The sequence below is a fragment of the Osmerus eperlanus genome, chromosome 6 (genome assembly GCF_963692335.1).
Source record: "Osmerus eperlanus chromosome 6, fOsmEpe2.1, whole genome shotgun sequence".
Taxonomy (NCBI): domain Eukaryota; kingdom Metazoa; phylum Chordata; class Actinopteri; order Osmeriformes; family Osmeridae; genus Osmerus; species Osmerus eperlanus.
This window is the reverse complement of record NC_085023.1, coordinates 6,568,868-6,713,046: the sequence shown is the minus strand read 5'-3', so window position 1 is coordinate 6,713,046 and position 144,179 is coordinate 6,568,868. Positions and strand designations below refer to the sequence as shown.

The 144,179-nt window shown below is 40.6% G+C and overlaps 6 protein-coding genes and 1 long non-coding RNA gene across 13 annotated transcripts in view; 5 read left to right on the top strand and 2 right to left on the bottom strand.

Annotated features, from left to right (window-relative positions):
* Positions 1–3,662, top strand: part of eloal (elongin A, like) — a 15,282-nt gene extending 11,620 nt beyond the window's left edge. For both annotated transcript variants that reach the window (XM_062463273.1, XM_062463272.1), the window contains one exon: positions 3,434–3,662. In XM_062463273.1, coding sequence (XP_062319257.1) covers positions 3,434–3,473 — 40 coding nt within the window. In that variant the 3' untranslated portion in view covers positions 3,474–3,662. The remainder of the gene's footprint in view (positions 1–3,433) is intronic.
* Positions 3,663–20,658: 16,996 nt separating this feature from the next.
* Positions 20,659–21,794, top strand: LOC134022855 (uncharacterized). Its single transcript, XR_009930697.1, has 2 exons — positions 20,659–20,755; positions 21,596–21,794. It is a non-coding gene; the product is annotated as an uncharacterized LOC134022855 (long non-coding RNA).
* Positions 21,795–22,939: 1,145 nt separating this feature from the next.
* On the bottom strand, positions 22,940–27,633 carry dact2 (dishevelled-binding antagonist of beta-catenin 2). Of its 2 annotated transcripts, XM_062463250.1 has the most exons (5): positions 27,228–27,633; positions 25,942–26,074; positions 25,605–25,667; positions 25,371–25,525; positions 22,940–25,134 (listed from the first exon to the last, which is right to left on the bottom strand). In XM_062463250.1, the coding sequence occupies exons 1-5, from the start codon at positions 27,495–27,497 to the stop codon at positions 23,365–23,367; spliced, it is 2,391 nt and encodes a 796-aa protein (XP_062319234.1). In that variant the 5' UTR covers positions 27,498–27,633; the 3' UTR covers positions 22,940–23,364. The 2 variants fall into 2 exon arrangements, with proteins under 2 accessions (XP_062319234.1, XP_062319233.1); XM_062463249.1 differs by having other exon boundaries at positions 22,940–25,241; positions 25,371–25,667.
* Positions 27,634–47,630: 19,997 nt separating this feature from the next.
* On the top strand, positions 47,631–63,504 carry gclc (glutamate-cysteine ligase, catalytic subunit). Of its 2 annotated transcripts, XM_062463246.1 has the most exons (16): positions 47,631–48,285; positions 49,524–49,636; positions 50,100–50,282; positions 50,421–50,534; positions 50,790–50,848; positions 51,008–51,144; positions 51,350–51,424; positions 54,141–54,257; positions 55,534–55,672; positions 55,775–55,887; positions 61,156–61,248; positions 61,494–61,598; positions 61,789–61,870; positions 61,971–62,077; positions 62,278–62,398; positions 62,590–63,504. In XM_062463246.1, exons 1-16 carry the CDS (start codon positions 48,136–48,138, stop codon positions 62,769–62,771), a joined length of 1,890 nt encoding a protein of 629 aa, XP_062319230.1. In that variant the 5' UTR covers positions 47,631–48,135; the 3' UTR covers positions 62,772–63,504. The 2 variants fall into 2 exon arrangements, with proteins under 2 accessions (XP_062319230.1, XP_062319232.1); XM_062463248.1 differs by lacking the exon at positions 50,421–50,534.
* An 844-nt stretch (positions 63,505–64,348) lies between these two features.
* Positions 64,349–75,833, top strand: elovl5 (ELOVL fatty acid elongase 5). Its single transcript, XM_062463245.1, has 8 exons — positions 64,349–64,474; positions 65,984–66,048; positions 66,741–66,928; positions 71,859–71,936; positions 72,415–72,586; positions 73,397–73,521; positions 74,033–74,167; positions 74,268–75,833. Exons 2-8 carry the CDS (start codon positions 65,991–65,993, stop codon positions 74,397–74,399), a joined length of 888 nt encoding a protein of 295 aa, XP_062319229.1. The 5' UTR covers positions 64,349–64,474; positions 65,984–65,990; the 3' UTR covers positions 74,400–75,833.
* A 2,591-nt stretch (positions 75,834–78,424) lies between these two features.
* fbxo9 (F-box protein 9) lies at positions 78,425–113,775 on the bottom strand. Of its 4 annotated transcripts, none has more exons than XM_062463240.1 (13): positions 113,601–113,775; positions 110,593–110,667; positions 110,321–110,428; positions 91,671–91,728; positions 91,260–91,347; positions 90,022–90,152; positions 89,724–89,838; positions 89,337–89,455; positions 89,124–89,244; positions 85,110–85,205; positions 84,888–84,981; positions 79,396–79,553; positions 78,425–79,250 (listed from the first exon to the last, which is right to left on the bottom strand). In XM_062463240.1, exons 1-13 carry the CDS (start codon positions 113,601–113,603, stop codon positions 79,142–79,144), a joined length of 1,275 nt encoding a protein of 424 aa, XP_062319224.1. In that variant the 5' UTR covers positions 113,604–113,775; the 3' UTR covers positions 78,425–79,141. The 4 variants fall into 4 exon arrangements, with proteins under 4 accessions (XP_062319224.1, XP_062319225.1, XP_062319226.1 ...); XM_062463241.1 differs by having other exon boundaries at positions 89,124–89,214; positions 113,601–113,772; XM_062463242.1 differs by lacking the exons at positions 84,888–84,981; positions 85,110–85,205.
* A 536-nt stretch (positions 113,776–114,311) lies between these two features.
* LOC134022058 (serine/threonine-protein kinase ICK-like) lies at positions 114,312–123,306 on the top strand. The gene is made up of 14 exons (XM_062463244.1): positions 114,312–114,633; positions 114,971–115,241; positions 115,630–115,684; positions 116,445–116,566; positions 116,653–116,732; positions 116,807–116,939; positions 117,272–117,443; positions 117,593–117,760; positions 117,846–118,226; positions 118,330–118,520; positions 118,717–118,859; positions 119,005–119,115; positions 121,863–121,970; positions 122,983–123,306. The coding sequence occupies exons 2-14, from the start codon at positions 115,141–115,143 to the stop codon at positions 123,132–123,134; spliced, it is 1,917 nt and encodes a 638-aa protein (XP_062319228.1). The 5' UTR covers positions 114,312–114,633; positions 114,971–115,140; the 3' UTR covers positions 123,135–123,306.
* The last annotated feature ends 20,873 nt before the right edge of the window (positions 123,307–144,179 follow it).

The window sequence follows — 144,179 nt, the reverse complement described above, 5'->3', positions numbered from 1 at the left end:
GTTACAGCAACAATGGCTGTTTATCAATCCACGTTTTTCTCCGTTCTTGTGTTCTTGCGAACTCGTTTTATGTCATCTTTCATTGCCCAAGTACATTTCCAATCCAAAGAACACAAGTCACCAAGAACGGCAAAAATAACCGGAAGTGTTCTTGATCCACCCCTTTTATCGAGGATGCATCGGTTGGTGACTTGGCCAGCCAGAACGCATCTGATTTCCCAGAAGTCATTGCAAGAACACGCATTAGTGATGAAGTTCGGATCATTTTCAACAAATCTTTTTTTCAAGTCATTCGTTCATTTCAAGGGGGGATTGCTCAACATTTTATAGCCAATTCCCTGGCCTAAATACGTCCACTGCAAACATTTATCATATTCTCATGTATATGTTAGTGCATGTAAACCAGCAGATACTATTTTAAAAGACAAATTCCTGTATTAAAATAATGCATCATGACAGTTTGTATGATTTGAAATGGTCACACTAGCATTTAATTATCACGGCAAACAATTACACTGCACTGAACTGTAAGTAAAGTACAAAAAAGTTAAAATAACAAAACCTGTAATTATTAGGCCTACTTGTGAACAAATCTCATTCACGTCTTACTATACTAAACCTAGCAATCACGCGAAAGTGAATGAGGTAAACAAATCCTCTCTGTTTCCTCTTCTGAGCCTATGCAGGTCACGTGAAAAATTATCCAAAGACTTGTACCCGAAAACCCAGTCGGAAATTAACAAATCATTTCAGTTTCCTCTAGCTACCAGAACGGAGCCTATGCAGGTCACGTGTGAAATTATCTCACTCGTTACTCCCGAGTCATACAAATGATTCGTTCAAAATGAACCAATCGTTCACAAACGACATCACTAACGCACTTCTCAAATCGTTCTACGTCCTCGTCCAGTCTTGCAAGATCGTTCGAACGCAAGTACGTTCTTGGCGTTCTTCGGATTGATAAACAGCCAATGCATCGATGCGGTTTAGTGGCGCTATTTAATCTGGTGTAGTGAAGTGGAGTGAAAGGTAAACTGGACCTATCACACGCGTTTTTAGAAAAGGGGAGCTAGCAAACCCATTGTTTCCTATGGTACAGCGTGCCTAACGCTTGAGTGCTTCACGTTTTTCTGGTGCTTATTAGACTTGCATAAAAGTTCAAATATTCTCAATTTTTCAGCAGAAGGCACAGAATCGCCCAACTCATCAATGTCAAGGCTCCGTCACACCATAACGTTCTGGTTAACGTTCTCTGAAAGTTCTAATCGTTCAATTTCAAGCGTTCTAGGGCAAGGTAGACACATCTGGCGTGTGACTAACATGTGACTATAACGCATGACTAGCGTGGGACTGACGCATGAGGAGCGTGTAACAGTGACCAAGTAAGACACCCCTGAAAACTATTAGCGTGTGACGACGTGTCACTGGGTCGCGACGACGTGTGACGAAAGCAAACGATGAAAACGACGTTTGCTTTCGCAAACGATGAATAACAACCAAGTAACGCTAGGGTAACGACTGACTAACGATAGCCAAACGCGTGCAACGTTAGTCAAACGTCCACAAACGTTCTTCAACGTTATCCAGCGTTTAAAATTAAACGTTGAAGAACGCTGGTTTCCATGAGAACTTTTGTGCATGTTCAAAACTATTTTTTTTGGACCAGCGTTCTCCGACGATCACCGACGATTACCGACGATTGCCAGCGTCACCAGTGTCCACACAACGCTCTTCTGGCGCTATACCAGCGCTATACCAGCGACCATGGACGATTACCAACGTTTCCTCTAACGTCATAGAACGTTGACCAGAACGTTATGGTGTGACGGGGCCTTCACAGGTTGCGCACGTATGGAAAGCCATATGTGCCCAAACATGGAAATTAGAGTTCACGTTTAAACAACATATTTTTTACGACTTAAGATGTTTAAAATTAGATGCTACTACATTTGTCTGAGGGGAAACCGGATAACAATCATTCAGAGAAAAAAAACTAATCCCCACTCAACCTATCTTATTCGAATTAAGGTTAAGAAATATTATTTACAGTGACATTAACAACTATTTTTTGTAAGCTACTTGTTACCTATTGAGAAAAAAAAGCTTGTATACATTATCATATTCACATTTAGATTGTTATGGATTTACCCGCACAATTTGATCTCCCCGACACACATGGACGGTCCCCAATAATATTAAATAACGTGCTATAAGAAACATGATAGCTAGGTAAGAGCCAACATGATCACAAAGTAGGCATGTCCATGATAACGATGTTTGTTGTTATAATTTATTGAATTTAGCAACAACAGCAACACTAGCTAAATCAATTGCAGATATCAGAACAGACCTACCTGCAGTCTCTGAGTGTTTTATGTATTAATTACTTTGTCTTTGCATCGTACCAGCTGAGTAACAGAATGCAACCGTCTGTGATCTGACGTAGATAGGTCGCTGTGACGTAGATCGGTCAGGTTTTGGCTCCGCCTATACAAAACCTGAGCTGAAAACGGAAGAGAAACTGTTCAACGGTCCAACTCCACATTTCAGTGTGACAAAGTTTTCGCGCTTTGCACATGCTTTCAGGAACTCATTTCACACGTATATAATGTTCTGAGAAGCAAATCATGTAATTTGCTTTACATGATATTTAAACTTGTCATGTCATAATAGACTGCTTTGTCTAAAATGCACATGCAATGTATAGAATTGCCTTTTGTAAACTGCGCATGCGTTGTATAAAATTGTCTTTGTTTCCAAGACTGCAGCGAGATGAGTCTCGGATAGGGTGGTATCTCACATGTAGCAAGCTGTTTCCTGCAATATCAACACCCAGTATTTTCATCAGTCTTGGCTAGCTATGGAGGTAGCATAAATACTTACCTGGCCTTACCTTTTAAACAAGAATCCACAAACATATGTTATAGCACTTTTCAATCTATGCAATCTTAATAATAAATATAGAAGTAGAAATTGTACTTTCTAGTTGATAATGCAACACACTGGCCGTTATGTTGATTCTAGAACACTGATATTTGAAGCTAGGCTAGATTACCCAAAGATCTCTCCTCTTTACTCCTCTGCCATGTTGTGAATGCAGCTGTCATAACCCAGAATCTGTCAGTACAGTATTTTGTATGCATCCTTAATATACTACAGATTTACAATTACCCATCACCTGTTCAAGGTTTTTTGGGTATGGAGGAGTAGTCGTAGCAGTAGTAGAACACTTTCATCACTTCTGAGAGGCAATAACAATATAATCTATAACAGACATCATAGATATCAATAATAAAATTTGAGGTAGTATGATGTGGATATCAAGAAAGAATGGGGAGGCAAACTCTTTTAAAATCAGCCTTCCTAAATCCGTCTTGTATCTCAATCATGAACAGTGAAGTTTCTAACATTGTTTTATTATTTCCATTTTGAGGAGTTGCTCCTATGATGGCGAAATCCTTGAAAGCCTTTAAGAAGCTGGGACGAAGATGATTGCCCTGAGGCAAGATGGACCAGGAAATGGTTATGTCAAAGGGTACTTTCTTGATAGATTTCTTGTTATTTCTTGTGAAACAAACTCTTTAAGTACTAATGCTGATGTTTGTGCTTAAACGTGTGTGCTTATCAAACACCCAGTGAACTACACTATTAAACATGATAAAATGAAACATTTTGGTCTTTACTTCTATTTAGGTGGCACATTGATTCCAGTTGGCATTTGTATACTCATCATTTTGTCTACTGTTGTCTAGGTTTAAGCTCCTCCTGGTGGTCATGAAAACAATTGTGCCTTCAGCCACCCAGGCCCAAAGGTGTCAAAAAGGTCATGTTTAATTGTATACATTATTTGAGTGCCAGCAACACTATTGGCCAATGCGGCTGTAGTTCCTCTTTCCTGTAAAATGTAAGAAGCTCCTCCGTCATTACACACAACATTGATACAACACTATTGGGCAAGGGGGCCATGGTCCCTCTTCTGTAAAATCTATGGAACTCTACAGTGTCATCCCAAGCACTCAAATTGGACATTAAATGCAATGGCACGATGAAGGAAGAAAAAAAGGGATGATATGTAGTTTCTGAGATTTGAAACATGGAAGAACCTTTAAATACTTTGAGGAAGTTATTGGAGCTAGCCTGGGTACATGTTGATCTACCAAAGTATTTTTTTTCTTTCAATTATGTCCACTAATGGGCAGAATTTGATATTTCCACTATTTAATAAAACACTGTCTTGGAAAAAGAATATGAAGAAATTGATAGCAGGGGGAATGTTTTTAAAGATGTATCATAGCCACAATTCACTTGGTATTACATACCATTATGTCCTTTTAGACATGTAATAAAGAAACCACTTCTCCCGAGAGACACAAGAGGTCACTAAGAGGTTGCATGAGAAGCAAAATATTTTCTGCTCGAATTCAGAGCATTGAACAGGAAAGGATTTAAATCTGCCACACACACCCAGACTCGAACAATCTCACTCACTTCGGCTCTTCTGGTGTCATTAATCTCCTTTTTTTACATTGAGCGGTAATGACTGTTTTCTGTCTGTTTGCCCTTCCGTTTGTTATTGTGAAACAGGGCTTACACAGAGAAACCACCACTGATAGTATACAGGTTTCTGTTGCCAACTGTTCTATATAGTCATCACTTCAAGCAGTAATTACATATTTAACTGTTGTTTAGAGAAGTGTGAGAAAAGGCAATGCATCTCTCTTATGCAGCAAGCAGGTGATTATCATACATTTATTGTGTAGTACCGGATGTAAGGAAAGAGAAAAACCTCAAAAAGTAGTGTAAATGTTTCATTTAAAGGTTGGACTGATTTAAAGGTTTATTATAGCTATGTAACCTTGCAGAGTCAACACATGGTTAGGTATACAGTCACTGTTGAGTTTTGGAGACAGCTGGGATCCAAACTTTGCAGTTCAGATTAGGTTGTGCAGACCAGTCCAAGACTAAGGAGCGGAAGGAACGGCAGGCAGATTTTTACGTTACGCAATCCCAAAATGCTGTAGTCTTATTCAAACTCCTCCTGGCATATTGTAGTCGACTCTTGATGTTCTTTGTGGGCTGCACAGTAACCTGTTGTTCTAAGTTGCTAAGGGCCCTTGATGAAATGTTGGGATTTCTTCCACGGCCAGGCATGTTTACAGCTGTTCCTTAAGTTTTAAACGTTCTTATAATGCTCCCAATGGTGTCTCTTGGCATATTAAATGTTTTGGACATCTTATACCCAAGGCCCTTCAGGTGTGATGAAATTATCTCCTCTCAGCTTTTGTGGAAACTCTTGTCTTTCAATTGATTACAACTCACCTTGAATACCTTCATGGGTGGGGTTTATATATGCATCACAGTTGAAGCAAATGAAGGATCATTAAAGAGTTCCCAAAGGCTGAATTATATTTCAACTCCACTTTAGGCCATAAAAACAAAATATACTGTCACACAAATACTGCATCATGCATTTTCTGTGTTGATTTTATGTATCACTCAACTCATAAAGAAGTCATCCGATTCAGAATCTTGTTGTTTTAAAAAAACATCAAACATTTATAAATAATTTAAGTCTTTGGGGAGTTGAATATTTCTGGTACACAATAACATGCATCATTGGAATAGCAAAGCTAATTTTAAATCCAGTAGGGAGCAGATAGTCAAACATTGTTGGTGCTTTTTGTGTCTAGTTGAACAAACGGCATCAGCAGAGCAAATGGATCATAAACGGATGATCATAAGGGTTTCTCATGCTCTCTGTTATCTCTTTCTGCCCACTCCTTTGACACCTGTAGGTGTGTGCGTGCGTGCGTGAACTTGAATTGTAAGGGAAATTATTTTTGTTCTAACAAAGTTCTCATTTAATACATCCTCAACACGAATACATGGAAAATAATGTTTTTTAGTAAGCTGTTTTGAAAGATTGGTTCTCTGGTCTCTACATGTATGGTGGTGTCCTTTCACTGCAACTGAAGCATTTTCTGAGTAGCTTGGTTTCCCGCACACACACACAACTAAAACTGTTGTTACACAGTGTTGTGGGGGATATTGCCTGAGTGTTGGTGGAGTGGTGCCCAGGCCTGTTGTAAGGTTAGAACTGGAACCAGCCATGTGTGGAGCTGCCGACAATATAAACCCACACCCAGGTCATTGTGGGTGGCTGTAGAAGAATGATGACAGCCCTAGAGGACTTGAAAATACCAGACAGAGAAAGTTCAAGAGAAACTTTTTTTTTTACTGTGGCAGGGAGGTGCAAAACACTAAACATATACAGATCTTAAATTAAGTAAAAGTACAAAAGTTTAACTATTTCTAAGAACTAAACAATCTAAGAATACAACAATTTAAATATAAAATAAAATATATATAAAAATAAGAATAGAATGAGCAGCGTGAATGGTCAACATAGTGCTGATGTAGTTACAAATACCCCCGATAACAGATTGTGCATAAAGGAAAGGGAATTGCTATGTAGAGAATGGGTCGGTGTGTTTGTGTCTGTATGTGGAGATCACAACACCTTATTTGCTAACATTTAGCATTGGGATGCCTGCCTCTCAAAGGTAATTTGCTTCCAATCAGGATTCTAATCAGAAAAAGAAAGTACTATTTCTCTAATTCAAATGTATGTCTGCCCAGTGGAAATTCTAAACAATTTCAACTGGGGGGGGCCAAGCTGGTGCCAGTTGTACTGTTAGAGGGGCCAGTTACATTCAACATTATTGTCATATAGTTGTCTTCATTCTTCACTACATTGCAGGCATTAACTGACAGAAGACCATGTTTATAATTATTCCACAATTTGCATTTCCCTTACATTTTTGCATTTGTAACATCAACTGTGTTCTATGATTTTTGTGGTTTCTTGCAAAAAGAACATGATTGCAAAAACGTTTTATGTAATAGACCAAATTATTTCAGACTCTACATTTTGGATGGGCCACAAGGGGTTCCATGCTTGTTGTCACAGGGGCACTGGTCCCCCCCATCCCATCCCCAGAACTGCCCCCATCTACTGTATAAGAAAATAAAAACAAGGTGATTGTATATATTATGTGTGAAGACTGTTGCCCCAGACATGGAGGCAAACAGAGTTGTGTTGGGAAGTGTGCCACAACCATTTGTGTCTATGATGGGATTATAAAGTGATAAGAATTGTAATATTACTCAAAAACAGACCGGATTGATCCAGTGTGATGTGCATATGATGGCAGGCGACTCTTCCGGGAGGCATCAGGCAGTCAGGTCCAGAGGGTAGGATGGAGACCACAGTAGACCCCCTCATTAGACAGTTGAGGAGAGAGAAAGAGGAACCCACTTACCAGGGGGGAAGGCACACTGTATGGCTACGAGGAAGTGGCCAAACATACAGGGAATGTGAAGTCTAGCACCAATCAGCTGACCATCCTTTGAACTCTCACTGTCTTCTCTGTCTCTCACATACCCGCACAGCTGTTGTGTGTGTGTGTGTGTGTGTGTGTGTGTGTGTCCCTTATCTCTACTTCTACTGAACGATTCATTCATCTGCCGGGTACGAGTCTTTGGATCCTTTTTCACGTGACCTGCATAGGCTCAGAAGAGGAAACATAAATTGATTTGTTTACCTCGTTCACTTTTGCGTGACTAGGTTTAGTAAGACGTGAATGATATTCGTTCACAAGTAATAATTACAGGTTTCGTTATTTTAACTTTTTTGTACTTTACTTACAGTTCAGTGCAGCGTAATTGTTTGCCGTGATAATTGGTAAATGTTAGTGTGATAATTAATGACCATTTCAAATCATACAAACTGTCATGATACATTATTTTAATGCAGGAATTTCTTTTAAAATAGTATCTGCTGGTTTACATGCACTAACCTACATGAGAATATGATATACATGTTTGCCAGGGAATTGGCTATAAAATGTTGAGCAAACATGCATCCGAATGTGACCGAATAATTGGATCAATGTTAACCTCATACAAACAGGTACAGTACAGCGACAACCACCTGAAACAATGCTATCTGTAATACATAGCAAGCAGATGTTAAGTTTGCATGGCTCAGACTGCTAATTGTAATGGGAAAAAAGAAGTACTGTTTGCTCCTTCTGTTGGACTTGGAGGAATGCCTAACAACTCCCATGGGAGCCTGGAGAGCAATGGTGTTTGTTGAGATATGTCCCAGCCAATCCCCCCTGTTGCGAGGCCATGCAGCCCCATTATCATAAGGACAACAGCAGGGGCCACAAAAATTGACTGGAATATATACTTTGGAAACCCCGCCTGGAATTCCTTAACCCCTTAATTCCAGAAGAATGTCAGCGTTGGAATCTTGAGGGAAATGTAAACGTTCTAATCTTTTCTTTGCTTTCTACTTTCCAGCCACGAGATAAGGGCAGAACAGCAGAGTTGTTCTGTGGGTTGTGACACAGTGAAAAAACTTTCCTTCAGCAGGGAATCTCCTGACAGATTTAGAATACCCCCTCTCCTACAGCAACTATCAGAACAGCTCATCTAATCTGAGAAACCCAGGTCATCTGGCCTGCACATCTCATAAACTCTGATGAGCAGAAGATGCGGGCAGTATGGATCCAAGACTATCAGTGGACCGGATAAGCTAGTGACAGAATGAGTGGACCCAGTGTATGAGTGTTGGATCAAACTAAATAAGTCTGGTCTTGGTCTTGGTCTTTAATGCTGACAGTCTGAGAGGAGTCTCAGGGGCCTGTCATCATTTTCCTGTTTGTTTAGAGCTTCTTGATGGCAGACTGGCACCCTGATGATGACTCACCCACTGGTGCCATATGGTGTCCAGTTCCCAGAGCAAACATGGCTTATTACGCCTGGGACACACTGGCTGCGAAGCACCTGGAAGCGTCACGATCGGCTACGACTGGCTCAAGGCTGTTCACACCAGACGCGCATTTCTCCGCGCCGGTCACCAAGCCTTTCAGCTACTCTGAGCTTTCCTTTTTCACATGACATGGTACCTAAACATGGCATAGGCTATATTTAGGAAATGTGTTATTCCAACAGCCGCCCCAATAGCATCCCAGCATTGATCCTTCTCTTTGTTGTCCTTGTAAAATTGGTGCTGGGGGTCATACAACTCCCTGTGCTTTTCAACTTCGAGAATTAATTTTATGTCGTCCATGTCATAGAATTTCTCGCTGATTTTCAAAATCGACTTAGGGGTTCTCTCTCGGTAGGCTATGTCTGCACGTGTGTGTGTTGCAACGCGTGACATCTAATTTCTCTCAAACAAACAAAACAACTACGGGCATGCTGGCTCAACAGATCATTCCGTTTATTTTCGTTCGTTTTTATCAGGGTAACCACATGGAACGTCCGTTACCAACATTGTGTAGTTAGGTTTTATATAGGGTGATTATTGGTAAAGTAGCCTTCGTAGGCCTCCAAAGTAATATTAAAAAATTATTAAGAAGTCTACAACTCTACAAATGTTCATCGTAGTCTACAATTAATGTAGTAAAATCTTAATAACATGTTTATTTTATATATATAAACGAATATGGTGTATTTTATAGTGCTGTCAAACGATTAACATTTTTTATCGCAATAAATCGCATTAATGTCATAGTTAACTTGCGATTAATCGCAATTAATCGCACATTTTGATCTATTCTAAATGTCCCTTGATGTCTTTTTGTCCCATTATTTTTTCTCATTTTAATGCTTTTATCAACATGGAAAAGTGGATCAGGTTGCTTAGTGCAAATGTATTTTTTAATTGAAAACAACATTGCAATCGCCTGGCTTTGACGAGGGGCGAAGAATTTGCATCAGCTGTGTTCTTGGCCATCAAGTGGTATTTCAGACTGGACGTGCTGCAATGATAGCTCAGTTCACAACGACAAAACACACAGATCACTTTGGTCTTGTCAACCATTTGGCAACTTTTTAAAAAGTAAACTTTCCATTCAGAATCTTATTGGCATACATTTTGGCGTCTTGCGCTCGCCATCCACTCAAAACGTTATGGTACTTGTGTCCCAAACATTTGTTGTCTCTGGCAAGCTTGAAGTTATTTACTATTACTCTTTACTATTTTGTTGAAACAGCAGAATTCACATCACTCGTGAATTATATATATATATATATATATATATATATATATATATATATATATATAAGTGGTATGGGTGGATGAGTGATGAATGGTAAATAGTATGCCTATTGTTTAGAAGTTGAGCCTTTAGGCACCATGTATTGCTTTTACATGTTTGATCAAGTTCACTATAGTGATGCTAATGTATTTGACAACTACTTTTAATCTTTTAACTGTTGGGCTGTAACAAAGGCAGGGTGCTATTTTATGTATTGACCTCATTGTTGCCTTCCAAATCCATAGGGTGTCACAGACACCCATGCTGATAGGGTGACAATTTAGACACTGTCAACCGAGCACAGTTGTGAATACCACCAGGGGTGCTGTCTGTCAAGAAACTAGCCAGGTAAATGAATACATATGGACAGGCAAATCCACAAACCCATCTACAATCTTACCCCACCTTCACCACACCACCCCTCCCCACCCAACAACAACAAACTCAGTAAGACTGGTCTCCTACTTGCCACATCAGGGTCTGTGTAATTTATGATTTAGGCAACTGTGTATTAACATCATCAATGTTGTCATCCTGGCTGCCAGAGGACTTTCACCAGGGCATTGGAAGTGCAGGTTCAGAGTACAGATCTTTACTGTGGAAATGATAATTCCATGATAGCTCTGGCCTACTCTTTGTAAGCTTTTTTCAAACCCCATCTTTAAGACCAGGTGCTAGCTTTATTATAGCAGGGCCATAAAGAAAGGTTCAGTTTCCAGCCATTTAGCTTATTCGCACCAGTACGCTGGGGTGCTAATGGTTTTGAGATAAGAGACCTCGACCATTTGTTGCCAACATCACTGTGACAACCTATTATCAGCCCTTTTAGATTCATACAGTCAAAGTCAAGTAACAATCACATATGCATGATCCCCTTTCAACAAATCTCTTGGGTCTCCCCCTCTTCATCTCATCTCTCTATTTCTGCACTCCTTCTCCTGAGAGTCTGGGTCACAGAGAAGCAATACTCGCTCCCAACTGTTGCTTTGTATCAGGTTGTATCAGCACCATTTGTAAGTATTACATGTCGATTCAGCAAAACTGGAATAGCCCTGTGGAGTTTTGTCATCACATTTGGTTAGCTCTGTGAGCTTGTAATGTTGCTTTCGAGATCAAATCTCCCTTACTCCTTTTCTGTTGATTTCATAAATAATATTTAAGGCTACTACTGTTGACGAGATCAGGAAATGTTGTATTTTTGGGATAATCCTTAAAGCAAAACCATCTCAAACGTACATTCAATAGTGTTACTTTGTCCTGTTTTTAGTGTAGTAAACCTCTACCTTTACCATGGTCCCTTTGTTAATTTGTTTGTCATTATGACATCTGCCCATCTCTGTCTGTCTGCTTTTTTTTGGTGCAGGAGAGACGCGATATGTTGTGGAGGATCAATATGCTCTGTGGCTGACCCCTGTGCTGACCGACAGTTTTGTCTGTCCTGATTGGGGAGGAGACAAGGCATCAGGCTGTCCTGTTTAAGTAAAAGTTCATCAGTAAATCTCACTGTTGATCCTCAATGCAGCTACGAGTTGGTACCTGTTCCCGGTCTTGAAAGAGAACTATACACTAACTGTACCTCAGAGACCAAGATAAACATTGCAAGCAGCAAGGCACTGGCCCCAAGGAAATGCTGGAGTTTTCCCCTTAACAAGGCACAATCTTCCCCAACTGAACAACATTTAATTGGGTATTCCCTCCTGTGTATTTCTCCATTTGAGGAAGTCTCCCCAGCTATGCCTTCACCCTCACCCCTCAACCCTAATTCAGTATGATAATGACAAATGGTAAACACCTCCTTTAAGTTTTAAATACATTTTAGATACATAAAATACAGCACAGTGCTCACAATAACAACAAATTCACATCCACACACTGTTTGCAAATGCTAATAACAATAAATAAACTGTACATTTCAACCAGTAGTCTATACATGGATGCAAGTAGTCAGAACATAGATTCAAATGAGAGTGTGGAGGAAGTGTAGCTGTATCTTACATGCCAGGGTCCTGGCCATAAATCATTTTACTGACCTCCATAGCTTTCCTGGAGACACTTCCCCTGAGCTGGGCCATGTGCTCATATGAGACAAGTGGCTGTCTTTACCAAAAACTCTTCAAATGTTTTATAGCTGCCCGGTTGGAGTCCATTAAGCCCCGGAGTTGAGGAATCCAAAGCTTTCAAGTGGTCATTGTGACCATTCTCCCAATTGGTTTATGGCGTCTTCTGGAGCTAGAGAGCGATCAGATGTAGAGGGTGGGTACCCTGAGGAGGAATGGGGATGTCTGATTGAGTGAGATACCCCGGAACAAAGAGAGATTTGCCCCAAATCTGCTGTAATTCAGGGTGTAGAGTGCTGACATTTATGAGATGCTTTGACATGCCATGCATTAGAGCAAACAGGGTAAATCTTGCACCTAAACAGAAATTATGATGTACTTTCTCCTATATTTTCTCCTATATTGTGGTCTGGGGTGAATGCGGCTGACCAGGGCTTGGACCCTCTGAGTAATTGTCCATTTCCCTATAGGGAACTTGCATCCTCCTCTTTCTGATCTTATCAGGGTGTCAGATGGAGAGGAGGGCCAACCTTCTACCCCCCAGCCTGTTTTGATGTCCCCATTAAGAGGTTCTTATTCACCCTTCACTACCATCAGGGCTTGTCTTTGTGTTTGACTCGTAATGGGAAACTATGGGTCTTCATTTGAAGGTTGAAGCCAGGTGAGCCTAAGGCTGACAAAGCAGGGCCGAACCAGGACTTCCTGGTAATAAGACTAACAGCAGGACATCTCCACAGAAGTGTAAAATAAAAGTGACTCATTATAAATGCACAGGAAGACCAGATCACAAAAAAACATTCTGCTCTATTTTTCTTCCCCCAAATCAGGGCTTTAGTTTGAAAATAAGGCATGTTGAGCCCATCTCCTTAATCCTTAATGGGTCACCTATCTTCTATTTTTTCATTCAAGTCTCTCTTGTTTACAACACACACTATTGCAACACCTTCAACAACACTTCCTCTATAAGAGTTCAATATCCCCATTGACTTTATTCAGTGACTATGATAGCTTTTGTTAGCCTCATTTAAGTAGTTGAAAGTTGAAAAACTTGTGCGATGGTGGAGGTTAAAATTAATCACTTACCACCCCCACTCTTTGCTTATGCTCCAAACTATTCCATTGCAGAGGTGCGCATACACACACACAATACACACATGCACTAACATGCACAGAGTACACACACAATGTTCTCGGTCACTGTGTGTCCTCTCCTTTCTCCATGAACTTATGAACCACCTCTTGACCTCTTGACCACAGCATTGTCTATCAATCCCCTGAAGGGGATTGATAGACAATGGTGGATAAACCCTGCAATGAATGAAGGGATTAGCTATTAAATGACAGGACACTGTGCTTAAAGAGAAGCAGGTGGCAGAAGGCAGGAGCAGCCGACCTCTACGGGAGTGGAACCTCTCTCTTTCCTAATTCTCTCACTCTTTCTCTCTTTCTCTCTTGTTTTATGCTTCATTTGTATCTGTACTCCTTACTATCTTCTCTCCTCTCTTTCCTCTCATCGCCCCCTTCTGTCTTGTTCTCTTGCCTCCATTCTCTATCTCCTTTGTCCTCTCTCCACACACCCAGTGAAGCCAACCTACTCAAAACCAGGCCTCAGTCAATTCATATTCATTTTGTTGGATATTCTGGTCCAGCCCCATTCATCTGTAGGCTACAGTACATAAAGGGGACAAAAGAAAAACATCTCCATAGACAGGGCTTTTGCTAAGAATCCCCAGGCCCCGTGACAATATATATCCCCGGGCCCCCACACCTCCATAATCAGTGTGAAGATTTTTTACCGATGTACACCCGTTACACATGCATGCTGTACATGTTTCATAGCGTAGGCCTAGATCTGTAGACCAAGTATTTCATAACTGAAGGTTTTTAGTTGAATGGTAACTCAGTCAGTAATTAATTTACTGTATTTATATCAACTAACAACAGATATTACGTCAAAGAACTAACTATGAGTTTCAGGAAGCCTGAGAAGGGATAGCTTACGTGCATGCCTGGCTGCCTACAGATAGCTACTAGTGTACTGTTGGCTCACCTCTCAAATATTTTGCTGTTAAGAGCAATTTCCCAGCATTGACTACCTTTTTCTCTATGCTTTCTTTTTTTCTTGTGGCCCAAATTTATGTTGCGATGACATTTTCATGCCAACTAGTGTTGCTCAACTTCTAGGATGAATCTCTCGTCGTCCATATTGTAAAATCCTTCAACTTCTGGTCTCCTTTCTCGATGTAGTAAAGTGAATTACGATTCGTTCATTTAGAAATTTAGTATGATTCGGGAGTAACGAGTAGCTTAGTCTCAGAGAGTAGGTGTGTTCGACATTGGTTTGCTGCTGCGGCCGCATGAAATGACCGGCGAGAGTTGCCGCTTGCAGTCGGGGAGGAGTTCAAAACGGCTCCGTAAAGTCCAAGAGGGTCCAACTGCAGCGCTCCCTCCTCAGGCTCCTCTAAACCAAAACTATCTCCTCAGGCCCCTGAAACCGGAACTCTCCCCAGGCCCCTTTTTTCAGATGTAGCCCAGGTGTTACCGCCACTGCAGGCCTGAGGATACTGTAGGCTATTTATATTAATGGGCTTATTTACATTGAATTCCGGTTTTAGCAGAAGTCAACATAGTATTTAACATAGCGAAAATGTGCATCGCGGTAGCATTACGTATGGCGAACATTATCACAAAATATTGTTTTAAAATGATTACATTAGCTGGCTAGAATCACATTTCTGCCATAAATGTACAAATAAAGGGAGAGATAATTTTTCGGTTTCATTTAGCAGACTTTTAGATAGAAAGGTTTTGAAGCAGATTTCAATTTCCAGTGTAGCTGCAGGCAGTGGCTGTTTATCAATCCACGATTTTTTCTCGTTTGACGTCATCTTTCATTGCCCAAGTACGGTTCCAATCCAAAGAACACAAGTCACCAAGAACGCCAAAAATACGTGGAAAAGTACAATTTCTTAGGCGCTGTCCCACTTCCATGCGATTTTGGAGAGGTGTGTCATCCACGACACCCCCTCCACATCCAAAGCTTTTTGCCTTTCTGGTCGGATCTCATCAATCCCCAGGGCTTTGCCACTGTGGAGTTGTTTGACTACCTCAGTGGCCTCCAACTCTGCCTCCAGCCTAGAGGACATGGTGGGATTTGGGAGCTCTTCAAAGTGTTCCTTCCACTGCCTAATAACCTCCTCAGTTGAGGTCAACAGCGTCCCATCTTTACTGTACACAGCTGGATGGTTCCCCACTTCCCTCTCCTGAGGTGGAGGACGGTTTTCCAGAAGCACCTTGGTGCGGACCGAAAGTCCTTCTCCATGTCTTCTCTGAACTTCTTGCATACACTTCTTGCTTTGCCTCTCTCACAGCATAAGCCGCAGCCCGAAGGGCCTGTTGGTACCTTGCACCTGCCTCTGGAGACCTCCGGGACAACATATCCCGGAAGGCCTCTTTCTTCAGTTGGACGGCTTCCCTGACCTCCCGTGTCCACCACGGTGTTCGAGGGTTACTGCCCATTGAGGTACCTGAGACCTTGAGGCTGCAGATCTCCACCACGGCTTCACCAATGGAAGCTCTGAACATTTCCCACTCCGGTTCAACCCACCCACAGTTAAACTTGGAACTTTGCGTTAAACACTGATGTGTATATACAATGATTTCTAGAGGCGGGATGTTGTCACTTTGCCGTAACATAATCGAAATGCATTGTGGGAGATCCATTTTCTAGATGTTTTTGGTTCTCATTATATCAATTGTTTGTCCTACATGTTAGGTTTGGCCTGAAGTTTGGAGGATTTTGATTAAAATCACATGTATTAGCCTACGTGCAGATGTCGTGAATTTATCTTCTGGCAATTGTTGTGTGTATGTCTGTCTCACAGTGTAACTTTCTTCTCCTGTGTGTTTGGTTTGATAAATCCTGGACTTCTTCCGCATGACACTGAAAGAACGGGCCTACTCTGTGCTCTCCATGATTGCATGTTAGGAGGGGAGAATGGTCTTCTTATTGGCATAGTAATGAGTTTCTAAGCTCCCATTTGTCAACATGGTAAATCCACGTTATATCGGGGTCCCTACATTCCTTTATCTCCCGGATCAGCGGAACTGCCAGCCCTGTGTTTTTTCTCCGTCTCTCTCTGTCTCTGACCTTTTCTCACACTTTTTCTCCTGTATCCAGGGACATGCACAGACATTTGGAGGGGCTATTGCTCTAACATGAAAAAAGCCCCCCCCCCCCGCGCAGTCACTTTCTTTGTCATACAAGCTCAAAAAAGCCATCAACATTGTCTCCATTATGCCCATAGATATATATAAAAGCTAGATGTCTTACGGCGGAGTCTAGAACATCCGCACATGGCGGCCATCTTGCCACAGTCAGCCTGCTCACCCATAACATGTTGGTAGTGGTACATGTACTTTTTAAATAACCATAACTTGCTCAATTTTCTTACAAACGTTATTAATGTGGTTATAATTCTGGATGCTTTTTTAGAACATAACATAATTATTATAATATTAACATAAGTATGCAGTGTCATAACTACATCTCTGACGTTTATAACAAACCAAACCTTTAAAAAATCGGTTGAAAATTGAGCAAGTTATGGTTATTTAAAAAGTACATGTACCACTACCAACACGTTATGGGTGAGCGAGCTGACTGGCAAGATGGCCGCCATGTCCGACTCCGTTGGCCGGCAACGCGGATGAGACATATAGCTTTTATATATATATATGATTATGCCTGGGACATACTGGCTGCGAAGCGCTGCGATTAGCTGCGAAGCGCCGCCTTTTTTCTTTTGGCTCCCATGTTATCAAATTGGACCGGCCACACAGGCTGCGAAGGGCCGCAATTGCTCGTTTCAGCAGCTGGTCGACTTTTTTCGCGAGACGCTTGCGAAATCGGCTGCAGGATGATAAAATACACCATATTAGTTGATATATTTTAATAAAAAAACATGTTATTAAGATTTTACTACATTAATTGTAGACTACGGTGATTTTTTTAAAGATATAATTATAATAATTGTTTTTATATTACTTTGGAGGCCTACTTACTTTACCAATAATCACCCTATATAAAACCTAACTACACAATGTTGGTAACGGACGTTCCATGTGGTTACCCTGATAAAAACGAACGAAAATAAACTGAATGATCTGTTGAGCCAGCATGCCCGTAGTTGTTTTGTTTGTTTGAGAGAAATTAGATGTCACGCGTTGCAACACACACACGTGCAGACATAGCCTACCGAGAGAGAACCCCTAAGTCGATTTTAAAAATCAGCCAGAAATTCAAGGAGATGGGACGACATCAAATTAATTCTCAAAGTTGAAAAGCACAGGGAGTTGTATGACCCCCAGCACCAATTTTACAAGGACAATGTAGAGAAGGATAAATGCTGGGATGCTGTTGGGGTGGCTGTTGGAATAACACGTTTCATAAATACAGAGCCATAGAAAAAAAGAGTTGCGACACTCCCATAGACTTCCATTGTTATCGAAGAATGCGGAAGTAAAGCCTGTCTTATGAGGGGCCGTTTAGGAAATAATTCAGACTGTCCTTACACAAACACATATGAAACGCATTCACTTTCACATGTGAAAGGTTCACACACGCATTCACAGTACTGAAAACTTGCATCCACATATGTGAAATGCTCGCATCGACGCATATGAAACACATCAACCTTTTTGGTGCAGAATTCACTGAGATGAAATTATCAACTTCACCGAAACACAGAGGAAAAAAGCTAGCAACTAGCATCAATTGGTTTTATTTGATGTAATGAGTGGCACTGCACATAACGTTAAGTAACATGGCATTTTATTATGTTTGAGGTATAACTTTTCCAGTGGGGCAAGTACATTTCTCTTCCACTTGCCCTACCAAAAAAAACACTTGTCCCGGACAAGTGGATGAGATGTGTCGAGTCCTGAGATGTGTTTATAGCCAGACTTTAATTATCACCTGTCTGCAGAACAGCCATTGTTGTTTTTACTCGTCTTTCCCCTCAGTCTTTCGTTTGTTTGGCATGTCTTTGGGCCCGTTCTTTGTACGTCGCTAACTCAGTTAGCTGGATTTGATTGTTGACGATTTGTCATTATCTTGGATTGTTCGGTTCTTCGAAGCTTACTCTGGACATGGTGTCATAGCAACAAGTCCTGTAGCTTAAACCTGCTCGGGAGCAGGCTTATTTTATGTAAACAAGATTTGATTGCGGCTTTAAGCAGAGGTGATACATGAAGTCTGTCACAGCCATGTGTTGTCCGTTTTTACGACAACAAGCTGTTGAATTTACATTTAGTCATTTAGCAGACGCTCTTATCCAGAGCGACTTACAGTAAGTACAGGGACATTCCCCCCGAGGCAAGTAGGGTGAAGTGCCTTGCCCAAGGACACAACGTCAGTTGGCATGACCGGGAATCGAACTGGCAACCTTCGGATTACCAGCCCGATTCCCTCACCGCTCAGCCACCTGACTTGTGTACTTGCAGAAGGTGCAAGAATAATTAGCAGAATTTAACATGAACCCGAATTAATCGCATTGCGTGATAGACAGATCCTTTAGCACAGCGAGATAAGACAGGCTACTATAGCCTACTTTTTCAGAGACATCAGTTTTCTCGTGAGGGTGTAATTTACATCATTAAATTGCTGGAACCACATTAAGTAGCTGAGGGGGCCCAGGCAGCCCCCTCAGCTACAAAGCACATTGGTTCACTTTATAACCAAGCAATGAAAATTATGGATAGAAAACCAATTCGCTTTCATCACTGCCACATTCTTAAGAAATGTAATTTATTAAGTTTTGAAAGCTTCAGCGATTTATGTTTTCTCAAATTGTTATTTAAGTGTACCAATAAGTTGGTAAGAGTGACAAGGGGCTCCCTAAACCAAAATTTTAAAATCCCACAGCGCAGGACATCTTTTGGTACATCAGACTTTTCTTACAGGGCTTGTAAACTGTGGAACTCACTGCCCACAGAGATTAAGATAATTTCTGAGTTTAAAATGTTCACCTTTAGGCTTAAGGCATGGCTGAAAGAACCAAAACTGTACCCATGTAAATGTCTGAGCGTGAATGAGTTTTCAATTAGTACAATTGCATTGTGTACCCTTCGAATTAGTTCCTAGAATGCGTGTGTTCTGAATGTGTATTTTTTTATTCTGTATTTTTAAAATTGTATATTCTTTTTATTATGTGCTATTGTAGAAAGGCTCATCCAGGGACGGGAGTTGAAAATTAGCTCTTGCTAGAAACTCTATGTGCATCACATCAGCTGCAAACTTTGCTCTGTAGCTATGTTTAACTGCATTGTCCCTGTCAAATAAACTAATAAATAAATAATAAAAAATTATATGACATTAAAGATGATAAACAAAGTAATGATGAAAATAAGAAAATACAAAAAGGCTAGCCTGTAATAAGCGATAAAACATCTAACGTGGTCACTACCATACATTTAATTTGTTTCTACTTTTTGCCAGCCCTCTCTCCTGGATTTTGCAGACTTTGAGGTGTGCCGTTCGGATAAAATCTTCAAATTCGGAGTAGGCCTAACCTTCGAGCAAGCTCTTGCTGTTGCTGTTGGCGCTGTTGCAGAAAAAAACGGGGCACTCTTTTCGTCCATGGTGAGCAGCCAATAGCAGCGTTGCTGATCAAGGTTTCTACTATCGATACATACCCCCTTTTAGATCACCGCATAACTCAATGCAGCTATAACAATCATAAACAACAAGGGTGTTCGAAGAACCTAATTAGCCAGATCATGATTAGCAAGATTATGTTATCTTGGATGTGTCGATGTCGGATGTAATAAGCGACGTAGGCCTACGAAGAACGGGCCCCTGTTTGAAGAGGTCTCTGCGTTGTTGGAGAATTGTTAAAACAACTAAGTTCTTGTCAGATAACGAGGAAGAAATATTTAGCATTTTGTCCTCTTTAAAATAATATAAGTGGTTTCACAGCATTTACTGAAAGTGTGTTTGTGTGATTTAAATGTACAGTATTTTGTGTGTACAGTAATCATGAGACAATAACAAGGACACCTTATGTTTGTATGCCTCTACTTAAGTGGAGGAGGCTATTACAGGCTATGGAAGGAATCAAAGTGTGAGTTGGCTGTTCATAAACTGTTCTATATGCTGCATGTAAAGTCAGTTATCCCTTGTGCTGCCTTCGGGTCACATGACCCAAAGGTTCATAACGAACCATCGTTGTGTTTACCCAATTTTACCCAATACAAAAACAAATAAAAATCATTTTCTTTTAACCTTCGCAATGTGGAGGGTCTGAGACAGCCCGACGGTTAAAAGAAAATGCTTCACTTTGTTTTTGTATGCGGTAAAGTTGTCACAATACGACGGTGGGTAACAATGACTGATGGGTCAGAATGACCCGAAGAGAACACAAGGGTTAATAAAGTCCCTTGCTGGCTTGGGCTCCTTGTTTTGATTGTCATTGTTTATGTTCCGTTCAGAGTAGGAAGCCATGATTCTCCTGACTATTTATACTTGAATTGAGCTGGGAAGAGGAATATCTTACAAAAGACCTTGTGCCAAGAAAGATTACAAAGGTAATTTATTTCAAGAGAGCGATCATTATGTCCCATCCTGTCCCATCTCGGTCAATTAATTTCCGATCGGTCTCACGGTAATTAATCTCACTAGCAACTAAACTATCCATTGTCTTCTTTAGAAAGTTATCTTTTACCCAGAACCAGAGGTTTTAGCGGAGGTCCAATAATATGAAACTCTAACCAGCAGTTAAAACCACTGACTTAAAAGCTTTTTGTCTGGATACTGGATCACTTTGATTGGTAGAAGGAATGGAAGATTCAGCCAGTGGTATGGGGGCTGGGGGCAGGGAGTTGAAGGGGTGTGGAGGGGGTGTGTGTGGGGGGGAGGGAGTTGAGGATCATCCATCCGTGTGTTGCTGTGTTTAGGGTGGTGAAGACTTAGAGCCATAATCAATATGATGAGATCCCACTTGACATCAGTAATCTTTTAGTATTCCCTGACAAACTTCACGCAAGGCGAACTTCATAAAGTACTCTTTATAAAGTACAGAAGAAAAAATCTTATTTGCAGGTGTGTTCTGCTTAACCTGTGTTATAGTTTCCACCATCTCTTTCTATGATTACCACTAGGTTTTGACCCCATGCCCAGACTACTAAATTAATCTGTTAACAGCATACAATTACACCAAATTGCATTAGTCAGGACACTGAACCTCGCTAATGCTTTTAAATGACAACAAATCTTGTCAGCTTACAAGATGGCTTGTATGACTCCACTGGTGTATATAAAATGAAACAATATTTTTACATTGGACGACGGACAAAGCAGACAAGTAATGGAAAGCAGAGGAACAAAAAAGTCGCTTCACTATCCAACCCCTGACCCCTCTGTTCTAGGGAGAACGTAACCCCTGAGTCATGGTGGACATGCAGCTGGAGAGGTCAACCAACACACAAGGTCAATCCTGCCAGCTTGGCCTGGTTCCCCACCACATCAAAGACCCAGCCAGCATAGTCCACCTCTGCTCTGTCTTATCCCATATCTAACTACAGCACTAATCCCACTGATACCCATGTGGAAGTGTCAAGGGTCGAGCAAGGGCTTAAGTCACTTCAGCCTCTAAAATCTCTTGATGCATGACTGAAACAACATCTTTGATGTTGATGACAACATGGACTCTTTGTTGTGAGATGAAAGAAAACTTGTGAATGAGACAATTACACTTTGTTCGGAAATAAAGGCTCTGACTGAAAATGTAGCCTGGAGAGTTATCTTCAAACATGACTGTATCCGTAGTGATGTCCTGGGGTTACTTTTGAACTTGATGAAATACCAAGCATATTTGTTGAGCCCTTTAAGCCTCTTAGAAGATTAACAGTACAACTCCTAAACTCATGGTGAATCTTCTTTACTGGAGACAGCAATGTTATTACAAACAGACAGGAGGGGGTGGGTTTATGGGTATGCAGCCTGTGGCTTCCCAAAGTTACTACAGCAGTTTTTTCCTTAAGTACAGTACCTGGTACTGTACCATACCAGGGCACATTTTAGATGGTCACATTCTGTGATGCTGTGGCCCGCTGTCTAATCTCCAATGACAGCTCTGAAAAGAGGACCATTATTGTCTGTTTGACTAAATCCCTTCCCACGCTCCCACACTCCTCTCCCTCCCACTAACCTGACTCTCATACATTTTCTAGACTCTTTACAGAAATCTGCACTTACTACCTCGCCGCTTCCCTCTTCTGTGCATGCAGAGAAAACAGAGAATGTATGAGAGAATGAATGAACTCTGGATTTAGTTTAAGGTTTGAAAGAAATGTTGGTATACTGATAAGGATCTTTCTATTCAGGAATGTAATTGCCGTGATTCTCTGGGTCAAGTCAACTCTGGGACTATAAGTGACACCTATGACCTCTATTGCAAATTTCTTTACAGTGTTGTAAAGAGTCATAATAACAGCAACATTATGGTTGTAACTTTTTTCAATTGAAGTATACACAGTTTGAACATTAAATAGCCTGGAGAGTTGGCTGAGCCGGGAGTCAGTTGGCTGAGCGGTGAGGGAATCGGGCTAGTAATCCGAAGGTTGCCAGTTCGATTTCCCGGTCATGCCAACTGACGTTGTGTCCTTGGGCAAGGCACTTCACCCTATTTGCCTCAGGGGAATGTCCCTGTACTTACTGTAAGTCGCACTGGATAAGAGCGTCTGCTAAATGACTAAATGTAAATGTAAATACCTTTTTTATTCTACAATGAAATGTATTCATTAAGTCACAATGTGCCAAAATAAAATTGTAGAAAATATAAAAGGGGATCAAAATTATCTGTAATAAATGAAGTATAAAAACATTTGTCTTCTCTATAACAGAGCCATATGATTTACTCAAGATTGATTTAGTTCTTAACACACAAAGTGTAATACACTGCCTGATGTGATTATTTAAATTTGTGGGGAGGTTCTATGACTGGGCACTATTCAAATCTCCAGTTTGGTTACAAAACAAATGTGCTCCCAGGACTCTTTACTTTCACATGAAACAAATTTGTTTAATACTACTATGACAGTGTGGCTGATCAAAGTCATAAACAGGTGACTTCATCAAGTGACAAGCAGTTCTAGTGAAAGCGCACCCTTCTTAGGCTGGCAGGAGGTAAGCTCCTCTATACAAGGGTCATGACCTTCAGGGAGGCAGGCTGGAACCTGCGAATCTTTTTCTTCAGGGCCCGGGAGGCTTTGATGCGGCAGGCTGGCGGCTCTGGGTGGAGGAGCTGCCGGAGGGGCAGCCCAGCAGCAGTGGGTCCCAAGGAAGCCTCGGCCCACACCAGACCCCCTTCCTCCTCATAGCCATCCATCTTCTCTACCTCGTCCAGGAACAGGCTGCTGTCAGAGTCGGGCGACTGGGAGCTCTGGCTCGACTCGCTGTCCCCAAAGCGATTGATGGTGTTGTCGCTGACCTCTCCCTCGCTGCTCTCGGCTATGGTGGAATGGAAGAGAGAGGCACATTCGGTCGAGTACTCGGACTCACACCTGGGAGGGAAGGGAGCGGACACTGGGAAGGGAACTGGAGGGTACCTGCCGTTGAGACTGGTGAAGTAAGAGGAGGAGGAGAGTGAGGGCTGGAGGGCCCTGGGGGTGTGCCCTCCCCAGTGGCCTGAGTGGGGCCTGCTGCTAAAGTTGCAGCTCAATGACGACCTGCTGACCAACTCTCTGGACCTCTGTCCCTGAACACACATAGCCTGGAACATCCCCATGTTGGCTGGCCCCTGCCTCCTCTTCCTGGGTTCAGAGGGCTGCACCAGGTCCAGGCACTGGGCTCTGCATCCTCTAGTGAGTTTGTTGGCTGAGATGCTTTGTGGGTATTGATGGGGATAGACCCGCCGGTTGTTAGAGAGTCCAGGCTCGCTGAGGCAGGCCTCGGTGCCTGTACGCCCAAGCTCCTCTACCAGACAGCTGGCCACCCTCTGGGACATCCTCCCCTTTCCAGCCCTTCTCTGCTCTCTCTCTACCTGGGCCCCACCTCGGTGGCCCTCCCTGCTCCCCTCGCTGGAATAGCAGCCCCTCTGGCGCCTTCCAGCCCAGGGCCTCTCCCTCCTCCTTAGCTTCACAGCCTTAGTCTTGCGGTCCGCCTGCCTCAACTTGACACATTGAGACCCGGCAGGAACAAACTGGGCGTGGACAAAGTCTGGTGAGAGTGCAGCATGACCAGGACTGTATTCAGAACCATAACCCTCTTCAGTGCAGGACCAGTGGGCCACGCAGGATCTCCTGTCTGAGGCTCTAAGCTCACAAACCTTTCTCCCTGGGGCCTCCACACACCCCTGGTCTAAGGAAGCTCTCTCTTTAGCATCCCCAGATGGTGCCTTAATACCGGTTTTGGAGGCTATTGCCTCTGCTGGGCTGTACTCCCTCATTGCTGCAGGGTAGGAATAGCGGTATGAGTTCTCCTGGACTCTCTGTCTTTGAGCTGGGTTGCTGTAGCTCACTTCCTGGTTAGGGTACATACCAGTCTGCCTCTTCCTGTCACATGAGGTGACGTCTGATAGGACAGCATTCTGCAGTGGACGCCCAAGGACCTGAGAGTTGCCTGGACATATAGCTCCATCTGCACTAGCCTCACTGGGGTCATCTGGGGGGGAGTGCCTACACACACTCTCCCTTCCAGTCTCACTCTGGAAGTTAATATTACTCATACTGCGCTGGAGCAACTTGTCAATGTAGCCCAGGGGCCTGTTCATGACCACTTCCTGTCCCCGCTGGAGAGAGTCGGTGCTGGGCATGGCCACCACTGGAGGCTCCTGGCCCTCTGGAGCTGCGGTTGTGGCTGGTTCCCCTCCCAGAGTGAAGATGGGACTCTGGAGAGCCACAGCATGGAGCGGGCTGGGGTAACAGTAGACCTCGGCTCCACTGCGGGACACCAGATTGTTCTGGAACTTGGGTTCCACGGTGGAGGTCCTCAGGGTGGGGCACAAAGAAGGTTTCTTCACATCAGTCAACCTGTAGTAGCTCAATCCTGGGATCAGCATCCTGTCTAAGTCGCCTGGGAAAACACAGTCAGTCTACAGTGCTAGAGTACACTAAGAGTTTATAAGAAAGTAATTTCAGGTGACACTATGGCATATCTATGTACTGTATAAACAAGCATGATATTAACTCCAATAAAACTCACCTGTAGACACTGGTCTCTGTCTGGCCCGCTCTGAGCTTGCTGTGCCAGTACGGATCCTGCTGCTCCCCAGGTGGAGGCCAGTACCCCGTGGGGGGTTGGGTTGGGTGGTGGTCTCGTCAGCTGACCGTCGCCGTGACGGCTCAGCCTGCGTGGACCTACTGAGGGGATGAGCCCTGGCAATGTGGCTGGGGGGAGGGAGGAGACTGATGTGGGAGGAGGAGGACAGGCACTCACTGTAAACCGAGGTGCAGGAGTTGGACAGAGAGCAAGAACCTCCATCACTGAGCTCATAGAAACCTGGTATGGTGTGGGAAAAAGAGAGCATTAACCCTTGTGCTGCCTTCGGGTCACATGACCCAAAGGTTCATAACAAACCATCGTTGTGTTTACCCAATTTTACCCAATACAAAAACAAATAAAAGAAAATGCTTCACTTTGTTTTTGTATGCAGTAAAGTTGTCGCAATACAATGGTGGGTCACAATGACTGATGGGTCAGAATGACCCAAAGATAACACAAGGGTTAAACAATCTGCTGGATACGGTGTGTATTTCTGTGTGTGTGTCCTGACCTGAACTGGGTCTACTATCACTCTCTAGTGGCTCAGAGGACACCGTGCACACATCCAGCTTCAGCTCACTGATCTGCTGGTCCAGCTCCTGCAGGTGAGTCTTCAACCCCACATCCTGTCTCCGCAGACGTGACTGCAACAGAGAAAGACACACACACAAACTCATGCAATCAGTATACAACAACCACACACTGGACAGAACACATAAAACACACACACCAAAAAAAACAAATACTAACCTCTCAGTGTGGTGCAGTGGCCTACTTACCCCAGGCCTCAACCTGAGGTTACACTCTCATCAGAAAACAAAGAGAGAGCGTAGCTGATGATTAACCCTCAGAGGACAGGGGGAGCCTGGGTTTAGCACTGCTGGGTAACTCATTTCTCCCCCGCAGAGGAAACCCTGGCTATTGTGTTAACTTCAGAAAGAGGGACTGAGGGGAGGGACACTATGTTTGCTAAGGCAGCCAGGACCAGGCCAATAATACCATACCAACAGGGTTACAAGCACTCAGTGGGGAGGAAGAGGGGGAGGTTAGAGAAGGGCTTTATTTTGGTTAGCAAAACCTTTAATGTACAAATCTTTTTTAATGCGTTCAGACTGGAGACTACTAGAAAGTACAATTTATTTAATACTTCTCTGTAATAATTAATAATTCTCTGTAAAGTATGATTACTTTATCATTTGTACATAGATTGTAAATTCAGATACTATATTTAATATAATATTTACATTCCTACTTAACATTGCTGCTGTGTGAATTGCATTTCAAGTCAAATTCAAATAAAAATCTATCTTTTTGTGAATGCCATGTCTGTCATTAAAATCCATGTATTTACAGACATGTCTCTAAACATGTACCCTTAACATGCCAATCATTGCATTTCCTAACTACTGGCAAGACAAAATGAGATGAGAAGAAAACAAAGGGTCAAACGTCCATCTTTAGACTATGGGGGTGAAAGAGCAATTCCACTGTCATTAAAGTTAATGATCGGAGAACGTTCATCTCATCGCTGCGGTGTCCTGTGGTCCCGAAATGAACCTTGATTTACGACGTTATTAGCCGAAATTATCAAGACTAAACACTATCTTTATGCACCTATATTAATATGAATTGATAATGTCATGGTGGGGAAGGGTGTCAGGCTCAACACATGACAAGATTTCTGATACACAAATGTATTTTTTAGCTGAACTGGTGACGAAGATATTCCTTTTATATCGGTTAACTTAAATTGCCCTCTCAAAGATTCAAGACACTATAAAGTGAATATAATCCTACCAGCTGTTTCTTCAAAGCTGTGAGGGTTGCCTCCAGCCGCTGTTCCTCTGGCCCTGGCATCGGATCGTCTCTGTGCGTCTGTGGAGAACACGCCGGTTCTTCCCTGTCCATTCGCAGAGCCCAGCTCACCATGTCGCTCTGTTTCTCCTTGACATAATGCAGCTCGTGCAGCCCGGCAAGAGCCGCCTGCAGCCTCTCCCCGACCCGTCCTCGGTCTATACCAGCAGCCGCGCTCATCAGTCCTGGTCCTGATACTTTGCTGCTCAGCATTTTGGAGAACGACGTCCAGGCACATCCAGTAGAAAGGACAGGCAGAAGTAATCAGTGTCGACTGGCGGAATACAGCCGCTGTAGGATAAGATTGAAGTTCTTCGCAGTAAAGGCAAACCGTAAACGACTGCAAGATAACTTTCTGAGCAGAGTGCAGACAGATTACAACTTGTTACCTATTTTGCATTGCTTAAAATTCAGTCTGCCCATTGGTCAACTCAACTATTTCCCCATTGGAAGATGCAATGCACGTAGTCTGATGTAGCTGCGCGCGTAACATCTGTAGCAGTGCCGCCCCATGGATGTCGGCTCGCCTGGCAACTAGAATTTGTCCGGACATGAAACGGTTCATGTTTCTGTAGAATCAGAATCAGAATAATGTTTAATCGCCAAGTAAGTGTACACAAACAAGGAATTTACTTTGGTGGGCCGGTGCATACAGTAAACATATAATAAACTTAAGAATCTTAAAAATGTGGGTGCAATCCTTAAATAGGCTATAAAATATAACAATTTAAGAATATAAAAAATGTACAACAAAATATTCACAAAACTGTACAACATAAAATATAAAGTAAAAATAAAAAAGAGTGCAGTAGGACTGTTTGCAGTAAAGTGACAGAGTAGCATTAATGCTGTAAAGTGGAATTGAAAATTAGTTTTTAAGTTCATCACACCACAGAAGAATGTGTTGTTAACTACCCATCCAAATTCGAATGAAAAAAAAAACACCGACAAGTATGTTAAATTAGGCTTTGAAATCGTGAGAAAATCAGCAGTCTTCTCTGCTTGAGACTGGGGGGGGGGGGGCGTGTTGTCTCGAATTTACTGAATTTAGCAACAACAGCAACACTAGCTAAATCAATTGCAGATATCAGAACAGACCTACCTGTAGGGATGGGCGGATCGATCCTAAAGTATCGATATTTTCGATACTGGCATTGTATCAAAAGGATCGATTTTCAATTTGAAATATCGATCCTACCTGGGATTTCTTTTAAACAAACAGTTGTAGGCCGTATAGTATAGAAATGTACTTACATAAGAAAGTCAATGGGAACTATTTTTTCTTCCGCTGTGTCTGTGCTTATCATGAGTTCATCATCGGCAGCGCGCCACGCTCTCTCACGGTGCGTGTCCACTACAGCGTTTTTTAACGCTCTGCACCGCTTGCCTTCCCACAGTACACCACGCTCGGGGGCGTGTTAGACAAGTTAATACAGAGTTTTAGTTCTCTAAGGTCACTGTTGTAGTCATGGCCAAGCGTACAGACTTGGGTTCATGTACTCACAACATCGATCAAAATACCACTTTTACACAACATTAATACTGATTTTTTACTAGTGCAAGATTACAGTAGAATACATCTTACGCCACCGGTCACTCAACCAGTCGTTTGTAGGCTGGGCTAGCAAGCTAGCAGTGGCACAGAACAGTCACGTAATGTGACGAGACTGAATTTAAAAGTATAAAAACATACTAGGGACACTGACAAAGTCGGCAACCCTGCACCATGCATTATTAGTTTTATTAGTAATCTTTAAATTCAGGCTTGTCACATTACGTAACTTTGTTCTGAACAGAACTGAGTGTGCAGACACATACGATAAGTTTCTCCTCCATCTTGAAATTGTAAAACCTAGACAAGTTTACCATGAGCAACAGTTGCTACGTTACAATAAACAAGAAACCAATCCGATTGGCCAACGCTAGCGTTTTCACGCTCCTCATTTACATAAAGTTGAGAAAATCCAACTTGCAATGCTCCGCTCGCCTTCCCACAATGCCCTACGCGAGCGTCAATGCCTGGTTTAATTCAAAATGAATTGGAAGCCGACGCCCCGCGCCGCCTGCTCCGCTGCAGGTTGAACGCACTGTTACGCTGCGTTCACACTGCAGCGTTTTTTAACGCTCTGCATCGCTTGCCTTCCCACAGTACACCACGCTCGGGGGCGTGTTAGACAAGTTAATACAGAGTTGTAGTTCTCTAAGGTCACTGTTGTAGTCATGGCCAAGCGTGCAGATTTGGGTTCATGTACTCACAATATCGATCAAAATACCACTTTTACACAACATTTATGTAAGTGCAAGATTTTACTAGTGCAAGATTACAGTAGAATACATGTTACGCCACCGGTCACTCAACCAGTCGTTTGTAGGCTGGGCTAGCGAGCTAGCAGTGGCACAGAAAAGTCACGTAATGTGACGAGACTAAATTTAAAAGTAGGCTATAAAAACACACTAGGAACAATGACGACATCGGCAACCATGCACCATGCATTATTAGTTTAATGTATTCTTTAAATTCAGGCTCGTCACATTAGTAACTTTGTTCTGAACAGAACTGGGTGTGCAGACACATACGAAAAGTTTCTCCTCCATCTTGAAATTGTCAAACCTAGAAATGTTTACCATGACGAACAGTTGCTACGTTACAAGAAACAAGAAGCGTCAACGCCTGGTTTCATTGAAAATGAATTGGAAGCCGACGCCCCGCGCCGCCCACTCCGCTGCAGTGTGAACGCATTGGGCATAGGGCATTGTGGGAAGGCGAGCGGAGCGGAGCGTTGCAAGTTGGATTTTCTCAACTTTATGTAAATGAGGAGCGTGAAAACGCTAGCGTTGGCCAATCGGATTGGTTTCTTGTTTCTTGTAACGTGTTCGTCATGGTAAACATTTCTAGGTTTGACAATTTCAAGATGGAGGAGAAACTTTTCGTATGTGTCTGCACACCCAGTTCTGTTCAGAACAAAGTTACTAATGTGACGAGCCTGAATTTAAAGAATACATTAAACTAATAATGCATGGTGCATGGTTGCCGATGTCGTCATTGTTCCTAGTGTGTTTTTATAGCCTACTTTTAAATTTAGTCTCGTCACATTACGTGACTGTTCTGTGCCACTGCTAGCTCGCTAGCCCAGCCTACAAACGACTGGTTGAGTGACCGGTGGCGTAACATGTATTCTACTGTAATCTTGCACTAGTAAAATCTTGCACTTACATAAATGTTGTGTAAAAGTGGTATTTTGATCGATATTGTGAGTACATGAACCCAAATCTGCACGCTTGGCCATGACTACAACAGTGACCTTAGAGAACTACAACTCTGTATTAACTTATCTAACACGCCCCCGAGCGTGGTGTACTGTGGGAAGGCAAGCGATGCAGAGCGTTAAAAAACGCTGCAGTGTGAACGCAGCGTAACAGTGCGTTCACACTGCAGCGGAGCGGGCGGCGCGTGGCGTCGGCTTCCAATTAATTTTCAATGAAACCAGGCGTTGACGCTCGCGTAGGGCATTGTGGGAAGGCGAGCGGAGCGGAGCGTTGCAAGTTGGATTTTCTCAACTTTATGTAAATGAGGAGCGTGAAAACGCTAGCGTTGGCCAATCGGATTGTTTTATTGTTTCTTGTAACGTAGCAACCTTTGGTCATGATAAACATTTCTAGGTTTCACAATTTCAAGATGGAGGAGAAACTTTTCGTATGTGTCTGCACACCCAGTTCTGTTCAGAACAAAGTTACTAATGTGACGAGCCTGAATTTAAAGATTACATTAAACTAATAATGCATGGTGCATGGTTGCCGATGTCGTCATTGTTCCTAGTGTGTTTTTATAGCCTACTTTTAAATTCAGTCTCGTCACATTACAGATCGTTAAAAAACGCTGCAGTGTGAACGCAGCGTTACAGTGCGTTCACACTGCAGCGTTTTTTAACGCTCTGCATCGCTTGCCTTCCCACAGTACACCACGCTCGGCGGCGTTAGACAAGTTAACACAGAGTTGTAGTTCTCTAAGGTCACTGTTGTAGTCATGGCCAAGCGTGCAGATTTGGGTTAATGTACTCACAATATCGATCAAAATACCACTTTTACACAACATTTATGTAAGTGCAAGATTTTACTAGTGCAAGATTACAGTAGAATACATGTTACGCCACCGGTCACTCAACCAGTCGTTTGTAGGCTGGGCTAGCGAGCTAGCAGTGGCACAGAACAGTCACGTAATGTGACGACTACATTTAAAAGTAGGCTATAAAAACACACTAGGAACAATGACGACATCGGCAACCATGCACCATGCATTATTAGTTTAATGTAATCTTTAAATTCAGGCTCGTCACATTAGTAACTTTGTTCTGAACAGAACTGGGTGTGCAGACACATACGAAAAGTTTCTCCTCCATCTTGAAATTGTCAAACCTAGAAATGTTTACCATGACGAACAGTTGCTACGTTACAAGAAACAAGAAACCAATCCGATTGGCCAACGCTAGCGTTTTCACGCTCCTCATTTACATAAAGTTGAGAAAATCCAACTTGCAACGCTCCGCTCCGCTTTGCTCGCCTTCCCACAATGCCCTACGCAAGCGTCAACGCCTGGTTTCATTGAAAATGAATTGGAAGCCGATGCCGCGCGCCGCCCGCTCCGCTGCAGTGTGAACGCACTGTTACTCTCACTCAGTGAAAGCACACTCAGCGCAGATTCAAGTGCATTGCTGCGGTCATGACTGAAAGAAAAAGAAGCATAATCCTGGAGTTATTTCACTCCAGTTAACAACGATGAAACTTTATGTGACATTTGTCAAACAACAATACACCATTGTGGCAATACCACAAACATGACAAGCATCTAAAAGTTAAACACCCTAAAGAGCACAACGAAGTAGCTACAGCTGACGCAAACAGAGGAGGCAACACAGACACGTAATGCCTATTACGGTTTATTTAATATTAATAATGAGGACTTTCAGAATGCATTATAAAATTACTCAAATACAAATATTTCATAGAAGTATCGGTATCGGTATTGATATCGACGATACTGGTCTTGAAAGTACTTATTGGATCTAAAAGAAAATGATTGGTATCGCCCATCGGTCCGTGTACCTTGTGGCCATTGGTTTTTCTATTTTGCAACCCGTGTTGACAAACGCAAAATAGGGCCATAATATCGTTTTGTCACTTTAGTAAGTCGAACACACATTTAAGTATAACGGCTTGTTTTTGGTTGTTTCTGGGTTTTTTGGAATGATGAAATAACCATATAACACGTGTTATATTCTTATTTCTAATAATAATTTCGAATATATATTAATGAATATATATTAAAGAAACTAGGGTTCATCGAATATTTATTAACTAAGTATCAACTAGCAAACTCCGTCAACATTTGCCTCCAGTTAGGTGTGTGTGTCTTCAACTAAAGAACCTGCTGCTATGCCGTCAAGATTGTAGGCCTACAGATCACAGGAAAAAAATAAAAAGCTAGTCGTTGCTGCCCTCTGATGTTCGCAAGTAATAACACCCCCAATAGTTTCACATCTCTCCCCCTCTCTCTCTCTTTCACTTGTGCCAGTATGCATAATACGGCCGATCAAACAAATGAGTAAATGGCTCATTATACCATTTGTGTTATATGGTTATTCCGTTATTCCAAAATAAAACAAAACAACGGAAACCACGCATTTCCCCATTATCTGGTTCTGACATCCGAAATGGACAAATCGATATTACGAGCCTATTTTTCATCTTTTGCAGATATCAGCATAAAGGATATGGAATAATCAAAACATCCATCAATGGCTCGTTATACCATTTGTGTTAGCCTATGGTTATTTCATTATTCCAAAAAAACGAAACAACCAAAAATAAGCCGTTATACTTAAATGTGTGTTCGACTTACTAAAGTGACAAAACGATATTACGGCCCTATTTTGCGTTTGACAACACGGGTTGCAAAATAGAAAAACCAATGGCCACAAGGTACACGGACCGTACAAACATGCCGCACTGAGGTAAAAGCGCAGACTGCCTGTCGCGGGAACTGAAAATGGCAAATTGCGCTTTTCCGTGTCATCCATATGGATCAAGCCCCCACCCCTCGCCCCTCGGCTTGAAGCAACGGCCCCGGTGGATGTAGGTGGTATTGCATTTCTTGTTAGACTTCCGGCTCTTCCGGTCGTTTTTATTCTATTAACGCCAGTCAATAGCCAATGTTGTTGATATAGTTTATTACCGTTATTTTAAAACGTTTAGAACGTTTTTACGTTCATGACATGATGGCAAATATTACATTATGTTGAGCGTGAGCATATTGTTGATGTCTATCTGGAGCAAAGACGAAGATTAATACTTTAACCGATAACCACAATAAGAAATGATATAAATATGATTAGTCTTGCCTTCAGAAGCTTTTGTTAAACACCCATTATTCTTTTTTTTTAATCGTGTCATCAAGCCAGACTGCTTTTGTGGGACAATGAAGGTCCTCAGTTACTGTTTCACCCCCACTTATATCTGATGGAAACGTCTTCTATATAGGCCTAGTTCTGTTAATAAGCCCCTTTCAAAGGCAAATGTTAAATAAAGTATATTTTAGACACACTTTTCAAGCTTTTATTTATTACATTATTTCCAAGCCTTGTTAGATCACGTTATATCCATTAATAGGCGTTTGGTTTTGTAGAACATATAAAACACAGGCCACATTTCTACACTGATATGTAAATTGAAGGCAGTGTGAATTTCGTGGCATTTCGTTTGAAAATACAGTTGACAGTAAGCTATGGTAAGTCTGAATTATGGAAGATTTCTGATACCAAAATAACTATTGAGCTTTCTTTGCCTGGTGAGAACAAAGACGGAGGTGTTCATGTTAACAGTTTATTTAATCCGATACAATGCGTTGGAAATCATACTCAAACCCCAATGGTGGAATCAACTCCCCACCTCCATCAGGGACACTGACTGTCTCCCCACCTTCAAGAAAAGGCTCAAGAAGCACTTGTTCCGGGAGTACAACGGCACTTAGGAATGCTTGGCTGGACCTGATGTTAGTTTCCTCCAGGATCACAATGACTGTATTGAGAGACTTGTTGCTCTTGTTGGTTAGTTGTAACGGTTTCAAATTCTTGTACTCGCTGTGAAATATTTTACTGTTGCTTATTTTTTCTACAGGTACACTCTTGCACTCTTGTGGGGAGTTTCATGTTGTTCATTTGTAACTTGTTTAACTGCATGCTCTTATGGTTCTTCCCTGTTGCACTTATTTGGTTTTCCACAATGTATGCTTCATGTTTTGGCTGCTCGCAATGTTTGGGGCTATCTCGTTGTTATGATCAGTGACCTATGCTCTTTTGTAAAGCTCTCTTTTGGAAGTCGCTTTGGATAAAAGTGTCTGCTAAATGCATAAATGTAAAAAAAGCAACATATGTGATGAGTTCCATCTAGAATAGCCCTATATTTAGCCCTATAGCCTATTTCTAACAACCAAGTGAAAGGAATACTATACAATGACAGCATACATTTACGTAAAGTTTGCATCATGTCTCTGATTCTTATCGGAGCTAGGGGAAAAAAGAGCCACTGTTTAAAGCTAGACCGGAAGAGTCGGAAGTGGAAAGATGGCGCGGTCCGGTTTCGCGCTCTCGCTTGCCTCACTGCGCCACTGAGCACTTTTCATAGAAATGAATGGGGACGCCATCTTGGAAGACAAAAGTTGCTTCCTCTAGTTATATTAACTCTATGGTTACACCGTGGAAGGTAAGGATAAATAAATAAATGTAAGGATAAATAAATGTAAGAAAATATAAATAAATGTGAACACATTAAAACGTAAATATATATATACACACAAATACATGTAACATTTATATATTTAGTGTCTCATTTAATTTGTAATTTATATATTTTGTATGTCAATTAGGCATTTCATTATATAATTAGTCATTTATTTAAGCTTTGTGTTATATAATTATTTATCCATTTATTTAGTTTTGGCCCCTATTCTCCATACTAAACTGACTTCCATCAAAACAATCATTCGCGCGTCTGAAACCGTAAGCTTTCAAGGGCCAAACTTGACGAATTAAAATTCTAGAATGTTCATCAAAAAAGGTTGATATAAGAAACGTTGATTCAACATGGTGGATAGCTGCTGTGCGCCGGGATGCCTGAACCATTGGGGAAAAGATAGAGGGAGAGCATTTTATAGGATTCCTAAGATCCAGAGAGAAGAACCCCATCATTCCTGACAACGACCCATGGCTTCAACTGAGGATCATTCAGTCTCTTGGAATGACTTATCTGTAATAAATATGTAATGGCATTTTTGTGATGAAAAGTGCACTGATATAATGTACGTTAGCCAACGTTAGTAGCTAACTGTTGACGAACGTTACAGACTAGCTAACGCTAGTTAGCTATACAAGTTATAAAACTGATGCATTAACATAGCAATTTAGCCGGTAGACTTCAAAGCTGAATATTCGTCACTAATCCAGCTGATTGCTTCCATTCCAGGCTTTTGTAGGCTTTCAAAGACTCTCCAGAGTAGGACGAATGCAAGTTGTAAAGTTGTAAATATCTGGATACAGAAGGTCAGGGAAGCCTTCCGTTTCACTCGTAAAGGTCGTAAAAATAACTCCGGGAGCATTATATGGATCACTGATGTTTATTCGATCAAGTTTTGCTTTATAGCTGCTGTCTTTTAAGTTAAAGTGCGCAGTGAACTCGGACAGGTTGAAATCTTTGCTGGCGCCGTTCATTTTTGCCACTACTTTCCTGCCAAAATGGCGACGTTAACAGTAAAGTCACGTGACGTCCGGAGGGCTGAGACTCGAAGAAAGCAAGCCAAATTTGAAGCGACTTTTTAAATCTTATATTTTGTGTCAAAATGCTTATCCAAATAAAGTCAATCGCAGCACTGCACTCCGGTGGATTATAGAGAGAAAACATGCAGAATATGAACGTTGCAGAGTGCCTGGTTCTTCAGCTGATCATGGGAAACTACACCAGGGCTCTCAAGTGTCACGCATTGAGCGTGACATTCACTCATTTCGGTCTTTTGTCACGCCCTCCCGGCACACATTGTATTTCTCACGCAGAAAAAATACATTTAGAATATATTTATTATACCGCAGCACCCAACCAAAATTCCTCTGGCCGCGCCGCTCTCACTATGGAACCGGCAGGAATCAAGCGCGTCTCCCCTGGAGTTCTATGGAACCGGCAGGAATCAAGCGCGTCTCCCTGGAGTTCTTAGTCGAGCCTGCTACTTATCAGCCAATCAAAAAAAAAAGAAAGGGTCTATACAATAGCCAATCGGAAAATAGCACCATTGTATCTGGGTAAGATTTAATGCAACAACCAATGGAAAAAAAGGATATCCTGTAATTTTTCGTGATTCTGCTACGTCTTCTGAAAGTTTTGTTCACCTACAAAGCAAACCACTGGAGCTCGAGCATCACTTTGAGCACAGTCATGATCTCCTGTTTTACCGTTACAACATATTCACAACTTGTTTGACACAAACAATGACAACTTGACTGCTGTTAGAAAATGTTTACCAGATAATTAGCATCAGTTTTTCATGTGTCTTAACCAACAGTTTTACAGCCTGTTCACTGACAACACCTGCTCAGAACAAGTAGTTCATAAATGTAGCCAGTGTGTATCGGTGAAACTCACTCCTCAGGTATGTAATACGCCACCCGCATCAATGGATTGCTAGCTTTTCGTTGGCGTAGTTGGTAGTGGTGGCGCTTAGGGAGAATGTCACTCTTGCCTGTCTTCAAAACTTGAGAGCCCTGCTACACCCATTCTAATCCGTACACTCACACTCACATTCCTGTCACTATATAGGCTAGATAGTTAACAGTCACATTAAGGCTTTTATTAAAATTGTGCATATCCTCTAGCCTGACGTTGTCATACTCATAATTCTAGTCAGAATATGAGTCTGATAGCGCTCCGTTGGGCTGTGAGTATGGGGCGTGTTTCAACCGAACCCGGAAAAAAATGCCTCTTCGCTCAATTGGATAGACCTACAACCAATCAGAGCAATGTAGTATTTTTTGTTGAAAACAAATTCAACCCAAGCGCTCTTTGGTGACATGGTTGATTACGTTACTGTTGATCATCTGTCCATCATCGTATAAAGCCCACCCTGACAATTTGATTGGTCCGAACAGCTCTTGTTCGGACATGGTTTTCCCCAACCAAGCGACCCCAGACCTAGCCTGGCTCTGCCCTCCTACGTACTTCCGCTCAATTTTGATTTTGCTTCTGTACTAGGTCTGGCCCAGAGCCATAGAAAAAGAGAGTTGCGACACGCTTTGATCTCGCGTTGGTAGCTCGCTGTAGTTAAAAAAAAACCCACTGCTGTCAACCGGTTTGAATGGTTTTCAATGAAGCTGGCCAACGGAAGTCGCTTTCTCAGGCAAATGATGAATGAAACAGGCTCGGTTAAAGAAATCCGATATTCTGGCTATCTTCAGCAGACTCGTATCTACAAAAGGCAGTCCTCCCTGACGTGTTTGGTGTAGAATGGAGTGAAATACAACATTGTGAACACTCACTGCCAGTGAAACACAGGAAAAAAGCTAGAGCTTTTTTGTCACGTGGTTCCGGTAGCTCCCTGTAGTTAAACAAAACCCCCACTGCTGTCAACCTGTTTGAATGGTTTTCGGCGGGACAGACAGCAGCACCATCTCGATTCACGGACATTTTCGGTATATTAACACATAATGTCAATTGGTTACTGGTGTGTTGTATCATGTATGTCTGATACTTTATTAACATGTATCTATTACATGAACTTATACATAACGCAATATTGTGAAGCAGAGCTAGAAATGGCTAGCTACCATACTGTACAAACTGTACTGTACCATACTGTACATACCAAACAGTAGCCTAATGAGGACTATATTGTTCCACTAACGTTTAGACGGTTGAAGTAAATGGGTCTTGTTAAACGTTTTTTTATTCATCAGCCCACTTACAATTTAGCCTACCACATTAACAACACTTATATTTGTAGTACTTGATGCAAGTTGAATAACCATTATCACCAGCAACTGCTCAATTTAAGATAAGAAAGGAGTTTGGTAAATAGAACAGAATAAACAAGGCAACCAACTGCATTTAATAAAACATTTTATTGTACAATATGTCCTGTGTTCTTCCACTCCTTTTGTTTGTAGTGATCCGGTGATCTTCTGGCTATGATACATGTACAGCTAGCTAGAGTAAAAGTGTTGCTTACGTAGACTTACAGTCTAGCTCCAACTGCATTTAGAATCTAACAAGCTTACGATAAACTTTAACTAAAGCTGGCTATATAAAATACTACTAATAACAATTGATATGTGGAGGTCGAAATATGAAAAAATGCAGGATTTTCGTGAATTTACCAGCTAACTGCTTCGGACCACTTAATTTGCAATTCATTGTTGCTAGCTCTACTAACTAAGCCAATAAGAGCTATATATAGACGACTTTGTATGTGATCCGGTGATCTTCTGGCTATGATACATGTACAGCTAGCTAGAGTAAAAGTATTTCTTACGTAGACTTACAGTCTAGCTCCAACTGCATTTAGAATCTAACAAGCTTACGATAAACTTTAACTAAAGCTGGCTATATAAAATACTACTAATAACAATCGATATGTGGAGGTCGAAATATGAAAAAATGCAGGATTTTCGTGAATTTACCAGCTAACTGCTTCGGACCACTTAATTTGCAATTCATTGTTGCTAGCTCTACTAACTAGGCCAATAAGAGCTATATATAGACGACTTTGTATGCCAACGAACACCAATAATTAGAACTAATTTGACAGACTATAAGCCAACTGACTTCTGGTTATGATACACGTGCTCTCTAGGTAGCTTCAGTAAAAGTGTTGCTTATGTTACTAGCTAGACCTACAGTCTAGCTCTAACTGAGTTTCGAATCAAACAAGCTATAATCTTACGATAAACTATCTAAAGCTAGCTGTATGAAATACTACTAATAACAATTGATATGTGGTGGTAAAAATATGAAAAAATTAAGGATTTTCATCAATTTACCAGCTAACTTGCTTCGGAAACCAGTAGCGGTTAGAACCGAAACTGTACTGTACTGTACTGTAGCGAGTGGTAAGTGACAGTGGAGCGAGTGGTACGTGACAGTAGCTAGTGGTACATGCCAGTGCCTCCACTGGCACGTGACAGTGACTAGTGGTACGTGCCAGTGCCTCCACTGGTACGTGACAGTAGCTAGTGGTACATGCCAGTGCCTCCGCTGGTACATGACAGTAGCTAGTGGTACGTGACAGAGCCTCCACTGGTACATGACAGTTACTGTTCTGTTGATAGTGGTATGCAAGTGTGTCGTGGCAGTTGCATTGGGTGTCTTGCAGCTTTTGTTAAAGTTAAACTGTTTGTGCTAACAGACTCCAAACCATACTTTTGATGTCTCACTACAAGCTCACCATACAAAGTAGTCGATTTAAACATTATATTGCATATAGTGTAATTGTGTGAATGTAATGTAAAGCAGACTTGTACACACGTAATGAATTAGTAACAAATTATTTTACTCAGAGTAACTGAGTTTAAGCGTGCACATGAGCCACCGTTGTAGACTCTCGTCTCTAATGCACATCGTTGTGTTGTTATCAGCGCCTCCTAGTGGCATATATCATTAATTGTAATAACTGAAGTCAATATAGGTAGCCTACATTTGCATTTCGATACTCTGAGTAAATATAGTTGTTAATAATAGTTCATTATTTTCATATGAAGAACCTTGTCAATTAATGACACCCTATGATTGCAAATGTACTTTCTGGGTATTATACATATTGGAAACTACAAACTCTCCTGGATACAAATCTGTTTAAATCACTCAGATATCTTTATCACAACTGAAGTTACATCATTTTAAAGTCGACCTGTGTCAAAAAGTGATATGGGAGAAAATCCTTTTAATGACGTTGTGAATGTAAATGTCAGTTTAAGTATAGGCTACATTAATAACTTCTCAGCAAGTTATTTCATTGATCTGTTGTTATGGGCTGCTGCAGCACTCAAAAGAGCAGGCAAACTAAGCATTTGATTTGACATGGCTTGAAAATCTTGCTAGCTGACATGTCCAAAAACCGTTGAAATTAATAGTTTTTCATAAGTAATCATATACTTTTTGTACATTACAATGAAGTTTAGGGTGTTAACGATACAACACATCAAAAATCTCAATTTTGACAGAAAACGATTTTCGATCTTTTATGGCTTATAGCCAACAATGAGCGGCCGCGACATCCACGGGTTTCCGCAGGCCGCCACACATACTTAAACAATTCTATTCTAAAATGGCCGCGGGGCAGTTACACGACAGTAAACAAAAGCTGCAAGACACCCAATGCAACTGCCACGAGACACTTGCATACCACTATCAACAGAACAGTAACTGTCATGTACCAGTGGAGGCGCTGTCACGTACCACTAGCTAGTACTGTCATGTACCGCTAGGTGCCAGTAGAGGCACTGGCATGTACCACTAGCTACTGTCACGGACCAGTGGAGGCACTGGCACGTACCACTAGCCACTGTCACGTGCCAGTGGAGGCACTGGCATGTACCACTAGCTACTGTCACGTACCACTCGCTCCACTGGCACGTACCACTAGCCACTGTCACGTACCACTCGCTCCACTGGCACGTACCACTAGCTACAGTACAGTACAGTTTTATGGAGAGAGATATGTCTCAAAAGTATTCGTAAATGCAATTACCATGATCCACAAATGTTTCACGATTTACAAATGTGTTTTGCGATCCACAAAAACAAAATTCTTACTCGTGATTTGTAAGATGGCATTTACATAAATGTGCTATGATTTGTACACATAGATGTCCATTCGTAAATATATCGTTTGTAATTTCTTAACATACTTAACATTTTGTGTGTGCATTTCTCATGGTCTGTCACTTGTAAATCTACAATTCGCGTGTGAAGTGTTGAATCTGCATTTGTGGATCGCCCAATACACGCGTGCAATCCTTCTTCCAATGATGTAATTTTGAGACATTCTTTTCGGTCTTTTGCGATCCACACACAAATAGCTTTTTGATCCACAAACACAAGCCCCCCCCCTCCTCCCTTTAGACAGTGACATCCGATAGGGGGCAGTGTAGTTCTCTGCATTGATGGCTGTGTAGTAGGCCTACATTCAGGGAGTTCGCTCCGTTAGGGCGCTATCTAGCTATGGCTGGACAAGAAGGATCGCCTGCTGATGGTGTGTCTTCGACAGTAAGTAAAAATCCCTTGAAATTGCCTTACTTGCTTAACAGTGAGATAGCAAGCCAGCTAGCTAATAAAATGTGTAGTATGGTAATGTTTTTTATGAGCAGTTACAATCACTTCTCTTAGAAAAGTTACACATTTTATTGACACACCATCAGCAGATGATCCTTCTTGTCCAGACATAGCTAGATAGCGCCCTAACGGAGCGAAATCCCTGAATGTTGGCACAGCCATCAATGCAGAGAACACAGCCATCACAGCAAAGAACAACACTGCCCCCTATCAGATGTTATTGTCTAAAAGGGGGCGGGGGGGGGGGGGCTTGTGTTTGTGGCTCAAAAAGCTATTTGTGTGTGGATCGCAAAAGACCGAAAAGAATGTCTCAAAATTACGTCATTGGAAGAAGGATTGCACGCGTGTATTGGGCGATCCACAAATGCAGATTCAACACTTCATACGCGAATTGTAGTGACAGATCATGAGAAATGCACACACGAAATGTTAAGTATTTTAAGAAATTACAAAAGATATATTTACAAATATATATTTACGGACATCTATGTGTACAAATCATAACACATTTATGTAAATGCAAACTTACAAATCACAAGTAAGAATTTTGTTTTTGTGGATCGCAAAACACATTTGTAAATCTTGAAACATTTGTGGATCATGGTACTTGCATTTACGAATACTTTTGAGACATATCTCTCTCCATACAGTTTCGGTTCTAACTGCCTCTATCGGAAACACTGAAAATGAATGGGGTTGAACGGTGGAAAATGCAATATTTGTAACTACAGGTCGCATGTGACACGCTTTACTTCCGCATTCCTCGATAACAATGGGAGTCTATGGAAGTGTCGCAACTCTCTTTTTGTATTTTTTTTTTTTTGTATTTTTTTTGTTGTTGTATTTTTGTATTTTTTGTATTTTTTTTATTTATTTTTTTATTAGCAATTTCAACAATGTCAAATGCATTTGAGTTTACAAGATACATAAAGTAAGAAAAATATCATTTACATTCAGAGTAAACATGTATCAATACAAATTAAAATAACAAAAAAAATTAACGCAAGGGGATATAAACCGTTACATAAATATATTTAAATTACTACAGATTGTTACTGTTTTAATGGCCTTTTGTTTAAGATAATTTTTTATTGAAAAAATATACTGTCTGAGCTCTCCGTTCAAGGCAATAAAGCAAGGTTTTCTTCCCATGAATTTGCATCTATGAATATGATACTTGGCCATAATAATAATAAGATTAATTATATATACACAGATGTTTTTCCTGGAACCGTCAAAAAGCCCAAACAATACATCCTTCCAAAATAAACAAAAATCAGCCTCAATATTTTCAGTAATAAACTTACAAAGATTTTGCCAAAATTATTTTACAATTGGACAATGCCAGAATAAATGCACAACCGTTTCTTCACATTCATTACAAAAAGTGCAAACAACATCAATGTCTTTCTTAAATCTTTTCTTAATATAGCTTTTTGCTGGATAACATTTATGGATAAGTTTAAATGAGATTTCCTTCACTTTATTTGTGACTAAATATACATTAGGTAAAAGCCAGACATTCTTCCAAACAATATCATTGACAAAACGATTCCAGTAAGGAATAACATAGGACACCGTAGTTATATCTCTCTGAAACAAAGTTCGAATAGATCTATTATTATTTCTACCAGTATTGGAAAAGCAGGTTTTGCCTATAGGGGAGTCTGTAACAAGATTATGCACAAGGGGACAATTTTGGAGAGTAACCCTTTGCTGAGATTTAAAAAGCATACAAATACCAGAAGGTATTGCACCAAAGACTTTTGCATAATCCCCAGGTGTCACTGGAATCCTGTATTTAGCAAGAAACTCCTCATAAGTGAAAGGACGACCCTTCTCATTAAATAATTGATCTACCAGCAAGATATTATTACAGACCCAATTTTCCAAAAAGAGAGATTTGTTTTTATATAAAATGTTCTTGTTATTCCAGATCAAATAGTTGTGAGGAGAAAAATTGTGTTTGTATATGAGAGACCAAGACAAAAAAACCTGTCGATGATACGCAGATAATTTCACGGGAATTTTGTCAATGTCATAGTCACAAGCAAGAAAAAAGTTTAAGCCACCAAGATTAGACAACACATGGAGAGGTATCATATTCCAAACTGAAGAGGGGTTTCCAAAAAACTGTTTCAGCCAATTTAACTTAAAAGTATTATTTACAGTACCAAAATCAAATACATTTAGTCCACCATTTTCATAGGAATCCATAAGAACAGTCTTTCTTATATAATGTGTCTTATTTTTCCAGATGAAATTGAATATCATTTTGTCTATCTCCTTTAGTAGCTTATTATCCAGATTCAGGGCCAAAGCCGCATAAGTCAAACGAGAGAGACCCTCTGCCTTAGTAATCAACACTACCTCTCAATGATAAATCTCTTAATAGCCATTGATTAAATCTTTTTTGAGATTTTTTAATAACAGGAGAAAAATTTGAATGACTTCTCTTATGTTGGTCTTTGGTAACTACAATACCCAAATAGAGAACTTCATCTTTAATTGGAATATTGTAAAGAGAAGAGGAAGTGCACTCCTTAATAGACAGAAGTTCACATTTATTAACATTCAAATGTAGACCATAAGACTCACTGCCAAGTAGAGAGATACCTTTCACAGCACTAGCTTTAATATGGTCAGCCAACAACTAAGCCACTAAAAGGAAGAGATAGGGGGAGGTAGGGCATCCCTGCCGTATACCTCTAGACACCTCGAATCTAGGGGATGTGCCGCCTGTTAACTGAATAGAACTATTACTATGCATATACAAAGTTTTAATAGCCGTAGAAAAGTAATTACCAAATCCAAACTTTCTCAAAGAATGCAAAATAAACTGATGCTCCACAGTATCGAAGGCCTTGTAAAAATCCAAAAACAAAATAAATCCATTATCATCAATCACATCTGAATAATCCAAAATGTCCAAAACCACCTTGAGTCATAGTAGTTGGGAGGCCATTTTTCTTTAAGGATTCCGTAAAGACCTCCAATAAAAACGGAGCTAGTTCATCGGCAAATGCCTTGTAAAATTCTGATGTCAGCCCATCAGTACCAGGTGACTTGTTGTTTTTTAGCAGATTCAAATTATTCCTAATCTCCTGTAGAGAGATAATCTTATCGCACATCTCCATTTGGCTCTTATCAATAGTTTTAACATTCAGAGAGTCCAGGTAATTATCCGCAGTTCTATGGCAAAACTTAGAGCTATATAATTTTTTATAAAAATTGCTACAATAATTGGATATCACTTTGAAGTCATCTGTAATAACCCCATCAATATTCAACTTATTATTACTCTGGTTATTGGAATGAGCTCTTTCCAAATTAAAGAAATAGTGTGAATTTTGTTCCCCCTCTTCCAACCATTTAGCTCTCGATCTAATAAAAGCACCCCTTGCCTTCTGATTATACAAGTCATCTAATTTAGCTTGTAGATTAACTAACTCAACTTTTTCCTCGTCTAATAAAGTATTTGGGCTTTTATTTGACAAAAAGGTCATCCTTGTTATTACCCTTAATTCTGCAGATCTTTGAGATTTGGACTTCATAGAGCCATATTTTCTAAAAAAAATTCCCACCTCAAATTTAAATAGCTCCCAATTACTACTAAATCGTTCTTCTTCTTTAGCTTTTGACCAAAAATAAGAAATCTGATTTAAAACTTCTGTTCTAACATCATCATCTTGTAATAGTGAGCAATTGAGTTTCCAATACCTTGACTGAGCAGTCCCACTTTTCAAATTGGATAACTTTAAACAAAAACATATCGCCTTATGATCTGTAAGAGGAGTTGGGCATATTTATCCACCTCTATAGCATCTTTGTTAAGACTCCCAGAGATGAACCAAAAATCAATTCTAGACTGACTCGAACCTGTACTATTACTCCACGTGAATGATTTATCATCAGGATATTTTTTTCTCCATATGTCTATGAGATCAAATCTATCCATAAAAGCTATGAGACTAGTATTGTTTCTATTTGGCTTACCAGGAGGCCATTTATCCATATGACAATCTAAAATGTTGTTAAAGTCCCCTCCCAATAACAGAATGGCGCTAGGAAATTTAACCAACCAGTCTTCCAGAATATTCTCTAAGATACCAGTCAGGTCATCATTCTCCTTTTTTGTGTTATATCCATAGATATTGCAAATAATAAAAATCAACTCGTTGTGTTTAATCAATTGACATATAAAGTGTCCAGCTGGATCACATTTTGTAAGTAAAACCTCTCCACAAAACCTATTCTTTAATGTAGCCACTCCCGCAGAACGTTCTGTACCATCAGAAAGCCATATGGAATTACCCCATTGAGATTTCCAAAAATTGACGTCATTTGAAATAGAATGTGATTCTTGAAAGTAACAAAAATCTGTCTTGAACTGTTTAGCATATAAAAATAAAGCTTTACGCTTAACATTGTTACGCAAACCCCTAGCGTTAAGAGAAACAAAAGATAACGATAGCATATTGCTATAACTAGTAGTGAATAACTATGGATACTTTGAAACAGTGAAATAGAACCATGTATCCGAGAACCGCTCGTTTAGTGATTGTAATTGAGCATTTCTGAAAATAAAACATTAAAAGTTGCTTGTATTATTTCACAATTAGAAGTAAATGAGGCTCAATATAGTCTAGAGTAAAAGAAACCTGAGTAACTTGAAAGTATATCACTTCTGCATACGCCTATACCTCTTCTGCATACGCCTATACCTCAGACATTAATAGCCATCATTTCACCCAGCACCAATATAGAAAGTAAATTGCACCAATATAGAAAGTAGACAAACAGCTGTATGCACCACCAGATAGATTCAACATTTCAATGAACCTGAGATAATGTAAGATACCCTACTCTACCTTATTATCTTAGCAACTCTCTTTTTCTATGGCTCTGGTCTGGCCATGAGGTACGTAAGTCAGATGAAAATCTACCGGCGAATCAGCGAACAGAGGGAGTGGCTTCTACAAGGAAGTCAAAAGTTTAAATTACTGTCCCAATATCTGATTCACATAAGAAATAAATGTATATAGTAGTCCTATAATTATTATGGCCTACCGGTAGCTGTCTTTCATAATTTTATCTTTAGTCATGCTTATATGTGTCATAATCAGTGTTGGGAACGCGTTACTGTAATCAGATTACATTTGTCTGTAACGCAGTAATGTAACGCATTACTGTTGATAACTTCAGTAATCGCATTACAGTTACTAATACAAAAATGTTTTAAGCATTATTTTAATTTTGAGACATTTTGCTTACTGCCAGTAGCCTACTGTAGCCTTGTAATGCTTGGCAACTTTTAGGTTGATGTTCACAACTTTGTCAGCTTTGTGGTATTAAAAAGCAGAAAAGAGAGATCCGTCCTCATTATAATAAGAATTTGAGTTGATTTGGGCATATATATTGTTATTTGGCAAGTGCATCTCAGGTGACGGAGTAATCCAAAAGTAATGTAACTGTAACTAGTTACTTTCAGCAGTGAGTAATCTAGTAAAGTAAAGCATTACTTTAAAAAAAGTAACTAATGCGTAATCTATTACTTTTTTTGAGTAACTACCCCAACACTGGTCATAATGCCCCATGCGACGGCAAATACTTAGAGCACAATTTTCACGATATTACATTATATCATCATTACGATACGACTTTTTTCGTTTGTCGTTGTCATTTCAAGGCTGTCACCAAGGTGTGTCCACGTCATGGCAAACGTGGGTTGGAGGATTAGGCTATCACTAACAATTGAATCTGGAATGAAAGGTAATACTGCTGAGTCATATCTAGGGTAACTGTCTTGTGATACAAATTCGAGTCAATAATCAAAATATTTTAACACAGTTCTTTTCTATTTCCTCTCAATCACTGAATCGTTCCGTAAATATAAGTATTTCAGAAAAATAACTCGTTACAACAAATTCATTTAGAAGCTTCGGACCGTCAGCAAACGCTATCATTGCTGGGCAGTCACGTGTGTTCGTTCAACGTGAAGAGTGGAGAAAGACCATTTAAGCAGGCAGGAGTCCGTAACGGCGCATTCGAGTAGGTTATTTGGGAATAGAGAACAACATACTTCTTTATTGTCCATCAAGAAAGGCAGTCCATTACGTAGACAAATATATAATAAATCCAACTGTATGTGCAATTGGGGACGTCTGCTAGAAGAAACATTACCTTAACCTCTGTCTTGGAACATTTTACCATTACGTTTTTAATAGCGTGTTAGCCTGATATAACAAGATATGTGCGAAGGCCTTCTTGACAGCTGGCGAACGTTACCTGACAGAGCGGTAACTTACGGTGTACTAGTAAACACTAACTAAAGGATTTTTTTATTTGGACCATATTTAAGCGACAGAAAGTACATTGGTAAACTTGGCTGGCTAGCAAACGTTCATGCTAGTTGTGGGTGCGGAACTAGCGAGTTACAGTCAAGTCAGGAAGAACGCGGTTGTCTATCTACCACACCGGTTGTGCTAGTATGGGCTTGCTGTCACAAGGGTCGCCGTTGAACTGGGAAGAAACAAAAAAGTATGCAGACTATGTCAGGAAACATGGTATTATTCAGTTCCTCAACATCTACAACAAGGTGAAAGAACGGCAGAAGGATGTGTTGAAATGGGGCGATGAGGTAAGAAAGGGTTTGTCATAACTTGACTACGAACTAAATAGTGCTACAGTAGTCTAGTTAGCTGACAAGCTAACTGACCTTAGCTAGTAGTATAGTTTTATAGTGTAAACCCTGTTGTATGTCTGCATCGTGAAATTTAAACACATAGGTGTGATGATGAAACAGTCAAGGTGCATTACATTGTCATTGGCAAGTCATACTTTGCAGGTGCATGCGACGTTTGTGGTGCAGGCAAAACGTTTCACTTTGTTAGTTAAGCTAACTAGCTACAACTACTAGGCTGTAGGCATGTTTTGAGTAATGCCTTGCAATACGGCATATTACTGTACATTCTAAAACGGTTGTACCCTTTGAATAAACCAGTCTTTGGCATTTATTTTTTAAATAGTATAACGGCTAGCTAGCTATCATTGTGAGATCTGGACTGAGGGGCTACACTTAGTTGTCGAGTAAATGTATGGTTTTAAAAGGTAGGCTGATTTGAAAGTGAATTTTTTTTCTACTTCCCGCAGTGACCCACATGTGACTGCCGTTTTTTTCTTAAGACCATTAGTATTAGAAACTGGCTACTGTGATAGAACCTAGTAAATGTCAGCATGTTCCACTAGTATACGTACTCTTTATGTTGTTCGCATCAATACAGACGACTAAAAACTTTCTGACATGGTTCCATACCAGTCTTTATTTCATGCATGCTGGTCCTAAAACTTCAGTGTGCCTCAGCTTGACCACAAGCCGGCTTTGATTTCAAACGATGTGGAATGTTGTTGTTATAGAGTAATCCTGCTAGCAGACAGGGGATTTACTGAGTGTCAGAGTCAAGGAAACATAATCGATGAATTGGAATAGATGTGAGGGTTTCCCAATCCTATCTTGGAAACATGTCCACAGGCTCTGGGTCTGCTGAGTTTGAGACACAATTGAACATGGCATTATGGCTGTGGCATTTGTAGACTCTGAGCCATTCTGGTCTAGTGAACATAAATGAGGAAATATGCCTATGGTTGATAGCCTAACATTGCCATTTGTGTGTTGATTGTTTAAATGCCCATGGCCACTTCATTCCATTGAAAGTAAATATGTCAGGGAAATGTTGTCTCATGCAGTCCTTTATATTGAATAACCTATAGGCTAATAAACTATTATAAGACTGGTAAAGGACATGAATGAAACTATTGCGACCTTGATCATTCTTTTGGTTTAATGATAACCTTAAAAGACGGTTTGTGTTCTTCTAGGTGGAATACATGTTGATTGAAATAGACGAAAAGAATGAAAAGGTTCGTCTTGTGCTGAATGGTGGAGAGGTTTTGGAAACGCTTCAGGAAAGAGGTGAAAACAGTAACCCCAAGTAAGTAAGCTTGAAATGGACAGCTATTTTCTTTCCAGAGGTGTTGATTCCCATACAACCAGTTAAAACTCAACCAGAGTTTACCTCTGCGTAGTGTAAATGTGTTTGTAGAAGCCCATGAGTATGATGCGTGCAGCCAATGACGTCGACCAAAATGTGTTGAGCCAACTTCACCCAGGGAAAATGCCAGTGGCACAGGGGAATAGTGAAGCCGTAGCATTCCTCATTACTGCCTCTCAGTTGCACATATACTGAAGGCCTTGCCCTGAAGCACAAATGTACTCCACATATCACAGAGGCAAGCTCACATGAGATAAAGGAAAACAACAAAAATCCGGTTTACTTTATTTGAATGAACAATCACTGAAAAATATATAACAAAGAATGCAGGACCTTTGACTCCGAGGTGACTTCTGTCATAGTCTGTTGTGTCTGAAAAGTCCTGTTGTGTTTCTTTCTGAAGCCATCCCACCCTATGGAGGCCAGAATATGGCAGCTACATGATTGAAGGGACTCCAGGACAGCCGTATGGAGGGACTATGTCAGAGTTCAACACAGTGGAGGACAACATGGGGAAAAGGAGGAGAGAAGCCTTGTCAGTCCTCAATGAGAATGAAACACTCTGCACCATCACATCATTCCCAAGGTAGCCTATTCACTTCCTAGTTTTGCAGTCACACTTTTCTTTTTTTTGGGGGGGGGGGGGAGGCTGTATCATGGCCAAATCTACTTTTGTGTTGCTTTAGAAGTTTAATTTAACTATAACTATAAACTGTTTTTTTAGGTTAGGATGTCCAGGGTTCACCCAACCAGAGTACCGCCCCACACCTGTTGAAAAAGGAGTGTCAAAGTCATTGTTCTTCCCAGATGAAGCCATAAACCGACACCCAAGATTTAGGTAGGCTTGTGTTTATGTTGCATTTACCGATAAGGCCACGATTATTTTTCCTTTTCAAGTCAATTATGAATATAGATCCTATTCTTTTGCATACAATTCACAGTCCATTGCCATTAGACCTAAGTAGGTTGTCATAATGCCTGAGCAGGCTAGTAAAAACTGTTTGGACAAATTCTGTTGTCCTGTCATTTTTTATTTTTTTTGCATTAGACACAATTTGTAACATTTGCATTTCTTGTAACAATGTCCTTTCAGCACATTGACCCGGAACATTCGTCATAGAAGAGGGGAAAAAGTGGTTATCAATGTACCAAGTAAGTTTAGAGATGTTTATGTGTTTATTGCCAATCCAATTTAGTAATATTTGCACTGACTGAAGACAAAATCAAATCAATCCTTTGACTAGTCATTGTCATTTGACAATCAGAACTGCAACATTCAGCTGTTTTCCCTCTCTCCGTTTTCCTGCCAAGTATTCAAAGACAAGAGTACTCTGTCTCCTTTTGTGGAGAAGTTCCTTGAGGATGACGGGGAGGCAGCCAAGGCATCTCTCCCTGATCACATCTACATGGACGCCATGGGCTTTGGGATGGGCAACTGTTGCCTTCAGGTACATGCAACACACAACATCCCCTTGACACACTATTGTGTACGGTTAACTGCATGGTGTGGTAAGGAACAGTTGTTGGTTTGTAGATGATTACATAATCAATCAATAATTTATTTTTGTCCGGTCCCCAAAGTTATGTACTGGTTTTGCACACCTAATAAGTAATATTTAAATGTACTTGAACCTTTTTATGGTGTTTTCCCAGGTGACATTCCAAGCTTGCAGCATTGATGAGGCTCGGTACCTTTATGACCAACTAGCAACATTCTGCCCTATTGTGGTAAGGCCCATTTTGTGCATGGGTGTGTAATTGTGATTACAGCCAATACAAACATAACAGCCAATACAAACATAATTTTCACACACTATTAATATTGCACTATTAGTATGTCACTTTGGGTAAAAACTAGGGATCAGGGAAAACAACCATACAGTTCAGTATCACAATTATTTCCACCCACAACATTTTTATTGTCATGTTGACGGCAACTCCTTCAGTCCTCATAACAAACTTGTATGTTTTCTGTCCTCATGTTTGTTTCAAACGAGAAATCATGGTGTGCAATGAAGCTAGAGAAAACATATCCTGCACCTACACAGTTCACATCCAAAGTTTGGAAACACTGGCTTTCATACTTTTAAAAGGGAAACCAGAGCTAGACATGTCTAAAGATGTGTGCAAGCTCTGTCAGGCAAAATGAAGGCATTGTGGAAATACCAAAAATGTTTGCTGTCATATAACACATCCAGTGTTTCCCAACACGACAGAAACAAAACATGCAGCAGCAGCAACAAGCTGGACTCTAATAAACTTCACAGTAGCTTTACACATTAGGAAGTCTGTTGCTCATTAGCTGCGACCTGCAGCTCTATAGCTCATTCTGACGGTCAGTCCACCCAAATTTGTGTGCATGTACATGGTCGCAGGTATTGTGAATTTGCGCTTGTTTCATCTGAAAGCAGGGCACAAAAATAACAGCAAATCAAATATGCAGGTGCCTGGTAGATTTCCTTTACTCACCAGCCAATCTTATTGAGTGGCTGGTAAAATTTTAACATTCACCACAAGCCATTTGGCCGGCAAACATAAACATTTATTTTGCACCCTGCAATTAATGCACATAAAGTTCACTTAAAGGCACAATTGTTAAGTTATTGTGGTGTTTGTTTTAAGAGCTCAATGCAATAGTAATGCAATGCAAAGCTTGCTGCACTTGAATGTCCTCTGTGACAATTTATTTTTAAAGTTTACTGATCAATCCTTTGGCAGTTTTTGCCTTTACAAGTACTACTCAATGAACTAGTCGCTTTTTATTAGGGCTGTCCCCGACTAAGATTTTTCTTTGGTCGACCAAGACTCGACTGAACACTCATGAAAATCGACTAATCTACATTTGAAACGTGTAAATCTTTTTCTATGTCACAATGTTTTTCAGCAAACCATTTTGTGTAATGTTTTACCTCACTGTTTTAAGAGATAATCTGAAAGAAATACATACATAAGAAGGGTGATTGACAACTTGACAAAAAAAATTACAAACATTTTCCCGATCTGACTCAATGTAGAGCTAGCTGCTGGACATTCCAGTAATAAGCCTTGTGTGGTCCTGTTGTTACCGAATGCCGATATAATAAAAAATACCTGAGTGTTTGCATGCATTAGCGAAGTAGGCCAATTTACGGTTTTCAAGTGGTACATCATATTCGACGTCGAACTATGGAATATACACCGTTGTTGGCAGTGTGCATTCAATGTTTTGAGTCACCCGGTACTTTGATTAAATGCTTCCATACCACAGATTTCTTTGCCGTTTGGGGGGGTGGGAGGTGGTGGTGGTGCTGGATGGCAGAGGCATGGCTGAATACACAAATAAAAATATAATTCATTATTATTGATACAAATAAACATGACTTATTCATTATTTATTATTATTACACGTCATTACATAAACAGAAACACTGCCTCCGCTTCGCGATTGTGCCATTGTGATTTAATGTGCTGAGTAATGTAATTTTTCTGACCTTGTCAATCAGTGCGACACGCTTTGCCAAAGGTGTGGGCATTGTGGATATGGCTTTGAGATATGAAATTATTAAGCATTTTTATGGTTATCGGTGTCGTTCATTTTCAAAATCAATTTGCTGATAAAATATATATATATTCTTTTTCATTATTTGTTCATTTGTTGCTTGTTATGACTTAAAGAAGTAAATGTAAGTTTTACAAAACATTTACAGAATGATGCTCGATGCTCTCTGCACTTTTTTGTTGTTGTTATTATTATTAATATTAATGTTGTTATTATTAACGGTTCTCAAAATTAAAGATATGGTTAAAATAATTTAAAGAGAGGCTTTGTCAGAGGCCTTTTTATTCTTAATTTTGACATTAATTTTGATTTTTACACTAGACTAGACACTATATATCGGTTATTGGTCTACTTGATCTGCAATAATCGGTATCGGCATCGGTCCTGAAAAACTAATATCAGTCGATCCCCTACTTTTTTTTTTTTTTTTTGCTGGTGCACCTCCCATTTTTACCAGTGATACTTGATTCAACTTGCATCTACTACCTGCGCAGATATCAACTGCGAAACTGGGTTGTAGGTTGCCAGGTTGAGGTCACAAATGTGTTGAAATTTGTATGATGTCGATTGTGTGAGTAGGGAAACTGGACAACCTTGGAATGATATATTGATTACATAACGATGTTTGGGCCATACTAATTACTGGAGTTTCCCTGGAGTGTTGACAGGTATGTTTTTATGATCCAGGGGAAAAGATAAGCAATCATAAATCTCCAATATTGACTGAATTGCAGTACATACACCATTGCAATACATATTGTATCTGCTGTCAAGTATTGCAGTAATATTGTATCAGGAGGTCCTTACCGATTCCCAACACTAATAATTGTCTGCTAAATTAATCAAATATAAATGTAAATTATGTTTATTTTAAGTTTAAAAAGCCAGCTCTGTCTTTGTCTCCAGATGGCCCTAAGTGCTGCGTCACCCTTCTACAGGGGGTATGTGTCAGACATAGACTGTCGCTGGGGAGTTATCTCTGCCTCGGTGGACGACCGGACGCAGGAGGAGAGAGGCCTGGAGGTGAGACCAGTAATGTAATGCAGAGTAAAAAAAAAAGTACAGCAAAAAAAATAGTTATGTTGAAAGGTTTCTGAATACATAAACTGAAGTTACTTTCAAGCGTTTATTTATGCTTTTAGTCAGTATTACAGCAATTCACATTTCTCTATCAAATTATTATTTCCAGGGATGTTGCTAATCCCTTTTTACAGGGGCACGTGCCCCACTATATATCTGCTGTGCCCCAGTAAAAATAATTTGTTTTTAAGTTTTAATAATTTACTTTATTAGTCAGTGCATTCATTTAGATTGATAATCCTGGGAAAAAGAAACGCAGTATCGCAATCAATGCAGTTTAACCGAAAACACAAACTGATGGGTGCCCGTAGGGCTGGGCGATATATAAAAAAATTACGATAGTCGATATATATATCTCGATAGGTTTTCATTTGCATTTAAATAATAAAAAACATGATTTTTTGATTTTCTTCTCCATTAGAAAACAACAAAAACAATTTAGATAGTACAGCTATTGTTACAAAGTACAACATGTGTAGTGCAAATTTAAGCAGTTGCAATAAAATGGTACTTGCAACTTGACAAAATGGACCTCACATGGAACAATTCATGCAGAGGTCCTTATGTGACAGGACCAAAAGAGAGTGCCTGTGCGAGTGCAATTTTCAGTTTGTGTGTATGTGAACACAGAGGAGCCAGACGGTGATATTAAAACACAAGCAACACGGATATGGTTTTTAAAATATTCGATATTTTCAAATTTTACATTGTCGTCAAAATTATTGCGATATTATCGCTAATATTCGATATATCGCCCAGCCCTAGGTGCCCGCAGAATTCCATGTCTGCGCACTATTCTGTGCTTGCTATAATAGCCACTGCAGCGCACACACAAAAGTCCAGGTGTCGGCAGGCAAGTCAGAATTAAGGTAGGCTAAGAAAACATTACGAAACTAAAGAAAGTTTCTAAATAATAGGCCAACCTATCATCTTATTTTGACTCAAACATAATAACAACATGAGTCCAATGTATTATATTACACAAAGCTATAAAAAAAAACTGCATTTGCGCTCAAGTTATTGGGAATGTATTGTTGCACGCTCGCATTAACTATGGCTGTCACTACCAAAGCTGATATCAAACTGGCGTCCCTGAACTGTACGTATAATAAGTAGGGACCTGTGCCCCAGTAGAGCTTTATGTCTAGCAAAGCGTCTGATTATTTATTTTATATATTTTGCATCTCGAAAGGTCTAAACATATTATTTCTCTTTTCAGCCTTTGAAGAACAACAAATACAGGATCTTGAAATCGAGATATGATTCAATAGACAGCTACCTCTCCAGCTGTGGTGAAAAGTACAATGACATAGATCTTACCATAGATGAGGAGATCAATAAACAGCTTCTAGATGCAGGTAATGCCAACCACAGTCACCAATATTGTATTGGTAAGACAAAAGTCCTGAATGTTTCTATTTATGAAGTGAGTCATGTCAAGTTTGTTTTGTGTTTTTTAGGGATTGACAAATTGCTGGCACAACACATCGCCCACCTTTTCATCCGGGACCCACTGTCTCTCTTCCAGGAAAAGATTAATCTGGATGATGAAAACGAGTCTGAACACTTTGAGGTAGAGCTAAAGTAGCAACCGCTCCAACCTGATATCTGTCGCTGATATCTGTCGTAACACAAATATGATGGACTCGGCCAATCTACTTGACATGCCAATTGGATGAAACTACTGCATATTTAAGACTGTGACTGGTTGCTAGTTCTCCTAGTTAAACAGACAGACTAACAAATAGCTGAAGAACCTTGTCAGTTAGCAACTACTATGGTTAGCTGGCTGTATAACGTTATCTGGGTATCTAGCTGGCTAACGTTAGCTGCTGAAAGCCAGCTAACACGTAATGTAGCACGGTATACCGGTGTTGTGTCCCAACTGGTTTCCAAACTAACTGGTTTCCCAGCTGTGGGTGCACCTATCAGTCCGCCTCTATCACCAGATTCGTCACAAATTCACGAACATATTGCTGACGATTTTCAAGTTGGATGTCATATTTGCTGCGGCGAATATGAAAGCATAGGCTACGTGCGCACTACATTACAGGGTTTTTCCTGTGTCAAAATGGGTCTTCGGTGCTCCAAAAAATAATATATATATATATATGTATTCTTTTTTTTCTTTTTTCTAATCAATGTATTTATTCCCAGGTGTTTTGAATCTCCCCCCCTGTAATAGTTTAATAGCTAATGTAATATTGCACATATTTTCGTACTATTTCCCCTAAAGCAATAAAGTTAGGCTACTTAAAGACACCTTACACTCATAAAGTATGCTCTAAATGGCATAAATGCTGCCAATTAATAATTGACGTAACAACTTATTGTAAATGGTCAGTAGCCTAGCCTATCGATTAAGGTAGGCCACTCTGAAGCATGTACACTGCCTGCTTCATTTGATCTTGATAGGCTAAGCATTCTGTAGCAAATAATGACAATAAACCCACTTTTTATTAATTAAAACTACTTCAGCATAATAATGCACCTAAAATACAAACCTGAGCAAGGGCAGCAATCGCTATCGAATCAACAGACAATTTAGCTAGCAGGGGAAGAATACAAACAACGAAAATCACCAGTTAACTTGATTTAAATTTGCAAGAACTATAGACTTATACAATAACAGGCTTCAATGAACTGACAATATAAGTTATACGACTTACAGTTCTCAAGGACGCACACACGCAATCTCAACTGCGGTGTGAAGCGCGTGTCCGTGCAATTCTCCGACATGCACTCTAACAATCACTGCTGATAGACGGCCTAAAATGTTGTACAGCCTGATTTCTGATACCGTGGTGGCAGAAATGTAGCCATAGAGGAAACACTGCACTATATATTATCACTCCAGGTTAAGAATACCAATGGAGGCTGCGTTGGAAATCGTAGGCTAAAACAAACTTTTGTCAGCATTTTGAGTGGAAATTTCATTTGCATTTGTACAGGTGTATTAGTGCACGTCGGGCTAGTGCACGTCGGGCTGGCCCTCGCAGCGGAACGACAGTTTACTGGCCGCTCTGTCCATTCGCGCACCTCAAAGTTGCTCGTATTGATCAGACAAGAAGACACGCTTATCAAATCGATTACTATTGATCAAAACAGAACGAGGGTTCGGCTGTAGCCTACTTGAAACATACTATTGAGAACATATTCGCTGACATGCATTGCACGTGTGATGAACACAACTTTACAAAAAAAAATGATCGCAGACTTTTTTCTGCCTTTGGTGCTCGGGATTTGTCATTGGCGCTCGGGAAAACGGCTTTGGTGCGCGCCAAAATTTTCTTTATGCAGGAAAAACCCTGCATTACCATTCACGACAAAATAAATGGAGACAAAATAAAACATTTGCAGGCTCGCATGAAGTGGGATTCGATCGCACTAGAGCAAAAATATGTATTCACCAAAGCCTATTGATTTACACTGCAAGCTATACCAGCTCTGAAAAATTACCAAAATTGTTACGTATTTATTAACTACTTTGGCCTTCAGGTAACATCTTGATTTGGCTTCTTCTGAATCAACTGGTTCCCATAGACACTACCCGAATGTAGGCTACTAATCACGTATTTGGGGTTGTTTTGAGGCAATAGCCGTATTTACCACGACATCAAAGCTCCTTCTGACACCGCATATTTAAAATTCATACTAACAACGTCGCTGCTAACCGAGATAATACGATCAAAATACGCGTAACCCTTTGAAATCACAACATGGGTCTATTCGTTTCCTATGCGATTTCGTGTATGGCTGAGTGTTTCTTCGCTATATCTTTTGAAATCAATTCATTTCAAAATGTAATATTCCGATCAAATGTAGTGAGCACTACATTACAGCCATTCACGCCATAATAAATGGAAACTACGAAAATAAAAGATTCTCAAGCTTGAATGAAGTGGGATTCGATCCTACGAGCAAAACCACATTCATCACTGCAGTCAGTTGCATTACACCTCGAGCTACTGAAGCACATGAGAATTTTAGGAATTCTGTCACGGATTTATGAACTACGTTAATAAAAGTTAACACAACATAAAATAAGTAATATGTTTGTGAATTTGTAATGAATCTGGTGATAGAGGCAGGCGGACTGATAGGTGCACGCACAGCTGGGAAACCAGTTAGTTTGTAAACTAGTTGGGACACAACACCGGTACTGGCTGGCTTTTCAGGAACGTTTGACGCACACATTTATATAAATACAATTAATATAAATACTACGGCTGTCAAGCGATTAAAATATTTAATCGCATTATTTCATATAGTTAATTGCGATTAAATTCATTACAGTAATTTAATCTGTTCAAATTTTACCCCAATAAAAGATTTATTTGTGAAATAACATTAAAAGGGTGTACTTAACTTCAAATAACTGGAGGATAACGAGGAAATTGAGAGGGAGTTTTATTCACTCACACATAGGCTGTAACATTGTCGAGTGTTGTCTGCCGTATATTACCGGAGCGAACGCTGCTGCTGTACGCTGTTGCTGCTCACGCTGCTGCTGTACGCTGTTGCTGCTCACGCTGCTGCTGCTAGCTGTGTGCTTTGCTTGCATGTGATATTTTAGGCTGGAAGTACTCCGGTGATAACTAAACTCAGCCTGACAATAAGTACACACAGCCTTGGTTTTGTCAACCGGGCCGTCTGGCAACCTTTTGAAATGGAACTTCCCATCTAAAAGCCCTCTCCATCATTCAGCTACCGTCGGCAGTTAAAGTCATGTGACAACAGGTGATTCCCAGGGTCAAAAAGAAACCTGCGTTAACGGCACAATTGTTTTAAATCACGTTAAAGTGAGGTTGCGTTCATGTGTTATTATCGCGTTAACTTCGACAGCCCTAATAAATACTTAGTGACGGAGTGGGGATGTAAGGGTAACAAAAGTGTTATCAATTTGTTTTTTGACCAACAGCTTTTGACCAATAATTTGTGACTTGAGAAAACAACATAAAAATGACGGCAACGTGTTTATATACTTTGAGGCCTTTTTTTGGGGGTGAACGTGAGCAGCTCGTCCAAACAATGTCATATGTGGCACTGCACTGAGCAAGATGCCTACAGATTTGAAACAAAAATTGACATACATTCTGACAAGACATACATTCTTGGAATTATAATTGGGTGTGCTTGCCTTCGGCAAGAGCACAACCTTTGTTCTCTCACATATATATTATTATTTTCGCCCCCCTAAGGATCCCTCAATATTTGGACTACATAGACAACATGGGTGTCAAAATGATCGTCTTGGTCACGATTGCATTGCTTCTATTGGGATTTACGTTCTGTTGCACGGTTTAGGTTTGAATTACGTTTTTGTGGCGAAAGTGAAGCTAACTTGCTAGACACAGTCACTGACGTGACGTTACTAATGTCACGAAAACACGCATGACTACCTCTAGCAGAAAATGTGTTTAGCAGCTCGTTAACTTCTGGGAGATAGCTAGGCTAACTATAGCTTTACTGCAAAGCAGCTGCAGAAACGCCACAAGCAAAAAGGCCAGGGTGATAACTATTTACTACATTTACACAATTGTGAAGTGTAATGTACAATATAAGATGATATTATTAAGGAAGTACATCTACTTTCGGAAAGAGTAGTCTACTATTTCACTGAAGCATTAGCATCATGACATTAGCCTCTGTTGCCCGGGCAACACATACTACAGTGGTCTATGATGCATCTGTTTTCAATCGTTAAAATAAACATTTCTCACAAATACATTTTCGTTTTATTATTTATTATGACATTAGATTACAAGTAAACGATTTATTGGTGAAATTATCATTACCTGTGGTATCAAATCAGTGTAGCTCACTGCAACACTGTAGCCTACGCGAGACACACTACAGTAGTAGCTAACAAAAACATCTCCATAGCTGTTTAGGAAGTCAAACGGCGACAGAACATATGTTCGGCACTCCCCTTACTTAAATCAAAAGTCTTTCAATAGGTGAAACTATCTGACTACTAACCTGAACTTCATTGCCACAGCCTAAACTTTGTCAATCTGTTCATGAAAATAATTAATTTCAGCCTAAACCGTACAACGGAACGTTACATCGAATTCTACCAACGCAATCAGTACAATACCAAGACGAACACTGTTACTGTAGTACTAGTACAATTTACCGGGGCAGCTCCTCCACACAGGGCTACATCGCATTTTGCGTTGTTACTGACAATGATCGCTACCAGTGAGCTTTTTATGAACGAGCAATTTCCATTAAATAAATGTCAAGCTTATTTACGTTTTGGGGGGCATATTTTCAGTGAGCAGATGGTACTATTTGAATCGCGATTCCATCTGAGATAGCTACTGCAGGTAACGTCGTTGTTGGAATAATCTTCAAAGGGGGTTCTTTATTAATGAATGAGCGCAATATGAGTAGGCTAAATGCCTGACAATATCACGAGAAGGGAAAAACTTAAAAGGACGTTTAAGTCATAGAGATTAGGTCAATTTTTACACCGGTCTGCCAAATTTAATCGTTTTGATTCAACTATGAGGCTGCTGATCACCATTCCCTCTTGCAGGGGAAATGAGAAGACAACTATTTCATTCTACACTTCACTCTTAGTATTTTGAGTTGTAAATGAGCAGCAAAAAAAATATGCTTTTAAATCTATGTAATCTTTATAAATAATAAGTATGCATTTTTTTAATAAAATATACTGAAATATCAGTTGTAAAAATGTCATTAAAAAACAGACCCCTCTTCAACCGACGAAAGCAAGCACACCTTACAATTTCCCCAGAAATTGTACCCTCTCTAGGTAAATCAGTGGAATTGTTGTTTCTAACTGATACCCGACTTTTCATCTTCCTTGTAGAGCCTCCAGTCAACTAACTGGCAGACGATGAGGTTTAAACCACCCCCTCCGAACTCAGACATTGGCTGGAGGGTGGAATTTCGCCCTATGGAGGTAGTAATACCGACACCATATATATGTATATATGACATAACAGTTTATGTATTAAAGAAATTGTAATTATTTTGTGTAAGAGTATCAAAAATCAATTATGTTTAAATGTGTAGAGCTTGGAAAGAATGGATTGTACTTTATGTTCTGATATAGTTGATTATTTTCACTAAAGCACTACCTATTTTACAAGATTGTTTTAATCTGTTGTCAGTGTCTATAATGATTATAATTTATTTCTGTTCCAGGTTCAACTAACTGATTTTGAGAACTCTGCCTATGTAGTCTTCGTGGTTCTGCTCACCAGGGTTATCCTGTCGTATAAGCTGGACTTCCTCATCCCCTTATCAAAGGTGGGCTGTCATCTTAGTACAAATGGACTGAATCTCCTTAAATTGATTTGTACAAAATACATGGTATCAGTCTTGTAATGAAAGCTTTCAGAGACATCAAACTGTTGAATTGATAAATCCATATTATATATAGGAGTTGTAGATTAGGTCAGTTGTAGTTAGATTTAGGCAATTTTCCCTTGTGAATTAGGTTGACGAGAACATGAAAGTTGCTCAGAAGAGGAATGCAGTCAAAGAGGGCATGTTCTACTTCCGGAAGGACATCTTTAAAGGTGAGACTTTTTCTCTATTAAAGTTCACATACATCTTTTGAAACAGTCTAGATTTGCGTTGTGAAGCACTAGCTGAGATGTCATATGTGCATGTTTACAGGATGCAACCCAGTGGACGGTTCCTCTGCAGCCCAGAATGGCCTGGATATAGATGCCGATGGGGAGATGTACACTCTGATGAGCATCGACACCATTATCAATGGAAAGGTACGCACCAGTGCTCACATTCATATTTCCACTCTACTTGAACATTCAGATGTCATATGATTGGCAATCAGGTAGAATAACAAAGGCTTTTTATTTATTTATTTAGGGACATTTATGAAAACGTTTTTATTAATAAAATAAACTGAAAAATTGAAATAGAAAATTTACAAATCTGTTATTTGTTATTATTCACTCGTTAGGAAGGAATATTTCAGGGGCTGATCCCCATCCTGAACTGCTATCTAGAGAACATGGAGGTGGATGTTGACACCAGATGCACCATCCTCAACTACCTGAAGCTAATCAAGAAACGTGCCTCAGGTACTGGCTTGTCATTTGCTGCTTCTGCCATTATAAAGACAAGGCAAATGGGTATACGGTCTCCATTCACACATGGACTTGAAAAAGTGGAATATGATAGCAATGATCTGCATCAATAACCTGTGTATTTGGCTTTATCAACATATTTTCAACATAATAATCACTAATATAAATATTTGCTTATGGTGTAGGTGAACTGATGACGATGGCGAAGTGGATGAGGGAGTTTGTTGCTCACCACCCTCAGTATAAGCAGGACAGCGTCATCACTGACAAGATCAACTTTGACTTTATTCGGAAGTGTGACAGGATTGCAAAAGGGGAAGAGAAGTGCCCAGAACTCATAGGAGAACCAGTCAATCGGGGCAAATAATGGTGCAGACTGAGTGAATGTGTTACCATGCATTGTTTAAAAAATAAATAAAAGCATGTGAAGAAAGACCAAATATGTAGCTGGACAATGAAGTGGTCCAAAAGGTTTTAAGAGATCTAAAGTTGCATGTGTGCATTGTAATGGTCAAGTGGGTCTGTATTGAAGTTGTATATACTGTATCAGATTTTTACAATTCCAAAATTATTTTAATAGATTGAGAGATGCGAACAGGTATGTAATAGTAATCATGTGTGTGTGTGTGTGTGTGTGTGTGTGTATATATATATATATATATATATATATATATATATATATATATATATATATATATATATATATATATATATATATATATATATATATATATATATATATATATATACTTTTACTTAGTGTCGAAGAAAAACAAAACAACGTTTTATGGTTGAGATTATCTAAATGTAGTTAAGAGTTGTACATTAGGTATGATTTTTATCATGTGGTTTGTAAATAGTGCACTTCCACTAAACCAAACTTTAATAGAGGGGGTATTTCTTTGCCAGATTTTGTGGGACATCTGCATTTTGTCAGATTATTTTTGCCTTTTAAAAGAGAGATGCTTGTTGATTATTTTGTTGTTATTTGCTGTGCTAATAATGTATTAGAACCTAGAGTAGGATAATGTTGAAGTGCAGACGCAAGTGAACATTTTGCTTGGAATGTGTCTCTTTGAATAAATCTGTGTACAGCAACATCCCTTAGCCTGTGTTTCATTGAACAGTTTAATTATTATGATTCAGACAAATCTTGAGTGAGTTGTTTGTTTCTGTATCGCTTATTTTCCTCCACCAGAGGGTGCGAGGGTTTTGTCTTTGAGCTCTATCGTGCATCAGTTTTCACTTCAGAGTTCATTACTGTAGGCTACCACAGGAATCAGGGTTGTTTTGGAAAACACCGGCCCTTTCCGCATTCTCTAAAATTCACAGAAACTTCACATCCGTAAGACAAATCAGTAGCATTACCTATTTTTGGTTGAAAAGTGTGTAAACTCGCGTTAAAACCACGATTTAATGCTAGATCAGAGGACATGAAAAGATAAGTCTAATAGCCGAACTACAATTAAAAGTGCTATCTAGTTTAAATCATAGGCTACTATAGGTTCAGGAAACTAGCACCATTTGAAACATGAAATCGATCATTGAAACATGACGTCATCTAAATGGATAAACGGTACATTTTATAATGTATTTATTAAAAGAAGAGTTCCCATTTTCTTCATGCTCCCCTTAGATACGCCTACATAAAGTGCTTTATTCAAAAACGTAATTAATTGTTGTGTTTTTATTTGGCTACACAAACTGGAATAGTGATGGACATAATAATTATAATTCAGAGGGTTCAATCGGTCTTTACAATTAGGATCTTAATCTCAGAAATGTTTTTTTTTTTAAAGTATAGGTTGACAATGGGCACGAATCTTAAAAAAAAGAAAGAAACCTGGACCATTCAAATAGGAGAATGTTGTTGGCTATACTGTAAAGTAAGAGGCTACATTAGACTTTGTGCATAATGGCCATGGGGTAATTTTTGATTCAGACCTCTGTTGGGTCACTTTAACCGCGCATGCAGGGAATATGCCAACGTTCCTCCCACAATTTCCACCGACATTCTAGGCTACACATTAGTGCTGGAAACGGGCAGCCAAGGTTACGCATCCTCTAAAGGTAGGCACCGATTTTAATGATATATTTCTGATGTTATTATGAAGAACATTATGCTTTATGTTTTCACTATTGACGTTTCTCAAAGGTTTGTATGATTACACGACTTGGGCTTCGGTTTGTATTTTTATTTATAATGCCGCGCTTGTGCAGCCAAAAAGCGCACAGCAAAGTAGGATGCTGAGTCGGGTGACCTCTATGATGCGAATGATTGTAATGTTTATGCTCTAATTTTTTAAGAACTGTGATAACATTTCTTGGTTATCATACAAATTAATTTGAAATAAAAGTCGACCATTGAACTCCCACTTTTCATCATAATATAGCCGAACTCAATAATAACGATGAACAACACACCAGACCCAAGACCATTCACACGCTTCTTTCCTATTGCATGAAAGAAGCGTGTGAATGGTCTTGGGTCTGGCATAATCTAGTTACAGTGTAGTACTACACTGTAACTTTTCGGATGAGGAAAGCGAACCTAACGTTGATAATTGCTTGAAAAAGTTAAGCCAAAAGTCTATTATGGACTCGTCAGTCCGGGTAGCCTATAGTGCACCAAGGCCGGCTTGCCATAGTTGCATTGTGGAGTTTTTTGTCTCACCTCACCCACCAGTAACTTTTCGCCGTTTCAATGTCAAAGAGTTGATCCTCACCTGAATCGTTTTCCCTGAACCTGTACCTTTACAAACGCTAGACTTGAACCTATATTTTTTGTTAATCATCAACCCGGGAACATATAGCCCACTTTCGATGGGCAGTCAGTCATGCCACTAAAATGTTAATTCATTTGAGTTCAGTATGTTTTTGTGAAATCTGATCGGTTGTGATATCACAACCGATGCCATTCTCACCTGTTCCCGTTGGTCCCTTCATGGATGGAATGACGTATGTATGTATGTATGTATGTATGTATGTATGTATGTATGTATGTATGTATGTATACATGTATGTATACATGTATGTATACATGTATGTATACATATATATAGACAGACAGATAGATACATACATAGAAAGATCTTTGGATTAGCTAAATCAGTGATCAGCATGACGTCATAGCTTTGATTGAGCTTGAATTTCCCTTCAACTTGTCTCTAGTCTGTGCATGTGTTAAAATGGACATAGGCCTAGCCTACATATATTGTAAACATTCTCAAACGGACAGTCTCCATCATACTAAAGATGTGGCACTGTAGTGATTTACCATATCTGTGCTGCACCATATATTTTCAGCAGTATTACAGTTGAACTCTGGACCATTGTGGTAACGAGTTGCAAGAAGGCTTTTAAATTTTCAAAGTTCAAAGCTTTTTGTGTTGACTGCTGTACGTCCATTGCTACTGTTAGCATTCCTAATTAATAAGGTCTACGCTGATATCAGATGACATCATATAAATAGATAAGTGATATCAAATGACCTCATATTTCTGTGACAAGGTTCAAAGTACTTGACATATAAAGCAATTTGTCTCTTCGGATTCTCAAACCTCTCATTTGTCTGCTCAGGTCAGAGATGGAGACAATCAATCATAAAGTAAATACGTATATAGACTCATGGATGGGTCCCAGGGGTATGTATATGAATGATGATCTATCTTTTAAGTTCATTGTTGTACTGTAGAGTATCCTGCACTGTAAAATTACTGTTATGTCTTCTTATTTAGTTAAGGTTATGGCACACAGGTGCATATTATGTCTAAATCTACCATTAGCCATATGCTAATGTGTGGCCATACAGTGTATCTGAATCTACGTTTGTAGGGATATATGGAGCTACAGCGTATGTATATATACATATACTCCATATACAGTATATACTGTATATATGGAGCTGCAATCCCTACATACATATTATCCCTACATATATCATATATATATGTATATTTTATACAAAATAACTATATACATATATATTTATCTTCAGTGAAGCATCAACTTGCTTCACAGCAGCCTCAGGTTACATATGCCTGTGCAGTGGAATGCTCCGGTGCTTTTTGCACCTCTCTGATTCTAACACAACCTTTCTAGGAGTTTAGCAAACACCCCGCTGCTTCTCCTTGTCTCTGTAACGTATGATATTCAAAACATACCTGCAATGTGGCCACTGGATATTCCTCTCTGTCTAGTAGACCTACTGCCTTCTATGAAAGGAGCTACTGTAAATATGTGTGAAAAAGTCAAGGGAATTAGCCATCTATATTCCACTGTGCTCTTTTTCTTTCTCTGTTTCCCACTCACTCTCTTTCTCTCTGTCTTTTTTCAGATGAGAGGGTGCGGGGATGGTTGTTACTGGACAACTATACTCCAACCTTTGCACTGACTGTCATGTACCTGCTGATCGTGTGGATGGGGCCCAAATTCATGAGCCACAGGCAGCCATTCTCCTGCAGGGGCGTCATGGTGGTCTACAATCTGGGACTCACAGTCCTCTCCTTCTACATGTTCTATGAGGTTCGAAACAACATCATAATAATTCATTCTTTCTTCTTTGTTTTCATCTGATCAGACTTGCCTGAGCCAAAATTTTATTTTTCATTACTTTACTTTACTACATTACTTTGTGCAAATGCTGTAAAGGCAAAGCACAATGGAATCAATAATGGTCCCCAAAAATCAAACTCTGCAGGCAGGCATACCCAAGGCAGACTCAAGTACACCGCAGACAGACCCAAGCCAATGCTCAAAGTTTTTAACCGATCAGGCTGGACCCTGATCCTGGATCAGTGTGAGACACTGTAAAAATACTGTGTGCTGAAAATACCATGTGCTGAAAATACCATGTGCTGGCCATGACTTGATTGATAGAAAAGTGATGATGCAAAGATACATCAGCAGATTTGTTTATTGTGCTGTATAATTCTATTAGGAATGGGATAATCTTTTTCAGATTAGACACCAACCAGCAGTGACTTCTGGCGTCTTGCACCGAAAGCCAGCCTGGTAGATACACAATGCTATTGGGGAGTGGGTAGGGAACAGCTGCAGTCTAACAGAATCATTGTGTCAACTGTCAAATCCCTCATACTTTTTGCACTGTAATCAGCAGGCGAGAGCACAAGATCTCTATTGTTGTTCTTGCTATTAAAATAGTTTTAGATATCAGATAGTAGTTTTTAAAATGGTTTATTTAATGCTTTCTATTGTATTTGTCTCAACCTTTTGACTGCAGTGCATTAGTTGTATATTTTAAGGGTCCATCTGTTTTCTACTAGGTGGTTGGGTGTGGTGGAGGGGTAGTCTGTTGATGGCATTACAGTAATGCAGGTGTAAAAAATAAATGCCTGATCTATACTTTTCTTTTTACAATCATTAGTAATCATGTAGCAGGTACTTCTGAAATCGAATGGGATAGCTATTCATTGACAGGATATTTTCTTCTTCTGAAGTCCCAGGATGTATATAATGTTGACTCATTTCCAATCTGTGACTAAATGGACTCATCTCCTCACAACTGTATTGTGTAACCTTTCATTGGATTGGCTGTGCTTTCTCGGCGTGATTCTCTGACCTGTGTGCCCTTGCCACAAAGTAAACTCTTGTTTGCCTTAAACCAAAATACAAAGCCATCGCTTGTCACCTGTCCAGAGCACATGGAAACCAGCTTGTAATATGAAAGATTAGCTTCATTGTGTCCTTAATGGGGCATTTGAAAAATTGAAGAATAAAGAATGTGTTCTGGCTGGCCAGAACACATTCTGGCCATACTGTATTTGTTGCAGTAAATACAGGCTAGCATTAATATAAGGCCGTCATTTTATTTAAACATAGATCTTTGTTTCTCTACGCAACTTGGTTAGTTAATAGGAATGAGAATGTTCTGGCTCTTAGGCTAACTAGAAACTATTTATTTGCTGGACATGCAGGCAGGGTTTGAGTCAGGGGCGAATCTAGGTTCCCAATTTTGGGGGGGCTAAGCCCCTAGATAAAACCTATTATGTTTCCTGTGACCCAGCAAAACTAGGGGGGTCTGGGGGCATGTTCCCCCAGAAGACATTTTTGAAAATATCCTTTTAAATAGTGTCCTCTAGTGGGTTTTAGGAAGATAAATTAACAAATTTAGATTACCCCTTGTGCTGCCTTCGGGTCACATGACCCAAAGGTTCACAACGAACCATCGTTGTGTTTACCCAATTTTACCCAATACAAAAACAAATAAATAGCATTTTCTTTTAACCTTCGCAATGTGGGGGGTCTGAGACAGCCCGATGGTTAAAAGAAAATGCTTCACTTTGTTTTTGTATGCGGTAAAGTTGTCGCAATACGACGGTGGGTCACAATGACTGATGGGTCAGAGAAACTGAAAAGACAAAGGATTAAAACAGTCACAAGTTTTTAAGCGAATCAATTGTTTAGCTGAAGTTGAGTGAAGTACAAAGTTAATGTTTATTTGAAGTATGACGTATACATTTACATTTATTCATTTAGCAGACGCTTTTATCCAAAGCGACTTCCAAGAGAGCTTTACAAAAGAGCATAGGTCACTGATCATAACAACGAGATAGCCCCAAAACATTGCGAGTAGCCAAACATGAAGCATACATTGTGAAAAGCAAATAAGTGCTAATGGGGAGAGCCATAAGAGCATGTAGTTAAACAAGTTACAAATTAAACAACATGAACATCAAAAGTGCAAGAGTGTACCTGTAGAAAAAAGCAAGCAACAATAATATAATATAATTCACAGCGAGAACAAGTTAGTTAAAGTTAAATCAGTTACAGCTAACCAACAAGAGCAACAAGTCCCTCAGTAAGAGTCATTGTGTTCCTGGAGGAAGCTAACATCAGGTCCAGCAAATCATCATAAGTACCGTTGTACTCCCAGAACAAGTGCGTCTTAAGCCTTTTCTTGAAGGTGGGGAGACAGTCAGTGTCTCTGATGGAGGTGGGGAGTTGATTCCACCATTGGGGGGCCAGACAGGAGAAGAGCTTGGGTTGGGAGCGGGCGCTCTTGAGAGGTGGGACCACCAGACAGTTGTCAGAAGACGACCGTAGGTGGCGGGTGGTGGTGTAAGGCTGGAGGAGAGACTTGATGTAGTTGGGAGCAGTCCCGTTCACTGCTCGGAAGGTCAGTACCAGGGTCTTGAATCTGATAAGTGCCATGATGGGAAGCCAGTAGAGGGAGATGAGGAGCGGGGTAACATGGGAGCGTCTGGGTATATTGAGGACCAGGCGGGCCGCTGCGTTCTGAATCCTCTGGAGAGGGCGGGTTGCGCATGCTGGGAGACCGGCGAGCAGGGAGTTGCAGTAGTCCAACTTGGATATGACAAGTGCTTGGACTAGCTGGATGCTAGCAGGACTAGCATCCTGATCTTCCGGATGTTGTAGAGGGTGAATCTAAACGACCGGGAGACCGCAGCAATGTGGGCAGGGAGGGAGAGCTTGTCATCCATGGTAACCCCGAGGTTCCTGGCAGAGGATGAAGGGATCACCGTCGCAGATCCCAGATAATAAAAATCTACACCAACGTAATAAATCGATACAAACAAAACCAACATCGTCACACAAACATAAGACAATAACTCAAAACCATCTGGACATGTATCAGGTGGGATCAGAAGTAGCACGCGCCCAAACAGTGTATCACCAGTTCTGATTGCCATACTGCTCCATCCAACATAACTCAAAGACAATTCCATCCAGCTCCAGCTAGCATTCTACAATGGAACCAGAGAATCCAGTAGACACCAGCACTACCAAGCTGATGGTCCTGGACTCCCAAGAACATCCTTCAACAGACCATTTTATAGCACACAGTTCTCAAAAGTCATTGGTCCATCCACAATCATAATACCGGCATGCAGCTGTCCCATGTCTCTTCTGTCATTGGCTCACTCCCTAAAAGAATACAATCATTCCATACAATCAGAGTTTAAACAACAGTCCTTCAGACCAACTGTCCCAAAGCTTCTTCCCCCCAGGTAATAAAACACCTAAACTGGAAGTCTCCAAGTCAGTCAGTCATAAAACTCCAGAAGTTGACCATCCAAAACGGTCAACTGTCCTTTGTGGGGTCATCACCCTCAGAAATAGTTCATACAGATAACCATCTGACCTACTATAAACAATCCCCCAACAATTGCTAACACTTTACAACCTCTCAATCTTCTACAAACTCAGCTCAATTATCTCCCCTTCCTGCAGACAACATAAGTTGATGTTTCTTATCAATGAACCACATTTAAAACACATTAATTGAACATACATCCTAAAATTCCATTACACTTGTCAGCAGCATAAATTGGTAATAACAAAACAGCTTGAATAACACTTATTGTTAAAGCCTAACACAGATTAATATATATAATAAAACAATGGGATTTCTGCTGTATTCAGGTGCACTACTTTTCATAGAGACGTTTGATTTGTCCTCTGCAAGGGATTACACAGTTGAGTAGCGGAGCACATCTGCCAGGGCCTGGCCTGGCCCTACTCTCCCCATCCTCCCCTGTCCTGCCCATGCACAGGGCCCCCCTGCTTTTACAACCAGAGGATAATCCCCCCGTATACCTCTAAGTCATCAGAATAATTAGCTCTGGAAAGGCCCAATTTTCACATCCTGTACCAGAAGATGTCCAGTCCTGGTCCAAACATTTACAGAATGTGTATGCACTGATTTATATCAAAACAACAGATTGGGGGATTGGGTCAAATTCAAGATGGGGGACTTTGACCATGATTTTTCCCCAGGTGCAAACATAACTCATCAACCATATGACATAATTTTAGTGAATTAGATAGGACCTTATATATCTGCTATGGCCAATAAAAGCAGAGCTATTTTCTTCCCAAATTTGATTGTGTGAACAAGGACTCCATTGAAATATTGCGGCAGCAGTGGTCGGAATGAAATACTGACGGTGCTTCACAACAATTAACAATGCAGGATCACTATGTAATACAGCTACAATTGACTTGTGACTGGAATTCAGGATTGTGAAGGAACGTCTTAAAACACAAAAACAAGCCCCTAAAAGTATTGATTCAAAATTACAAACTCTAAGCCTCTAGTGGACAAAACTATCAATAGGGGGTCAGATGGCTGAGCGGTGATGGAGTCGGGCTAGTAATCTGAAGGTTGCCAGTTCGATTCCCAGCCGTGCAAAATGACGTTGTGTCCTTGGGCAAGGCACTTCACCCTACTTGCTTCGGGGGGAATGTCCCTGTACTTACTGTAAGTCGCTCTGGATAAGAGCGTCTGCTAAATGACTAAATGTAAATGTAAATAAATATCTCTGAGTAAATTTAAGGTCATACTATGACGCTTCGTGGAGTAAAGGGTAATGTAACTAATATGTAGTGTGAGGTAGGGCTGTGAGTGTGTGTGGATGGAGGGGGGGAGAAAGAGATTCACCCTTGCCTGATTCACCTTGTTTGTCCTCAGTTGGTGACTGCTGTATGGCAAGGTAGCTACAATTTATACTGCCAAGACTCACACAGTGCTGGAGAAGCAGATAACAAGGTAAGGTACTCAAACTGGACTTCTTTGAATCCGGTTGTAATACAGTTTTTACTAAATTGTTATTGCGGTCCTGGTTTATCTTTACAGATTATTAACTCCAGAACAAAATCACTGTAAACTCCACTGATGCAATTTACTGATGACTGATGACAGCCAGTACCTGCAAATCCTGGCATATAAGCCTCTGAGCCAGACAGTCTATTTAATCTGTGCTGTCATCATGGTGACTTGTTTTTATGTTCTGGGGCAACATTGGATGATAAGGACACTCGCTCATTCACTATTCTCCTGTGATTAAAACTTCTACAAATGTGGTATTTATTTTAACTGAAACATCAAGAGCGTTATGTTACAGACAAGTGTTACTTAATACATATTGAGATGTGACCTTTTATGGGGAACAATGATTTACAGTGTTTCTGCTAATCTGAAATCTTGGCTGCAGTATCTCAGTGTCCTTTTTTTCTCATACTTTCAGGTCATGAACGTTCTCTGGTGGTACTACTTCTCCAAACTCATCGAGTTCATGGACACCTTCTTCTTCATCCTCCGAAACAACAACCATCAGATCACATTCCTGCACATCTACCACCATGCCAGCATGCTCAACATCTGGTGGTTTGTTATGAACTGGGTGCCCTGTGGTCACTGTGAGTGTTTATACCCCAACTGCACCATTAGACGCCACAGTGATGGCTAGACTTGGTCTTCAAAACAACTCCCCTTCTGAGTCCACAAACAAACAGTGGCTGGCTATACCAGATGAATAACTTTGATCCACTAAAGCCAGACCCACTGAGACTGGAAAGGAGGTTTTTAATGTAATATAAACTCAAGTTTAAAAGTAGTCTCTATTATTAATTTAAAAGAACCATGGAAACCAGTAGGTTATAAATCTGCAGTACAGTATTTCCAGACAATGCTTTAGCATTCTTTGATTTCACAGTATGTTTGTCTTGAAGAGTTTGGTGTTTATATTCTCTCACCTTGCCTTAATTGCTTTCTTGTGAGCCCTAGCTTCAGCATTTTCTATGTAACCCTCAGGGCCTGACAGGATAACTACATTTACATTTAGTGATTTAGCAGACGCGCTTATCCAGAGCGACTTACAGTAAGTACAGGGACATTCCCCCCGAGGCAAGTAGGGTGAAGTGCCTTTCCCAAGGACACAAAGTTTTTTTTTCACGGCTGGGAATCGAACCGGCAACCTTCTGATTAATAGCCCGATTCCCTAACCGCTCAGACATCTGACCCCCCCTAACTGGGAAAAAACACCTCAGTAGCTGTTTGCTACCAAGGTGTCATCACTACTTTTTAATATCTTGAATACAACTTAATGTCTTCTTAAAGGCAGTTGTTAGATAGACTGGTGGTATGGAACGAAATATCAGTCATCTCCAGAATCACCAGCAACATATTATTTTGACACTGACTCTCCTGGTGTCCTCTGTCATTCCCAGCGTACTTTGGTGCCTGTCTGAACAGCTTCATCCACGTCCTGATGTATTCCTATTACGGGCTGTCCTCTATTCCGGCCTTGAGGCCATTCCTCTGGTGGAAGAGATACATCACTCAGGGCCAGCTGGTGAGTTTTACTTCTCAAATAGAAACCATTACAAACTACGAGAGTACTGCAAGATAAAATTGTAGATCTGTGGACGTTAGGATTGGGATTAGGTGAGATTGTTATGCATTGTCATGGTGGTACAAACCTATATGTCAATATAACTTGAAGTATATTTGCCATTTATAACAACTACATGAATTTGGGAATTCTTGGTTCTGCTTCTCTTGACAGTTTCCTATTGTAGATGTCAATTCTTCATGGTTCTAAATCTCAATTTCTACACACATATGTTTTTACAGACTTACAAACAATGTACTTTGGCTAGACTATTTTCTGGCCCGCTTTTAGCTTTTTAGCACAGCTTCATCCATTAAGACTGAATTAAATAAATATTTCCTTCCCTATCCATTTAAGGTATTTTAGGCATTGGATCAATGGTACTTATTTATGCATACTTGTGTGTGAGTGTGTGTGTGCTTGCGTGTAAAACAAACAATTCATTTACTACCAACTGTGTTTTTCCCTCAAGGTACAGTTCTTTTTAACCGTATCCCAGACAGCCTGTGCAGTAGTATGGCCCTGTGGGTTCCCAATCCGCTGGCTGTACTTCCAGATGGGCTACATGGTCACTCTAATCATACTCTTCTCAAACTTCTATATTGAGGTGAGCAAATGCTAAAGTCTCTTACAAATCACAAAGGAGAGGAGACTTGTCAGTGATGCCTTTGCATGCCTGAACCTGTGTGGTGTGTGTGTGGTTTCAGACATACAAGAAGCGTAGTATGTCACTAAAGAAGAATGAATACCAGAACGGGTCTGCTTCTCCTACAAATGGACATGCAAATGGAGTTTCCACCATAGAAACAATTACACACAGGAAACTGAGGGCGGACTGAAGTAGCTTGAGTAATCCCACGGTCATTACTGTCTATTATAGCGTATTATCACTAGGGGTGATGTAGGATTTCTCAACAGGATATATCTAGTATATTCTAGTCTAATATATTCACAAAAGACAAAAAAAGGCCATAGCCATGTTTATCTTTAGAGAGAATCCTGCAATATTTTGCACACTAGTTTTCATTCATATTGAATCAAAGGTTAGTTCAACAATAGACAGTAGGATACCTTCAATAGAAAACCCAGTTTAAACACAGTTTTAATGTAGAAAATGTATGCCATGTTCATATGCAAACATAATATTACATGAAACAACAGTATTTGAGGTTTGAAAGTACTTGAACGTATATGTTTGATTATATTAAGGTACGGCACTTGAACTAGTATTGATTAGGTCTTCCTAGGTCAAATACCTATAAATTATTTTTGATTTGACTGAATTTCCATATTGAATTTTAATGGATTTATTATTAATCAAAGGACATATTGCTGACTGTGGTTTTAAAATCTATGGTTGTTAGTTAGGAAGAAAAAGTTAAGAAATAATAACTATATACACAGACATGCCAGTTAATATATTTAAGTATAATCCCATAAGTATGGCATTATTGTCTTAACAAGTGCACATTACATCTTTGCATTGTAAATGCATGACTCAGGTGAGCTATAGTTCAGAAACCTATTGCAATGATAGCTTTATCCATTCTGTATATTGGTAAATGACATGTACATGGCATTTTTGTTTTAGCTGTTACTGCTATTGTTGTAGCAATAGTTTATGTTGAAAGATAAGTACTGCACAAGATAACAACAGTACATTACCGTGTCTCCGTTGTTTTTCTCATTTTGAATGTAATACATCACTGCAATACATATGCAACTAAAAGAAAAAAACTACTATCTGAGTTGATCGTGCCATATGTTCTGTTGAAAGTGAATAATGCCTTCCTGCACTCATGAACGTCATACATACCCAGAAAACATTAGAAATGCTCCAGGGGCAGGGACGTTGTTAGACATAAAACTCTACTGGGGCACAGGCCCCTATTCATATCCCTTTTTTTTCTTCCAAGCGTGCTGCGCACAATGCACTACTCGACTATAGAAACTCCCCTTGCTTAACCCATGTGCGTGCTGCAGTGGCTATTTGGCAAGCTCAGAAGAGCGCGCAGACATGCATCGGTTTGTGTTTTTGGTTAAACTGCTTTGATTTTACAAGCGTTGATTGGGATACTGCGTTTATTTTTTCTGGGATTATCAACCTAAATTAATGCACTGACTAATAAAGTAGGCTAAATTGTTAAAACTCAACCTTTAGATTTTACTGGGGCACAGCAGATTTATACTGTGGCACGAGCCCCAGTAAAAAAGGGTCTAACGACGCCCCTGTCCAGGGGCCTCATGTATAAACGTTGCGTACGCACGAAAAGCTTGCGTACGCTGTTTTCCACGGACACGGCGTCGGTGTGATGTATAAAATTAACTTGACGTGAGAATGTGCGGGCCGTCACGCAAACTTTTGAGCAGACGTGAGAATGTGCAGGCCGTCCGCAAAGTCTCTGTAATGTGGCGAATTCTAACTGAAAACTGCCGAAACTCACCAAACATTACAAAATAAAGTTTCCATTACAGTTACTGTCATACGTCAATGACGTTGACTAACCAAAAAACATAATTAGGCTACATCCGCGAATAAAAGTTTGATTATTGATGTGGACGATTCACATAAAAATGCCAAAACTCAAACGGGAAACGCTATTAACTGTTTAATCCGCTACCATTTAATAACTTCTGTTAAATTTGAGGGTGTCAAGCGAACGACAAAATCACTCAGGAAATGCATGTCACCCTCTGTAGGCCTTTATTGTTAATATTGCACGCTCACGGATTTCCACAGATGAAATATAGTAGTATAGCCTACTCGCTGTGCTGCGCAACTACAAGATTGGCATGGCAAAATGCAAGTGTCTCTGTGAGCCTGACTCTGGCTAATTTCAGTTTTACATCGGATCATTTTCTTCTTAATTTCTGCCATGGTCTGGTTCTCCGAACCCACAGCATTTATAGTGAGTTTTACACTCCGCCGACTATCTTTTGTTGCTAATACCTAATACAGGCCGCCAAACAGGACACATTTCGTCGCCTCCATTTCTGTTAGAACCACGATCTGAAAAAAGAAATGTTTCTTTTTTGCGTGTTTAGCCATTTTAATTCAGACAAGAAATTACCTCAGGGGCGCATTTATAGGCCATCTGCATATTCATTTATGGGAGAGGGCAAGGCGGGGTTCAGTGGCTCGTTCACATGCAGTCAATCTCACGTTGATTGTGATTTATAAAGGAAAGGTGCTCAGGACCTGGCGTATGACCGGTTTTATACATGTGAATATTTCTGTGCGTAGGTAGGATACTTTTTTTTGGCCGTACGCCATCTTCTGGTAGGCTATGTAAGCTGCGCAATCTTTTATACGAGGCCCCAGGTCTCAGCTTTTTTAAGCTTAATAATGTGATCTCTCAAAAGATGTTTTGAAACTCAGCTGAAGGTAACTGGATTTGTCAGTGACACAAACCTTCTTTTTAAACACAAATGTATGTATGCACTCAGTTGAATGGAAGAAATGCAGATAATGAATGCATTACGTGTATCTTGAATTTTGATGCTCTAAACCCACAACTTTATTTTTTACCATGGAGTTTTTGTCTCATTATTTTTAACTCACTAAGCTTTGATGGCAGAACAACATTGGGTTCTGGGCTCTGGAGGGAAAACAATCACTTTTTCCATAATTCTTTAATCAGACTGTTTGGTGAAAAAACGTAAATCAAAAGCCTTGCCTTACAGATGTTGTGCGTGTTGGTGATGTACATGATTCGTTTGATACAATGTATTCCTTATAGTAGTACACATATGCCTTATATAGGACATGCAGGGGCATTTGTGAGCATCATCAGTCACTGGCCTGTTTGCCCTTGTTCACTGAGCAGAGAATCACTTATGTTTGTCATATTTTCATATTTTATCAACTGTAACATGAGTAGAAAACACATACATTCTCAACTATCTGAGCAGATATTCAGATTGTACTTTGTTTTGTTGTAGACCAGAATTACGTCAGCTTTCTTTTCTTTTGTTTAACCCTTGTGTTATCTTCGGGTCATTCTGACCCATCAGTCATTGTGACCCACCGTCGTATTGCGACAGATTTACTGCATACAAAGACAAAGTGAAGCATTTTCTTTTAACAGCTAGGCTGTCTCAGACCCCCCACATTGCAAAGGTTAAAATAAAATTATTTTAATTTGTTTTTGTATTGGGTAAAATTGGGTAAACACAACGATGGTTCATTATGAACCTTTGGGTCATGTGACCCGAAGGCAGCACGAGGGTTAAGCACTAACAACACTTGTGGAGGCAATCGAATTTGTTATGTCACTGTAAGTGGAATTAATAAAGCGTCAATGTTTCTCCATGGTCTCTAGTGGTGCATATCCATATCAAGGAATTTGTTACCTGCCATCGTTCCTCTGGCTGCTCAGAAAGAGTTTAGGGTGGAATACTGTTAGATTGTCATGCCTGATTAAAGGTGGGACTAAATAAACTGAATGGAATTAATAGACTGAATGGATTGAATGACAAGATTGATTGTAAGGAGTAATCATAGAGAATTCTTATGAGTCTCAGAGGCAGATATCACTTTGTTGATAGCCTACAATAATGTATAACTTTTAGATTGTGCACCCAATAACTACTCATTCACAGCTTTTGCAAACTCATAAAAAATCAAATGATTTCTACACCCGTATTTACTGTTGTTCCCAGTAGTCATGCAGCCTAGCAGTCACATGACCAAGTCTCAGACCACCTCCATGCTTTACTCCATTGGTTAGCAACATAGCACCACTATGGAGGATCAACATTGCAACATGATTGGACAAAATGACAAAGCAGGATTTCTATCAAACATGTCGGAAGAGCATGTTGGGAGCAGTGCCAAACCATGTGTCATGAATTAGAATTGCACAACATACTATTTAGCTTTATGGGCATCCTCAATTTTTTTTTAACTTGTCATACATTGCATATAAACAGTCCAAATACAAAAGGAATCCCTACATTACGATAAAGTAATGCCAGCTAGCACCAAACTGTCTCCTGGTAATCCGATATAACCTTTTTTTATGTAGCAGATCAAACATTTCTGATCTTAATCCTTTTTCCATCTCTCTAGTCCTCAATTCCTAGAATATTAATATGTATTACATCATGCTTATAAAATCAAGTGATTTAAAATGATCAAATCCCAGAAATGTATGGGGAGAGCAGGGAGTGTGAGTGGCATGATGTTGTGTACTCTGATGTGGAGGTGTAGTACACAAAGTACTTGTAGAGTATTTAAACCACGTTAAGAAACACTCTTAAAACAGCTGTTGTAAGCCAACCCTTTGTATCGCCCTGTTTAATTTCAGATCAGAAACCAAAAATGCAAATTAAACTGAAAAACATTCATCGATGAAAATAGCTGAATTAGTTAATCCCTTTGCATTGTAGTCTCTACAGTATGAGGAGAAGCAGGATCCTCCTTGTCGTGAGAGCCTAGAACATGACGTGTCATAGCGTATGCTGTCTGTGGGAAGTAGTTGTATACCGTTGCAATAGTGCACTCATGAAAACCAGAAACTCAGTATCAAGCAAACATTGTTTTTGGAAAGGTGTTTTGTAAGTGATGCATATCTCTGCCCTACAGTGGGCGCTCGGAAAGCGCTGTGTAGCTCTTCACACGTGCAAAGTAAAGAGGAGTATACATCTTGTCCAGGTCAAAAGATGTGACCACTGTCTCTCCGGTTGGTCTGAAAAAGAGAATTAAAAAAAAATGATACACAGGCATAACACTCATACAGAACCACAGCATAATTGCTGATTAAACAATTCTGTCTTCGGCAACAATATTACATGTGAAACTAATACATTTCCTAAATTGAAGGGGATAATTACTTGTAGGTGATTTGGCAGGAGTGGTGGATCCAAACCAGCTTGTCGAAGCGCTGGCGCCCCCCAGAGGACAGCTGGAGACCCACGTGGAAGTTGTGCTCTGCATCAGGTGCTGGGTTCCGCCTGTAGAACCGGTTCTTCTGGAACTCCCCAGCCACCTTCTGTTCCGAGTAAGGAAACGTGGAGATGGGCAAGGTTCTGTAACGCCAATCGCCTAATATCCCAAACAGCTGGCGACTGATATCACTTTAGGGTTCCTCCGGTAGGAGGGAACCTATTGTTTTTGTTAGTATTCCTATTATTAGGGTTCCTCCGGTAGGAGGGAACCTATTGTTTTAGTTAGTATTACTATTATTATTATTGGTGGCCAAGCAGCAAAGCTGCGGAGCCACTTAAGTGTTTGTACCCTTTCTTACTATTATTGGGTGTGCTCGAGCCTTCGGTGAGAGCACAACCTTTGTTCTCTCAAATATATATTATTTCTTATTTATTTTCCCACCCCTAAGGATTTCCCACCCCTCAATATTTGGACTACATAGACAACGTCGTTGTCAAAATGTTCGTCTTGGTCACGATTGCGGTGCTTCTATTGGGATTTACGTTCCGTTGCACGGTTTAGGTTTGAATTAAGTTTTAGTGGCAAAAAGTGCCTTGTGTCGCCAAAGGGAATCAGTGCAAGCCTAACGTCACAACGTCAGCAGACGTTAGCAACGACGCATAAATACGATGTGCATAGTTGTACCATGGCTCTCAAGTTTTGAAGACAGGCAAGAGTGACATTTCCCCTCCCCCAGCCCCCCCTCAAAATTAATTAAGTAATTGCTTTTTACCTGACATCTTTGAAAGGCAGCAATGATTAATGCATCCATGGCCAGGATATAATGATAAAGTATGACATGATTTTAAAAGTGACCTATAACATCGACTATGCAAAACACTTAAATGTATTTAGTGCTACTAAAATTATTAAGCCTATTTTGAAAAATATGTTTATAATGTGACAATATGTCAGTCATCGTGTGATAACGAAAATATGACTAGGCCTAGACTCAGGGGCGATTCTAGGATCAGACCTTTAGGGGTGCTCAGCCCCCAATGACAATGTGACATGAATACAGTGCCTTGCAAAAGTGCAAAAACCCCTTGCTAATAACAGGCATGCAAACAGGTCAAGGGTGAAAAAGGTGAGAAGGATACAGCGAACCCCCGACCCTCTAGGGGGTTCCGGGGGCATGCTCCCCCGGAAGAAAGTTTATTAAATTTTAAAGTTAAACACATGAATCTGGTGCACTTCGAGAGCAAAATTAAGAGGCTAGATCTATGTAGAATCTGTGCTCTTGTAAACAATGTCATGTTCTTTTAACCATAAAGACATTCTTTGTATAGCATTGGTTCCAGAGCCAGTTGTAAAGTTGGGAAGCACGGGTAAAATGCTGTGTTGGCCACGAACGTAGGTTATTTTGGTTTCAAAAAGGTGAGGAGTTTGCATGCCTATAAATCCCTAATTTCACTGGATAACAATTCATAAATTTAGGCCTATGTATTATTATGCAAAATATTGAATGAATGAAAAAACTAAAGATGTCCCTTTCTTCATGAACTTTTTAATTATTATAATTTTTAGGGGTGCTGAGATTAAATTTAGGGCTGCTAGAGCAATAGTGCTATTTTTTGATTAGCTATTGTGTAGACCTTTTCTTTTTTTTGATTGGGTGATAAGTGGCAGGCTCGACTAAGAACTCCAGGGGAGACGCGCTTGATTCCTGCCGGTTCCATAGTGAGAGAGGCGCGGCCAGAGACATTTTGGTTGGGCGCTGCGGCATATTAAATATAAAAAGTTTTTCAGCTTGAGAAATACGATGTGTGGCGGGAGTGCGTGACAAAAGACCGAAATGAGTGACTGTCACGCTCAATGCGTGACACTTGAGAGCCCTGGTTGTACTAGTGAGACTGTTGCGCACAGTACTGGCAGCATCATACATTTAAGCAATTCAAGACTTGCATGTACAGTAAGTAATGTCACATTAAATAATGTATTTAAACTCAAGCTTGTGTGGTGTGTCGCTGTCTTCAATGCCACAGCCTAAACTTGATGTGAAAAGAAACGTTTTGCATTTCCGGCGCATTCAAACAATCCCCTCAGTGAAGTTTGGCTAGCAACAGCAGCTAAGCTAGCTTGCGTCGTCGTCATCTGCCGCTTGTCCGGGGGTCGGGTCGCGGGGGCAGCAACCTAAGCAGGGAGGCCCAGACTTCCCTCTTCCCGGCCACTTCCACCAGCTCTTCCTGGGGGACCCCGAGGCGTTCCCAGGCCAGCCGAGAGACATAGTCCCTCCAGCGTGTCCTGGGTCTTCCCCGGGGCTTCTTCCCAGTGGGACGTGCCCAGAACACCTCACCAGGAAGGCATCCAGGAGGCATCCTGATCAGATGCCCGAGCCACCTCAACTGGCTCCTCTTGACGCACAGGAGCAGCGGTTCTACTGAGAAAACTCATTTCGGCTGCTTGTATTCGCGATCTAGTTCTTTCGGTCACTACCCATAGTTCGTGACCATAGGTGAGGGTAGGAACGTAGATCGACTGGTAAATAGAGAGCTTCGCCTTTCGACTCAGCTCCTTCACCACGACGGACCGATGCAGAGCCCGCATCACTGCGGGCGCCGCACCGATCTGCCTGTCGATCTTGCATTCTTCCCTCACTCGTGAACAAGACCCCGAGATACTTGAACTCCTCGTTTGGGTCAAGATCTCCTCCCGACCCGGAGATTGCACTCCACCCTTTTTGCAAGCTAGCTTGCTCGTAGCACAATTTACTGAGGTCAGCTTCTCCACCGTGCAGTGCTCTTGACAGATCAAATGGTCGCATTTGGCATTGTTACTGACAATGATCGCTTCCAGCAAACTTCAAAGGGGGTTCTTAATGAATGAATGCAATATGAGTGGGCTAAATGCTTGAAAATATCACTGAGAAGACAACCGTTTTATTCTACAATTCACTTTTTGTATTTTGAATTGTAAATGAGCAGCAACAAATGTATGCTTTTAAATCTAGAGATTAACCTTTTAAGGAGTGAGTTCTAAATATTACCGACGCTTCCACCAGTGAGTTATTTTTCCAAAACGGAAGCTAGCTAGCTTTAGTTAGCTTCCGTTACCTAGCAACCTAGCATAATACTCGTAGCAATGCTACTACCTGCTAGTATTACTTGTTAGCCTCCTAATTGTAAATTTTGAAGCCATACTATAGCGTTTGTCATATAGTTTTTGTCTATCGGAAAATAGTCGGTTGGAATGTTCAGAATCACATGTGTGAACCTTGAAACACAGTAGTCAAATGGACACCTTCAACTTTCTCCAAGTGTGCCTTGCAAAGGGACAATGTTCTTTGTTTCAGATTGGAGCAGACAATGTGAAGGCCCTGTATACAAAAACCCTGGAGCTCGATATAGAGTATAAGAGGCTAGATATAGAATATAAGAGGCTTTTAATTTAAAAAAACAAGGCTGGCTTTTCTGTGTCCCTAGGGAAGGGAGAACACATGAGGATGTATTTGTTAAACTTTTTTCTACGTTTTGGTCTTTTTATACCTTTTTTTGTGCATTTTGAGTCTTTTGTGTTTTTTTTTCATCATTTCTTTCTTTCAATGTCCTATTTATTCTTTTTGAAAAATGCTATAAAAGTGAATGAAACATCCAAATTCAATGAAAGTAGTGAAATGATCATTTATTTAACTTGTGAAGAGCATTGTATGGTACCATACACATTGTTCTTTTTGGTTTGAAATGCTTTGGTTGAAAGAAACACACATTTATTATATGGAAATTATTAGAAAGAATGGCTCAAAGCAACCCAAGGACAACAGAATGGGTTAAGGGGAGACACCCCAGTGAATAGGGATCATGAAACCTCCCCAGTTGATAACTAATATTAGGTCAAATATTGTTTTCATTACTAGTTTCCTGTTATTGTATGTTTAAATGAGCAAATGATGCATTAAGTTGTAAAATATGATATAATTTGCATCCAGAACGGAAATCAGAACATTGTATGAAGACAGAATGAAAATACTTGTTTCATTTTGTCAACATATTAGAGTCCAAAGTGTTTACAAAGGGCACTTTGGATATCTCTTTTTCATCACTCCATTGATCAGAATATGGTGGCAACAGCCATTAAAGAAAATCCAAATATTGATTCGTAGTACAGGCCCCAGATCTGGGAATGTCTTAATAGGCTGAGATGTTGTGCTGGTAAGTGAAGGGTTGTAGGTTCAAAACCAGTCAGAGGCTTTGTTTTTTTTCTTTTTTCTTCTTCTGACAGAACGGTTTCTTGTGTTCCGCTCAATCCTCCGATTGTAAAACATAGCAATGCGTGTTTATTTGAGCCCATCACAACACTCCGATCATCTGTTTAGCGAGACTGTGTAAACCACTGCAAAACAAGCCAGGTTCACCACAGTAGCTAGCTACTTGTAGTCTACGCATGGTAGTGTCAGATTCACAACCGAGTTAGCTCTAATGAAGTATATTGATTGTTCAGGTGGATCCCTTTCCTGATGCGCAAATTCATTTCAGTAACCTAAGCCAGGACACATCGCCACTGATGCTAGGCATGATTTGAAATTCCCTTCCAAAAAAACTTTTTAAAGCACTACGAGTAAGCTATTCTTTACAGCAGCAACCCAGTCATCCCGTTGTCCCGTTTTGTTTGGGAAATGTACAAGACAATATGGCCATTCATAAACTCTCAACAGTTGATGTGTAGCAGAGGCTGACTTGCAACCTTATGCTCTTGAGTTTGAATCTCCATTCAGCCTGTTGTTGGTCAAACGAAGTAATTCTGCTCTCGTTGTCCAACTCTTGATATTCTACAATGTACATTTTTATAATATTTTGCCATTTTGCGGAGGAACCCACATTGCTGCTTGCATCTATATTTTTTATTAATATAGTACTCCAGCTATTGACCTCCAAGCTGCAGATGAGAATCTCTAAACATTTGGCACTTATTGTTCCTCAACAAATTGTCTTATCAATAAACCAACCCCAGGTTATTATTACATGACATTTGAAGTACACACAGCCCTCCTCACAAATTAACAACTGGAGTATGTTTGACAATACATTCATTAAGTTAATATGTGGTTATTTTTGCTTCATAGCAGTGTTTCTTAATCTTAATTGTTGTATTGTCTGTTTCACAGGGTGTAAAAAAAAAAGAAAAAAAAAGCTCTAGGGGCTTCACTGGTGGCTCAGCAGTTAAGAGCAAGTACCACGTAGGCTGAGGACTTACTGCAGGGGCCCGGGTTTGATTCCAGCCTGGGGCCTCTCCTGCATGTTCCTGTCTCTCTCTCCCCCCTTACATTTCCTATCACTCTACATCCTCAATCCCAACAAAGCAGAAAAGCCCTAAAATACATCAAAATACAGCACTGATCTTAAAAACAAATTACCCATCTGATGTATACACCATGCCACAACTACACCTCCTCTTTACTCACCTCTTCCTTTCTTTTGGAGACAACAACAAAGACTTTGGTTTGTTTGTCTGTGTCCTGTGACAGACGAAAGTGACCAAACAGGACAGACTCTCCTCTGCAGAAAGACAAACAGACAGAACATCAGCTGTGCATGACTCAGGGTAAGCTGACACTTCAGCACTAGTTTCTGTCGAGTGATTTCCAAAACATGAAAAGTTCAAGATGAAGCAAAAAGTATAGCACCTGCAGTTCTTATTACGTAGACGAGGAACAATAACAAGGGGGTCCTCAGGTGTGGTAAGCATTATGACCTGGCCATCTGGGAAAAACCGCAGATACCTAAAACACACACACACACTTTATTTATATCCCTGTTCCCTACTTTTATTGTACATGTGTATACAGTAGTGGTGGGCCGTTATCGGCGTTAACGCGACTCTTATCGGCGATAAAAAAAATATCGCCGTTAATCTATTCTCAAAGTTGGGTTGGGCGCTGGGTCTATACTACGCAAGCTATGATGACTTTCACCTTGATATTTTAGCACGGATGTATACCTAGCCGAATTGCACTGTAGGGGGCGAGAACGAGTCTTCGAACCTGTGTGTATGCCTTGTGTATGAAATTATCACATCAAACGTGACGTGCTAACATGGATGCAGCTATGAAGCCGCCTCGTTTGCTTCAGGGAAAATGTATTTTTAAGAAGCTTCCCAATAGAAACCTCGACAAGACTAAGGTTGTTTGCACCTTGTGCTATGCGGAATTAGTTTACTGTAGGAGTTCTTCCAGTCTCAAATACCACCTAAACGCAAAGCATCCCTTAGCTAATGCGGAAGATGCCGGGCCAAGCACTGATGTAGCGCAGGGGAAGAGTTGTCGTCAAACTACAATGTTTGAGTGCAACCGAGGCAAGCCCGTCAGCACAGCTCTATCAGCCAAGCTAACTAATCTAATAAACAGTTAATAAACACAAGTACATCTTATTGAACATAATTTATTTTCATCACCAATTATCATAGTAGAACAGCTTTCTCAAGCAGTTTGTGATGCATTTTGGAAACAGGAGATGAGCTCCTGGTCTAACGCGCCACCTGGTTTGAGAAACCCGTTCTCAAAGACTTACTTTTAGTCATTATTTGGGTAGCACACATATTCTGAATGCCCACCACTAGTATACAGTTAGATCCATAAATATTCAGACACTGACAAGTTATTTTGGCTATTTACATACATATTCAAGTTACAGTTAAATAATGAATATGGGTTTAAAGTGCTGTCTCAGCTTCAATTTGAAGGTACTCACATAAAAATTGGAAGGAGGTTTTAGGAAGTAGAGCCCTATAATATGTAGCCCCCTTTTATTCCAAGGGGACCAAAAGTAATTGGACAATTGACTCAAAAGCTGTTTCATGGACATGTCTGGAGTTTATTCCAGGTGTGGCATTTGCATTTGGAAGCTGTTGCTGTGAACCCACAACATGCGGTCGAAGGAGCTCTCAATGCAAGTGAAATAGGCCATAGCAGGAACATCAGGAGTGGCCAAATCAACAGTTTGGTATATTGATGGGGGGAAAAAACGCACTGGTGAGCTCAGCAACAAAAAGGTCCTGGACGTCCAAGAAAGACAACAGTGGTAGATGATTACAGGATCCTTTCCATTGAGAAGAAAAACCCCTTCACAACATCCAGCCAAGTGGAGAACATTCTCCAAGGAGGTAGGCATATCATTATTCACATCTACCAGAAAGAGAAGACTTCACAAGCGCAAATACAGAGGTGCAAGGTGCCAACCAGGCGCAAACCATTCATAAATCTCAAGAATAGAAAGGCCAGATTTAGCCCAAAAAAACATCAAAAAAGCCAGCCCAGTTCTAGAACAGCATTATTGGGACAGATGAAACTAAGATCTCCCTGTACCAGAATGATAGGAAGAAAAAAAGTATAGAGAAGGCTTGGATCCGCATATTATCATCTGTAAAACACAGTGAGGACATGGGCATGCATGGCTTCCAATGGCACTGGGTCACTAGTGTTCATTGATTGACAGAAGACAAAAGCAGCCGGATTAATTCTTTAGTGTATTGTGATATATTGTCTGCACAGATTCAGTCAAATTCAGCACAGTTGTGGACAGCACATCACTTTACAGATGGACAATGACCTAAAACGTACTGCGAAAGAAACCCAGGAGATTAAGGCCAAGAAGTGGAATAGTCAATCACCTGATCTCAACCCGACTGAGCATGCAATTCACTTGCTGAAGACAACTTAAGGCAGAAGGACCTACGAACAAACAACAATAGAAGACAACTGTTGTAACATCCTAGAAAAGCATCACAAAGGAGGAAACCCAGCGTTTGGTGATGTCCATGGGTTCCAGACTTCAAAGCACACATTGCCTGAAAAAATTCTCGACAAAGTATGACAAATTAATCTTTTATTTATGATTATGTAAATGTCTCCAATTACTTTTGAGCCCCTGAAATAAGGGGACTGTGTATAAAAATGGTTGCAATTCCTAACCATTTCATACAATATTTTTGTTCAACCCCTTGAATTAAAGCAAAATATCTGCACTTTTTTTGTATCTTGTTCTTTCATTTCAAATTGTTTGTGGTTGCGTATAGAGCCAAAATAATGAAAATTGTGTCACCTTCCAAATATTTATAGACCTAACTGTATAACCCATAATTGACGCAGAGTAGAACAGAATCATCCGAATAGATTTAACTGGTCTGACAGTATGGGTTATTGTTCATCATGAAGAGGTTATGTGGATGTCACCCCCTAACGTTTCTTGAGAGAGTAAAACCTCACATATTGTGATACTATTTAACTGCCCTTCATTCCTGTATTTATTGTCACGTCCTCTGAGATGCTCAACTTGAGTGTATCACACAACTTGACCTTATAGATCTATAATAAATGTTTGATTTTGTCTTGAACAAGAGACTTCAATTATCATTCCTGTTGTTAAGATCATACTAATGATACCAGAGACAAAAGGCTTACACCAAATCTGATGGTTTGGGTCGGTTTGGGTCAGTTTGTAACATGCTCCCTGTGAGGGCAGGCCCAATCCCTCTTACCCCTTTTCCACAAATACAGAACGAGTTCCATTCCGGTTTGCACACCTAATTTTGTACTGTTCTGAACATGGTCATCAAGTTTGTTGACGATACGATGGTGATAGGCCTGATCTCCAGTGACAACGAGACAGCTTACAGAGGGGAGGTCAACACCCTGACACACTGGTGCCAGGAGAACAACATTTCCCTAAACGTCAGCAAAACCAAGGAGCTGATCATGGACTTCAGGAAGCAGAGAGGGGAGCACTGCCCCATCACCATCGACGGAGCAGCAGTGGAGAGGGTCACCAGCTTCAAGTCCCTCGGTGTTCACATCGCAGAGGACCTGACATGGGCCACAGACACCAAACAAAAAAAAAGGCCCAACAGCGCCTCTTCCACCCGCAGGTGACTGAGGAAGTTTAGCAAGAGTCCCCGCATCATAAAGTCCTTCTACAGCTGCACCATAGAAAGCGTCCTGTCTGGTTGCATCACTGCCTGGTATGGAAACTGCACTGAGCTGAACCGCAAAGCACTTCGGAGGGTGGTACGGTCAGTGCAGCGCATCACAGGAGGTGAACATCCCTCCCTACAAGACATCTACACCAGGCAGTGCCTGTCAAAGGCCAGGAAGATCATCGGCGACCCCAACCACGAACTGTTCAGTGCTACCATCTGGCAAGTGGTACCGCAGCATTAGTTCCCGAACTAATCGACTGCGAGACAGCTTCCATCTCCAGGCCATCAGGCTCCTGAACAGATAACTAACCCCCCCCCCACCTCTCTTCTGAAACAGATTCCTGCACATCATGACTTTATTTATTATTATTGAATCTTTTACCTTTTATTGTTATTATTGTCCGTACTATCTATTTGACCATTTAAAAACGGCACTATTGCAGGTAGCTCAGTGGCAAAAAGCTTTACATTGTACCTGTATATTTGTATATCGTGTACATATACATCATATACAATAAACTTGAATTGAACTAAATAAAACACACTTCATAAACTAATCAGAATGGACAAAATGGAAATATTGTGGTGTGTTCAATGTTGAATGTGTGGCCTGGTTTTGACAGAAGCTGCTGATTAGGATAAACTCAAAGATTCAAGAACGAAAAGTTATCATTCTGTCCCACTGCTGCAGCACAAGGTAGGTTAGGGTCCTATGTGAGAGATCTACCTGTAGAAATCCACCTGGTGCCACGCCCGGTAAAACCCATCCAAGGACTCCTCCCCCTGACGAATGTAGGCTGTTTTACTGATGTACACACCTGTGAGAATTACAATAGAACAGCCACAAACTAGAACATTTGAGAGTACTAACTGAAAATTGTGTCTAAATTAGTTTTAAATGAAATGAGATTCATTACTACACATTCAAAAGTATGTTTACCATCAAAGCACACCCGTGGCTTCTCCAAGAACATCTCCCTCCAGGAGCTGAACGGGGCCATCTTGGTGCAACTGTTTCCCCAGACCCTTAGACATGCCAGGCGCCAGATCTCTGGGTCTCTGGGGTGGAATAGTAAAGTGGGGAATAAAGTGTATGGGGGCGTTGAGGCAAGAAGATCTATTTAATCATTAAAAAAAATATATGTTATTTTAAGGGATTGACATTTTGATATCAGATATGGATTAACAGAGAATGTTGGTTTTTAAGTGTCTGCATTCTGAGACCATTTTACCAAAGAGAACCTGACATATATTTGAGCTGAGTGTGGAATTCCGAGTGTTTCTGCAAGGAATTTGATGCATTGCTCTGTACCAGCCCCGGTCTGACCTGGCACAGATGTAGAAACCACGACATACAAGGGAGAGCTGCTCCAGGGCTCGTATGTCCAGGTCACTGGAAACCACCCAGCGGAAGACATACATCAACACCTCTGGAGGCAGTGCTGTGGACAGATACAAATACACATGGGGAAATTTTGTGAACAAGGCAATATTAACATTCAACAAAATGATTAAAATATGTTTAGGCAGTGCAATGAAATACATAGCTCGTGTTAGTAGCTTCCCAGTAAAAACACCGAAAGTGGAGACTGGCTTAAGCTTCAGTATTGCTTCATGATCTCTACCGGAAATGTGCATCTGTGTCATCTCCACTTCAGGAACACATATCTTTGGACAGTCATCTACAAGGGTGAGTTGCTGCTGGAAATAGGCCATCAGATCCTCAATTTCACCATTGTTTTCATTTTCCTTCAAGCTGGAACACAATAATAGACCGTATTTGCAGGCTTACAAGGTTTTAATTTAAAGGACATTTTAATGCTAACCACAATTGATGTCTTATAGGGATAGTTTCTCACATACTGACTTTACCATACTTCCCAAAATGAATAATGCTAATGCTATATAGACAATATAAATACAAAATAAAATGTTACTCATACCACTTAAGTTTCAGTACCCTACCCTGCTTTGTACATATACACTTGGCTAATCTAGACACCGCCCGAGTGCATATCGTTAACCCTCATTACGAAATCATGGGCATTAATAGGAGCTGGGTTTGTGTACTTTGCGGCCAATGGATTTGTTTTGAAATGAGAAAACCAAAATACTACCATTTACAAAAACGGGGTAAACCACCTGTTCCATTTAGAAAATAAACAGAAAACAGAAAAACGACTAACGTCTGATTTTCTTTGATGTGCTTATGAATGGAAATCGGGAATTCAATTACAGATGTGGAAATCTCGAAATTTTGCGTAGATTTCCCCCCACTGTTTCTATAACTGCCTTCACTTTCTGGGAAGGCTTCCCAATAGATGTTGGAACATAGATGTGGGATTTGCTCCCTTCAGCCACAGGAGTATTAGCAAGTTGGACACAGATGTTGAGTGATTAGACCTGGCTTGCAGATGGCATTAGAATTGATCCTAAAAGTGTTTGATGGCATTCAGGTCAGGGATCTCTGCAGGCTAGTTTTTCCCCACACCAAACTTGCCAAAACATTTCTTTATGGACCTCACTTTGTTCATGGGGGCAAATTTAATGCTAACTACAAGTCAGGTCTAATCATCAGTGCCCAAACCTCCCTAATGCTCTTACATATGAATTCCCACATACACCCTCCAAAATCTTGTGGACAGCCTTTCCTGAAGACGGGCAGCTGTTAAAGCCGAAAAATGTGGACCAACTCCATATCAATGCCCAAGGTTTTTGAATGGGATGTCCAAAAAGCTCTCACACACACACACACACACCAGAAGTATGTACAGTAACACAAGTCACTGGAGCAAAAAACCTCAGGAAAAAATCTCAGGAACAAATAGCAAGCTTCCAATTTTTAACAGATAAGATTACTTACTAATTTCCACCAGCACGGCCCGAGTCATAGTTTATTTTAAACTCAATGTCCGGGACAATCTGCATCGCCCTGCGATAGTACTTGATCGCTAAAAACAAAGGCAAAATACCACACACTGCATTATGGTCCTCGGGCCTTGTTCGAAGAAGTGTAAACCAGGGTTCGAATTACAGGGGGGTTTGACCCCCCTAATTAAGACTTGGACCCCCCCAAAAGAGGTCAAAACAACAGGTCGGGGGGGTTGATACATTTATATATCGTTCTTACCTGTAATCGTAAATATTACTTTACGTCCTGGAGAAGAAGTTGACCCCCCTGATTGTCATTGTATAATTCGCACTCTGGTGTAAACTTGAATACCATATAATTCCTGTTCCCTAAAGTGACTAGGGGATGATGTTTCAGTCATACCTTCATAGAGAGCTCCATTCTGTTCCTCTTCAACAGCCCTTAAGAACAGCTCTTTGGCCTGAAACAAACAGAAAAATTGAATCAGAGATGTTGAATTGCGCAACAATACACACTTCAGAAAGTCTTACACTTGCAAGTTAAAGGCAGGGCAACGTTTTGCAAACTTGGCTTGAGTTTGAAAGGATTCTAAACATAATATAGCTGCAAGCCACAATAAGGGGGCCAAGCAGGAGAAATTACTCAAACCACATATTAGACATCCAGGGTTCTGAGTACACATACTAAGTTTGGTGTAAATGCATCATAGATATGCTGAGATACGACCAAACTTCCTCAATTCCTTCGATTTTGAAACTCAAATCCATCTGATAGTGTGGGGGCAGAGGGGCAAACCGTCCTTTTTGTATCAAACTAAGCAGTAAAATGGAGATAAAGCACTAATCTGATGCATTAAAATGTATTGTGCAAGAGTGTAGGAAACAGTTAATTTAGTTCAACTTCCTGATTTTTGCGTGGCGGCTTTGGCTCAGGGGGTAGGAATGTTTAAGCACTCGCAAGGTTTGATTCCTGACTACTTCTGGCCATATGTCAACGTGTCCTTGAGCAATACACTGAACCCCAAGTTGTTTGTGATGGGCAGGCTAGCACCTTGCACAGCAGCTCCTCCCCCGTCAGTGTGTGAATGGGGCAAATAAATGTAAGCACTCGAAGAGCCGCTAAGGTATAAAAGTGCTACATAAATGCAGTCCATTTACCATTCTGCATTTTCGTTGTTCAGCTGCAGCAAAATAACAGTAATCGTACTTCTGTGTTGTCTTAGAAAGTCGCATCCACCGCCAAATCAAATTGTTGCCCCGGAGTGGAGCAGGGGCACCATTTGGTTTGGATTTACGTCATCACGCAATCTAGCAACTTTTAGTGAATTTTCACAGAGCCAATAGAAGATTCTGGCAAGATTCTTTTTTTTGTAAGAAACAAATTATTTTAACTGGTAACTAGTGTTGCTTTCGTCAACGAAAATGATGACTAAATATCGTCGTCAACGAACATTTAACATTTTGAAATGTGGTTTACAGAATAAAAACGAGACAAAATGTTTTAACGTTATTTTGTTTGTTTAGTCGCGTTATTATTATTAGCCAACTCATGAGGCTGTGGTGAATGTGTCTCATTTTAACGTTAGCTTTAGACGTTAGCTTTAAATGTTAGCCACTGGAGCTGAAAACGATTGAGACAAACGTGTGTGACTAGCATGTGTTTGTTTGTTTGTGAGAGTGTAAAGTGTGTTAACATGCGTGACTAGTGTTTGTACTCTGTGTGTGTGTATTTGTTTGTATGAGAGAGTGTAAAGTGGGTTCTTAGTTTCTACCTGACTGACTGCATGTGTTAAGCATATTGTTGGCCAAATACTGTAGCTAGTTTTGTCATTCACATAGCAATCACACTGAACTGAATTTGGCATCAACAACATGACATTGAAAACCTTATTCTAGACCAATACATTTAAATAAATGGTTCTGGCATTAACACGCCTCCCGAGACTACTGCTTAGACTACTTCTGGTTTGATTAAAAACAGACTAAAATACAATTTTCATTGAAACTAGACTAAATGTCATCAGTTTTCGTTGACTAAAACTAGACAAAAATAGTCATGGATAAGTCTGACTAAAATAAGACTAAAATGCTGAGACCAACATTGGTGAACCTATGTGGCTCCTAGTTGGGTCACTAATGGGAAATGAGGGCATGGGCTCAGAAATGGGGCCCATTTTGGTTTACTAAATGGGCTAGACAAACATAATCAATCCTATACAGTGTGATTCCATGGGTCGAAGATAGTTTAAATGTTTTATTTTATTTTTTGGGGGGGGATTCTTCCGCTGGAAGGAAAACTATTGTTTTAGTTGGCTTTATTATTATTATTGGGTGTGCTCAAGCCTTCGGCGAGAGCACAACCTTTGTTCTCTCACATATATATTATTATTGGGTGTGCTCAAGCCTTCGGCGAGAGCACAACCTTTGTTCTCTCACATATATATTTATTATTATTATTTATTTTTGCCCCCCTAAATCTTTGTCAATATTTGGCCTACATAGACAACCTAGGTGTCAAAAGTTTCGTCTTGGTAGCGATTGAGTTGCTTGTATTTTTATTTACGTTCCGTTGCATGGTTTAGGCTGAAGTTTTTGTGGCGAAAAGTGAAGCTAACGGTGGCTAATTTGCTAACCACAGTCACTGACGTTACTAACGTCACTACGTCACTAACGTCACGAAAACACGCGTGACTACCTGTAGCAGAACATTCGTTTCGCATCTGTTAACTTGGGGGATAGCTAGGCTAACTATAGCTTTACTGCAAGGCAGCTGCAGAAATGCAAGCAAAGAGGCCAGGGTGATAACTATTTACTCATTTTACTTTGTGATGGGAAACACAATTGTGAAATGTAATGTACAATATTAGCTGATATTATTAAGGAAGTAGGCCCACATCTACTTTCGGAAACGGTAGTCTACTATTTCACTGAAGCATTAGCATGACATTAGCCTCTGTTGCCCGGGCAACACATACTACAGTGGTCTATGATGCATCTGTTTTCAATCGTTAAAATAAACATTCCTCACAAATACATTTTCGTTGTAGGATTTATTATGACATTACATTACAAGTAAACGATTTGTTGGTGAAATTATCATTACCTGTGGTATCAAACCAGTGTTGCTCACTGCAACGCTGTAGCTTACGCGAGACACTACAAAAACATCTACAGTACACAGCTGTTTAGGAAGTCAAACGGCGACAGAACATGTTCGGCACTCCCCTTACTTAAATCTAAAATCTTTCAATAGGTGAAACTATCTGAATACTAACCTGAACTTCATTGCCACAGCCTAAACTTTGTCAATCTGTTCATGAAAATAATTAATTTCAGCCTAAACCGTACAACGGAACGTTCAATCGAATTCAACCAGCGCAATCGCTACCAAGACGAACACAGCAGTAGTCTAGTGTACTGTAGTAGAATTTACCGGGGCAGCTTCTCCACACAGGGCTATATCGCATTTTGCGTTGTTACTGACAATGATCGCTACCAGTGAGCTTTTTATGAATGAGCGATTTTCCACTAAATAAATGTCAAGCTTATTCACGTTTTTGGGGGCATATTTTCAGTTAGAAGATGGTACTGTTTGAATCGCGATTCCATCTTCTACTGCCGGTAACGTTGTAGAATAATCTTCAAAGGGGGTTCTTTATTATGAATGAATGCGGTAGGCTAAATGCCTGAAAATATCACGAGAAGGGAAAACTTAAAAGGACGTTTTAAGTCATAGAGATTAGGTCAATTTTTAGACCGGTCTGCCAAATTTATTCGTTTTGATTCAGCTATGAGGCTGCCTCTTGCAGGGGAAATGACAAGACATCATATTTCATTCTACACTTTACTCGTGTTTTGAGTTGTAACTGAGCAGCAAAATCTATGTAATCTCTATAAATAATAAGTAGGCCCTATGCATTTTTATATAAAATATACAGAAATATCAGTTGTAAAAATGTCATTCAAAAACAGACCCCTGTGCAACCGACGCAAGCAAGGACACCCTACAATTTCCCCAGAAATTGTACCCTCTCTAGTTGGGTGTGCTCAAGCCTTCGGCGAGAGCACAACCTTTGTTCTCTCACATATATATTATTATTATTATTATTATTATTTTTATTTCTTTTTGCCCCCCTAAAACTCAGTCAATATTTGGCCTACATAGACAACGTAGGTGTCAAAAGTTTCGTCTTGGTAGCGATTGAGTTGCTTCTATTGGAATTTACGTTCCGTTGCATGGTTTAGGCTGAAGTTAAGTTTTTGTGGCGAAAAGTGAAGCTAACGGTGGCTAATTTGCTAGCCACAGTCACTGACGTTACTAACGTCACTACGTCACTAACGTCACGAAAACACGCGTGACTACCTTTGGCAGAACATTCATTTCGCATATGTTAACTTGGGGGATAGCTAGGCTAACTATAGCTTTACTGCAAGGCAGCTGCAGAAACGCCACAAGCAAAGAGGCCAGGGTGATAACTATTTACTCATTTTACTTTGTGATATGACACACAATTGTGATGTGTAATGTACAGTATAAGCTGATATTATTAAGGAAGTACATCTACTTTCGGAAACAGTAGTCTACTATTTCACTGAAGTATTAGCATCATGACATTAGCCTGTGTTGCCCGGGCAACACATACTACAGTGGTCTATGATGTAGCGTTATCTGTTTTCAATCGTTAAAATAAACATTCCTCACATATACATTTTTGTTGTAGGATTTATTCTGACATTAGTAAAAGATTTGTTGGTGAAATTACCATTACCTGTGGTTTCAAACCAGTGTAGCTCACTGCAACGCTGTAGCTTACGCGAGACACGACAAAAACATCTAACTTACACAGCTGTTTAGGAAGTCAAACGGCGACAGAACATGTTCGGCACTCCCCTTACTTAAATCAAAAGTCTATCTAACTACTAACCTGAACTTCATTGCCACAGCCTAAACTTTGTCAATCTGTTCATGAAAATATTTAATTTCAGCCTAAACCGTACAACGGAACGTTCAATCAAATTCAACCAACGCAATCGCTACCAAGACGAACACAGCAGTAGTCTAGTACTGTACCGTAGTAGTACAATTTACCGGGGCAGCTTCTCCACACAGGGCTATATCGCATTTTGCGTTGTTACTGACAATGATCGCTACCAGTGAGCTTTTTATGAATGAGCGATTTTCCACTAAATAAATGTCAAACTTATTTACGTTTTTGGGGGCATATTTTCAGTTAGCAGATGGTACTGTTTGAATCGCGATTCCATCTTCTACTGCCGGTAACGTCGTTGAATAGTCTTCAAAGGGGGTTCTTTATTAATGAATGCAATATGAGTAGGTTAAATGCCTGAAAATATCACGAGAAGGGAAAAACTTAAAATGACGTTTAAGTCATAGAGATTAGGTCAATTTTTACTGCCAAATTTATTCGTTTTGATTCAGCTATGAGGCTGCCTCTTGCAGGGGAAATGAGAAGACATCTATTTCATTCTACGCTTCACTCGTATTTTGAGTTGTAAATGAGCAGCAAAAAAAAGATGCTTTTAAATCTATGTAATCTTTATAAATAATAAGTATGCATTTTTATATAAAATACACAGGAATATCAGTTGTAAAAATTTAATTAAAAAACTGACCCCTGTGCAACCGACGCAAGCAAGCACACCCTACAATTTCCCCAGAAATTGTACTCTCTCTAGTTATTATTATTATTATTAATCTTCTCCTTGCACCACAATAACTCAACAAGTTATTGGTAACACATTTTCTAATTTGGCACATTGATACTACATCCGAGTGGGTACCCCCACACCAAATATGGGACACTTTCGACTGTAGGGGGCGCCACAGGCCACGCCCTAAAGTCCGATTTTCAAAGTGATGGCATTTCCACCCCATTGCTCCAATTCTTCTGAAACTTGGTGTACATGCCTCATTTCTCATGGGGAACAAAAAAGCCTCAAGGACCCATAAGGTCCGCCATGATGGATTTTCCTGTACAGTGATAATTTGGGAAAACCTTCAAAATTTCTCTGCTCTTGAACCAAAGTTCTAATTGACTTAATTTTGTACAGATATGTATCATTGACATATTTAAAAATGTTACTTAAAGCAATTGAATCAAATACAAAATGGCTGAAAAGGGTGTTCTTATGTAAATGTCCACATTGCCTCAATATGTTTGTGTCACTAAATCAAATGTCATTTTGAATGATGGTTTTTCAAACCTAATAGGCTTTAAGGTGACACCCCCCTGAAATACCATACAAAGTTTCACCTTGATATGTGAAAATATGACTGAATTACAGCTGTTTGAGCTTGGACCAAATCTGACAATGCTTGCCATAGGAGAAACGTCTTATTTTATTATCCAGTTACTGAACATGGCAAAGTCCAGATCTGGGAATGGCTCAACTGGCTGAGATGTTGTGCTAGTAAGTGAACGGTAGTACGTTCAAAACAAGTCTAAGGCATGTTTTTTTTATTATTTTTTATTATGACAGAACGGTTTCTAGTCTTTCGGTCAATCCCCCGGTTGTAAAACATAGCAATGAGTGTTTATTTGAGCCCATCACAACACTCCGATCATCTGTTTAGCGGGACTGTGTAAACCACTGCAAAACAAGACAGGTTAACCACAGTAGCTCGCTACTTGTAGTCTACGCATGGTAGTGTCAGATTCACAACCGAGTTAGCTCTAATGAAGTATATGATCGTTTAGGTGGATCAATTGCCTGATCAATTTCAGTAACCTAAGCCAGGACACATCGCCACCGATGCTAGGCATGATTTGAAATTCCCTTATCTTATGGCACCCCAAACAACTTTTTAAAGCACTACGAGTAAGCTTGTCTTTACAGCAGCATCACGTTTTGATAGGAAATGTACATATCTTGAATGTGGACAACTTCTTTCCCAATCTCAACGAACAGCCGAACACAGCAACAGGATTGACATTGTTTAACAAAATTACTTCAAAATTGGCTCACTTCTTATACTTCTAAATTGCAGAATTTCATCAAAACAACCATTGGCACGACTGAAATCTTTAAACTTAACATACGAAAATTCTAGAATGTTCATCAAAAAAGGTCTATAGGCATTCTATACAGATTCCAAGTTTTACACATTGCTGGTTACATTTAGCCGACAATCTTTTTATAGGCTATCAAAGTAGCCTATTGGCTGTCACGGTCTGTAGCTGTCTAGCTGGCTATTGTGAATTTGGTCTCTATGTTGCAATTGAGTAATGACGTTGTGTTTGAAGGAGATAAATTAAGAAGATAATTATTTACGTAAAGGAGCTTTTTTTCTTATCTTTTAACATTTATATCAACGGCCTAGTTTGTGTTTTTTGTGCAATACCGCAAACTACATGTTCCAACAGTAGTTGGCGCATCACCTTTTTCAACATCCGGCAACGTCAAATGAAGAAGTAGTTCAAGAACACCACAGAAAAGAAAACGAGAAACGAGGTACGTTAATCAGTCTCAATTTTTGTTTGGAAAACGAAAGTATTCTTGCTTCTTCATAATTATGAAAACGAACTAGTCTATATATTTGTACTGGTTATTGTTACAAGTTTAAGACTTAGTGACTAGGTCCTAGTCTAACTAGTGCTACTATTACGACTTAGCTAGTATACAGTAGGACATTCAACTAGTTTGAGTTTCCCAGTTTCTGAGATCGTTTGAAATTAATCCAGAGCGTACTATAACTGTCAGTTTGTTCTATCTAGCTTTACATATATTTTAGTGTTGGTGTAATCTTGTTTTAGGGTTAATTCCCTCGACTTAATTAAACGCCTCAAGCAAAAGTTAATTGCAGTTCAGTCTAACAGCTATGCTGCCTTATATTTATTTAGAGAAAATTCATTAATTCGGCCTAGACCTAATTACATTTCAAGGTAAAATCTGTTTTAGTGTTTTTAACTTCTCATTGATTTTGTTAAATCTGGACGGTTCTTGTCGCAGACTTGATAATAATGGAAAAGGTCACACTGGCTTATTGTAATTTGACAGTAGGAGGAGTCGCTAAAACTGTTGATAGTGGTGCTAGAGCTACGTGACAGCCCTTAGCTGCGTGAGTTCTAAATATTTCCAATGGTCCTAACAGCGTAAGTATTTTTTTCCAAAACAGTGGCTAGGTACCTCAGTTGGCTGCCGCCTGCCGGGCTAATTTACCTAGAATTCAACTAGTAGCAATACCACTACCATGCTTGTGTTTGCTAGCCTTCTAATTCGTACATTTTTAAGCCATACTAAAGCATTTGTCGCATAGTTTTGTCTATCGGAAAATATTCATTTGTAATGTTCGAATCACATATTTGGCCATGTTTCACTCAGGGACCCACATTCGAACGTACACATATTTTGACGCCCCCCGGTCTGTAATGTAGTGGTAGTTAGCAGTTGTATTGTGTTCTTTGTGACACTATACAATTCCCTTGTTGTACGTAAATAAATATCATGTTTTAGTTTCCTGGTATTGTGATGTTGCAATCCCAGCATTCATACCCCTGGCATATTGTCTTTGTGTCCAAACGTTAGTCTGGTACTGTAAGTTCTTTTTTCCTACGTTAAATCAAATATAAGAGTTGTAACAAATATACTGCATGTTTAAAATGAAACATTTTGCATTGTTTTGTTCTAGTTTTCACAACTGAAAGGATCATATCGTTTTGGTTATTCATAACCACAATCCATTTTACCAGTGTCACAATTTATGGCAATCATATAGACTTGGAAAATATGGACTATTACATGTAGTTATATTGTTCTTCAATAGCTTTTCCTGTTTTTCAGATGCCACTTAAGATGTAAAAGAGGGCGTAACCTCAAGGCTGCTGATCCTGCATGCAGTTCCTTGTCTTATTTCTCTCTATCCACTGTTCCCCACTCTACTCCTTGTCATATCCCATCTCCCTCTTCATCCCCCACCCCAACCTTCACCATCTCTGACTTTCCTCCTCTTCCGACCCATGGGTCATCTGTTTTCAGGCCCTGTGAGTCTCTGTCACAGCCTCTGCCTGTTTCGAGTTGTGAGACCATGATCTCACATTCTCATTCAAAGCCCAGTGAGACAATGTTCACGCTGCCTCTAAAATCTGTAAGGTGTGCGCCAATACCACACTGTTCTGATGGTGACTCTCACCATGGAATAATACCTGAAACAATAACTGAAACAATACCTGAAACAACACCAGAAACAATACCTGAATCTCCCTTGAAAGCATTGCAATTCCATGCTAAATATGATCTTAACAATGTTGTGCTTTCAAATACAGTGGCTGCAAGGCACACAAGAGGATGTGTTCAAGGATTGTTTCACCAAGGACATCAAATGTTTGGAGAAAATGCAGGTTTTCAATGTGTGACAAACAGTTTAACCCTTGTGTTATCTTCGGGTCATTCTGACCCATCAGTCATTGTGACCCACCGTCGTATTGCGACAACTTTACCGCATACAAAAACAAAGTGAAGCATTTTCTTTTAACCGTTGGGCTGTCTCAGACCCCCCACATTGCAAAGGTTAAAGCATTGACATTTCTCAATTGCTTTTTGAAATAGCAAACTCAAAACTAACTCATAAAACAAATGTGGTATTAAAAAGAAAACCTGGTGACATTTGGATTAACCAATACAACAAAGACCTGTTACGAGCTTGGAATGCCAACATGGATATTCAGTACATTGTGGATGCATATTCTTGTGTATATTATCTCTTATATTTCCAAAGCAGAAAGAGAAATGGGACTGTTACTAGACAAAGCACAAAAAGAAGGACATAAAGGCAATCTGGATGCCAAAGCTGCATTCAAATCACTTGGCAGTGTTTACCTTCATAATAGAGAAGTCTCTGCACAAGAAGCAGTATATAGACTGACTGGAATGCATTTAAAGGAATATTGTAACTTTCATACCGACAGGAGAACACCCTATGCGCATGAGTTTACCTCTCAGTATATTGAGAGAAAGACAAAACAATGACAACAGTCAACAAAATACTATGTGGATGACAAGTATAGTAGACCGGTATAAACATAGACCACAATCACCACCGTTTCAAAACATGTGCCTTGCCACGTTTTGCTCAGAATATTGTGTCTTGAGTCAAAGTGAAGTTCCAAGTAATCCAAATGAATCTGTTGTTCAACTTCAGGACAGCTATGGCCACATTAAGAAAAGTTCACGCACGGAACCAGCTGTTATTAGATATGCAAGACTGTCACCCACAAAAGATCCAGAAAAATACCATCATAGCCAGTTACAATTGTTTTTGCCCCACTACGAAGACTGAGTTGAAACCACATTTGTTTGTGTCATATGAAGATTTTTACAATGTTGGGATTGTACATGAATTTTATGATAATCAAGACACTGTACAAGCAATTGTAGACAACAACAGGTCCTTGTATGAACAAAATTCAGAAAAACTAGACTATGCACAATCTGTCATGGATCAACAGGGTGAATTGGACGATGCTTGGGCACAGATTTGTCCCCAGTCTGAAATGGAACGCCTGCAATGTTTACAATCTCAGGAGATCATTGACCATGAAAATGATTTACATCATATTTCAGAAAATATTCCCGATTTGACAGAAACTTTGCGTACAACTGGTAACATAGAACTCAGAAAAACGTTCATGACTAAAGACACTGCTTGGAATATAAATGAGATCCTTAAATGATGAGCAAGCACGCATTTTTTACAAACTACGTCAATGGAGTTTAGAAACCGTTTGGGGACAAAATCCACAACAAATAAAACTTTTTATCACTGGTGGAGCAGGCACCGGAAAAAGCCATTTGATTAAAGCCATACATTATGAGTTGTTTAGAATTTTAGCACAAACATGTACAAACCCAGATGACACTACTGTCCTGTTAACGGCTCCAACTGGAGTTGCTGCATATAACATTGGTGCTGCTACCATACACAATACTTTTTGTATTGGTACAGATGTGCGATTACCTTACCAGCTGTTAGGTGAGGAAAAGATCAACTCTTTACAAGCTAAACTTTCCAATTTCCAATTGCTGATCATCGATGAAATATCAATGGTAGACACCAGACTGTTTGCATACATTCACGGAAGACTAAGACAAATAAAACAATGCGGAGATCATTCTTTGTTTCGAAAAGTGAGCATTGTTGCTGTGGGAGATTTCTATCAGTTACCACCTGTGAAAGGGAAACCACTTTACAGTGATATGCCAGGACTGAATATATGGAACGATCACTTTGAAATTACACAGTTGACACAAGTTGTGAGACAAAAAGATTCTACTTTTGCTGAGTTGCTAAATCGCATACGTGTCCATAAAAAATCAACCCATGTTGCCTGCAGACATTAAAACATTGAAAAAGTGCGAAACAGGAGAAGAAATAAATGTGTTGCACATTTATGCTACTAACAAACAGGTTTACGATTACTCCAACATGCTAAATTCAATTTCCCAAAATGCTGTAACCATTGAAGCACAAGACTTTGAGCATAATCCCAAAACAGGATGTATGGAAAGGAAGAATGGCCACCACACCAAAGTTTTTAATACTTGTCTTCAGCCAAGTGTCTGTTTGGGCATACAAGCTTGAATCATGCTTACTAAAAACATTGATGTTTCAGATGGACTTGTTAATGGTGCCTTTGGGACAGTTGTCCAAATAATGTATGATACTGACAAAGCTTTTCCCTCTCTAATATTGAATTTGATGACAGCAAAATTGGACAGCAACAAAGAAGTAAAATGCACAAACCAAGTAATACTACACAGAACATCACAATCATTAAACCTGAAGAAGAGAAAGTCTCTAACAATGGTGGCATACGTCGTCAGTACCCATTAAAATTAGCATGGGCTTGTACCGTTCACAAAGTCCAAGGTCTAACAGTCAACAACGCAGTAGTAAACTTGAAAAAAATATTTGCACCAGGACAAGCGTATGTAGCTTTAAGTCGTGTTTCTTCTCTGTCAGGCCTAGTAATTGAAGACTTCAAAGAATCCGTTATTTATTGCAACAACACCATCAAAGATGTTATTTCAACAATGCCTACCTTCATCTCAGACAACCCACCTTCAACTGAACAATTATTCAAGTCTCAATGCACATTTTACCGATATGCAAGCAAACAAAAGTATACTGAAATCACAGTGCATCTGTTTAGCTGAAACATGGCTGCAACTAAATATTCCAACCAACCACTTACTTTTACCTAACTTTACCTTCTACAACAACACTCGTTACAATTTTTACAATCCTATGAACGTTATCACCAATACTTTAAAACATCAGGCAAACGGTGGGGTTGGAATATATTGTCAGACTGATCAAAACATTGAAGTCAACACTCCATGTAATACAAATCTAGAATCATTAGTCTTCCACATTCCACAGTTTCAATTATTTGCTGCAGTTGTATAAAGGCCACAAACATATCAAGTTGATCTATTCAAAGAACATTTATTACATCTTATTGATGAAATGAATACTTTTCCAGGAGGTAAGATTATCATGGGGGACTTCAACGATAATCTTCTTACTTCTCAAACTATTCAAACACTATTTGAAAAACACAATTACATTCAATTAGTCAACTTTCCAACCACTGATGCCAACACTATAATAGATCATGTATACGCAAAAGATGTAAAATTCCACATATCACTCGAATTGTTGTCAACCTATTACAGTCACCATAACGCTATTCTTATTCACATAAAGTAGCCAAAGCATTATCTGCAAAACAGTAGATGTTTAACCAGAAACACAACACAACCTAGACACATTACTATTATTATTCATTACATACTTTACAATTTGTAATGTTGTAAACCTGCTGACAGGACATCTAAACAGTGGACCAGTGAGGCTATGGAGGATTTGCGGGCATGCTTGGACTGTACTGACTGGGATATATTCACGACTGCTACCAACATTCTGGATGAACTCACAGAGGCTGTGACGTCGTTCTGGGTCGGCTGTGGCTCAGAGAGAGGGTCATCTGTTAATCGCAAGGTTGGCGGTTCGATCACGACTCCTCCCAGGCCATGTGCTGAAGTATCCTTGAGCAAGACTCTGAACCCCAAGTTGCTTCCGATGGGCAGAGCGGCGCCTTGCATGGCTTGTATTCCAACCAGGGTTAACTTCAACAACAACAAGCCCTGGTTCTCAGCAAAGCTCAGAGAAGGAGGAAGCATTTAGGAGTGGGGCCATGCCATGTACCAGCCTGTCTCAAGTTTTCCACCATCATCCCTGTGCCCAAAAAGCCAAGGCCAACAGGACTTAATGACTACAGACCCGTTGCCCTGACCTCTGTTGTAATGAAGTCTTTTGAGCGCCTGGTGCTGGCACACCTCAAATCCATCACATAGACCCTCCTGGACCCTCTGCAGTTTGCCTACAGAGCCAACAGGTCTGTGGATGACGCAGTTAACATGGCCCTCCACTTCACCCTACAGCACCTGGACTCCCCAACATCCTACGCCAGGATCCTGTTTGTGGATTTCAGATCTGCATTCAACACCATCATCCCCACCCTGCTTCAGGACAAACTCTCCCAGCTGAACGTGCCTGATTCCACCTGCAGGTGGATCACTGACTTCCTGTCTGACAGGAAGCAGTGTGTTAAGCTGGGAACACAAGTCTCTGACTCCCAGTCCATCAGCACCGGATCTCCTCAGGGCTGCCTCCTTTCTCCTCTGCTCTTCTCCCTGTACACCAACAGCTGCACCTCCAGTCATCCGTCCGTCAAACTCCTGAAGTTTGCGGACGACACCACCCTCATTGGGCACATCTCTGGTGGGGATGAGTCTGACTATAGGTGGGAAACTGACAACCTGGTGACCTGGTCCCAGCAGAGGCTGAGAAGGCTGAGGAAATTTAGCATGCCAACCAAAATTCTCAGCAACTTTTAGAGGCACAGTCGAGAGCGTCTTTACCACATCAATCATAGTGTGGTATGGACACTGCACTACCCAGGACAGGAAGGCACTATTTTATTCTGCCTGTATATTTATATATTTTTCTCTCTTTTTACTGTAATTATGTGGAAGGTGGACATTGCACTATAAGAATTTCATTGTACGGACTAACTTTGTTAATCGTATACATAACAATAAATATCTTAAATCTGGTGTAGCCAGAACAACTTAGAGCTCACTTAAGACAGTGGAGATGGATGGGGACTTCAAGAAGAATACAGCCCCACTCACCCCCATCACCCTGTGCGACTCCTCAGTCAAACTATGGAGTCCTTCCGCTTCCTGGGCACTATCCTTCGACCAAGTTTTGGTCGAAAACTTGAAAAATAAAACCATGTATTCAAAGAAAAAATAAGTGTACCAATTTTTTTTTCAGGTTGAATAATATTTTGATGAAATTTTGGAATAATTTTGAATAAGTTATTAATTTTCACTTCCATATTTTCACATAGTTTCACATTTCATGTTTTCAGATTCAAAACTTTTTTTTTACGGCTTCAAATTTTTTTTTGAGTTTGAGTTTATTTTTTTTGAGTTTCAATTTTTTTTTTTTTTTTTTTTTTTTTTGACTTTTGGCCCCGATTTTGCGTAGGGGGCGTGGCTTCAACTCAACGGCGGTAATTATGAGTGACAGCCTAACAAAGAGGCAGAAGACTCGGCTGTTGGCATGGCGTCCGCTCCGCCAAGGCAACAGGCTGGCGCCAGCGCACAGTTAAGACATGTGAAAGATATTAGCCTTTTTGAATAGATACTTTGGGACATTATCCCCGTAGTGGCATTTGTCATTAACACATAAAGGGGAAAATAGGTGGACAGCTGGACAAAGCTGGAAATTAAGCATCGCTAGCACTAAAGTTAGCATTAACTAACGTTAGCACAAATGGAAAAATCTCTTATGCAGTGTTTTCATATCTGAATTTACAACACATGAATATTTTCATGTCAGTTCTTTTTTGGGATTCTGATAGGCTGATTTCTGGTCAGTCCTCCAGTTGTCATAGCAGTACTTAATCTAGTGTCAACACTTTTGCAAGACTGAAGGCCCTTGCACACTGAGTCCGAAATTCATTCGTCAAAATCTTTGTTTTTGAACCTACAACCCTTTGCTTACCAGTACAACATCTCAGCCTATTAAGCCATTCACAAACCTGGACTTTATTATGTTCAGTAACTGGATAATAAAATAAGACGTTTCTCCTAAGGCAAGCATTGTCAGATTTGTTCCAAGCTTAAACAGCTGTAATTCAGTCATATTTCCACATATCAAGGTGAAACTTTGCAGGGTACTTCCGGGGGCTGTCACCTTAAAGCCACATTCTCGCTAACATTTAGCCTACAATCTTTCTATATCACAGTAGCTATAGGCTATGTCACAGTCTGTAGCTATCTAGCTAATAGGCTATACATTGTGAATTTGGCCTCTATGTTGCAATTGACGATGTGTTTGAAGAAGCAGATAGTCTACGAATTAAGTAAATTATTGAAAGGAGGTTTTCTTATCTTTTAACATTTACATCAACGTTTGTGTTTTTGTGCAATACCGCAGACTTCATGTCCTTAACAGTAGGTGGCGCATCACCTTTTTCAACATCCGGCAAAGCCTGACTGAATGACAGCTGTCTGAACTTTAACCAAATTTGACAATGCTTGCCGTTGGAGAAACGGCTTATTTTCTGATACAAAAACTGAACAGTCCAAGTCTGTGAATGACTTGCTGATGTGCCAAGGGTTGTAGGTTCGAATCTAATCATTCTGACAGAACTTACAGTTTCAAGTCTTCTGGTTAATTCCAGTGTAACTATGTATTATGTACACTTTACAACATTTTGCTATTTTGAGGGAGGAATCCACCATTGCTGTTTGCAGCTATATTTTTTCCCCAAAATTCGGACTGTGTCCTAACAAAAAATGATGTTTTGCCAGTATAACTGGATCTAATTAGACCATTTCATTTTTGTGATGTCCCTGTGTGTTTATACTTTTGACTGGGGACAAGAACGCAATCTTGTCAGCCGACTATAAAATGTTGATAATGTCTGGGTCTAATGAAATAATCACTGACTAACAACACAGAAATAAATGACAGATTGACAAAGGCACGTTCATTTTACGACCGTGCCTTTGCTCCATGCAAGAAGCGCCATCTAGCGACCATTGTGTCAGTAACAACGTCCCTGTCTGTCCCATTTGACCCCTAACTGCTCTTCTAGTATTAATATATGTTGATGGAACACCTCCCAGCTTACTATATGCAATTTTGTATGTTGATTATTGATTATCTGTTAAATGATTTAAACGAGGGAATTAAATATCAGGTGGCGGGAGTCAGGTGGCTGAGCGGTGAGGGAGTCGGACTAGTAATCCGAAGGTTGCCAGTTCGATTCCCGGTCATGCCAACTGACGTTGTGTCCTTGGGCAAGGCACTTCACCCTACTTGCCTCGGGAGAATGTCCCTGTACTTACTGTAAGTCGCTCTGGATAAGAGCGTCTGCTAAATGACTAAATGTAAATGTAAATATTTAATCGATTAACTGCCTTTAAGAATTTAGCCGGTTACAAATGTATTAAAACGGCTTGCCCTAACCCTAACCTCAACAAAAAAAATGTAGATGTAACTTTTTTTACATAGCTACATTTTACTATTTAAAATCAACTTTTGAAATGTAGCTTATTTTTTATTGATTTTCATGGCCAACACATTTTTTGTCTAACATTTCTTATCTGGTTGAAATAATGTTCCAGCTAACACTTTGGCTAGTTACAGTAGCTCTAGCACTACTAGCCTCTACTGTTGTAGCTAGGAAACTCTTATTCTGTTTGTTTAAATTGTTTGTGCTTTGTGAGTCAATGTTTCTCGTAATTAATGTGCCGATATTTTTTTAATACAACTTAAACTGAGAAAAGACTCAATTTGCAACCCTAATTTAAACCTTTACTTTTACTAGTGTTGCACAGTTTACCGGTACTGGTACCATACTGCGGTACTAGCTTTTTAGAAATGTTACGATACTGGCATTAAGAAAAAACTGTACTTTTATGCGCTGAAACAGGTAGTAGTTGAACCTCAGCCATAAAAGCTGTAGGCTAATGTCTTCAAGAAAAGCAGACCTGCGTGTGATGTCACGCCTGTGCTCTGCTACATTCGGCCGGTGTTCGGAGAATTCAGTTCCCGTGTCCCCTTTCGCATGTGTGTAAAACCAGGAGGTTTTCTACTGTTGCTAAGTTGAGCTGTATGCGATTTATACCATTGCGTGTTAGCTTACAGTACTTTCCATAAGCATTACGTACAATTCTTGTTGCTTGGATTTGCAATCAAAGACAGGCTTTAAGGTATAGAATGCAGGGCTCTCAAGTGTCACGCATTGAGCGTGACAGTCACTCATTTCGGTCTTTTGTCACGCACTCCCGCCACACATCGTATTTCTCACGCGGAAAAACTTTTTATATTTAATATGCCGCAGCGCCCAACTGAAATTTCTCTGACTGCGCCTCTCTCACTATGGAACCGGCAGGAATCAAGCGCGTCTCCCCTGGAGTTCTTAGTCGAGCCTGCCACTTATCACCCAATCAAAAAAAAAGAAAAGGTCTACACAATAGCTAATCAGAAAATAGCACTATTGCTCAAGCAGCCCTAAATTTAATGTCAGCACCCCTAAAAATAACAATAATTAAAAAGTTCATGAAGAAAGGGACATCTTTAGTTTTTCATTCATTCAATATTTTGCATAATAATACATAGGCCTAAATGTATGAATTGTTATCCAGTGAAATTAGGGATTTATAGGCATGCAAACTCCTCACCTTTTTGAAACCAAAATAACCTACATTCGTGGCATTTTACCCGTGCTTCCCAACTTTACAACTGAACCAATGCTGTACAAAAAATGTCTTTATGGTTAAAAGAACATGACATTGTTTACAAGAGCACAGATTCTACATAGATCTAGCCTCTTAATTTTGCTCTCGAAGTGCACCAGATTCATGCGTTTAACTTTAAAATGTAATCAATTTTCTTCCGGGGGAGCATGCCCCCGGACCCCCCTAGAGGGTCGGGGGTTCGCCGTATCCTTCTCACCTTTTTCACCCTTGACCTGTTTGCATGCCTGTTATTAGCAAGGGGGTTTTGCACTTTTGCAAGGCACTGTATTCATGTCACATTGTCATTGGGGGCTGAGCACCCCTAAAGGTCTGATCCTAGAATTGCCCCTGAGTCTAGGCCTAGTCATATTTTTGTTATCACACGATGACTGACATATTGTCACATTATAAACATATTTTTCAAAATAGGCTTAATAATTTTAGTAGCACTAAATACATTTAATAGTTTTGCATAGTCGATGTTATAGGTCACTTTTAAAATCATGTCATACTTTATCATTATATCCTGGCCATGGATGCATTAATCATTGCTTCCTTTCAAAGATGTCAGGTGAAAAGCAATTAATTAATTCATTTTGAGGGGGGGCTGGGGGAGGGGAAATGTCACTCTTGACTGTCTTCAAAACTTGAGAGCCCTGAGAATGTTTTTTTCCCCCAGTGGTTTTATTGCTCAATCGTTCGATAATTCGTGTCGCCGTTTTCAGAGTCTGAAACACAGCTAATGCGTCTTGTGTAACCAACTGTAATTTACAGTACTAATGCCTAGCTCTTCAGGAGCATTCTCTTGTTCGGACAGTCGTTTATGTTTTAGTTTATTGTTATTACTATTATTATTGTGTGTGTGTCGTTTGTAACAACCTTGTTTTGTTGCAGGCACAAATAAAACTAGCCTATTGCACTGTATGATAAGCAGGCCAGTCAGTGTTATTTCGGCTACTCATCTCAGTTATGCACTAAGATTTACTCTTGAGAATCGCACCTAAAAAAATTGTTTAATTCATTATTTTACGGTTATCATTAGCATATGTATAACAAATTTAATTGAAAATAAAAGACTAAACCATTGTCAAATACTACATTTCAATTAAATCATTAGTATTGTTTCAGTATCGAGTACTGCAATATTATACTTGGCATCAGTATCAAAGTCAAAATTTTGGTTTCGTGACAACACTAACTTTAACATACTTTTTCCTCCCGCAAAAGTTCCTGTTTCCTTCTCAGGTCTGCAGCAGGCATCTGTCCACTGGGCATCAGTTCAGACATCCACTGGGCTCTGAACACATTAAGCTCCACCTAAACAACACACAACAGTAAGCCATGCAGTATTGTAAAACGCTGCATGGCTTACTTCAATGAAGGACGAAGGCTGTCAGTTAGCATTCTCTTAAACGTTGTTGCAAATGCAACCTCAGGCTTGTTAGCATTCCAACCCGTCACTGTGTCAATAATTTACTAACTTGGAGGCTGGTGTCGTCTGAAGTTCCATGTTCTTCAACCTCCACCACATAACTTGCATCTATCTTTCCTTCGGCCTGAAAACAGAACATTCTTGAGTTTCCACATTTTCTACAGAGGCTAGGTCAAATGTCACGCATGAAATACCTATTTGAGGGTAACAAGCTCAATGTTAGCTAGTGCTACAAGTCAAGCAATTTCACCTACTGTAACAATTAATAACTACCGTAAATCCTCAAATAAAGACCGGGATTCAATTAAAGGCCGGGCTTCAGATAGTAGCCGGGGGCGTGGTCTATACGGACAAATAAAGGCCGGGCCCAAAATACAGGCCGGGGGTAAAAAAATAAATAAATAAATAAAATTTAAAAAAAAATGTTAAAGTAATATTTCATAAATACATGTTCTCCTTATGTTTAATGTTATTGGCTAATTTCATGGACTGTTGCCAATAAAAAGACATTTTACCACGTAGGCCTACTAGGCGAATTTGTTATTGTTTAGCCTAAATGCACGTATCGTAGCCTACTGTTGTTTATCTTTAACGTTTTAGTTGGCTAGGCTACTTTTTTCAAAGAGATAATAAAGCAGTGCACTATGGCGCCAAGGCGAAAAATTCGACATACAATCAAAGAGACGGTTTTAAAGTTCGCAGAAGAACATTCGGGAGAAAAGGCAGCGAAGGAGTTTAATATAGACCCAAAACAAATTCGATATTGGAAGAAGCAGAAGAATGAATTCAATGCGACCAAAAAGAACAGAGCCCGACTAGCAGGTGGAGGTAGGAAAAAGGTTAGCCTGGATATGGAGACCAGCCTGGTCGAATGGATTTTTTCAGTCCGCGATAGGCATTCTAGGGTAACTAGAAAGATGATACAAAATAAAGATTTGGAAATATTTCCCTCCGTGAGGGACAGTGGAGACTGTAGCTTCGTGGCAAGCAGGGGCTGGCTCCAGAGATTTCTGGAGCGCAATGGGTTTTCAGTAAGGAGACGTACAACGGTGTCTCAGAAAGACCCAGACCAGGTGGTTGAAAAGCTGGTTTCCTACATTGACTACGTGGGAAAAGTAATCGCCTCCAAAAATATTATGGAGAGAGACATAATTGCCATGGACGAAACAGCAGTCTGGTTTGATATGCTGTCGTCCACAACGGTGGATAAGCGAGGGGCCAAAAGCGTGGCTTTAAAAACTACAGGGCATGAGAAGAGCCATCTCACAGTGATCCTGGCTGCCAAGGCCGATGGTACCAAACTTAAGCCGTACATCGTTTTCAAAGGGGCTGTGCGTGAAGTGGCTCGAATGCAACAACAGAAAGTAAGCGCTGTGATTGCAACTTCAGCGAATGGCTGGATGAACGACAGCCTGACATCAGACTGGCTACAGTCAGTCGTCGGGAAATTCAGTTTCACCCCACGGCTCCTAGCCTGGGATGCATATCGATGCCACATCAGCGCCGCCACTAAGGCTGAACTCAAATGTGGCTATAATGTCACAACTGCAGTTATCCCTGGCGGCTGCACTAAGTACATCCAAGCCCCAGATGTTATGTGGAACCAACCGTTCAAGCAGAGTCTACACGAGGCGTATGATTTATGGATGGCCGGGGACTCAGATAAAGAATATACTGCTGGAGGTAACATGAGAGCCCCTGCCCGCCACCTGCTCGTGAACTGGGTAGTCGCTGCCTGGGAGAAGCTGGACAAGGACATGATCCGAAAGTCCTTCAAAGTTTGTGGACTGACACTGAAAGATGACGGGAGTGAAGATGATCTCATCCATTGCTTCAAAGCGGGACAGCCATGCGCCGCTGGTAGGGATGCGCTGGCGCAGCTCCGGCAGCGGGGGGAGGAGAACCGCACGCAAGTAGCCCAGGATGAGGAGAACGACGAAGAGGAGCTGCTTAATAATGAACTTGTTGTTCTCGATGATGAGGATGGGGAAGAGGGTGTTGAGGGGGACGCCGAATAGCTTTACAAATGTTGCCTCATTACTGGTGAGCTTTGGATGTAGACCTAAGTATTATGTTTAGATGTAGGCCTATTTTGCAAGGTCCATTTAGTTCGGAGTTTGTTTGCTCCATTTGACCGTAGCTTAATGGCTATATGCCCATTCAGATGTTGCTGATGAATTTGGTAGTTGCGTAATATGATAGACCTAGTCTAAGTCCTGGCCATTTGGTTTAATTTGGGTTGTCTCCTGTTCGTTCTGTGATTGCTGTCCTTTGACAGGACCAGATATTTATTGTTACGTTGACACTGCAAATAAAGCGCTATACGCGATAAACTTTTTTTTTGGCCGAGTGAAATTTTTGACTTGCTTGATTGTAATTGAGAACATTGGAAAATATCTGCAATTAACGATGTATCTTAAGACTGACACTGGTTTATTACTGATTAATTTCTAAATGGTTAGTCTCCAGAAAGTTGATTAGCTATAGGTCTACCGGTTTCATTCTACCGGTAGCCTATCGGTAAATGGTTGCAGGAAGTGCTGAACGCATATGCAATGAATGATATTAGCCTACTGTAATTATGCCCATTATTTTATTTAAATAATACAATTCTATAACAGAAGATACCGGTAAGTAAGAAATAAAGGCCTGCCCCTAATACAAGCCTGCCCCAAATACAGGCCGGTGCGCTGTGCAGCCTATGTAAATAAAAGCCCCGGACACTATTTGAGGATTTACGGTAATAAGTATTAATAAGTATTCACTACTACTAGCGTACAGGTCAAACATTCTTTAGTCTTAATTTGGCATCTGCCGCTAAGCATGCACACGCTTACGAGAGGATAATATAACAACTGGCACTGAAAACATTTCCTTCATAGGGCATTTTAAGTCACTGATATTCTCGGTCACTAACTTCTTAGCAAGCGTGGGCGTGTCCTGTCAAGTGACCATACTTAGCCTACAGTTAGCAGACCCGGCTAGCTTAGTACTGCACGAAGTTCCAAACACAAATAGAGTAGCTAGCTATAGCTTTGTGAGAAATATATTACGGACCATTTGGGCTTATTTGGAAGCTCTTCTTTTCTTCTGGGTGGTGGGTTCAGATGACGCTCACGAGATCACGGTCAGAGAAACGCACAACAGAACGGACAAATTTACGGTATCGCTGAAACGCAGCCATTTCGATGACTGGCTCCTAGCTGTGGCAAGAGCCTACAAGAAGAAAGGAGAGAAATGTATATGTCATTAGTTGTTCCCGGGCTGCACGGCGGTGTCTCGCACTGTCACTGGTTGTGTTCCACACGTGCACTGTCGGCCACAGATGGAGATCTTCAGCTATTGTTATAACACAATTTTAATCCGGTTTTTAATTTAATCTAATTTGGTCAAAGTAATACACGTTTTAACATGTATTTATTACAGTCACATGAATGGTAACGCGAATCACTCCGCCCCTGCTAGTTGGACGAGTCGTTAGACGATGCTTTCTGAACAACTCAAAACAATCAACTATTTGACGCTTGTAAGTCACGTGATTTGGCTTGTTTTGACCAAACCGTCCATAAAAGATCAAATGTTTTACAAATACTTATTCTTATTTATTTCACGAGAAAAATATTAACAAAACTGACTCTTTGAACAAAAAGTTCACATTGTAATTACGTTTTGATTCACTGGCAAAAAGCATCTCCCGGTGTAGAATAATGACATCGTTAAAGAAACCCGGGTTCTCCCGCCGTTAATCGGGTTGATTAAGTTCAAGGTAGTCTTAGCCCTATTGCTTTTATCAGAGCATAAGACGTGTATGGAATAGCGCGTTTGCTCGATAGTTTTTGTCATTTAAAATAGTGTATATGATCAGGTTAACTTGCATACTAGTTTTCTACAAAAAGGGTCTACTTCACATTCGCCGGCTAGACCACGTGACTACGTATTGGCCATTTAATTTAAAACAATGACACCTATTAGTGTCGTTTTTTCGTTCAGCTGTGATTTGTTGTGGTGCAGAGAAAAGGCCAGTGGATAGTTATCTTAATTTGAAAGATAGGTGATGCAGTGTTCTGTTTACCGAATTGAAGCGCACAGGGTAAGTGTTGTTTGTCATGCATCGCTTAGACTGGTGTTACAGTTGGGGCAGGGTCGCGCAAGATGTGTCTTGGTAAGGGGAGTTAGCACTAAGTAGCTTAGCCTCTCTCGTGCCTTGCTAATGACCGTATCCATCATAAAATGTTTCATCCTTTTCCATGAAGGCGCCTTTCTCTGAAAAGGCGCACAATCGTGAATGGGTGCAAGAGAGAAAAGCTCATTGATAAACTAAATGCATTCAAATCCACACATCCAGAGGATTGCTCACATGCAGACTTCAGATAAGTGAGACAACGGTCCAATGATTGACCTCTCATCCTCTCTTTTCTGTTGTCAAGGTGGAAGTAAGCCCCTGACAACATGATTCCTTCAACCCTGCCTGTGGTCCACTGCTGTTGTCACAGGAAGATCTGGTTGCACTCAGCAGCAGGTGGGGGCCACCTCTCCCTCTTTCTCCTCGTTCCAGCCCATCCTCATCTTCAGTTTGCAGAGTATAGACCGTTTCACCATGAATAGATACGCCACGCTCAGGCAGCTTGGGGATGGCACCTACGGCTCGGTCATCCTCGGGCGAAGCCTGGAATCAGGGGAGCTTGTCGCCATAAAGAAGTGAGTAATTAGGAGGGGGTAGGGGTTGTTTATGAAGACATTCCTATACCAGTAACAGTCTATCTTTGATGAGTCAGTATTATCATCCCGTTCTCTGATATGTAAATGAAATGGCTACTTCTCATCTTGAAAAGTTCTAAACCCTGCATTAGGACTATTATGCCAGCACTAGGATTCAACATGAATGGGATTATTATCCTCTAGTGGCCACTCCCTCCTCCACATGTTGCTAAAATGACAGGTTGCCTGGCAGGTGTGTGCGTATTGCAGTACCTCTTTCATGTCTGAGGAGAAGGAGATATCTTGTTGGTTTGCTTATTTTGACTGTATAATTAAAGCTGTCCATCTCAGCTTGTGAAGTGTTAATACCTGTGTCTGCTCATCTCAGAATGAAGAGGAAGTTCTATTCCTGGGATGAGTGTATGAACCTCCGAGAGGTTAAAGTAAGCTTTCCTTCTCCGAACATTCCTTGATGTATAAATAAACAATCCATGCTGGAGAAATCATTTGATTAAACTTTTTTTTTTTGTGTGCCTATTGATCCCTAAAACAACACAATCGATAGAACCATACGATTCTATTAATTGTCTAATGTTTCTTTACTGTCATTTGTTCCCATCAACACCTGTTCAGAATGTACCATAATCTAAATTCCATCAGAACCACAGAACCAGCTGAAAGAATGGAAGGTGACTTGTGTGGCCTTGGATTTAAACTGTCTAGCTCCTCTCCCCTGACCTAGACCCCAACCAAGATATTCCTATAGCTTAAATCCGAAAGGAGCCAAACACCACTATAGTGAGCTAGTCCTCAATGTTTTTTTTAAAGATAGCATGTACCACCGAAGATATTCTATCAAGGCTTTCCCCCTCACTAAAGTATGGCATGGTCTAACCTAAATTATTCCAAATGCATGGGTTAACTGAGTCTCTATCTCCACCAACCCCCTCCACTGTATTCTGTCCTGGTTTTATATTCTGTCCTGGAAAAATAAACATCCACTGCAGCAATGGCTGTACTTGTATGTACTCAGTGTGATCTGTTTTTCACCTAAAAGCGTATAGCTTTTGAATGTAGTTTGGCATGAACAAAATCTAATTTATGTTCTGTTTCACAGAATTAGTCCAAACTGCCATTCCCTTTGCATAGTTTATGTACATTATAAGATAACATGGTGGCTTACTTGGTTTCTTTTTTCTACAGTCTTTGAAGAAACTCAACCATGCTAATGTGGTTAAACTGAAGGAGGTCATACGGGAGAACGACCATTTATACTTTGTGTTTGAGTATATGAAGGAGAACCTGTATCAACTCATGAAAGACAGGTAGACCCACACGTTTAAAAAATTGGTTATAGATTACTATTGTAGTTGAGGATGACTCCAGGTTATGTTACTGTTGCTTTCTTTAGGACTCGACTGTTTCCAGAATCTGCAGTGAGAAATATCATGTTCCAGATACTGCAGGGGCTTGCATTCATCCATAAACATGGTAAGTTTACCCAAACTTGATCCTGAGTCCTGCAAATCCTGACATGTTTTCAGTGGCAACCATTCCTCTTCCAGGATTCTTTCACAGGGATATGAAGCCTGAGAATCTTCTTTGTATGGGCCCAGAGCTGGTGAAGATAGCTGATTTTGGCCTGGCTAGGGAGATCAGATCCCGACCACCATACACAGATTACGTCTCCACTAGATGGTGAGTCAGTGTGTTTTTGTTTGTGTGTTTCAAATCACTGTTGTGTGTCTTCTTCCTCTATGCCAACTTGAAGTGCTTTTGTAGAATGTGTACAGTGGAAAGTAAAAGTTTGGGCACCTCTGGAAAAGGGGGTTACTACCTATCAGTGAAGGCTTTTCTACAACCTCATAACAATCACATAAGTCAGCATCTAAACTTTTGATTCTGAAGTATATAAAATAATGCCATGACAAGCCTGAAGCTTTTTAGAACCACAATAAAATAAAAGTATTTGACAGGTTTTGTCAAAAACTTGTATCTCTACCATGCTCGAACCCTGTTCTGTGTTGCAGGTACAGAGCTCCAGAGGTTCTCCTCAGGTCGACTTCCTACAGCTCGCCCATTGACCAGTGGGCTGTGGGCTGCATCATGGCTGAACTCTACACTCTCAGACCTCTGTTTCCAGGCTCCAGTGAGGTGGACACCATCTTTAAAATCTGCCAAGTTTTGGGAACACCAAAGAAGGCATGTCGATAATTATATATTTTTTTACCAGTGTTAATCTAAGATGTTATGTTAGTTTACGTAGTTGTCTCTACTAATGGCTTATGTTTTTCTGATGTATAACTAAACTAACTTGCAGACATATTTTAACATGGAAACATGTCCTCTAGAATGACTGGCCTGAAGGCTATCAGTTGGCGACAGCCATGAATTTTCGCTGGCCTCAGTGTGTGCCCAGCAACCTAAGGAGTCTTATCCCCAATGCCAGTCCAGAGGCCATCCACATCATGAGAGACTTACTCCAGTGGGACCCCAAGAAGAGGCCTGCCTCTGGACAGGTCGCTAGCTTAAAGCCTTGTTGTATAAGGTTGCAACATAAACTGCGGTATGGAGCAATATACATTAATACTTCTCCCTCTACAGGCCCTCAGGTACTCCTACTTCTATGTGGGCCAGGTTTTGGGCACCCCCCAGCAGATCCTGGAGCAGGGCAGACCACAGCCAGCCACCCTAGCGTCACACCCACCCCCACTTTCACAGCAACCAATGCAACAACAACAGCCACTGCTGCTCAAACCGGTGCCCCCTCCCCAGCCGCCGCTACCAAATCAGCGCTGCTCCCCGTCCAGGCCTCTTCAGCAGATCCAGTCTGCTCCATTTCCATCCCCCTACCTGGCCCCAATGTACCAAAGGCACTTGGATTTGGCGAGAGAGCAGTCCAACCGTACTGTGAAGCAGGAGGAGACAGAGGGAGCTCTACAGGTCCGTCTCCCTTATATTGTTGACAAGAGCATGCAGAGCCAGGTGAGCTTGAAACAAATTAGGTACATTTGAGGGCTTGCCTCCTACAATCAATTCCCCCTGAATTGTGAAATGTTACTTGATTAAGTTTTGCTAACTGGCACAGGAATCTGAGAACGCCAACTTATTGACCTACCAACTGAAGCCCAAGGGCAGCCGACGACGCTGGGGCCATGGCACCGGCCACCGGAAAGGGGATGACTGGGACGACTTTGAGGACACTGAGCTAACATCACTCAGTGTCCTCAGCAAAACCAATTTCTCCACTGAGAAGCGAAGAGAGGACATGTTGAGCAGGTGAGGGGTGTTATTTATTTAGGCCATGTGTCACAGGAAGGGGACGTTGACACGGAAATGAATGAATACAAGTTGTATTCAAAATGGAAAAGTAAGAAATCTAAGAGGGCTAAGATGTATTTTGCTAGCTTTGTCCTGAAGTCTTCTGTCTTATCTTGTCAGATAAAATGACTCAGTTCTATCTTCGATAATCCAGGTATGGAAATGTTTTGGATTTCAGCCATCCTAATGGCAAGGATGACTCACCCTTAAATCTGAATAAGACAATGTCTTATCAGGAGCCTTCAAGAACCGCCTCAGCCAAACAGCATTACTTGAAGCAGTCAAGATATTTACCAGGTACAAAATACAGAAAATGTTCCTGTCTGTACTATATTGTTGTTGGCCTAATATATTTCAGTTCTGTAACTAGATTTTTTACCAGATTATTTTTATGTAACTTTAGTAAATGAACAAAAGCATTTTCTTGTCTTGTATTTTGAAGGGATCAGTACAAAAAAGGCAATACGTTCAAACAAAGACTTCAGTAGTGGAAACCTATGGGGCAGTAGCAGCATGCCAGTTGGAGGAACTCTACCAAACAGAAGTACTCATGGTAATAATTGGTCCTCCAAGTAATCTGCAAACGCAAGATGTCATTAATATTTTTTTCAGCTTGTTCGTTTGGCCAACCAATGTCATCATGACACGCACGCTTTTTATTTAGAGTCTTCGGGTCTGTAATTTACGGAGCCCCAGACATGACTTCCGAAAAAAAAAAAAAAAGAATTAGTGCCCACGACATCCTAATTCGTGCCCACGACATGCTAATTCGTGCCCACAAAATGCTAATTCGTGCTATTTTGGGGAGAACAACGTAGTTTAACTATATTGCGGGCAGTTCTGCTATACCTGTGTGGGGCACATACCCAGAGCAAGCTAAAGGTGCAGTCATGGACAGATGTGTGTCACAGATGATTTAATTGTATTGTATTTTAGGCTGGTGAATGACCGTGGTAAAGTTGGTTTGAAGTTCGATATTCAACAGATATTCGGTATTGTGTTATTTTAACCGGTGTTAGCACCGCTACGACCGGCCGCTTAGCCAATGCTTTTGGCTGCCGAAACAAAGCGTACAGTTAGGTCCATAAATATTTGGACATTGACACATTTTTCATCATTTTGGCTCTGTATACCACCACAATGGATTTGAAATGAAACAATCAAGATGTGCTTTAAGTGCAGACTTTCAGCTTTAATTTCAGGGTATTTACATCCAAATCAGGTTAACGGTGTAGGAATTACAACACATTTGATATGTGCCCCCCCCCTTTTTAAGGGACCAAAAGTAATTGGACAATTGGCTGCTCAGCTGTTCCATGGCCAGGTGTATGTTATTCCCTCATGGGAAATCGTTATTTCATTGACAAGGAGCAGATAAAAGGTCTAGAGTTCATTTCAAGTATGGTATTTGTGTTTGGAATCTGTTGCTGTCAACTCTCAATATGAAGTCCAAAGAGCTGTCACCATCAGTGAAGCAAGCCATCGTTAGGCTGAAAAATCAAAACAAACCTATCAGAGAGATAGCAAAAACATTAGGTGTGGCCAAACACCTAATGTTTGGTACATTCTTAAAAAGAAAGAACGCACTGGTGAGCTCAGCAACACCAAAAGACCCGGAAGACCACGGAAAACAACTGTGGTGGATGACAGAAGAATTCTTTCCCTGGTGAAGAAAAACCCCTTCACAACAGTTGGCCAGATCAAGAACACTCTCCAGGAGGTAGGCGTATCTGTGTCAAAGTCAAAAATTAAGAGAAGACTTCACCAGAGTAAATACAGAGGGTTCACCACAAGATGTAAACCATTGGTGAGTCTCAAAAACAGGAAGACCAGATTAGAGTTTGCCAAAAAACATCTAAAAGACCCTGTACAGTTCTGGAACAACATCCTATGGACAGATGAGACCAAGATCAACTTGTACCAGAATGATGGGAAGAGAAGAGTATGGAGAAGGGAAGGAACTGCTCATGATCCAAAGCATACCACCTCATCAGTGAAGCATGGTGGAGGTAGTGTTATGGCGTGGGCATGTATGGCTGCCAATGGAACTGGTTCCCTTGTATTTATCGATGATGTGACTGCTGACAAAAGCAGTAGGATGAATTCTGAAGTGTTTCTGGCAATATTATCTGCTCAGATTCAGCCAAATGCTTCAGAACTCATAGGACGGCGCTTCACAGTGCAGATGGACAATGACCCGAAGCATACTGCGAAAGCAACCAAAGAGTTTTTTAAGGCAAAGAAGTGGAATGTTCTGCAATGGCCAAGTCAATCACCTGACCTAAATCCAATTGAGCATGCATTTCACTTGCTAAAGACAAAACTGAAGGGAAAATGCCCCAAGAACAAGCAGGAACTGAAGACAGTTGCAGTAGAGGCCTGGCAGAGCATCACCAGGGACGAAACCCAGCGTCTGGTGATGTCTATGGGTTCCAGACTTCAGGCTGTCATTGACTGCAAAGGATTTGCAACCAAGTATTAAAAGTGACAATTAGATTTATGATTATGTTAGTTTGTCCAATTATTTTTGGTCCCTTAAAAAGGGGGGGGCCACATATCAAATGTGTTGTAATTCCTACACCGTTCACCTGATTTGGATGTAAATACCCTGAAATTAAAGCTGAAAGTCTGCACTTAAAGCACATCTTGATTGTTTCATTTCAAATCCATTGTGGTGGTATACAGAGCCAAAATGATGAAAATTGTGTCAATGTTCAAATATTTATGGACCTAACTGTATGTTTAGGGACCATCAACAAATTACACGTTTCAAAAGTCAATAGCTTCTCAACAACATGAACTAGGAGTGTCAAAATAATGTTAAACTGTTGAAGATGTATGGATTCATGCTGCACAGCCTTTATTTTGTTCATTTTCATCTCAAGTTATAAAAAATTAATTCTTAATTCAAAATAAACCTTCAAACTTCAATAGCTTTTTGGTCATGTGACCTATAATCCTCAAATTAATTTCAGAGTGTTCACTGACTATGCATATATAATATATATATATTTGCCGAGGAGCATGCCCCGGACCCCCGAGGGGGTTCGGATCCTTGTCACCTTTTTCATCCCTGATGAGTTTGCACCCCTGCTACTATGCCTGTATCCCTCTATCATAATCCATGTGGAATTGAACTGCGAAAAAGTTGTATTTGTCCAATTAAGTTAATACCGATGACTAAAATGACTAACCGTCATCTTAAGCCCGCCTACATCACAGGCATCACTAGTATGATAAATGTTTGGTGTTATAATTGTTTAATTGTTGTTTAACTGTACTTTTTGGTATTTAATGGAGGTTCAAACACACTACCTAGTGGTAGTGTACCATCCTTCTACAAGAAAGAGGTTGGATCAGCTGGTCAGAGAGTTCAACTGGGACCTGTAGTGGACTCAACAGCATCAAGTGAGGGAACATGGCTATCTGTTATTTAATTATTTGTTTTAACTAGTGGTGGGCATAGATGAATTTTTTAAATCTAGATTAATCTCACTGTAATCTTGGCGTTAATCTAGATTAAAATGGCTCATTTGAATTCCGCCGAAGGCATTCAGAATATGTGTGCTACCCAAATAATGACTGAAAGTAAGTCTTTGAGAACGGGTTTCTCAAGCCAGGTGGCACATTAGACCAGGAGCTCATCTCCTGTTTCCAAAATGCATCACAAACTGCTTGAGAAAGCTGTTCTACTATGATAATTGGTGATGAAAATAAATTATGTTTAATAAGATGTACTTGTGTTTATTAACTGTTTAGAGCTGTGCTGACGGGCTTGCCTCGGTTGCACTCAAACATCGTAGTTTGACGACGACTCTTCCCCTGCGCTACATCAGTGCTTGGCCCGGCATCTTCCGCATTAGCTAAGGGATGCTTTGTGTTTAGGTGGTATTTGAAACTGGAAGAACTCCTACAGTAAACTAATTCCGCATAGCACAAGGTGCAAACAACCTTAGTCTTGTCGAGGTTTCCATTGGGAAGCTTCTTAAAAATACATTTTCCCTGAAGCAAACCAAGCGGCTTCATAGCTGCATCCATGTTAGCACGTCACGTTTGATGTGATAATTTCATACACAAGGCATACACACAGGTTCGAAGACTCGTTCTCGCCCCCTACAGTGCAATTCGGCTAGGTATGCATCCGCGCTAAAATATCAAGGTGAAAGTCATCATAGCTTGTGTAGTATAGACCCAGCTCCCAACCCAACTTTGAGAATAGAGTAACAGCGATATTTTTTTTATCGCCCGATAAGAGTCTCACGTTAACGCAGCGCGTTAAGGCCGATAACGGCCCACCACTAGTTTTAACTGTTTCTTGTTTTCTACCAGGAAGTCTATTGTTAGGGTAGTTAAGAGTTGGCAGCCTGCATCTACTAACTAAGGTGTACAGTGTGCTCATAGTGTCTCCTTGCTTTAACAGATTATGCAACCTGGAGGTCTACCAGAAGTCAGATGAGCTCCTCATCATACACCACTTCACCCACCAAGAGCACCCCTGGCCAGCGACCTCTGCCCCCAATACAGTCTATCCACGGACGCACGGACTGGTCTGCCAAATACGGACACCGCTAGTGATTTCTTTGGGGCACTTGTTTTTATTACAGCTGGGATCAGATGTCTGTGAGCTCCGGATGAGTCTACTACAAATGTCAATATTAAACCATGTATATACATGTTATGCAGCAATAACGTGTGTGTGTGTGTGTGTGTGTGTGTGTGTGTGTGTGTGTGTGTGTGTGTGTGTGTGTGTGTGTGTGTGTGTGTGTGTGTGTGTGTGTGTGTGTGTGTGTGTGTGTGTGTGTGTGTGTGTGTGTGTGTGTGTGTGTGTGTGTGTGTGTGTGTGTGTGTGTGTGTGTGTGTGTGTGTGTGTGTGTGTGTGTGTGTGTGTGTGTGTGTGTGTGTTAACTCATTTTCACCAAGCCAAAAGTTTGATTTATTTTTTCAACTTTTTTGTTTGTATTACTCCTGTGAACAATGTACCCATTGTCTTTCTTCTTTATAGAATATCCCCTCCCTTCAATGATATAGAAAAATGTTTGCATTAATTAACCAGTCCATATGCATTCATGACCAATTTGTTTTTCAACTTTTTTTTAGCTATATGCTTTGCTTAAAATAACTTGGGTACTGTAGCCCAAGTACAGTACTTAAGTACCATGGTGACATGCACAAGAGAATGGCGTGAATTATTGTTCATCTGCTATTTGTTATTATTAAATTAAATTTGTTCTGAATTTGCTGAGGATATCTTAGCAAACTAAACTGATAATTCCCAAAGAAAATAGATAACCCTGGTGTTCAACATCAGATTATTGTCTTGGCGTTATTTCATCCAAGCAGTTTGATTTAACTGTTGCCTGGGTTCAGCTTCTGGGCTAGTGTTTATGTACAGTATACATACCTTATGTATCTTTGATATGAAGTATTGATCCAAAGTCACTGTTTTTAAACAACTGTGTCTTCCTAAATTGTTTTTTTTTTCTATCCAATAAATTAATATTGATGGATTCAACTGAAGTTTGACACTATACATGTTTATATTCATACATATCTCAAAATGTACAAAATGTACAACAAAGTTGTGCCAATATTGGCTTTGTGTTGTGACAGGGCCAACACTGATCAGTAATCCTTGTGCTCATTAATCACAATCCATGTCCTTTTAGTTTCATTTTGGTTGCAAGTACAAGCTTGCTGTTAGAACCTGCTGCAATGGCTTATGGGAGCCAATCTTTAAGGGATGACTTTGTACATCTGCTTGGAGAACCTTTGGCCACACTTTTCCTGTCCCCCATTCTTTTTGCATTCCTTTCTATTTTCCTTCCTTGTAGGTTTTTAACTAAATATTTTCTAGACCGTTTTCGAATTCGGAAAAAAAGGAAGGCAGACTGCCACGTGCAGTGCCGCATTTGGATGTGTCTGAAGTCTTGGAGCTTGACTTCCCTACGTTTCTCCTACAAATGGGCCTTGAGCTTGTTTGGAGGTTCTAGCAGGGGAGTGCAGCTACTGGTATACCAACGATGCTCGTCCACCGGGGAACACGTCCTCATCCACCGAGCGCGGGGCTTCGGGAGGGACACACATGGAGCGGTGAGGGAGGAAGGGGACACCCGCCTAGCCAGCCAGATCAGCCGAATCAACCCTAGCGATCAATGGGGTGACAGATGTCGCAGCCAGATCGCCCTCACATCCAGTTCTAAATAAGGAAGGCCAACTCTATATATATGTGCAGGATGAAATAACATGCCATATAACGGTAGTGAAACCTGTATTACGTTATGTGATAGTATTTGACCCAATACAGACATTGACATATCACATTAACGTCAACATCGAAGAGATTTCGAAAAAATAAGAGAATAGGAAATTCAGTATGATCATTTCCATACCCATGGTGCATTTCAGACATGAAAATATACCTCTTCTCTATTGGTCAGACATGCAAATATACTGCTTCTCTATTGGTCAAACGTCCCCATTTCACGACGCACTTCCTTCTTCACTCGCTACTAACTGGGTGTGTTATCCATAGATATATATATATAAAGACTAGATGTCTTACGCCTATTCTGTTTGGAAAACATTACATTATTATTCATACGTATGCAGTGACATGACGACATCTCTGACGTTGATAACAAACCAAACCGTTTAAAAATGGGTTGAAAATTGAGCAAGTTATGGTCATTTAAAAAGTACATGTAGCACCAACACAATGTTATGGGTGAGCGAGTTGACTGTAGCAAGATGGCTGCCATGTGCGGACGTTCGACTCCGTTGTCCGGCAACGCGGACGAGACATCTACCCTTTATATATATCTATGGTGTTCGCCATCGGCTGCGGCTGGATGCACCGATGTGCGAGAGTTGCGAGACATACGGAACTGCAGCCCCGGACACGCCCTTGAGCCTTCTGAAAGGGGTCCGTCGGGAGACAGTGGGAGTACGGGAGAAATGTTGGGGTGTCGGGAGCGATTATTATTTTGTGCTGATTGGTTGGATTCGTTGCCGTTTTGAGACGGTCTTCAGTAGGCTACGTGAAGACAAACAAGTGAAGATGCCGGTGTTATCCCCCAACTGGTTTCCGTCAGCATGCCAGCTGCATGTGCGTTCACCTAACCTCATCAGTTGCGGTCTGCTTCTTTCACCAAATTCGTCACAAATTCACAAACATATTATTGTCGATTTCCAAGTCGCATCTCATCTGCTGCAGCGAACATCAAGGTATAAGTGAGCACTACATTACAGTCATTCACGACAAAATAAATGTAGGCTGAGAAAATAAAAACATTTGCCAGCTCGCATGAAGTGGGATTCAAGGCCACTACAAAAAACACCGTTCATATAATTAGTCCGCTGCTCTGCAAGACAAGCTATTCAAGCTTATACAATTTCATTCACGTATTTAATAACCCCCCTTAAACATTGTGCTTTACTGGAAAATTTGTATTTAGTGGCATACATGGTCCACATGCAAATAAAGTGAACTGGCATACACACTACGGTTTCCACTTTCAATACAAATAAGGGACGCCTGCCGCAGCGGGGGGCACACTCCTCGGGGCCACGATGACCACAGGCCCGATGACGTGCCAGTGGTGGTAAATCGCAATTTAAAACATGTTTTCATAAACATTAAGATTGATACATGGACATTATAAAAATATATCTGCTACTGAAATCAGTGTGAACAGATGCACTCAATCTATCTCTATATCACAACTCAAGTGGTCATATTGTCATAGCTGAATACACATCTATGATGATAATAAACATAGGCCAACAAAGTTTGACAGTGAGACCACAAAAAAATAGGCTTTTGGAGGAACATGTGAGATGTGAACCATATTTTATTAACTTATGAAATGAACAGATCCATAACTTATTAAACAAATGCTTTGATACTCAAAAAGGTCAGTAGTATCGGAGCATGTCAAGCCTACTTTCTTTTATTGGTGGCCAAGCAGCAAAGCTGCGGAGCCACTTAAGTGTTTCTACCTTTTCTTTTTTTATTATTATTGGTGGCCAAGCAGCAAAGCTGCAAAGCCACGTTAGTGTTTCTACCTTTTCTTATTATTATTACGCATCTTCTTCCGCCATTTTTGCTTCTCCTCCTTTTTTTTCCCAATCTCCAAACCCTCTTCTGAGGATGTCCAAACAATTTGGTGTCATGTGATCACTGGGCGTGGCCGCAGGAAGCAAAAATGTGTTTTGGCCAATAACTGTTGATTTGTTTGTCTTTATTAAGTGATTCCTTTGTGTCATGATATCTTGGGACATCCTGTGTGTGACACATGATAACTTGTGATAACAGCCGAATTGATGCAGCCGCCATTTTGAATTACAAAAAAACTTTGTAATTTTGTTTCTATACTCCTCCTACAAATGTTGTCCAATCTTCACCAAATATGGCAGAGATTATCTTCAGACCAAGCCTCACAAAAGCCATCATATGGTATTCTGATTTTCGAAACCGTTCGGTACAGACAATGAAAATGTGCAATTAAGCCAGCAAACAGGAAGTTGGGTCGTATCTCAGCAAATCTTTGATGGATTCACACCAAACTTGCTGCATGCACTCGGAACCCTGTTCTGGGGGATATCTAAAATGTTTTCTGGGTCTTTTGACTGCTTGACCACCTCATTGCTGCTTGCAGTTATATTAAGTGTACTTCTTATTAAGGGGGGGGGGGTATTCTTTCAAAATGTAAATGACTAAATGTAAATTGACTCTGAAACAAACCGATCAAACCAACGATGGCAGCGAGTATTAGGGGCAGAATAGGACAAATCTTCACAGAATGCGGGTGGGATGATTTGAATGGGATGCTGCATTGAAGACAACTCTGAAAATACGGGACAAACCCCGTCCCGTATTGATTCAAAACGAGACGCGCTATTTTATTCTCAAATACGGTACGATTACGTATTTTAAGGGATGGGTGGCAACCCTAATACACACACATTGAGACAGCCAACACTACAGTGTTTTCTTTAAATTCCTAAAAGTGGTGGACCACAACAGTAAGAAAATTACCACCACACCACATAGGTAAAATTGAACATTACAGACAAAACACAAATACAAACAACCATACGGCCCAGTGCTAGAATCAGCCCTTTTATTTTGATCAAGAAACACTTGCAATACAACCAAAACTAACATCAACAGAGATGTAAGTGGAAAGAATACCAGATATAACCCTTTGCCTCCATAGCCCCAAAACAATTACATTGGAAATGTAACTATAAACAGCAAAGCAACACAATACCCTGCATTCACAGTTCAACTGCAAGCTGCTAATCGCTTTTAGCTTTATTAACCAACAGGTAGGCTACAGCATCTGAATCAGTGCAGAACACCATGTTTTACTGAGGCAAAATCACAAAATGTTTATATTTTTATCAATATTTTATTACCGATGTACGACAGCGTATTGCTGCCACACCATAAGAAAAAAAACGGATCAATATCACGTTATAAGTGACATGTTTCTTTTTATAACAAGATGTTTATCATGTTATAACAAGTTATTTTCACACTATAACGTGAAACCTATCACGTTATAACGTGAAACTTTTTATGTTATAACAAGATAGCTTATCTTGTTATAACGTGATACAAACTTATCACGTTATTTCAATAGTTCGTATCCGGTGTACAGAGAAGGGATAAATTGAGGAACATGGCTCATTTACAAGACTTGGTTAAGTTTGACTTCATGCTTGGGCTGAGACATGGCGAGATTCTGCTTTTATTGAGCACGGTGAATGATATTGGGATAAGTATTGAAGACGTATTAGATTATACCCAATTGCTCTGAAAGTGCCAAGTCAATGAAAGGAATAGTTAAGATGAGTTCAAGACAATTTCAAGACAAAATCAATGTATTTATTACAAATGTAAGGTGCAGGTGTCTGTTACTCTCAAGTCAACTATCACAGAAGACTGGACAAATGAATACAGGAAATAAAGGGAGTTAAATAGTATCACAATATGGGAGGATACCAGATGATTAACATTGCCTTTGCAGGCACTGAAAAAGGACACTGTATGCCAGATAGGTTTTGTTTAGGTCTTTAGATAGGGCTCCTAGAAATGGCCTTGTCGCTCCTTCTATTTTCCTCATTCAAAGTTGCATGGCATTATACACTTTGGTAATATTGTGACCTCTGACTTACATCAGCGACACAGGCCTTTCATAGGCACACCTTACAAAGACCCAACTTATGGCTATGCAGGCATAATAAAACAGAATGATAACAGTTTATCAATGATACAAGATAATAATAATAATAATAATAATAATAGATAGGCATATTTCTCTCCTGGACATAATGGGTTATGTGCTCATGAGTTTAATATTGCAAGGTATAGATCAAACATTGTTTATTATATTCAGAACATTTCAAACAGTATAGAAATAATAAAGTCATCATTATTTTTAATTGTTGTTAACTGATCAGTGGTTTAAGGACAGACCTCTTCAGTATGCGTACATTAAGAAGAATTTTAAAATGCATGGGGCTGTACCAGTGGTGTAGTGGTAAAATTAGAGGTGGGTAAACTATGAATTTTATTATTTATTTATTTATTATTACGTTTCATTAGGCCTATTTAGATGGAACCAGTAAGGTTGGCTTGTACCTGCATCATCGTATTTGAAAGCACGTTATACGCTAGGTGCAAGACTCTACTTCCGTTCTACTTCCGCTCCCTCGAGTGTGTGTGTCTATACTTCCGGCAATATGGCGATGTTTTACACCAGGGGCCTGTTCCATAAAGGCCGCTCAAATAAGTTGGATTTAAAGTCCCAAACCAGACTTGAATTAGCTTAACAAGTCAAGCGGGGCTAAAGCGGTTCCATAAAGGCCAATTTCAGCTCACGCAGTCCTACTAATTCAAGTCAGATTTAAGTAGTCAAGCTAATTGCGCGTGCACCCTATTCTTAAGAAGCCAGAGAGGTAAAACATGGATCATACAATCCACCACGGCAAAAGCAATGCACACGGCCACGTGACTTCTTCCAGAAAGAACGTTCCCTTTAAGCCTTGTACTATGACAGCTCCCTCATCCACCGCTTCATCAAAATGAAACGACATGCCATGATTGACGTGAACGATAGGCTACGTAGGTCGAGGTACTTTTTTAGACCTTTACTTCGTTGATTAAAAAACAGACACCCTCTAAACACATGTCAATTTACTTTTTTGACATTGTTTTAAATAAATAGCCTACTATTAATCAATACATTACCCAGTAGCCTAACTTTTTAACATGGTTGTGTCGGGAAAATGGAGGATATAGATGTAGCCTATGGATTTAGGTTTGTTTTGCAATTGTAGACTACTGTTAACAACTATATAGCTATGATAATTATACTCGGATAATTTAGATTGAGATAGGCCTCCCTGATGCCTAAACATTTGAAATCACAAACTAGGCTAGCCATAGGCAACGTGGGGTGTATCAAATCATTGTTCATCGTCGTTTAATACATTAGGCTAAATGTTGTAGCCTATGTAAGCTATTTAAGTTGATTTTCTATCAATGTTGAACATATTGAACTGATGAGAATAACAAAATGAGACTATCCGTGGTAAATCATCGTTTTCCCGTTGGGTCAGTGTTACAGGAAGGTCTGGTTAAGCACCAAGTCACGCTAAGCCTGACAGTTAACCTTCCCCGGACCAGACGAAGCCTAAGTTGCCATAGTAACCGAGTTTGAACTACGTTGAGCTAGCTTTATGGAACCGAATGAACTAGAAATGAGTCTGACTAACTGACATAAGTCTGGCTTATTCGGTAAACTCGCTTTATGGAACAGGCCTCTGATGTCTTCAAGACCTGCCCAAGCTGACAATATCAGACGTCCACAGACTCGTCCGGAAGGGATGCTCTGCCCCCCGGAATAAGCGGGAAAAGGGGTACAAGATGTACCTTTCTAGTTTTATTGACAACTATGAAGGTAAGTTTGAAATTGACAGCAAAACACATTCACATCGTGGGATCGCTAATTAGCTAGCAGTAGCTATGTAGCTAACATTTAGGTCAGTTGTCCTTTAGAGATTTTAGATTTGTAGAATTATCGATTGTTTTTAACGTTCAATGTTTTTTAGTTGAGGTGCATACGACCAAAACAAAAACGCAGCACCCTGAAAAAGAGAGGCAGTTAGAACCGAAACTGTACTGTACTGTAGCTAGTGGTACATGCCAGTGGAGCGAGTGGTACGTGACAGTAGCTAGTGGTACGTGCCAGTGCCTCCACTGGTACGTGACAGTAGCTAGTGGTACATGCCAGTGCCTCTACTGGCACCTAGTGGTACGTGCCAGTGGAGCTAGTGGTACGTGACAGTAGCTAGTGGTACATGCCAGTGCCTCCGCTGGTACACAGTAGCTGGTACGTGACAGCGCCTCCACTGGTACATGACAGTTACTGTTCTGTTGATAGTGGTATGCAAGTGTCTCGTGGCAGTTGCATTGGGTGTCTTGCAGCTTTTGTTTACTGTCATGTAGACTAACTGCCCCGCGGCCATTTTAGAATAGAATTGTTTAAGTATGTGTGGCGGCCTGCGGAAACCCGTGGATGTCGCGGCCGCTCATTGTTGGCTATAAGCCATAAAAAATCGTTTTCTGTCAAAATTTAGATTTTTGATGTTTTGTATCATTAACACCCTAAACTTCATTGTATTGTACAAAAAGTATATGATTACTTATGAAAAACTATTAATTACAACGGTTTTTGGACATGTCAGCTAGCAAGATTTTCAAGCCATGTCAAATCAAATGCTTAGTTTGCCTGCTCTTTTGAGTGCTGCAGCAGCCCATAACAACTGATCAATTAAATAACTTGCTGAGAAGTTATTAATGTAGCCTATACTTAAACTGACATTTACATTCACAACGTCATTACGAACAAAAGGATTTTCTCCCATATCACTTTTTGACACAGGTCGACTTTAAAATGATGTAACTTCAGTTGTGATAAAGATATCTGAGTGATTTAAACAGATTTGTATCCAGGAGAGTTTGTAGTTTCCAATATGTATAATACCCAGAAAGTACATTTGCAATCATAGGGTGTCATTAATTGACAAGGTTCTTCATATGAAAATAATGAACTATTATTAACAACTATATTTACTCAGAGTATCGAAATGCAAATGTAGGCTACCTATATTGACTTCAGTTATTACAATTAATGATATACGCCACTAGTAGGCGCTGATAACAACACAACGATGTGCATTAGAGACGAGAGTCTACAACAGTGGCTCATGTGCACGCTTAAATTCAGTTACTCTGAGTAAAATAATTTGTTACTAATTCATTACGTGTGTACAAGTCTACATTACTGGTCACACCATTACACTATATGCAATATAATGTCTAAATCGACTACTTTGTATGGTGAGCTTGTAGTGAGACATCAAAAGTATGGTTTGGAGTCTGTTAGCACGAACAGTTGAACTTATTTTTTAAAATAAAAGTTTATAGCCTGTTCTCCTATTCTGAAATGGCCGCGGGGCAGTTACACAACAGTAAACAAAAGCTGCAAGACACCCAATGCAACTGCCATGAGACACTTGCGTACCACTATCAACAGAACAGTAACTGTCATGTACCAGTGGAGGCGCTGTCACGTACCACTAGCTACTGTCATGTACCAGCGGAGGCACTGGCATGTACCACTAGCTACTGTCATGTACCAGCGGAGGCACTGGCATGTACCACTAGCTACTGTCACGTACCACTAGCTCCACTGGCACGTACCACTAGGTGCCAGTAGAGGCACTGTCACGTACCACTAGCTACTGTCACGTACCAGTGGAGGCACTGGCACGTACCACTAGCCACTGTCACGTGCCAGTGGAGGCACTGGCATGTACCACTAGCTACTGTCACGTACCACTCGCTACAGTACAGTACAGTTTCGGTTCTAACCGCTACTGCTGAAAAAGCGCTAACTTTTCAGAACCAGATGAAACGATTCAATCGGGCGCAGCTGTCAAACGTTTTGACAGCTGTCTAAACGTAGTGTGCGATACTAGCGTTGGGCTACACAGATGTCAATTTAGGATTAGTATGAGATGTCGGAGGTGGGCCTACCGAATAGTGGTGTTTTGTCTAACGTTACATGAATGATGTTGAATTCCCACAGTGTCAAACAAAGACCCTGCAGGGAGGGTGACCGTCAGGGCTGTATGTTATAGGTCCATGAGGAAGCATGAGAAGCCTCACGACCTCAGAGTAGGGGAGAAAACATGTGTTTAACCAGTTCAAGTCAGATTCTGGGGTATTTGTGTGGCTATAGTTGGTGATGTGGATGTAGAATAACTATAAAACTGAAGTATAAGTTTATTTGACTTAAACCTGAACTATACTTTCATGGACACCCCAGAAACTGGTTGTTACTGCTCACGTTCTTTGGAGCAGAAGTTAAAGTAGGCCTGTTCATGATGGGTACATTAGTCAGTGTGAGGTAAGACCTGATTTTGTACCCTCAATCTAGGCTATACTAACCTGTTAAACGCTTTACTAACACAGTTCTTCTAACTGTATTATAATACCAAGAAAATCTAATGACTTAGTATAATTGTAATACTAAAATCATGTTTTATTTCATAGATTACTTTTGAGGACAGCTCGCCGATTCAAATTGCTGTGGCTGAGTGCTCCTGTGTGGCTGGAACTGCTCTTTGCAACCACAGTGTTGCACTACTGTATCAGACTACGAAGTACTCTACGTTGCAACTGAAAGCAGTACCGCCTGTTCTCAGCTGCACAGAAACTGAGCAGCGATGGCATAAACCACGAAGACTGGTAAGTACTTAAGAACTAAGGCTAATAACAAATAGTTGATGTTTCATTTATTTTTTTAATTGGATATAAACTCTACCCACCTTGTTTACAAAGCACAATGAAGACAAAACAGGCGCATCATTACCACATCTATTACAGTTAGTTATTGTACTTTGTGATGGTATGTTATGGTGGCTAACCAACTTCTGTCCTTAAGGTTTGTTTATTTGTTTGATTACTTGATAGGGTGTGAAACCAGGCAGAGTGGGTAACATGGTCTTCATCTCAACAAAACCCAAGTCAAGACAGTACACAGCTGCTGATGGTGTAAGGTAATATTCACTGTCAAGTAATAATGTATTCTGCAGTCATTGTCAGATTATTTTTGTTTTGAGTACATTTTTTTTCAAATTATGACATAACTGTTTTAAAAGGAGCAAGCGCTACAAAGCAGTGCGGGGGGACTTGCCAGACCCAGATGTCCTGAAGGTCGACGAGGCATACCAGGACTTCACGGCAGACCTTGCTCCTCTAATTACCACACTCTCCATAAGTAATGATGTCCCTCTCGTCGATTCAGCCTTTGGGACCGTTCAAGAAGGCAGCCCTATTTCATACCAGCACCCAGTGCTAGTGAGTAGGGTAATCATCCACCACCCAGACGCACCCCCTCCACCACCCCTGCCGTTAGATGGTCACAGGCTGGACCCAACCACATGTTCCTTTGTGTGCACTCACCAACAACACCTAAACGTCATGTCGCTTAACATCACTTTCGACATGGCAAGATCCATTGAGATGGCCACAAGGGAACAGAGTGGCAGTGCAGAGTGGCACAGCCTGAGGAAGATAAGGCTCACCTCATCCAGGTTCCGGGAGGTGTGCCATGTCCGAGGTCACAGCTCTGCAGAGAACCTTGCAGAATGCATCCGCAAAGGTGGGGTTCAGACAACCTTGATGAAGACGGGGCTGGCACTGGAGCCAGTAGCTATTCAAGAATATGCCCACATTAAAAACGTCAACTATTGGCCATCAGGATTTGTCATTCATCCAGATGCTCCCTGGCTCGGATCTTCTCCAGATGGTGTCATTTTTGATCCAACGGAGGCACCACCATTCGGGCTAGTGGAGGTGAAGTGCCCCAACGTGAAGAGCTATGTGGACTGCGGGTACCTGCACATGCAGAGTGGCGCCTTGCGCCTGAAGCCAGGCCACAGCTACTATTGGCAGGTGCAAGGCCAGCTGCTTATCACTGGAATGCAGTGGTGCGATTTTGTGGTTTTTGCAGAGGAGGACGTTCTTGTACAAAGAATTTATAAGGATGCGGAGGTCTCTAGGGTTATAAGGGAGGGTGGATTATTTCTTTTTCTATCATTACTTGATCTGATATTTTAAAAATCAATTTGTTTCAATCGGTTGATAAATGTTCTTGTTCTGGTTTTATTAATCTTTACAAATCTATACAAAACACAAAAAGTGATAATTGTTCAATCGGTTTTGAGATTTCATTGTTCACATTTACATTACATTTAGTCATTTAGCAGACGCTCTTATCCAGAGCGACTTACAGTATGTACAGGGACATTCCCCCGAGGCAAGTAGGGTGAAGTGCCTTGCCCAAGGACACAACGTCATCTGGCACGGCCAGGAATCGAACTGGCAACCTTCTGATTACAAGCCTGCTTCCCTAACCGCTCTGCCACCTGACTCCTGCACCTCTCCACATGCACTCTCAGACGTGCAATTGATTGTGTCTGTATGACATCCTCTCGACTCATTTGTCGTTTGTCGCTGAGAAAGGCAGGCCGGTACACCTTACAAGGAGCAAGGTTGTCCACAACATACCCTTTGTCCACCATGATCGCCATACCTGGCTTCAGCAGCTTGACAATCCCAGACAGCTTGAAGATCTTGCGATCACTCATAGAGCCTGCATACAGTCCCGACACAAAGGTGACAGCACCGTGGGGTGCCATGCCAATCATGGCCTTGAATGTAGTGTGCGATTTGTAGGTAGAGAAAACCTCTACCTACAAATCTGAAATCAGGATGGCGTCTGACAGAATATCTCTGTACAATCAAGGATCACCTGTGTATCAGGAAAAGCTGCAAACTCAGCTGGCAGGTGAGCTCTCACTATCTCTGGAGGAATCCAAAGGCGCTGGCTTCCCAGCAGGCAGTACAGGAAATGAGTCCATGTGGAGATGATCTGACTTGCAGTAGTGCGGTGAATGCTGAACCTCTCTGCAAGGTCCCTGAGAGGAAAACCCACTGACAGGTACATCAGGAACAACAGAAACTAATTTAAGAGTTACATTAGGCCTACAACTCTATGCACGTCATGTTACCTACCGTTGTTGGGTGATGGACTGTGCTGATGCTGGCAGAGGCTGTCCAAAATGCCATGAAACTCCTGTAGGACGCAAACCTAGTATAAAAGCGCACGTCCTCGTCTGATGCAGACAGGCGCTCTATCCCAAAGCGCTGGCGAAGTTTGAGGACTTCCAACTGCTGCTGTAGCTCCCTAATCTGCATGGGCGGCGCCAGGGAGGGGCTTGGGGGTGCTGAAGCACCCCCAAGAATGACCAAAGCACCCAAAGACCCCATAGCACCCCCAGAATTTTTTTTTTAATCAATTATATTCAGGCTGAATTCTATGGAAGCCCTGAACAGCATGGTGAAGAAGAAAAAAAGAAAAAACTTTTCGTTATTTCGATTTTGATTGTCATCAACTTGTATGAGACGTCTGACGTAGCATTCACGTGAATTGTAACCACGCTGCCGCGCTTTTCATTCATAAAGAATAAAGATGGAGCGAATGTGATGGAGGAGTTTTTAAACTTTACGCCAGCTGAGGGATTGGATGCGGATTCACTTCTACGGTCTATTAAAACAACTCTCAGTCAATGCAACATTGATGTCAACGCCTGCATTGGCCAATGCTATGATGGAGCTGCGGTGATGTCGGGGTGCAAAAACGGGGTGCAGGAAAAGTTCCGAAAAGAGGTGCCTCAAGCATTATACGTGCACTGTCATGCACATAGACTTAATCTTGTTCTAGTAGACTGTGTACGAAATATCCAGCCTGCTGCTGAGTTTTTCGAGATTGTACAAATGCTTTTTTTTGGTTCAGTGGTCCATGACATTTCTGGTTCAGTGGTCCATGACATTTTCAATAAAAAACAAAAGGAGCTTGAACCATCTGAACAGCCAGTCGAGTTGAAGAAACTTAGTGAAACACGTTGGGCATGTCAGCACCCTGCATTGTGGGCAATTAAAAAATCACTCCCTGCCATTCTGGCCACTTTGCAGGATGTTCGAGTACAAACAAATGCGAGGCGAAAAATAGATGCCAGGGCAATGCAGGGTCTTATCGACCAAAAGTTTGTTTTGCGCCTCATTTTATTTGAGGACATTTTCCGGATCACCAAATTTGCTTCAGACCAGCTGCAGTCACCCAACCTCGACATCTCATCAGCAAGTGATCTGATCCAATCTGTCGTCACAGCACTCTCTGAAAAACGTTCTGAGGAATATTGGAGCAATATACAAAACCGTGCAAATGAACTGTGTGCCAAGGTTGGCCTAGCATCGGGGAGCATATCACCACAAAGGAGAGATGCCCGACCACAAAGCCAGCGACTGAAGGACTTTATCGTTGAGGCTCCTATACACCGCGCTCGCAACTCTGATGATCTGCGCACCGACTGCTTCTATCAAGTTGTTGACAGACTGGTCAGTGAATTGACGAGACGCTTCTCTAAAGATGCCGACGATGTGATGATGGGGGTCTCAGCTCTCAGCCCACAACACAAGTCCTTCTAAGACAAGAAGTGTCTATTGCCCATGGCACAGTTTTATGGCATCACTGAAGAAAATCTACACGCAGAGATGCACCAAGTCCGGCGTTTGCTTGAAAGAAAAACAAAACAAGGACACTTGTTTAAAAACACTACTGAATTGCTGTTACTTATGGAACCATATAAAGATGCGTTTATGGACTTGCATAAACTCATCTTGATATCCCTGACACTTCCTGTGACATCTGTGTCATGTGAGAGATCTTTTTCCTGTCTCCGACGCTTGAAAACATATCTTAGAAGCAACTGTGGGGATGACCGAAACAGCAACTTGGCAATTTTGGCCATCAATACACGAAGAGCGAAGGCTCTGGATGTTCAGTGCATCATTGATGCATTTTCCGTCAATCACAACAACCGTCGCATTGTCCTGGTTTGAGACTGTTACTAAGTGATAATTGTCACCAATATGGTGAATACTGATTCCCCAGTGATCTGGGTGCTTTTTGATGGCATAATGTTGCCCTTGACTGAAAGTCTAAAATGTTGTGCAATGAATGTCAACATGCAAAATTCTTTAAGAATATTTGAGACGGTTACTAAGTGATAATTACGACCAATATGGTGAATACTGATTCCCCAGTGCTCTGGGTGCTTTTTGATTTTAATATTTGATTGAATGCTGAATGTTGTGCTTGTTTAATTAAAACTTTAATTGTGATAAATGCGGTGTGCTTGCATCGGTTGTAGATGGGTATGTTTCCAGGCTGTGATAAACCGTGCAATGATACAGCGACGCATCACACAAGCTTGAGTTCAAATACATTATTTAATGTGACATTACGTACTGTACATTCAAGTCTTACATTTCTTAAATGTATGTATGATGCGCCTGTTGATCGTCCCTCCTACACCATGGCATGGTTGCTTGCTGAGCAACAGCGCAAACACAGCTAACAACGCTAGTTAACTATTTAGCTGGTCGGCTCCATGACGCCGTGTAAGTAGGGCTCGTGAGACTGCTCACTAAAATAAATAAATATATATAATTGCGCAGCTCCCCCTGTCAACGATCTAGCACCCCCTCAGCACCTGCATAAAAAATATTCTGGCGCCGCCCCTGGTGACAGAGAGATGCAGACATTAAGTTAAACATAGTCATGCGTTAAGAGTAGAGTAAAAAATACAGATCCCCCCTTTCTGAATAAAGTTCGACTGATCTGATTTGTTGATTTCTGTTGCTATGAAAACCAGTTTAGCCAAGCAAACTAACATTGTTTTTAGCTAGCTTGCATTACCATTCAATAGCTAACAAAACATTAGTAAAAATAGATTGCTAATCGAGCAGAACTTGTTAATGCAGGAGACTCAGAGAATTACGTCACTAGCATCTCGTCATATCACGCAGTCGGAGCACAGCTAGATAATCAGCTATCAGCGCTCTTGAGTACCCAGCATGCAGTGCGGCATGTCAAAAAACGCAAAGTTCGGTTACAACGGCCATGCGAGGGATTTCAGTTGTTGTCTTCGTTCAGTTAGATGTTTGTAATGTTATTGTTTGTTAGTTAATACAATCTTGTTGGTCACCCTGAGTGTGCATGTTGTGTAGTTTAATCGGAAGAGAGAGTCGGCCGTTATATAATCAGAAACTACTCTCCGAAGGAGCTGGACATGGGCTGAACCCTAGCCAGCTACCTATGAGACTATATTTGAGATCTTTTTCAAGAAGAAAGTTTATATCTGTGGTTATCAAGCCATCAATGTGAAAGTTTGAAAACACTGTTGCAGCTGATGTAATGATTGTGGGAGGTAATTTTTGGACTATCGCTAAACCTCATGCGGCTTCTGCAACATTTCTACTTTGGCATGACCTGCGCTGGGAGAGAGGGAAACAGCATGGATGGGGATAGTGTGCGGGCAGATGTGTCTTTATATAGGGTGAAATGGAATGAGAAATGCAATACAAAATGTCTGAAAGGGGTGTATTTATGTAAGTGTCCACATTGCCTCAATATCTTTGTGTCAATACATCAAATATAATTTTGACTGATGGACTTTCAAACCTTATTGGCTTCAAGGTGACATCATTCTGATGTCACCATGCGCATGTATGTACCATGCGCAATTTTATGCAATTTTACCTTGAAATGTCAACCGTTTCTTAACCCTTGTGTTATCTTCGGGTCATTCTGACCCATCAGTCATTGTGACCCACCGTCGTATTGCGACAAATTTACCTCATACAAAAACAAAGTGAAGCATTTTCTTTTAACAGCTAGGCTGTCTCAGACCCCCCACATTGGAATGGTTAAAAGAAAATTATTTTTATTTGTTTTTGTATTGGGTAAAATTGGGTAAACACAACAATGGTTCGTTATGAACCTTTGGGTCATGTGACCCGAAGGCAGCACGAGGGTTAAAGGGTCGATTGACTGGGTTTTTGGGGTATTTCACACTGTTCCTTAACCCTTGTGCTGCCTTCAGGTCACATGACCCAAAGGTTCATAACGAACCACCGTTGTGTTTACCCAATTTTACCCAATACAAAAACAAATAAAAATAATTTTCTTTTAACCATTGCAATGTGGGGGGTCTGAGACAGCCCAACAGTTAAAAGAAAATGCTTCACTTTGTTTTTGTAGGAGGTAAATTTGTCGCAATACGACGGTGGGTCACAATGACTGATGGGTCAGAATGACCCGAAGATAACACAAGGGTTAAGGTCTCCGAATAGGGTATGCAACATTGGTTGGGCTAAAAATGGCCCGGGTGCTGTTCTATGCCCCTTTATACATCCACTGAAAATTTCCCGGGAAAAAACGCTAGGTTTTCTCCTTTTATGGTATGCTCATGAATATATAGATGAGCTGCGCGCTGATTGGTTGGTCTACAACGAGTGAAGCTGCCTGCGGAGCACACACTGTGACAGACGTAACATGGCCAACACTCACTGACACATCGAAAGTGGAGACTTGAAATAAAAACGTACAAATAAATATATTTTGTCTAAACAACACTGGTTTCAACAGATCTACTTAGGTGGGTACTACAGCTTAGCAAACAAACTATTGTGATTCAACTCAGCTTCAGTTAGCTCTAGCTATCTTGCTGAAAAATAGATCTGGACAAACATCTTGAATTGTAGTTTTACATGAGGTTATTTATTTGAATGAAACACAGTCAGGAACATGAAATAACGTTAGCTCCATTGCCAATAAACTAGGCTAAATCATCATACATTCAACCTATGCTCTTGCGTTAGTAAGCTAAACTAGTTTACATGCCTACAGTCTAGGTGTTTTCGCTATCTAGCTGTTCTTGCATTCCTTGCAAATCACTATTAATAAAAAGCAGATGAGCTAGAGTCTATAGTTAACATTGACTAGACGGGCATGGCTGATGTTTGTCTATACCGTAGCGTATGAGATCTCTGTGCAGTTCGACCCTGGACACATTTGCGCGAACCATTTCACCAAGGACGTTTTTGAAAACCTGGGACAATGTAAAGCAGGATTTGCTATGAAGCTGTTGCTGAAAAGAGGTGCGTTCAGACCTTATCTTCATCACAACCGCAAGCTGTAGTATGATTTTGTCGGGTAACAGTTATTAGCAATGCTAGCGTATCCTGTATCTAGCACCTGCCTTCCAGTTCTTTCGAATAGATAATCTAGACAAGCGTTAGCAATAGGATAGACTGCTATTCGTTTTCTGGCTATTCGTTTTCGGAAGCTTCCCTTCCAATGCCGACTACAGTTAGTCTAGCTAGAGTCATTTGCTAAGTAAGGTATGTTGATGTGTTTAGAAAACGTATTTAGCATTCTACCTATGCTAGATACAGGAGACGTTAGCATTGCAGGCTAACTGTTAGCGATAAAATCATACTTAGCCTACAGCTTGCGTTTGTGATGAGCATACGGTTGGAACAGAACCTCTTTTCAGCAACAGCGGCTTAGCAAATCCTTCTTTAAATTATCCTAGGTTTTCAAAACTGTCGTTGGTGAAATGGTTCGAGCAAATGAAGAACCAAGGGTCGAACTTCACAGGGATCTTCTCGTAGACGAACATCATCCATGCCCGTCGAGAGTTTGGTTCCGTGGGAAGACTATGACTGTCAGCATTCCCTGTACAGCCTGGAACACTGCATTTACGACCGTGGTCCATTTTCAATATCCTTAGAAAAAGTTTCTTCTTTCAAATCCCGTGGAAGTAGGCTACAGAGCAGCGCGCTGATAAACTAGTGTCTGAGATCTACGTGAGCTCCAGTAATGTTCCTGGGCCTGAACACCGGTGGGCTGGTCTGAAGGTAAATGTTGGGGCGTGACAGAGCCAAAAAAGGAGGAGCCCCGTTGGGACGTCACAGCGGGGAATGTTTTTGAAAGCTATCGTATCATCGTACGACGTACAGCAGCATCGTACAGCAGCGTACAGCAGCAGTACAGCAGCAGTTACAAATTGTGAGATTTATATAGGAAAGAGGCGTCAAGGGACTTTGAGTTTCACTGTATGTCTATTTTACACACCAAACTGTCATTTTTCAACTATGATAAGGTAAAATCGGTTTTGCAGTCAATCGCCCCTTTAACCGTTGTCCCAAAGCTGACCAAAGCTCATACTCTGCCCTTTCTACTCATACAATCTCAACAGTTCGTGTGTAGCAGAGAGGATAGAGAGACTGACTTGGGACCTTATGCTCATGAGTTCAAATCCCCATTCAGCCTATTGTTGTTGGCCAAACTTGAAGTAGTTTTTCTCTCTTGTTGTCCAACTCTCCATCTTCAATAGTGTACATGTTTATAATATTTTGCCATTTTGCGGAGGAACCCGCATCGCTGCTTGCAGCTATATTATATTTTTTGAATTTCTTTATTTGTCTTAAATAATATAATCTACAATTTCTGTAGAACATTTCGTTAATTCAGCAATGATGACACAAGCGGGAATCAGATCTCACACTGCCATACGGCAGCTCGACTACATTTAGTCATTTAGCAGACGCAAAACAATCTTAGTCGACCAAGAGCATATCGACATCAAGAGAAAATCGACTAGTCGACTGAGTGGGGGTGCCAGCCATACTTAGCCCGCCCACAAAAAAATTTGGTCTGGAAGTTGGGTCTGGGGTCACTCGGTTGGGGAAAAACTATGTCCGAATAAGAGCTGTTCGGACCAATCAAATTGTCAGGGCGGGCTTTATACGATGATGGACAGATGATCAACAGTAACGTAATCAACCATATCACCAAAGAGCGCTTGGGTTGAATTTGTTTTCAACAAACAACATACTACGTTGCTCTGATTGGTTGTAAGTCTATCCAATTGAGTGAAGAGGCATTTTTTTCCGGGTTCGGTTGAAACACGCCCCATACTCACAGCCCAACGGAGCAGTATCAGACTCATATTCTGACTAGAATTATGAGTATGACAACGTCAGGCTAGTGTTCTCTAGCTAGCTACAGTAAAAGTGTTGCTTACGTTAGATACAAGACCTACAGTCTAGCTCTAACTGCATTTAGAATCTAACAAGCTATTATCTTACGATAAACTAAAGCTGGCTATATAAAATACTACTAATGACAATTGATAAGAGGTCCACTAATGTGTTGAAATATGAAAAAATGCAGTAATTTGATCAATTTACCAGCTAACTTGCTTCGGAAACACTGAAAATTAATGGGATTGAACGTTGGAAATATACAACGTTTGGAACTATAGGTCACACATGACGCTTTACTTCCGCATTCTTCGATTACAAAGGAAGTCTATGGAAGTGTTGCAACTCAGTAACACATTGTGATTTTAAAAGTACCAAAGTCGATTACTTAGTTTAATTTGTACGTAAGTACAAATACAATTACAGACTTAAAAATATACTCATAAAAGTACCAGAAAAACGTAATTACAGTAACGTGATTAGTTGTCATTTGTTAATTCCACCCCTGCAAGGCACTCACCTGCCCATCAGGAGAAACTTGTGGTTCAGTGTCTTGCTCAACTTCTGTCACCTGGCCAGGAGGAGTCAGGGATTGAACCACCACTGTTGCGATTACTGAATGACCCTCTCTAACCCCAAGCAATTTATGTGACCCCTGATCACATAAATTGTGTTTATATTACTTTGAGCATTTTTTATAATAAACAAACACATCAAAACTAACATGTCATGAGATTTCATTTCATTTGGATTTTGAGACCAAAAGTGCATGGTTACAGGAAATGTTAATGCACTGGGGGGCTGTTTCGCTGCCACAAATGCAAAAAAATACCTTCACAATATGGAATGCTATTGATTTAACTTTCATTTAAATTTTCATTCAAAATAATTCAAACTGAATTGAGGAAGCATTGTCAGGGCCATTGTCAGTGCCAAATGACGTTGTGTCCTTGGGCAAGGCACTTCACCCTACTTGCTTCGGGGGGAATGTCCCTGTACTTACTGTAAGTCGCTCTGGATAAGAGCGTCTGCTAAATGACTAAATGTAAATTGTCACTTTGCACATTCTATTGAGAATTGAAAATGCATTTCCATTTGAATGAGTCCCAGAAAAAGGTGGCAATATATGCAATTTTGAGCTTTCATTTACATTTTTATTCAAAATAATTCAAAGTGAATTGAGGATTGCATTGACACATTGAATTGCTGATTGCAAAATGCATTTTCAAATTGCACATTGAATTGCCAATTGCAAAAATGCATTGTCAATTGCAAAAAAACCTTGGCAATATGAAATGCAATATGAATAAATAAAATTGAGTGGCCTGCCAATTGCAAAATGCATTACCATTTAAAAGGTCCAAAAAAGTCCATAGATCGATGGCTACATCCCTTGGTGAGACGCGGTCACATTTATAGGCCCATTTATATTTCACAATAATTTCACCCACTTCACTGCACATCCTTGGGTCCTAAGCCATACACACACCAAATTTCAACTTCATACAATTCCCTGTTCGCCAGATAATCACGCCACAGAGACAGACACACACACACACACAGATGCCTGGCATTATAGTATG

Excerpts from the sequence above, each read along its gene's own strand:
- dact2 (XM_062463249.1), bottom strand. The coding sequence starts at position 27,497 with ATGCTGAGCAGCAAAGTATCAGGACCAGGACTGATGAGCGCGGCTGCT. Across the intron at positions 26,075-27,227 it reads CAGCTTTGAAGAAACAGCTG|TCACGTCTGCGGAGACAGGA; the intron begins GTAGGATTATAT and ends TCTCTGTTGCAG. Across the intron at positions 25,242-25,370 it reads ACAGAGACCAGTGTCTACAG|GCGACTTAGACAGGATGCTG; the intron begins GTGAGTTTTATT and ends GTGTTTTCCCAG.
- gclc (XM_062463246.1), top strand. The coding sequence starts at position 48,136 with ATGGGCTTGCTGTCACAAGGGTCGCCGTTGAACTGGGAAGAAACAAAA. Across the intron at positions 51,145-51,349 it reads TGGGCAACTGTTGCCTTCAG|GTGACATTCCAAGCTTGCAG; the intron begins GTACATGCAACA and ends GTGTTTTCCCAG. Across the intron at positions 54,258-55,533 it reads AGGAGGAGAGAGGCCTGGAG|CCTTTGAAGAACAACAAATA; the intron begins GTGAGACCAGTA and ends TTCTCTTTTCAG.
- elovl5 (XM_062463245.1), top strand. The coding sequence starts at position 65,991 with ATGGAGACAATCAATCATAAAGTAAATACGTATATAGACTCATGGATG. Across the intron at positions 66,049-66,740 it reads CTCATGGATGGGTCCCAGGG|ATGAGAGGGTGCGGGGATGG; the intron begins GTATGTATATGA and ends GTCTTTTTTCAG. Across the intron at positions 74,168-74,267 it reads TCTCAAACTTCTATATTGAG|ACATACAAGAAGCGTAGTAT; the intron begins GTGAGCAAATGC and ends GTGTGGTTTCAG.
- fbxo9 (XM_062463240.1), bottom strand. Across the intron at positions 89,456-89,723 it reads GGTTTCTACATCTGTGCCAG|AGACCCAGAGATCTGGCGCC; the intron begins GTCAGACCGGGG and ends ATTCCACCCCAG. Across the intron at positions 84,982-85,109 it reads CTACGTAATAAGAACTGCAG|AGGAGAGTCTGTCCTGTTTG; the intron begins GTGCTATACTTT and ends GTCTTTCTGCAG.
- LOC134022058 (XM_062463244.1), top strand. The coding sequence starts at position 115,141 with ATGAATAGATACGCCACGCTCAGGCAGCTTGGGGATGGCACCTACGGC. Across the intron at positions 116,567-116,652 it reads TATCAACTCATGAAAGACAG|GACTCGACTGTTTCCAGAAT; the intron begins GTAGACCCACAC and ends TGCTTTCTTTAG. Across the intron at positions 119,116-121,862 it reads ACCAAACAGAAGTACTCATG|GTTCAAACACACTACCTAGT; the intron begins GTAATAATTGGT and ends TATTTAATGGAG.